This window comes from Bombina bombina, chromosome 2 (assembly GCF_027579735.1).
Source record: "Bombina bombina isolate aBomBom1 chromosome 2, aBomBom1.pri, whole genome shotgun sequence".
Classification (NCBI taxonomy): domain Eukaryota; kingdom Metazoa; phylum Chordata; class Amphibia; order Anura; family Bombinatoridae; genus Bombina; species Bombina bombina.
The window spans coordinates 41732525-41876703 of NC_069500.1; the positions used below are offsets into that span (position 1 = coordinate 41732525).

Sequence of the window (144179 nt, forward strand, 5' to 3'; positions counted from 1 at the left end):
GAACTAGGCCATCTTTGTAATAACTATAAGTTCTCAGTCCTTTTGGTGCAATTGCTGTTGTATTTGGAAAACTGTAGCGTTTTCATGTTTCAAAGTTTATGTCTCTCAGTTTGGTGCTTCTTTGATAGGATCTTCGTTTCTTTTGTGATCTTTATGGAAGTTTGTTCTCTGTAGGTAGATTAGATCTGGAGTTGTTTTGCAGAGTCAAACACCTTTGGACCTCAGGATGTCTGAATTTTAAGACAGGCAGGGTACATGAGAAACACTTTTTCCCCTCTCTCCGAGAGTTCCCTGCAGTATGGTGTAAATTCTCTGCGCTTCTTTGCCACTTCAGCAGAGTAATCCTGGAAGAGGTAGATCTGTTGTCCCTCATACATCAGCTCCGATGCTTGTCTGTAAGCCTTCAGGATGACCATCTTGTATTTAAAGTTGAGATACTTAATCATGACCTGCCTGGGCGGAGATGGCTGTTTGGATCGTGCTGTGAAAATGCCCACCCTGTGCGCTCTTTCCACTTCACATGGGATATTGCTTTGTGGTATCTTGAGCAGTGTAGGTAGCGTTCTCTCTGCAAATTCCATCAGCGCCGAATTCTGCACAGTCTCAGGCAACCCCACCACCCGCACATTATTTCTTCTGGATCTATTTTTCAGATTATCCATTTTCTCCTGCAGAAATTTGCTTTGCCTTTGTAATTGCACGATGTTGGTGGTGGACTCCCTGGTCCGTGTTTCATTCTCTGCCACTTTTTGCTCCACTGTAGCTAATCTTGTGGAAAATACTTTAAAGTCAGAGGTTAGAGTATCCAGGCCTGTTTGGAGTTGGTCTATTTTCGGTAGAAAAAGAGCAGATAACTGCGCAACAATAGGGTGGGTGTCCTGCTGCGCAAAGTCTGAGTCCTCTGCTGCACTATTTGTGGCTGAGTGTACCTCTGCTTGATGTTTTTGAATTCTTTCTTGCTGCCTCTACATTCCAGACATTTTGCCTGTTGTTTTCGTGTAGGGAGTGTAATATTTTTGCATACAGGATGAGGCTTGAATAAAAATATATGCTGAATAAAGTCTCTAATGGTTTCCATAGGTCGCTTCAGAGATTATAAAAGGACTGAGGTATATACGTGGGGGGGGGTGGGTTCATGGGGACCCCAGATTACTCACTAATGATGCATACTGTGTAGTAGCCCGCTAAGTATTTGTGAAGAAACATTTTCAGGCCTCTTGCTAGGTGTCTGCTGTTGCGCATCAGATTCAGTAACTGTGTGCCTTGGTTGGGGTCTAAGCATTTCATTGTCTATTTTCCCCCTTGCTTTTATTGTGTCTGCCCTACTGTATGGCCTCGCTTGTGGTATCCCTCTCTTTCTCCTGCTATGACAGCGAAAAGGGCCCTGCACAGGAGCGCAGTGAGGAAAGATGGCGTCTAGAGGGACAGACCAAGTGACTTTGCACTCATCTATTAATGGAGGTGGCAATCAGTAATTCTGGGGATGCCTTACTGGCTTACTTGCCCAAATGACCGGACTTACGCAGGAATTTTGGCTTTCAGCAGGGGTGGTGAGTGACCCGCTCCCAGGACACCTCCACTTGCGGTGCTTGTGCACTCCCCAGTTGCACCGCTGAATTCAGTCTTCACGGTAGGGGAACTGATGCTGCTGGCTCCTGTCTCTTCTGGCTCCAGATGGGGTTCACTGGCTTCCCACCAAGGAGATTGATGTGTTTTAAGGGCAAAAAAGAACGCTTTAATGCATTTATTAGTGGAGGTCAGCATGGAGCTTTTACACCTTGCTGCCTGCCTGTGCGCCCGCCCAACGGAAGTCTCTTTATTCAAATTTTTATTGACACTCTTAGGTTTCAATAAATTGGATCTTGGAATAAATTTCTTTATTTTTTCATCAATCAATGTTTCAGGATAGCCTTGAATCTTACTACCATTTCTTCTGATCTTATATCTACTAAACTCTCATTAGAGACCATATTTCTGACTCTTATCATCTGACTATAAAGGAAACTTTTAATCAACGAAGGGGGTTGGGCACTCACATATCTTAAAAGACTAATCCAGTCTGTACTCTTTTTAAATAAATCTGTCTAAAAGGAATTGCCCGTTTTAATGACCCTAACGTCCAAAATGTCAATATATTCCTCACTCCGGGCAAGCTTAAATTTTAAATAATTAGTAGCTACAGTCAACTCATTAACAAAATGTTCCAGGGTTCCAACGTCGCCCCACCAAAACCCAAAATTATTGTCAATATACCACCACTAAGTGGCACCATATCGAGTAAACATATTGTTTTAAACATATTTGTACACACATACCTCTCTTCGTATAAATTCAAAAAATAATATTGGCATAATTGGGGGTGACGTTGGAACCCATGGCAGTCCATTGGAGTTGGAGGAAGAAATCTTCCTGTTATGACCATCATTTGTTTATTGGATTACGCCTTTGCCTTAGCCCCTTCCTGTGCTGGGAATTATGAATCATGTGACCTTTTACTGACTTTTAGTTATTGTGACTTGGCTTGATCTACCGTCTACTCCCTGTTAATACTAGATCATCTGGTTCCTGACTCTGTCCTATCTCTTTTCTATTCTTCAGAGAGTTCCCTGAGTTTTGATTCATGGTTTTGGTACTGCTCTTCTGGTTCTGACTTCGGAATGGTCCTGATAATTTGCCTGCAGATCTTCTCCTGTTACATTGGTTCAAGCATACAAACAAGGTACCACTCTTATTACCTTATAGCTGAACACATGCTTATATTGTTTTTTTTTATTTTCTGCTTAATAAAAAAACTGATATGGTAGAACTGCATAGCATGTTGTAGTAAAAGAGACATACATATTAGTTTTTGTTATTAATATCACTTGTCATGACTTAAAGGTAAATTTAATTAAGAACCCTGACCCATCTACTTAAGGCACAGTCATTGCTTGATATATGTAGACGTTCATTTATTTCACTCTCTAGCTGGCCATAGGAAAGAAGAGTAGATAAACAACACTCACTGGCTTTTCAAGGGTTGTGTCCTTGAACTCCAAAACAATGCAACTTTTGCTAACCAAAATAATTGTAAATGTATTTAAAACATTTACTTTATATGCAGACATTTTGCAGCACTGTGATTAATTTCTAATACATATATAAAAAAAATACTTTAATGTCTTTAATTTACCCGTGCACACATTAAATGAGATCTTTACATATACATCAGAGCTTGACAAATTTGATCAAAATCTAGGAGCCAGCCCATAAATGTAAAAGTCTGCTGCTTTTGGCCATGTCTGATTGTGAGTTATTTGTGGGGAGACCTGCTACATATATGCTAATGTACTCCCGGCCGCTTGACCCAATCAGTTTGCCATGTTACTTACACCTCCAACTGGTACTGCACATGAAATAAAGTGATATGAACCCCCCCTTCCTAGTGTGCTGCCATTTATTGGTAAATAGGCCTTGGAGAAGATATTCGAGGGAGGGCTTGGCTAAAGTTGCATTTATATTTGACCACTTTGAGGCCTAAAAAGCTAAAATTTGGGTGTAGAAGTGGGGGGCACCAATGAGTGTCTTGGGGGCTCTAAACCAGGGTGCCAGGGTCTAATTTTAGTTACCAATAGCTCCCTGTGCCTGGTTTTGTGGAGCCCTGATCTTTATTACGTTAAATAAAGAAAAAATTATGTTTTAATTTAATTAAATTACAGCATGGACAGAAAAAGCACATGGAACAATTTATTCAAATACATTGAATCACGCCTCCTAGTTAGAGTTTATTAAAATAGATGAATCGTCTGGGGAAGAGTTACTAATTCTAACCCTTAGACATTTGACAAGGCCACATTTCTTAATGCCTGATGTTAAGCATTATATGATATAATCAACTGATGCTGTTTGTGGCTGTTGTTTCCCATGTGTGCTGTCTCTTGGTCAGCACTTTTACTACCTCACCGCCTAGCAGCAAGTGGCATATTCCTGTATACTGCAAATAGGTGCAGCATTAATATTGACTCACCCCTGAGACAGCTCCCACCAGTGCAGCACATTGAGGATGTTACAAAAGCTGACAGTGTCTGGATTTTTTACACACGTCACCAGACACCCTGGTTCAATCCTAGACACTTGACAACTCTAAAAAAGAGCTATTACTAAAGCTACTTGTACTACCCAATTCTGTATCTTCCTGATGCCGGGCCATATACACCCTTACATAAAGTAATATCTGATTTTAGTGTCATTTTAAGTGTACAGGGCATTTAGGAAAGTGATTGTAAGAAAAGTAACTGACATATGTTGCAGAGGTGGTACAATAATTATTAAAGGGACAGTCTACTCCAGAATTGTTATTGTTTAAATATAATATTAATATAATCCCTTTATTACCCATTCCCCAGTTTTGCATAACCAACACTGTTATATTAATGCACTTTTTACCTCTGTGATTACCTTGTATCTAAGCCTCTGCAGACTGCCCACTTATCTCAGTGCATTTGACACTTGCATTTTAGCCAATCAGTGCTGACTCATAAATAACTCCACGTGAGTGAGCACAATGTTACCTTATGACACGCCATCTAGCTGTGAAAACTGTCAAAATACACTGAGACAAGAGGCAGCCTTCAACGGCTTAGACATTAGCATATGAGCCTACCTAGGTGTATCTTTCAACAAAGAATACCAAGAGAACAAAGGAAATTTTATCATAAAAGTTCATTGGAAAGTTGTTTAAAATTGCATGCCCTATCTGAATAATGAAAGTTTAATGTTAACTAGATTTTCCCTTTAATGAGAATTATAAGGATACAAAGCCACTGCCAGATGGCACAGAACTGGCACAGTATTTATTAATAACCATAGTATTTCTTTTTCTGGTTTTGAATACAAATAGTTTGGTAGAGCATTGCTAATATATTGGTGTATTTGATAAGGAAGAGATGTGTTTAGTTATTGTGTTGTTAGATGGTATAAAATTAGTTCTGCAATGTCTCAACGTAGAATCTGTTCCATCAGGTTTGACTATTCTGTGAGGTTTTTTGTTGAGACGTAGGGGCCTATTTATCAAAGCGTCAACTAAAAATATGCTGGAATTCTATGCCGTAATTGTCATGAGATTGATTCGCCATAGTTATCAAAGTGTCAAGATCGGCAAATGTTGAAATTTGTGACGTAAAATACGATCCCGCAATCTCAATCCGACACACATCTATGCGAGTTGAAAACCTGTGGTATTCGAGCGGAATCGTGTTCATTCACTCTCCTAATCGACACTATTTAAAGCTCTCACAAAGTTATAAAAAATAATACAGTTACGCTTGCGTCTTTTCCGACTCGTGTATGCCATAGAACTCAATGGGAGTCTGAAAACACAGAAAGCTTATGTTCGATGCTGCAAGAGAATGATGCGAATTACATAATACAAGTAAATTAGAAACTATTAAATTTGTATACCCTTTCTAAATCAAACAATATTATAGCTACACATTTGGAGCACTAGTAGATATAGGGATAAAAATGAAAAATACATTACTACTTATGGATTATGTTACAACTTTGTCTCTCATTACAAAGCAAGGGGAAAATATTTCTACAAATGTGGTGCAAAGTTTTGCCCCAAACTTGTCGCACTAATAGATAAAGAGATAAAAATGAAATAAATACACAACATAATATAGCTAACTTCCGCCTAGATTTAGAGTTCTGCGTTAGCCGTCAAAACCAGCGTTAGGGGGTCCTAACGCTGGTTTTTGCCTACCGCTGGTATTTAGAGTCTTGTAGGTAAGGGTCTAACGCTCACTTTCCAGCCGCGAATTTTCCATACCGCAGATCCCCTTACGTCAATTGCGTATCCTATCTTTTCAATGGGATCTTTCTGACGCCGGTATTTAGAGTCTTGGCTGAAGTGAGCATTAGAAATCTAACGACAAGACTCCAGCCGCAGAAAAAAGCCAGGAGTTAAGAGCTTTCTGGGCTAACGCCGGTTCATAAAGCTCTTAACTACTGTGCTCTAAAGTACACTAACACCCATAAACTACCTATGTACCCCTAAACCGAGGCCCCCCCACATCGCCGCCACTCTATTAAAAATGTTTAACCCCTAATCTGCCGACCGCACACCGCCGCAACCTACATTATCCCTATGTAGCCCTGATCTGCTGCCCCTAACATCGCCGACCAGGGCCGCCATCAGGGGGTGACAGGGGTGACTCCTGTCAGGGGCCCAATGAGCCAGGGGGGCCCCATGAGGCAAGAACTAAAAAAAAAAAAAAAAAAATGTTTTTTTTATTTTTTTATTTTGGCAGCCACCAGTGGGTACTACAGCAGAGTGCTAATTGATCATGGGAAATGTTATTACAAGTAGTAAAGTATTAGCATTTGAGAGGATTTCTTAGTGTGCACTAAACCACTATGCACAGTGTGAGACAGACTTGGCACTTTGTACAGTGTGTGCCTGAGTCAGACGGCAGATCACTTTCATTTGAAGAGGAGGTAGGACTTACTTGGCAAATGTTTTTTATTTCTTTGTGCAATTTTGGATTGTAACTTCAGTGTGGTAGTAGTTGTATGGTGGGGCCAGGGGTCCATAAAAACATTTTTTTTTTTAGCAGCAGTGTATTTATGATTATTTGACAATGCTGTAAAAATTCAATATTTAAAACCATGCAGAAATGTTTCCTCCTCAATACACAAATGGTAGATGCCCTTTTGGCAGATATGCATTTTATATATATATATATATATATATATATATATATATATATATATATATATATATATATATATATATATATATATATTACATTCCAGTTTACTGCCCCTTTATGCAAGGACTTTCCAGATGCAAGGAGGCATTTTATCTAAGATTTTTACATCTGCATAAAATTTTATACTCTCAGACTAAGATTGCTCAATGTTTGAAATGAGACAGGTTAACTTAAAACTGTTCAGTTTACACTACAGCTGACTTAGTTTTGAAATACATACCAACAAGCCTAAATCCTGCATTTAACCAGATCTAATGGTATGAGTACCACAGCTTATGGTCCCACCAAGACCATATAGAGTACAGCATTTTCAAAATCCATAAGTACAGCTGACAGATGGGAAAATTTGTACACTATATTTGAAGTGGTGCTCTTGGTTGGGGAAAATGGGAAAAAAACAAAACAAACATATGTCAACCTTTTAAAGGTACTTTTCTTCATCTAGCCATCTACCCAGCTCATTAATGTACAATTTTGAATTCACAGAATTATTTTTGTTTGCACATTTACAAATATGATTCTTTAAAAAGTGATCTCTTAATTTCTGCATTTTTTTTTATCATGCATGTCACACACTGTTGATTAGGGGATGCAAGGTGCATAAATGTTTCCTCCTGTGAGTGTTTCTGTGGGTGTATGTGTTTATGTCTTTGTGCTTTGGTTTGTGTCTCTATGTGTATGTATTTTTTATCTGTGGGTCTCTCTGTGAGGGTGGGTGTGTATGTCTTTGTGCATTTTCTGTGGATGTTTGTGAGGGTGTGTGCATATGTCTTTGAGCTTTTTCTATGGGTGTTTCTGTGAGGGTGTTTGTGTGTATGTATGTATGTCTGTGTTTTCTGTGGATGTCTCAGTGAGGGTGTGTGTATGTATGTCTGTCTGTGTTTTTCATGTGGTTTTCTCTCTGTGTGTGTGTGTATGTCTTTGTGTGTTTTCTGTGGGTGTCTCTGTGTGTGTGTGTGTGTATATATGTCTTTGTGTGTTTTCTGAGGCTGTCTCTGTCGTTGTTTCCTTGGGTGTATGTGCAAGTTTGAGTTTGTGTGTGTGTGTCCATTGTCTGTTCCTATTTAGGACATTTTGACCTTACTACTAATTATTCACATCTTTCTACAGACTTTGAGACTAACAAGACCTTTCCGGAAGTAACCACTCCACCATTTAACCTTTAAATTATTGTTTAGGCAGTTCAGGGCCCTTCCTTTCAGCCACTGCATGCTGTTGTCATAATTTAGTTGTCATCTTCCTTTACAAAAAGATAATCAGAACTCCATATTTTGTTTTCTAAATCTCCTTTTTTTTACAAAACTGTAGTTTACCTCATTACTTGTCAGGTCAATGTAAACAAGTGCTGAGTGTCTGGGTTTCTGTGTCTGAGTGTGTTTCTTTGCGTGTCTGCTAGAGTGTCTATATGGGAATCCTTATGTATGAGTGTGTGTGTGTGTTTCAGTGTATGAGTGTGTCTGTGTGTGTGTATGTTACTACCTTTACAACATTTCCAAGTTTAAATAGACAATTAAGAATAAAGTGCATATACGTTTTAGTCACTTGGTCAAAAATTGCACATGTCAAAGGAGGGGGGGGGGCCCTGATCAATGGTTGAGTCAGGGGCCCCAAAATTTCTAGTGGCGGCCCTGTCGCCGACCCCTACATAATATTTATTACCCCCTAATCTGCCCCCCCCAATGTCGCCGCTACCTACCTACAATTATTAACCCCTAATCTTCCGACCGGACCTCACCGCTATTATAATAAATGTATTAACCCCTAATCCGCCACACTCCCGCCTCAAAAACCCTATAATAAATAGTATTAACCTCTAATCTGCCCTCCCTAACATCGCCGACACCTAACTTCAAGTATTAACCCCTAATCTGCCGACCGGACCTCGCCGCTACTCTAATAAATTTATTAACCCCTAAAGCTAAGTCTAACCCTAACACTAACCCTCCCCTAAGTTAAATATAATTTTATTCTAACAAAATAAAATAATTCTTATTAAATAAATTAATCCTATTTAAAGCTAAATACTTACCTGTAAAATAAACCCTAACATAGCTACAATATAAATAATAATTATATTGTAGCTATTTTAGGATTAATATTTATTTTACAGGCAACTTTGTATTTATTTTAACCAGGTACAATAGCTATTAAATAGTTAATAACTATTTAATAGTTACCTAGTTAAAATAATTACAAAATTACCTGTAAAATAAATCCTAACCTAAGTTACAATTAAACCTAACACTACACTATCAATAAATTAATTAAATAAACTACCTACAATTATCTACAATTAAATCAACTAAACTAAATTACAAAAACAAACAAACACTAAATTACAAAAAAACCCCACTAAATTACAAAAAATAAAAAAGATTACAAGAATTTTAAACTAATTACACCTACTCTAAGCCCCCTAAAAAATAACAAAGCCCCCCAAAATAAAAAATGCCCTACCCTATTCTAAAATATAAATTTTACAGCTCTTTTACCTTACTAGCCCTTAAAAGGGCCTTTTGCGGGGCATGCCCCAAAGAAAACAGCTCTTTTGCTTGTAAAAAAAATACAATACCCCCTCCAACATTACAACCCACCACCCACATACCCCTAATCTAACCCAAACCCCCCTTAAAAAACCTAACACTAAGCCCATGAAGATCTTCCTACCTTATCTTCACCACGCCGGGTATCACCGATCCGTCCAGAAGAGGGTCCGAAGTCTTCATCCTATCCGGCAAGAAGAGGCCCAGAAGAGGTTCCCAAGTCTTCATCCTATCCGGCAAAAAGAGGGCATCCGGACCGGTAGACATCTTCATCCAGGTGTCATCTTCTATCTTCTTCCATCTGGCGCGGAGCGGGACCATCTTGAAACAGCCGACGCGGATCCATCCTCTTCTAACGACGAAAGTCCAAATGAAGGTTCCTTTAAATTACGTCATCCAAGATGGCGTCCCTCGAATTCCGATTGGCTGATAGGATTCTATCAGCCAATCGGAATTAAGGTAGGAAAAATCTGATTGGCTGATTGAATCAGCCAATCAGATTCAAGTTCAATCCGATTGGCTGATCAAATCAGCCAATCAGATTGAGCTTGCATTCTATTGGCTGTTCCGATCAGCCAATAGAATGCAAGCTCAATCTGATTGGCTGATTGGATCAGCTAATCGGATTGAACTTGAATCTGATTGGCTGATTCAATCAGCCAATCAGATTTTTCCTACCTTAATTCCGATTGGCTGATAGAATCCTATCAGCCAATCAGAATTCGAGGGACGCCATCTTGGATGACGTCATTTAAAGGAACCTTCATTCGGACTTAGGACGTCGTTAGAAGAGGATGGATCCGCGTCGGCTGCTTCAAGATGGTCCCGCTCCGCGCCGGATGGAAGAAGATAGAAGATGCCGCCTGGATGAAGATGTCTACCGGTCCGGATGCCCTCTTCTTGCCTGATAGGATGAAGACTTCGGACCCTCTTCTGGACCTCTTCTTGCCAGATAGGATGAAGACTTCGGACCCTCTTCTGGACGGATCAGTGATACCTGGCTTGGTGAAGATAAGGTAGGAGGATCTTCAGGGGCTTAGTGTTAGGTTTTTTGAGGGGGGTTTGGGTTAGATTAGGAGTATGTGGGTGGTGGGTTGTAATGTTGGGGGGGGGTATTGTATGTTTTTTTACAGGCAAAAGAGCTGTTTTCTTTGGGGCATGCCCCACAAAAGGCCCTTTTAAGGGCTGGTAAGGTAAAAGAGCTGTAAAATTTATATTTTAGAATAGGGTAGGGCATTTTTTTTATTTTGGGGGGCTTTGTTATTTTTTTAGGGGGCTTAGAGTAGGTGTAATTAGTTTAAAATTCTTGTAATCTTTTTATATTTTTTGCAATTTAGTGTTTGTTTTTTTGTAATTTAGTGTTTGTTTTTTTTGTAATTTAGTTTAGTTGATTTAATTGTAGATAACTGTAGATAGTTTATTTAATTAATTTATTGATAGTGTAGTGTTAGGTTTAATTGTAACTTAGGTTAGGATTCATTTTACAGGTAATTTTGTAATTATTTTAACTAAGTAACTATTAAATAGTTATTAACTATTTAATAGCTATTGTACCTGGTTAAAATAAATACAAAGTTGCCTGTAAAATAAATATTAATCCTAAAATAATAATTATTATTTATATTGTAGCCATATTAGGGTTTATTTTACAGGTAAGTATTTAGCTTTAAATAGGATTAATTTATTTAATAAGAATTATTTTATTTTGTTAGAATAAAATTATATTTAACTTAGGGGAGTGTTAGTGTTAGGGTTAGACTTAGCTTTAGGGGTTAATACATTTATTAGAGTAGCGGCGAGGTCCGGTCGGCAGATTAGGGGTTAATACTTGAAGTTAGGTGTCGGCGATGTTAGGGAGGGCAGATTAGGGGTTAATACTATTTATTATAGGGTTTTTGAGGCGGGAGTGAGGCGGATTAGGGGTTAATACATTTATTATAGTAGCGGTGAGGTCCGGTCGGCAGATTAGGGGTTAATAATTGTAGGTAGGTGGCGGCAACGTTGGGGGCGGCATATTAGGGGTTAATAAATATAATATAGGGGTCGGCGGTGTTAGGGGCAGCAGATTAGGGGTACATAGGGATAACGTAGTTTGCGGCGGTGTACGAAGCGGCAGATTAGGGGTTAAAAATAATATGCAGGGGTGAGCGATAGCGGGTCGGAAGATTAGGGGTTAATAAGTGTAAGGTTAGGGGTGTTTAGACTCGGGGTACATGTTAGGGTGTTAGGTGCAGACTTAGAAACTGTTTCCCCATAGGAAACAATGGGGCTGCGTTAGGAGCTGAACGCTGCTTTTTTGCAGGTGTTAGGTTTTTTTCCAGCTCAAATTGCCCCATTGTTTCCTATGGGGGAATCGTGCACGAGCACGTTTTTGAAGCTGGCCGCGTCTGTAAGCAACGCTGGTATTGAGAGTTGCAGTGGCGGTAAATATGCCTGTACGCTCCCTTTTTGGAGCCTAACGCAGCCCTTCTGAGAACTCTAAATACCACCGTTGCATAAAAGGTGCGGGGGGAAAAAACCACGCGTAGCTAACGCACCCCTTCTAACGCAAAACTCTAAATCTAGGCGTATCTTTTTATTTTTTTGAAAAATCTATGTGCACCATGTTTAAGCCATGTAATACAAGTCCCACTCTCCATTTCGGGCCATATTTGACTCTACACTTTTCGCACCAATTATGACGCAAACTCCTAAACAATCCACACACTAGTGAATTTTTTCGCCAATTTTGATTGGAATATACGATTCAAATACACATTATAAACTAACATTAACAAATCAAATTGCTCAATACTTGAGTCGTTGATCACTCATCAGAACTTGTAAGTGCCATTTTGCATTGTGTATTATACTTTAAAATTATGTATATGTGAAATTAGTATTAAAGATAAATATTAATGCTGACATTAGGACACCCAGTGTAATATTTTAGACAAGGATTTTAAAATTTGAATTGATGTTTGATGCAATATAATCTTAAGCTGATAGATCAAAGGGATAGCCCACCTAACATTTAACTGTCATGATTTAGATACAGCAGAAATTAAAATCACCTCTTTACTGCCATGCTATTTTCAGTGTATTTCTTCCTTCTCTTGGATTTCTTTTTCAGTAAGAAATGTCATCTTATATGCCAGCCCATTTTATAACACCGGTGTAGGGGTGGTTTTTAAAACTAGATTGCAATTAGGAGGGGTTACACGGGTACAGAGAGAAAACTGGCCCAGCTCTTAAACTATCCATTGATTGCGAATAAATACCTATAATACCCTGATTACATGCTATATTCACAATTATTCCTGCTCAGAATAATAATACATTTACACTATCTACATATAGTGGTATAAATAAACACAGACATATGAAAGACAACATTGTTTAGAACACAAAAAGGAATTTAGGGACATGTAAATATGGTTGCAAAAGATTTTATATATAATTTTTAGATAAAAGCATATCATGACTTCTAGAAATAAATACACATTAATTTATGTGAAAGTATCATATAACAGATTTTTTTTGTATAACAAATAAATATAAAAATAACTTTCTATGAGATATTGTTTGTTGAGGTATAAATCTATCTATTTCTTGGACATTAACAGATGAAAAATAAAAGATTAGCTTTAGAGAAATATGCTTGTTCATGGACACTATTGAAATGGTATAAATAAAGTTGGGAAAAACCCGAATAACCGCAACATCGATGACTGTTAGTTAACACCAATCCGATAATCTTCGCACCATACTTGACGTGCATGTTTTTGACAGCTTTTTTTTATAAATAAGGAGATTGTATTCAGGTCCGTGGCAGCGATGTTTGGCGATGTCTGACGAGCGTATTGACGCTGGCGAATGCAACATAGTTTACACTTTGATAAATAGGCCCCAAGATGTCTATAGAGGATATTACTAATGTTTGATCAGCTGTTAGTGTTCTATCCTGAGTGACAATATTCCATCTAAACTATTGGTAGAAGTACCTCCAATAAGTGCTGCATTATAGTTAGACAGTGTTCTTAGTTCAGTGTTCCAGTTTGAATGGACATATGAGTTTGACAGTTAAGTCAAAGGGGCATATTTATCAAGCTCGCCGGAAACAAAAGATCGCTGCTCCATAACCTGTCCGCCTACTCTGAGGCCGCGGACAGAAATTGATAGAAATCAACCTGATCGAATACGATCGGGTTGATTGACACCCCCTGCTAGTGGCCGATTGGCCGCAAATCTGCAGGGGGCGACATTGCACCAGCAGTTCACCAGAACTGCTGGTGCAATGATAAATGCCAACAGCATAGGCTATATCGGATCATGTCCGCTTGCACCATCCTATATATGCCCCAAAGACCATACAGTCGTCTTGGCTACATAAAAGCAATGTAAATGAGAGACAGCAGCAGAAATCAACTTCACAGTGTGTTTAAAAGAGAGAAGGAGTCCAGCCCACCTAAAGTGTGTTTCCACACTATCCTTAAATACAATTCAAGTTACTAACTTTTAAAAGGACATAGAGGTCAAATTTATTTATTGATTTTTTTGGTTCAGACAGAGCATGCAATTTTAAGACACTTTTATTTTGCTTCTACTATCAGGTTTACTTTGTCCTCTTGGTATCCTTTGTAGAAGAGTATACCTAGATAGGCTCAGAAGCAGCAATGCTCGCGGGCCGATTTATCAAGATCCGTATGGAGCTTGATGCCCCTTATTTCCGGCGAGCCTTCTAAAGACCGCTGCTCCATAACTTGTCCGCCTGCTCTGAGGCCGCGGTAAGAAATCAACCCGATCAAATACGATCGGGTTGATTGAAACCCCCTGCTAGTGGCCGATTGGCCACGAATCTGCAGGGGGAGGCATTTCACCAGCAGTTCACAAGAATTGCTGGTGCAATGATAAATATGTAATTTATCGATGTGCAGCGGACATGATATGCTACATCGTATTATGTCCGCTCGCACTTTAATAAATATACCCAATAGGGTCAATCACAACATATCAATTTTTTTTTCCATTTCAAAAAATCTTTATTGCAATTCAACATCACTTAACAATAGAAATTCCCGTTATGGTGTTTTTAGAGAGACCACAAAAACATAAGTACAAGCGAAATTCATATAAACATTGTACACCAATTATACTGTACTATTACTAGAGTAATAGATAAAAAAAATGGTCAAAAAGCCACGTCATTTAACTAATCTGTACATTTTTATGTAAATGGGCACAAAACCACATTACATTATTATTATCAAAACTACCTGCAGTGGCTTGACAGGATAAGGACATTACTGTCCATAATGCAGTATAATACAGTGTATATGCAGGAGTATCTGTATTGCACCAAAAAACCAATCCACCGAAAATGTCCCTACCGAATCTCCTAAACTTAAATGTTATGCGATTATATATGGATAAACTTTCCTTGCGTCCGTGACAATGTGCTTATCTGAATGTGTTAAAATAATTTGTTGTTAATGAAAATTGTAACATCAGACAAGAGTCTTAACTAAATCATATAAATTTAGCAAACTAAAGGAAAGTGGAAAAGAAAAAAAGAAAAATATGATATAAATATAAAACTTTATATGAGCTTGTATACTGTTTATCGTAGCACAATCACTATCGGTATATCTTAGATGAAACTTAGGTCATAGTTAGATGAAAAATCAAGACTTATCGGGATTCAGCCGCCCGCTGATAGAAGGGAGAGGGGACGGTCTGCCAGTGAGATGGGAGCAATCCTAACTTGATTTGTTGTGTAAGCCAAATGGAATATCTTTCGAAAATCCCCAAAGCCTTTAATAGCGATATTCTGTAGAAAATTATAAAATAACCTAAAGGATTGTGACTGACCCCACAATCATATGCAGGCAACAGTGCAATTAGAAAATGCTCTGACACATTAAAGGGTCAGTAAATTCACAGTATCTAAAATCTTCGGCAATGTTCCTCTTTACCATTACATTTGAACCGCATTATTTATTTTCAAGAAATATTCTTATTTCGATTTTTTAATAATCTTACTTTTTGCAGTTTAACCGTTGATGGCCGTTTGTTCTCCAACCCCTCTATGACATCTCTAATATAGGCGGTATAGACCGAATCTGTTCCTCCCACATGCTAATTATGTAACGCCCAGATTTCCTCCCACTGAAGCTTGCTTACGCTTATGTCTCTACAGAGTGGCTTTGTATGAATTTACTATAGCGCATGCGTCAGTATCGTAGCTCTATTATATTTGAGCTTCTAAGCATCAATTGTGTCATGTGAACGTCCGATGTTGCGCATGCACATACCTGTGTAAAGAAGAGACCAGGAGTTAATGATGTCATCGTGAGCGCGTTCACTTATCTTCTACATAGCGCAACAGATATTATTACCATAGGTGGATGGCAAATTCTTGAGAATCTTAAAAAAATGCGGCGGATCAGTAGGCGGACAGTGACCATACAAGGGGGCTAAGTTTTGAGATCGAATAAATAGTTAAAAAAAAAGTTATTGAAAAAGTGATGAATGAAACTTAGGTTGAATACATCATGCTAATGTAAATTTGAAGTTTACATTTCAGAGTATACTGTCCCTTTAATGCTCTATTATGCATAGAACATGTTGGCGCTCGATATCCCTTTAATATGCCACTCACTGCAGTCCTCTCTGCCAGCAAATAGTTAAAACTGATTCAGTAGAGGGTCAAGTCCAGAGATCTTTTATTGAAATCCTTTATTTCTGATAAGCATTATTTGTACACGTTGAGTACGGTACTGGCTTTACCCCAGATTTGTTACTGTGAAGCTGGAGCAGATAACCCTGTGTGTGCCCCTAGCAAAAACGTTGTTTCATTGCCAAACAGCAGATATACAGATAATATTGATTCACAACTTTACTGTCAGATTCAGAGCAAGGTGCTATATGGCATCAAACAATGTTTTTATTTGTATGAGTCTCCAAGCTGTTCAGAATTCTGTATAATTGCAATAAGCAGTGGACCTTGGAGCTATGCGGTGGGAAGGGAACCTGTTTACAGCCTTATGATCACAATATTGATTCATTGCACTAATAGTTTCCACCCACTAACTTTTTAAGCTCTTCTTCAAATGACGCGTGTTAGTGTTTAACTAGCTGCATGAAAGTGTCAAAGTATACCTTCGTCTTCCTACAGCCGCTGCTGTCTCCTGAAATCCCACGTTCTCTGTACAATATGAAAAACAACGTTTTCAGCAAGATCCGAAACGCAATTTCCATCCGCAACCAATGGGTGAGAGAAGCATTAGCGGAATTTTTGTCCACATTTGTGATGATGGTAAGATTACTTTATTTTTATTTTTTTTCTGGTTGTTTGGTTTTTTTTTCATATGAAAAAGTTTAATATTACGTTATTCTCCATATTAAAAGGAGTCTCAAATATTGCACTCTTGTATTTAATTCTATAAAGTGTTGTCACCCAGCCGGTATTTTATCAGCATGACCAGTATTTTAGGGTTTAGGTCAGTGTAGATAAAAAAAAGAATAAATATGTACTTCAGTGGGGCATATAATAAAATTGGAACGATACAGAGAAGATTACATGTGTAAGGGTGACATGCATTTAATATACGTCCATTCAGTTTGAGCTTCTGAATTATACTGTTATTATTTTCTCTAATTTACAATAGAAGGGTATCAACCCTAGTTTCATCACTTTATAGATATTTGTGCTTCTTGCAATAAAACATTCATTGCATTGGAACAATTGCTGAAGTCTTCTGGAAAAAAAGGTACAAAAATTACAATTACATCCCTGCCAGCCAGTGCTTAATTTGTACATATGTACATCTGACTTCTTAGCATGCTGGAGAACTTACCGAAGAGGAAGACTCACTAGTTCTGGGGCTATACTTCCCAAACAGATTTTTGTTCAAATCAACTCTCAATTTCATACTAAATAACACCAGTGTGTTTTCTGCTTTTGTATAAATTGTATGGATCTTAGTTGTTAATGGAAAATCATAGTGATCCAGTGTAAAGTCAGAGCAAGATGTTGCATTATATGAGCATTCAAGATCTCAGATACACTGTATAGAAAAAACAAATATAGAAAGGGACATGCTATAGTGTGTTATTCCCACACAAGGTATAATTGTCAGTAAGGGAATTTGTATATCCCGGTACTTACTAGAAGCACACAGTGATGTGCCTAGTGTTTATAAATAGAATTGACAACTGTCCTGCACAAAAATATTGAACTAGAGGGTGAACAGGGGGAAAATGTAACTGGGGTTGTGATTAGAACCCACAGCAGATCCCAACAGATTCTGTCACCCATACGCCCTACAGCCCTTTTTTTATACATATTTTTTTTTCTGGACAGCCATTCAAATTACTTGACTGTGCTCTTAAATACTGAACACCTTGCAATCCTAGTTATAAAGATCCCATGCAATATTTAGAATTTTCTAATACGCAACAGAAAAAGCTGAAAGCACTACAAAATATAGACAAATGGACTCACCCTAGTGTCTTATCTATTAAACCAGAGTCTGCTATAATATAAAATATACTTACTATACTTTTTTTAAAGATAAAAATACTTACAAAAGCTCCAAGCTTTTGTTCTTTAATAATAACAATGCTTTAAAACATTTAAACACATTTATTTTAATTAAAGAGTTACCTGTTACACTTTGTTAAATCTTACAACGTAATAACCATAAAGATCTCAGATGTCTCTTTTTATGGTGCCAACACAATAATATTTCTTTTTCTTGTATAAACAGATCAAACCAGGGCTTTAGGTTTTGGAAGAATTTGGATTCAATTTGAATAATGTATCTTAAGGTGTTAAATAGTGCACATTAGGGATAATATGATACATAAAATCTGTACAATTTACATCACAGTCACTGTGAATCTCACATATTGATCTCTTACTAGTGTTTTGTAGTTAATGGGTTGCAATATGATAACCTAATATGCACTAAAAATGATTTGTTCGTGATTTTCTTCTTTATATATTGTAAAACAAAACTAAGAAACGTTAAATTCTCCCAAGTAGTTTTAACCAATGAAAATTAGTAACACAATAAACGTCATCAGCAATTAATAATGTAATAATATATATATACTAAAATATAGATATATCCTAATGTATACAGATATACTATATATATATATATATATATATATATATATATATATATATATATATATATACATATATACAGTATATATATATATATATATATATATATAAATACACAATATATACACATATACAGTATATACACATTCACAATATATAAACATATACAGTATATACACATTCACAATATATACACAATATACAGTATATACACATACACAATATATACACATATACAGTATATACACATTCACAATATATACACATATACTCATATACAGCATATACACATACACAATATATACACATATACAGTATATACACATACACAATATATACACATATACAATATATACACATATACAGTATATACACATACACAATATATACACAATATATACACATATACAGTATATACACATACACAATATATACACATATACATTATATACACATACACAATATATACACAATATATACACATATACAGTATATACACATACACAATATATACACAATATATACACATATACATTATATACACATACACAATATATACACAATATATACACATATACAGCATATACACATTCACAATATATACACAATATATACACATACACAATATATACACAATATATGCACATATGCAGTATATGCACATATACAGTATATACACATACACAATATATACACATATACAGCATATACACATTCACAATATATAAACAATGTAATTTCTTATTGACTATAATCTTTCTATAAATGTCTTGCTTATGAGACACTATCCTAGAATGTAATAAAGATTTATCAGTGACAACAACAATAATAATATTTGCAGTGTAGTCTCTGGTTTATCAATTACAAGGTCTCTCCTGGTGTATATGCTACATAATGTTATTAATGGTTAACTCCACACATTCCATGTTCCCTCAGACAGATAACTGTTTTCACAGCATTGTTGTAAAATATAAGTGTTCACACTAATAAGCTGCTAGTTTTGCATGCGGATGTGTTCGTCAGATAACAAGGATGGTATTTATCACTTAGTAAGGTGCAATAATATGGGGAAAACAACTCCATGTCATTTAGCAGGGTGAAGGTTGTGTCAGATGTGACATGTAAAGAGCAGTCAAGTTAAAGGTACAGTGTAAAACTATAAATGTTGTCATTTGTCATTTTAAAATAAACTATTTTACTCTGTTTTACTTTTTGAAAATAGTTAAACACATAGTTAAAGTTGAACACTTAGAACACCCCCATTCTGCCCCAGTAGTGGATAAGGTCAGTAATTGTACAATACACATGTATGCCTGCTTGTGATTGACTCGTCAGTTGTATCATCATTTGGATTGACATGGGAACATACCTTTTCCTGCGAATTTACCTCATTAGCAGGCTTTAGCACAATAATACATATATACTACAATGTTTCCTAATATTAATAGAATAATACATACAGTATATACTACAATGTCCCCTAATAATAATAATAAAATAATACATGAATCCTACACTGTCCCCTAATAATAATAATAAAATAATACATATATACCACACTGTCCCCTAATAATAATAAAATAATACATATATACTACACTGTCCCCTAATAATAATAAAATAATACAGATATACTACAATATCCCCTATAATAATAAAATAATACCTACATATATACTACAATGTCCCCTAATAATAATAAAATAATACATATATACTACACTGTCCCCTAATAATAATAAAATAATACATATATACTACACTGTCCCCTAATAATAATAAAATAATACATATATACTACACTGTCCCCTAATAATAATAAAATAATACATATATACTACACTGTCCCCTATAATAATAAAATAATACATATATACTACAATGTCCCCTAATAATAATAAAATAATACATATATACTACACTGTCCCTTTTAATAATAAAATAATGCATATATACTACACTGTCCCCTATAATAATACAATAATACATATATACTGCAATGTCCTCTAATAATAATAAAATAATACATATATACTACACTGTTCCCTATAATAATAAAATAATACATATATACTACACTGTCCCCTAATAATAATAAAATAATACATATATACTACACTGTCCCCTACAATAATAAAATAATACATATATACTACAATGTCCCCTAATAATAATAAAATAATACATATATACTACACTGTCCCCTAGAATGATAAAATAATACATATATAATACACTGTCCCCTAATAATAATAAAATAATACATATATACTAAACTGTCCCCTATAATAATAAAATAATACATATATACTACACTGTCCCCTATAATAAAAAAATAATACATATATACTACACTGTCCCCTATAATAATAAAATAATACATATATACTACAATGTCCTCTAATAATAATAAAATAATACATATATACTACACTGTCCCCTATAATAATAAAATAATACATATATACTACACTGTCCCCTATAATAATAATAAAATAATACATATTTACTACAATGTCCCCTAATAATAATAATAAAATAATACATGAATCCTACACTGTCCCCTAATAATAATAATAATAAAATAATACATATATTCCACACTGTCCCCTAATAATAATAATAAAATAATACATATATACTACACTGTCCCCTAATAATAATAAAATAATACAGATATACTACAATATCCCCTATAATAATAAAATAATACCTACATATATACTACAATGTCCCCTAATAATAATAAAATAATACATATATACTACACTGTCCCCTAATAATAATAAAATAATACATATATACTACACTGTCCCCTAATAATAATAAAATAATACATATATACTACACTGTCCCCTAATAATAATAAAATAATACATATATACTACACTGTCCCCTAATAATAATAAAATAATACATATATACTACACTGTCCCCTATAATAATAAAATAATACATATATACTACAATGTCCCCTAATAATAATAAAATAATACATATATACTACACTGTCCCTTTTAATAATAAAATAATGCATATATACTACACTGTCCCCTATAATAATACAATAATACATATATACTGCAATGTCCTCTAATGTCCTCTAATAATAATAAAATAATACATATATACTACACTGTTCCCTATAATAATAAAATAATACATATATACTACACTGTCCCCTATAATAATAAAATAATACATATATACTACACTGTCCCCTATAATAATAAAATAATACATATATACTACACTGTCCCCTATAATAATAAAATAATACATATATACTACACTGTCCCCTATAATAATAAAATAATACATATATACTACAATGTCCCCTATAATAATAAAATAATACATATATACTACACTGTCCCCTATAATAATAAAATAATACATATATACTACAATGTCCTCTAATAATAATAAAATAATACATAAATGCTACAATGTCCTAAAATAATAGTAAAATAATACATATATACTACAATGTCCTCTAATAATAATAAAATAATACATATATACTACACTGTTCCCTATAATAATAATAATAAAATAATACATACATACTACACTGTTCCCTATAATAATAATAAAATAATACATATATACTACATTGTCCCCTATAATTATAAAATAATACATATATACTACACTGTTCCCTATAATAATAATAATAATAAAATAATACATACATACTACAATGTCCCCTATAATAATAATAAAATAATAGATAAATACTATACTGTCCCCTATAATAATAATAATAAAATAATAGATATATACTATACTGTCCCCTATAATAATAAAATAATACATATATACTACAATTTCCCCTATAATAATAAAATGCTGCAATTATTTAGATCAGTGGTTCTCAACCAAAGTGACCTCAAGGCCCGGTAAATTTTAGCTAGACATGTCCGGGGCCCAGTAGTTTATTTATATATATATATATATATATATATATATATATATATATATATATATATATATATATATATATATATACAGTATATACAGGAACAGACGTTTGCACTCTCAGGTCTTTTTTCAAATTTTTAATGTGGAACGTTTTCGGGGTATTATAACCCCATCATCAGCATGCTGATGATGGGATTATAATACCCCGAAAACGTTCCACATTAAAAATTTGAAAAAAGACCTGAGAGTGCAAACGTCTGTTCCTGTATTTTGCCATATCTTTGCACCCAGGCTGTCAGCAATTGGTGGGTTAAGCTGGAAAATGTGTATTATATATATATATATATATATATATATATATAGTGAGCAGCAGGGGCGGGCTGATCAGCCAGGCAAATAGGACCTGGGCAGAGGGACCAGCAAGTAGGGGGGCCCACAAATGGTATCTCCACGGATCTTGGTGCATTCCTTAAACTGGAGTTTTCAGTTGCCCTATCAGTAACTAAGCAAATAAGTGTGGGTTTAGTGAGGGCCCTGGCAGGGGTCTGTCGCTGTGAGGGCCATGGAGTGTGGGGTCTGGCCCTGGAGGTTGGGTGCCCTTTCTCTGGCCCTTAATGTTGGGGGTCCTGGCTCTGTAGAATGAGGGGCATGTTGGGGGCAGGGCAGGAAGGCTACCATGTACATTTGCATACAATTTAATACATTTTGGTCAGTGTGAGACAGTGTTCCTGGGGCCTTGATTGGTCTCAGTCTGCACCTGGTTTGCAGTGGGGTAAGAGTGTGCAGTGGGGGCATAACAGGTCAGGGCCCACCAGCAGGGCTATCACGGCCCGGTACTGGGCCACGGCCCGGCTGTTGAGAAACCAGGCTTTAGATGATGCTATTAGTATATGAATTAAATTGGTACATAAAAGTGTAGCAATAAAATGCTGTAATGTTCCATTAATATATATACTGTTACTCACATATAGTTACTCTGAAAATGGGTTAAACCAGTGGCACTTCTAGAACTTAACATTTGGGGGCTAACAGTAGTAAAAAAGTTGAAAGACACAGAACACATAATATATGGAGCCTTTCTCATCTCACACTGGGTTAAACACATAGTTAAAGTCAGCTTCAGTGCAGCAATGCTCAACTGGAAACTAGCTAAACACTTCTGGTGAGCAAATGATAAGAGACATGAGTGTAGCCACCAAATCACCAGCTATCTCCCAGTAATGCATTGCTGCTACTGAGCCTACCTATATATGGTTTTCAACAAAGTATACTGAGAGCAACGAAAACAGTTATATTGATAGTATAAGTAAATTGAACATTACATGCTCAATCTAGATCATGAAAGAAATGTCATGTCTCTTTAACTCCTGCAAAGCTGTTAAACATATAACCATTACGTGTAAGTAGGATATGGTCAGTAAGTAGGGTTGCCATATTGCCGCTTTAGGGGAAACACATATGAAAAATAAATGTCAGGGTTTTTTTAATGGAACATTATTCAAACATTTCTTTAAACAGCCCTGACATATGTATTTTTCATAAGTGTCCTCCCTTAAAGCGGTAACCCTATCATTGAGCCAATCAGGAGTGGTATACACACTGCTAATTACCAGCAGAGGAATGCTCAGGACTGGACAAGCAGCATTTCTGGGGTCGCTAATCCCTTTAAGGTTACCCTGCAACATTAGTGTAAGAAGAAAATGCAGACAGATGATGATAGAAATTATTTGTAATAGGGTTAAATGAACATTAAACTCAAAATGTATTTCCCCTTAAAGGGACATTCCGGTCAAAATCTAAATGCACATAGATGAATTACATCATTGAATAGAAACATATTTGCAATATACATGTATTAGCAAAAATGCTTCTAGTAAAAGTTATCACTGTTTTGGTTTTAGCATTTTTCTCTGCAGGTGCATGTGAAGCATAGCTAGATATTCATAGTGCACCAGCATTTTAAATACTGCAGCTGCTCAGAGCACCAGTGGGAATTGTATCATGTCAGGAAATAACAAATTGAGTCATTACTAGGCAGCACATGCATCTTAGCAAGTGTTGTGTTTAAAATGAAACAGCTATAGCTTTTATTAGAAGCAGTTTTGCTAATACATGAATGATACAAAAATATTTCTATTCAAAACTGAAATTCATTCATGTGGATTCCATTTTTGGCTGGAATGTCCCTTTAAGTTGTTTAAATACACATAGTAAAAAGCAAACATTTAAATAGCATTTTTACAGTTAACTTTGCCTTGTTTTCCTATAAAGAGACATTAAAGTCATTTTAATACATCAGAAATGAGTCACTGCATTTTAGATAAGCTACATATATAATAATGTTTTAAAAATTGTAAAAATGATTGTTTTGTTAGCAGTTTGCAATCTTAGGACACACCATTTAAAAAAAGCCTTTTGAATGTCCTTTACTGTATCTCTCTTCCTGTTGCCACAGTCAGATATAAATGTGCTCATGCATGTATCAAGCAACCACTGTGCAGCATAGGGTTTCCAGGTGTCCTGTAATTAAAGGGACAGTAACCACCTTGTAATTACAAGACATTTCTGTTTTGTTGCTAATGGCTTACCTTAGCACCCCAGATGTTTTGAAACTACATTTACCATGATATCTAGGTATCTCTATACAAATATACTGGACACTTCAGTAAAGGCAGTGAACACCTTGAGATTTTTATAATACATTTTTTTAGTTATGCATAATGAAACAACTTTGCAATATATTTTTATTATTTATTATGTCCCCTTTTCATGTAATTTAGCTCTAAAAATTGAGGATTTTCTAATTCTCAGAACTGAAAATGGATCTGCTGACTTCTCAAGACTAACCCTGCTACATATCTTTCCCTACTTGGCTTTATAAGATAACAAACAATGCCCTTTATACTAACATTATGATAGATGTTAGCCTTGTTGTCTGTGTACTAAAGCCCATATTGGCTCCTATAAATAAGGCAAATGGTAGGTGGAGTTTGACTATTGAAAAATAACTGAAGTAATTAAGATTTTAATTTTTATTTGAACTGTTAAAGGGACACTGAACCCAATTTTTTTCTTTTGTAATTCAGATAGAGAATGTAATTCTAAGCAGCTTTCTAATTTACTCCTATTATAACATTTTCTTCATTCTCTTGTTATCTTTATTTGAAATGCAAGAATGTAAGTTTAGATGCCGGCCCATTTTTGGTGAACAACCTAGGTTGTTCTTGCTGATTGGTTGATTCATCCACCAATAAAAAAGTGCTGTCTAGAGTACTGAACAAAAAAAGCATAGATGCCTTCTTTTTCAAATAAAGATAGCACGAGAACAAAGAAAAATTGATATTAGGAGTCAATTAGAAAGTTGCTTACAATTGCATGCTCTATCTGAATCATGAAAGAAAAAAATTTGGGTTCAGTGTCCCTTTAAGACTTGGCGGAGACATTGGGGTAGATTTATTAAATGTCGGGCAGACATGATCCGCTGTCTTCCTTTAACATTGCACAAGCATTTCTGGTGAAATGCTTGTGCAATGCCGCCCCCTGCACATTTGTGGCCAATCGGCTGCTAGCAGGGGGTGTCAATCATCCTGATCGGGATGATTGCAGTCCGCCACCTCTGAGTTAAGGAGCAGCGGTCTTACCAGAATACTCGCGCGGAAACAGCAGAATACGCTGCTTCATAAATCTACCCTATGCACTCCTTGCCCAATGTGCTTAGAGGAATATGGCTGCACCTCACTGATGAGGCCCAATAAAGGTCAAAACTGTCTGGGGTTGCCATGTTCTTTGTTCAGAGGAGCTGTTGTTTGTTCCTAGTACAACACTTCTCTTTCTATAGGCTCATATTATTCTATAGCAACACAACAGAAATGTCTTGTAATTACAAGCTGTTTATGGTCCCTTTAAATGTCAACTTTTTTAAGTCCTCTAAGTGGCAGTTAAATGTTGTATGCCTCTGTGTATTAAGTGGGAAAAATAACTGTCTTATATGTTATGGGCAGTTATGGGTGCTACTCTTTCTGCGTATAGCTCCTTGAGTAAAATCTCTGCTATGTGTTTTTATTAGTAAACATGGATAGTGTAAAAACACTGCTCTGTGTATTACTGGCATCCAAGGGGATAAAATCTCTGCTCTGTGTATTACTGGCATCCAAGGGGATAAAATCTCTGCTCTGTGTATTACTGGCATCAAAGGGGATAAAATCTCTGCTCTGTGTATTACTGGCATCCAAGGGGATAAAATATCTGCCCTGTGTATTACTGGCATCCAAGGGGATAAAATCACTGCTCAGCTGGAAAAAATACATGTAGTGGGTTTAAAGGTGTAGCCTTAGATAGAAAAGAAAATGGCATCCCCCGCCTACCACTCTTGCACAGGTCACAGGTAAATAGGTTGTCTACTATACAATGCAGTATATAGGTTGGTCAGGAATCTGAATACTTGGAATGTGCTTCAGTCTTTCTCGGGTAGCAAAACAATTTAATATTAATATTTAAAGGGATATTCCAGCCAATATTGGAATCCACACGGATGCATTTCAGTTTTGAATATAATTTTCTTTGTAATAAACATGTATTAGCAATAAGGCCTTTAATAAAAGCTATAGATGTTTCAAATGTGTATTAAGTATGCACCGTGCACTTGATCAGAGAGCCTAAGGTGCTTGTTTCATCTGGTAATGACTCCAGAGGCCAATTTACTAAAGGTCTTGCGGACCTGATCCGACAGTGCGGATCAGGTCCGCAAGACCTCGCTGAATGCGGAGAGCAATACGCTCTCCGTATTCAGCATTGCTGCTGGTGCAACACCACCCCCCTCAGACTCTCGGCCAATGGGCCGCCAGCAGGGGGTATCAATCAACCCGATCGTACTCAATCGGGTTAAATTCCGGCGATTCCTGTCCGCCTGCTCAGAGCAGGCGGACAGGGTTATGGAGCAGCGGTCTTTGTGACCGCTGCTTCATAACTGTGGCTTCTGGCGAGTCTGAAGACTCGCCAGAAACACGGGCCCACAAGCTCCTTACAGAGCTTGATAAATGGGCCCCAATGTGTTAATTGCTGACATGATACAAGCCTTGCTGGTACTCTGAGCAGCTGCAGTATTTAAATTGCTGGAGCACTGAGAATATCTAGCTTTGTTAAAATGTTAACACTAAAACAGTGATCACTTTTGCTAGAAACATTTTTTCAAACACGTATATTGCAAAGATGTTTCTATTGAAAGATGCAATTCACCATATTTAGCAGAATGTCCCTTTAAATGACAGAAATAGTAGGAAAATAAATAATGTTCTCACTATACATGATTAAACATTTAATACAGAATATCATTTTGAGTTCCATGCCTGTTTTAAGCCTTCTGTTTTTAGAGTGGGCTGCACCAGTGGCGTCACTAGGGTTGGTGTCACCCGGTGCGGTAAGTTATGGTGTCACCCCCCCCCCCAGAAAGCAGACACACACAAAAACACAGGCAAACACACATACAAACACTCAGACACACTTAAAACATACTCAGATGCACACACAAACACTCGGAAACACACTCAGACACACATACAAAAACACACACACAAAAACACTGAGACACACACACACGCAAAAACTCAGACACACACACATACAAAATATATAAACTGCACTGCATTAATTATAAAGCGCATGCCTAGAGCTGCTCCCTGGCTCAGCAGAGCATCAAATGAAAGACAAACAGAGCACTCTAAAATAAATCACTAAAGAAAAGGTTTAGGTGCAAACTATGAAAATTCTGCTCTCTGACTCTGTTCCAAGTCTGTCAGTGCACAGCCCCGGGCCGCGTGCCTACCGCTTCTTATGGCCAATCACCTCTGCACTCTGCCCACCCCCAGCCCGCCCTCCTAACTGTTCAGTGTGCACTTAGTGTACTGTAACCGTAATGGTCTGGTGGGCATCATACGTGGCTCCTTCACTTTAAAGACAGTGTCAAACAGTCATGCGGTCAGGTGCCAGGTATCCCCTCATGATTTGCCAGTTCCCGTTTAGAGAGACAGCACAGCAGTGAGTGACTCCACTGCTCCACATGTCACTGAGCAGTGAGCACAGATAGGCAGGCAGGTTTAGGCTAGCTGCGCAACTTTGCAAGCCCCACGGCATGCCCACAGCATTCATAGCGAAATTGGGCAGGGGAGAAGCAAAGTACAAACAAGCAAAAGCAGCCGGGAAAACTATTTGTTGAAATTGCAGCACTGGCTCAAGGGGCAAAAAAATTGTGTGTCTACATCTTCCCCAGTCCCACCAATGTTCACAAATGCCAGCCCCTCTAATAAACAAAAAAAATTATGCATCTCAACATTGTATTTTTTTGAATAATAAAAATAAAATTTAAAAAAAAAAAAAAATTTTTTTTTTTGGTGTCACCCCCTGGTGGGTGTCACCCGGGTGCGGCCCGCCCCCCCCCCCCGCCCCCCCCTAGTGACGCCACTGGGCTGCACAATATTGTTGATAAATGTATGGAAGCCAAATGGTTAATTCCCCACTGCAAAAGCCTAAACTGCACCCCCAGGGAGTGGTATGTCCTTACACTATTAAAGAGCAGTACAGGCACAGAACATATTCAGCACACGTACAATAAAATAGTTATTTTTGCTACAAATGCCAGCCGCAGCGTAATACCCCACATAATGCGACAGTAGTGTCTGATGTTTCACTCATGGTTCTTGATTATTGTCCATTAACCTTTCGGAGTGTGTAACTTCCTGACATTTTTCTTCATTAATTGCTGATCACTTGGTCCCAGTGTTTATCTTTGTTATGGCTGGAGCCTCCCACGTGGAAGATGCTTATTATTTATTTACCGAGGAGCATGGTGTGTGTGTCTGTTTGATATCACCTAACAGCCTCTCTCTGTGTATCTGTATATTTGTCCTGCTGGCAAATCCATCCTTACACACAGCATAAAGCTAGATTTTATTCAATTACCTAACAGCTAGACATGTGCAATTTGTTTCGGCTGAATTTCGTTTTCGGCCGAATTTTGACCGATTCAGAGATTTTGATGAATCTGAATTTCCGAATCGGCACCATAGTGAAAATTCCGAAAACGAATAAATCAGTTTCGGAATTTTCGAATCTATTCTTTATTCATATTCAGAATTTTTTATTGTTCTAATCTAAACCGCAGTTCCCAAACATCGCCAACACTAACTAAAACACTAACGGCTAGATTTGGAGTTTTGTCGGTAACGACCCGAAAAACTAACGCCAGCTTTTTTCTGGCCGCACCATAAAAATAACTCTGGTATTGAGAGACCACATAAAGGCTGCGTTAGGCTCCAAAAAAGGAGCGTAGAGCATTTTTAACGCAGCTTCAACTCTCGATACCAGAGTTGCTTACGGACGCGGCCAGCCTCAAAAACGTGCTCGTGCACGATTCCCCCATAGGAAACAATGGGGCTGTTTGAGCTGAAAAAAAAACCAAACACCTGCAAAAAAGCCGCGTTCAGCTCCTAACGCAGCCCCATTGTTTGCTATGCGGTAACCCTTCCTACGTCTGCACTTAACACTCTAACATGTACCCCGAGTCTAAACACCCCTAACCTTACACTTATTAACCCCTAATCTGCCGCCCCCGCTATCGCTGACCCCTGCATATTATTATTAACCCCTAATCTGACGCTCCGTAAACCGCCGCTACTTACATTATCCTTATGTACCCCTAATCTGCTGCCCTAACATCGCCAACCCCTATATTATATTTATTAACCCCTAATCTGCCCCCCACAACGTCGCCTCCACCTGCCTACACTTATTAACCCCTAATCTGCCAACCGGACCTGAGCGCTACTATAATAAAGTTATTAACCCCTAATCCGCCTCACTAACCCTATCATAAATAGTATTAACCCCTAATCTGCCCTCACTAACATCGCCAACACCTAACTTCAAACATTAACCCCTAATCTGCTGACTGGAGCTCACCGCTATTCTAATAAATGTATTAACCCCTAAAGCTAAGTCTAACCCTAACACTAACACCCCCCTAAGTTAAATATAATTTAAATCTAACAAAATTAATTAACTCTTATTAAATAAATTATTCCTATTTAAAGCTAAACACTTACCTGTAAAATAAATCCTAATATAGCTACAATATAAATTATAATTATATTATAGCTATTTTAGGATTAATATTTATTTTACAGGTAACTTTGTATTTATTTTAACCAGGTACAATAGCTATTAAATAGTTAAGAACTATTTAATAGCTAAAATAGTTAAAATAATTACAAATTTACCTGTAAAAGAAATCCTAACCTAAGTTACAATTAAACCTAACACTAGACTATCAATAAATTAATTAAATAAATAAACTACCTACAATTATCTACAATTAACCTAACACTACACTATCAATAAATTAATTAAATACAATTCCTACAAATAAATACAATTAAATAAACTTGCTAAAGTACAAAAAATAAAAAAGAACTAAGTTACAAAAAATAAAAAAATATTTACAAACATAAGAAAAATATTACAACAATTTTAAACTAATTACACCTACTCTAAGCCCCCTAATAAAATAACAAAGGCCCCCAAAATAAAAAAATGCCCTACCCTATTCTAAATCACTAAAGTTCAAAGCTCTTTTACCTTACCAGCCCTGAACAGGGCCCTTTGCGGGGCATGCCCCAAGAAATACAGCTCTTTTGCCTGTAAAAAAAAAACATACAATACCCAAGCCCCCCAACATTACAACCCACCACCCACATACCCCTAATCTAACCCAAACCCCCCTTAAATAAACCTAACACTAAGCCCCTGAAGATCATCCTACCTTGTCTTCACCTCACCGGGTATCACACCGATCCGTCCAGAAGAGCTCCTCCGATGTCCTGATCCAAGCCCAAGCGGGGGGCTGAAGAGGTCCATGATCCGGCTGAAGTCTTCATCCAAGCGGGGCAGAAGAGGTCTTCCATCCGATTGAAGTCTTCATCCAAGCGGCATCCATCCGGAGCGAAGCGGCAGCATCCTGAAAACCTCCACCGCGGAACATCCATCCTGGCCGACGACTGAACGACGAATGACGGTTCCTTTAAATGACGTCATCCAAGATGGCGTCCCTCGAATTCCGATTGGCTGATAGGATTCTATCAGCCAATCGGAATTAAGGTAGGAATATTCTGATTGGCTGATGGAATCAGCGAATCAGAATCAAGTTCAATCCGATTGGCTGATCCAATCAGCCAATCAGATTGAGCTTGCATTCTATTGGCTGATCGGAACAGCCAATAGAATACGAGCTCAATCTGATTGGCTGATCGGATCAGCCAATCGGATTGAACTTGATTCTGATTGGCTGATTCCATCAGCCAATCAGAATATTCCTACCTTAATTAGGGTTAGTGTTAGGGTTAGACTTAGCTTTAGGGGTTAATACATTTATTAGAATAGCGGTGAGCTCCGGTCGGCAGATTAGGGGTTAATAATTGAAGTTAGGAGTCGGCGATGTTAGGGAGGGCAGATTAGGGGTTAATACTATTTATTATAGGGTTAGTGAGGCGGATTAGGGGTTAATAACTTTATTATAGTAGCGCTCAGGTCCGGTCGGCAGATTAGGGGTTAATAAGTGTAGGCAGGTGGAGGCGACGTTGAGGGGGGCAGATTAGGGGTTAATAAATATAATATAGGGGTCGACGGTGTTAGGGGCAGCAGATTAGGGGTACATAAGGATAACGTAGGTGGCGGCGCTTTGTGGTTGGCAGATTAGGGGTTAATAAGTGTAGGTAGGTGGAGGCGACGTTGTGGGGGGCAGGTTAGGGGTTAATAAATATAATACAGGGGTCGGCGGTGTTAGGGGCAGCAGATTAGGGGTACATAAGGATAACGTAGGTGGCGGTCGGCAGATTAGGGGTTAAAAAAATTATTCGAGTGTCGGCGATGTGGGGGGACCTCGGTTTAGGGGTACATAGGTAGTTTATGGGTGTTAGTGTACTTTAGAGCACAGTAGTTAAGAGCTTTATAAACCGGCGTTAGCCCAGAAAGCTCTTAACTACTGACTTTTTTCCTGCGGCTGGAGTTTTGTCGTTAGATGTCTAACGCTCACTTCAGAAACGACTCTAAATACCGGAGTTACAAAGATCCCATTGAAAAGATAGGATACGCAATTGACGTAAGGGGATCTGCGGTATGGAAAAGTCGCGGATGAAAAGTGAGCGTTAGACCCTATTTTGAGTGACTCCAAATACCGGCGGTAGCCTAAAACCAGCGTTAGGAGCCTCTAACGCTGGTTTTCACGGCTAACGCCAAACTCCAAATCTAGGTCTAAATAAAGCTACTAACCCCTAAACCTCCCCCCCCCACATCGCCAACACTAACTAAACCTTTTAACCTCTAAACCGCCGTTCCCCCACATCGCCCACACTAACTAAAACACTAAATAAACCTATTAACCCCTAAACCGCCGTTGCCAGACATCGCCAACACTTACTAAACCTATTAACCTCTAAACCACCGTTCCCCAACACTAACTAAACCTATTAACCTCTAAACCGCCATTCCCAAACATTGCCAACACTAACTAAACCTATTAACCCCTAAACCGCTGCCCCCCACATCACCAACACTAACTAAACCTATTAATCTAGGCCGATGAGGAAGCTCAGTTGGTAAATTCCATGACTACAAAAAACAAAAATAGAGGATAGAGAAAACAAGAGGGGTGCCTCATGTGCACATAAGTATGCTATATATTGAAAAAGAGAGATAATAAGCCAAATGGGTACACTTATGTACTGGTAGGTGCAGGCTGGAAACTAAGGTGTACCAGCTAACCCTTAGCAGTGTAGCAAAGTAATGCATTATTTTAACATTTCTTGTTATGGTTTTAACATTCAAATATTTGTTTTAATAAACTGAACTTGTTTTATGCAAGCTTTGGTTCATTACCTTCTACAGCAGTTTTATATACTGCTACTGACCATCCATCAGCTATCATTGTGACAGGAATCCCCTGCACTATCCACTCTGCACCTGGAAAGGTTTAGCTGGTACACCTGAAGATACCAGACAGCTTCTACTAGTACATAAGTGTACTATGGCCTATTGTGAGTACCCGTTTGGCTCTTTTTTATGTTTATATATATAGATATACTGATGCACACATGAGGCGCCCCTCTTGTTCCTTATTTTTCTAAAAAACAAAAAAGCCTGTTTAAAAGATCCAAGATCACAGGTTCAAATCCCGGCAGGGCCAACTCAGCCCTTCATCCTTCCGAGGTCGATAAAATGAGTACCATTAAATTGGGTAATAATAACAACAACTATTACTATTCAGCTGCCGATTAGGTTAATTCCGAGAGCGAGCGCTGAAAAAGCGCTTTGAGTCCCACTGGGAGAAAGGCACTATATAAATACAAGTTGTTATTATAAACTCTAAACCGCCGCCCCCCCCCCCACATCGCCAAATCTAAAAAACACTAAACCGCCGTCCCCCCACATCGCAAACACTAAATAAAATAATTAACCCCTAAACCTAACACCCCCTAACTTTAACATAATTAAAATACACCTAAAGTAAAGTTACAATTATTAACTAACCTATTTAAAAATAAATACAAACTTACCTGTGAAATAAAAATAAAACCTAAGCTTAAACTAAAAAAAAACTAACGATACTTGTTTAAAAAATCAAATAATACAAAATTAAAACTACTTTTACGGGGGGCGGAGTCTACTCTCAAAGCGGCAAGCTGTGTCTTAATGAAGCTCTCTGAGATCAAACTATTTTCTTGCAAACTGTTCATAGTAAACCTGCAAAATATCTACTTAAATTCATCAGACTGCACATTGATATGGTTGGAGTCCTGAATTATCTCAAGATTGGATATCCTGACTAAGTTTTTGCCTATGTTCTTTGAGATCAGCTGCGTGACAGATTTTCTCACAGGCCTGGAAGCCATATTGTAAGCAACTGCAATTACGCAGTAGGATCTGTACAAATATAAAGCTCTGTGGGATCTGTGGAACGCAGGTCTGGGACTGCCGCAATATCACCCCCCCCCATTACCGGGGTCACGGGATCCTATAAAAGGATATCAAATCGACTTTCCCTAGAGAAAATTGACAACAATAACGTTTGTAACGCAACCTACTGTGGAGATGGAGGCCCTAGCAAGATGGGAGGCCCGTATGCACCAAATTCTGCAGGACTATCATAGAGACCTGGAGAGGGATCTTTGCGCCATTCTCTTTGGAGGGAACCTTTACAATGGAGCGCCCAGGTTACTAGATAGTTGTGCACCGGCAGAAAAAGATGGCAGCCTGGTTCCAGATTTGGCTGAGAGCGCTTGCAGGCGTGGGGCCCTCTTGGTCACTTCGAGGAAATCGGTAGGTCCCGACTCACAAAGTACCCGACCTACTCCCATACCAATTTGGACACCTCTTGTGAAATTGGGCGACTCGCCCATAGATACAGCTTCTTCTGTCTTCAGTCCGGAATTGCCAGAAACAAAGTCAGCTGAGGCGGGCGGTGAGAAGGGACATACCTTTAAAGGGGACACAAACCGGGCAGTGGGACTTACATCAAAGCACACAGTTTGGAATGTATTCCCTAGTCCCGAGGTCTGCAGATCAGGGGCAAGGTCCCCTCACTTATACTGCCCTGACTTTAGCCATCTTCGACTCCATGCCTCTGCTGATGGCGCTTACACAACTCACAGGGCATACACGCCAACTTCTGCTTCTAATGGCCTCCCGAGACCTCAGCAGCTGAGAACGTACAGGCAGCCTCCCCATCTTAGGCATAATGCACAAACCAGCAGGCTACTAACTGACAGACACGGAGTGGGGTAAATATGGAGGTTGTTTAGGGAATATAGCCTTATAACCCAGGCATGCCGTATGCTTACTTGTAGCCTGATCTTGAGCCTTGACCCTTAGTAGCAACACCACTTTCCATAGATGATACAGATTGCTAAGTTTCTAAATGAGTCTCTTATCAGTTAGGGGGACATTTACTGCTTGTGGGAGATCTCAGTGCACGGGACTTATCTGCTGCTTGGAGACTTTTCACTTTATTACCGGAGTGCCTTTTCTCTTTTTAAAGTCTTGTGCCAAGGACTTCTCTAAAGTTCAGCATGGGTTTGGGGCTGTTTTTTTTTTTTATTTTTTATCATTAACACCTAGGTCATGTTTATGCGTTAAGTTTATTGTCTATCTGAATTTCCATGCAATGGTTGTTTCTGTTTTAATTTCTAGAGGATTCCCCCAAGAGGTATTCTTAATTAACAAACTTCCTAAAACATTTGGTGAAAGTTTCCAGACTTAACAGGCTGCTACTTAACAGTAATAACATATTCATGCCCCTACCCATCTAAAAGTATGCTTCTAGTGGGCTTGCCTCATAGATACATACCGCTAATTAAACTGTAAAAACCGCCATATTCTACTATTGTGCTGATGTGCCAATTGCTTTATTATGTACTTCAGTGTTTTTGATTTGACTGTGATTCTGACTTAGACCTTTACACTTCTGATTAGTTTCATGATCGCCAGAAGTAAATGGTGGGAGTTTCATAATTGTCAAGGATATCACAGTACTCCGGAACTGTATTGCACCCATCTCAGTGGGAAATTGTTATGCAAGTTGTTGTTGATTTATATATATATATATATATATATAGTTACTATAGCTACTACTTTTATGTTATATGTAGCCCAAAAGTGGCTATAAACTTATCAATTACCTCCATTAAGTACTCTCCTATTTCAAGGTCCAAGAGTGGCCTAACCTTTTCAGAGGAGGTTTTATAATCATAAAAATGAGATTACAGTAACAAATAAGGTATCACTGTTATGTTTGTATTTCTGTGCTAAACTAATAATTCTTGTAATGGTGAGGATGTCCTCAAGGTTAGTTTATTCTGCTGGTGAAATGTCACGTCATATTGTAACCTGTCTTTAGAGATTATTTGACATTGCATCCTCAATTCATATTGTATGTTTTAATTATCTCAATAAAAATGTTTAAAAAAAAAAAAAAATGTTCATGGATATAACCTGCATCAAATCCTTTTGAGAAATATTAATTGAATCATAAAGTTGGTCTGTTTCAAAATCTCCTCTTGCTTAATACTGCATTTGTTTTATCCACAGCCATCAAAACAGCTATGTTAAGTTAAATTTGTTGCAATCTTGTGTTTATCAATCAATCCATTAAGTGCTTGTTACCAAATTTCAACAAGATATGTTGATGTGAGGTCTAAAGGTGGACATTACCCATAGATGCCAAAATAACAGTATGTAACGTTCACTCTTTTGCAAAAACTTTTTTTTAAAGGGATATGAAACTGTGCTGCGTAAAAACAAATATTAAATCAAAGATAAAAGAAAAAAAAAAAAAAAAACTACTTTTACAAAAATAATAAACACTAAAATTACAAAAAATAAAAAACTACCATTGCAAATAATAACAAACAAAATTTTGTAAGGCATTGCCCTAAAGTTAACAGCCCCTAACATAACAAACTCACACCCCCAAACCCCCCAAATTAAATGAAACCTAAAAACAAAACATAATCTACCCATTGCCCTGTAAAGGGCATTTATATGGGCATTGCCCTTAAAATGGCATTCAGCTCTTTTACAGGCCATTAAAAAAAAAAAAAGCCATAATCTTAAAAAAAAACACCCCAAAAAAAACCTAACACTAACCCCAAAATCGGTACTCACAGTATCTGAAGTTCGGGGAAAGATCTTCATCCCAGAGGCGAAGCATCTTCATCCAAGCAGCTCCATCTGCATACATCATGGGACCGGCATCTTCTATCTTCATCCCAGCGGAGGCGGATCGGTCGGTGGATGCGCATAGGTGGAGGTCCAGGCAGAGGTCCATTGATCCGACGTTGAGGTCCTTTTTATTTGATCATCTGCCACATACTGAAGATTGAATGGAAGGTACCTCTTTTATATTTGGGTACTGTTGCATTCCTATTGGCTGAAAAATTCAAATCAGCTAATAGGATTTAAGTAGCTTAAAAGGGCCTTTTGTCTGGCATTGCCCTAAGTTAAACAGCTCTTTTACATTAAATAAATAATAAGTCGCCCCTAAAATTAAAAACCCCACATCCACCAAACCCCACAAAATAAAAAATCTAACACTAAAAAAACCTAAAGTACCCATTGCCCCTAAAGGGGCATTTGCATGGGCATTGTCCTTAAAAGGGCAATCAGCTCTTTTTCAGCCCATTAAATCCCTAATCTTAAAAATAAAATTAAAATAAAAAAAATAAAATATCCTAAAACAAAGCCACAAATAGGTACTCACTGTTCCTGAAGTCTGGCTGAGAAGGTCTTCTTCCAGGCGGCTCCATCATCTTCTATCTTCATCCGGATCAAAGACGACGCGGAGCGGAGGTGCGGAGCTGGCTTCCCCGATGTGTGGATCCTCAGCGGCGGTCCTCAATGGCAGCAGTTCTCGGTGGCGGCAGCAGTGTCAGGGCTCCTCTTCACGGGATCATCCGTCGTACACTGAAGATTGAATGCAAGGTACCCCATATTTATTGGGGTACCTTGCATTCCTATTGGCTAAAATTTTTAAATCAGCCAATAGGATGAGAGCTAATGAAGTCTTATTGGCTGATTTGAACAGCGAAAAGGATTTCAGTAGCTCTCATCCTATTGGCTGATTTCAAAATTTCAGCCAATAGGAATGCAAGGTTACCCAAATTGAATGCAGCACCTTGCATTCAATCTTCAGTGTACTAAGGACATCGGATGAAGAGGAGCTTCCATGCCGCCGAGGACCGCTGCCGTTGAGGACCGTCGCTGAGGATCCACGCAATCGGAGAAGCCAGCTCTGCACCTCCGCTCTGCGCCGCCTTTGCACAGGATGAAGATAGAAGATGACGAAGCCGACTGAAAGAAAACCTTCTCCGCCAGACTTCAAGAACAGTGAGTACCTATTTGGGGCTTAGATTTAGATTTTTTTTTTTATTTATTTTTTTTTTTGGGGGGGGGGGATATTTTTAAGATTAGGGGCTATATTTATTGAAAGGCCTGTCGGACATGAATCGACATTGCGGATCATGTCCAACAGACCTCGCTGAATGCGGAGAGTAATACGCTCTCCGCATTCAGCATTGCACCAGCAGCTCTTGTGAACTGCTGGTGCAATGCCGCCCCCTGCAGATTCATTCCTATTCCAATTGGCCGCTAGCAGGGGAGTGTCAATCAGCACGATCATATTTGATCGTGTTGAATTGCGGCGATGTCTGTCCGCCTCTTTAGAGCAGGCGGACAGGTTATGGAGCAGTGGTCTTTAGACCACTGCTTCATAACTGGTGTTTCTGGCGAGCCTGAAGGCTCGTCAGAAACACAGGGCTTCAAGCTCCATACGGAGCTTGATAGATATGCCCCTAGGGATTTAATGAGCTGGAAAAGAGCTGATTGCCCTTTTAAGGGCAGTAAAATAACTGAATGCCCTTTTAAGGGCAATGCCCATACAAATGCCCCTTTAGGGGCAATGGGTAGTTTAGTTTTTTTTAGTGTTAGGTTTTTTAATTTTGGGGGGGTTGGTTGGGTGGGGGGTTTTACTGTTAGCGGGTAATTGGTAATTTTTGTAAGTAAAAGAGCTGTTTAACTTAGGGCAATGTCAATAGTTTAGTATTAGATTAGGGGGTGTTTTTATTTTTGGGGGATTTTTTATTTTTATAGGGGTATTAGTTTAGGTTTACATTTTTTTATTTTGGATAACTTTGTTTATTTTTTCTGTAACTTTACTTTTTTTATTTTTTTGTAACATTAGCTTGGGGGTTTGTATTTTTTAAACAAAGACTTCCCTCTGGGCAGGCTTATTGCCTAGTCTATTTATAAATACATAGAACATATTCCTCTATGTGAAGAACATTGGAATTGGTATATATACATAGTATAACACTTTATTAAATATGAATATTGCATAAATATGATCTTTAATGTTTTTATCTACTTGACTGCAAAGGGCTTCAATATGTATTTATGTTTTTATATGTGTATTTATGCCTGTAAATACATATATACACATATAAATACATAAATACACACACATACACACACATAAAAGGGAGTGCTCCTAATCTCAGTTTGTTACCAGTATAAAAGATTCCAAACTCTCCACCATGACCAAGACCAAAGAGCTGTCCAAGGATGTCAGAGACAAGATTGTAGACCTACACAAGGCTGGAATGGGCTACAAGACCATCGCCAAGCAGTTTGGTGAGAAAGTGATAATAGTTGGTGTGATTATTCGCAAATGAAAGAAACTCAAAATAACTGTCAATCTCCCTTGATCTGGGGCTCCATGCAAGATCTCACCTTGTGGAGTTTCAATGATCATGAGAACGGTGAGGAATCAGCCCAGAACTACACGGGAGGATCTTGTCAATGATCTCAAGGCAGCTGGGACCATAGTCACCAAGAAAACAATTGGTAATATACTACGTTTTGGAAGACTGACATCTTGCAGCGCCTGAAGGTCCCCCTACTCAAGTAAGCACATGTATAGGCCCATCTAAAGTTTGTCAATGAACATCTAAATAATTCAGAGGAGCACTGGGTTAAAGTGATGTGGTCAGATGAGACCAAAATCAAGCTCTTAGTCATTAGCTCAACTCACCGTGTTTGGAGGAGGAGAAGGAATACTACCTATGACCCCAAGAACACCATCCGCACCATCAAACATGGAGGTGGAAACATTATGCTTTAGGGGTGTTTTTCTGCTAAGGGGACAGGACAACTTCACTGCATCAAAGGGACGATGAATGGGGCCATGTACTATCAAATCTTGGGTGAGAACATCCTTCCCTCAGCCAGGGCATTGAAAATGGGTCATGGATGGGTATTACAGCATGACAATGACCCAAAACACATTACCAAGGTAAAAAAAGGAGCAGCTCAAAAAGAAGTACATTAAGGTCCTGGAGTGGCCTAGCCACTCTCCAGACCTTAATGCCATAGAAAATCTGTGGAGGGAGCTAAAGGTTCAAGTTGCCAAATATCAGGCTTGAAACCTTAATGACTTGGAGAGGATCTGCAAACCTGGTGTCCAACTACAAGAAACGTCTGACCTCTGTGATTGCCAACAAGGGTTTTGCCACCAAGTACTAAATCATGTTTTGCAAAGGGGTCAAATACTTATTTCACTCATTAAAATGCAAATCAATTTATAACTTTTTAGAAATTTGTTTTTTTCTGGAATTTTTGTTGTTATTCTGTCTCTCACTATTCAAATAAACCTACCATTAAAATTATAGACTGATCATTTCATTGTCAGTTGGCAAACGTACAAAATCAGCAGGGGATCAAATCATTTTTCCCCTCACTGTATAAACAAACATATAGAGAGATGTGCACTCACAGAAACAAACAACTAGCTCAATACCATTGTTAGCCTGTTCTATGGCGATTTACCAACTGGGTGCAGCTTCTTTTTAGCCCAGTAATGCTTTTCACAGAGTAGAACTTTCCTGTAGTATATCAGTCTGATCCCACCTGTTACGGTTAGTCCAGCGCTGAAATACCAGGAAATTCCTCTCTGAACAAGGAACACAGCAACCCCAGACGTTTGTTTCGGCCTTCATTGGGCCTCGTCAGTGAGGTGTAGCCATGTTCCTCTAAGCACACTGAGCAAGGAGTCCACGTCTGTGTGCCCTTTTTTTCTCTTAGAAATGGTAAAAACAGATACAGCACTACTGATGGGTGCACGGTAGGACAGGAGGCACTGCTCAGTCTCCTATGTGATACAAACAAGGCTGCCCACAGCACTCCAATAAATTTTTCAGTACTTTATTATGACAATAAAAAACATGAAGCATGACTAAGGGGTTGTAACCCTGAAACGTTGCTGTTTTTTATTGTCATAATAAAGTGCTGAAAAATGTATTGGAGTGCTGTGGACATCCTTGGACCTTTTTCCCTTAGGGAGACTAAATACATACAGAGAGAAGCGCATTCACAGGAATGAACAACTGGCTCAATTCCATTGTTTGCCTGTTCTATGGCGATTTACCACCTGGGTGCAGCTTCTTTTTTAGATCATTAATGCTTTACACAGAGTATATCTTTCCTGTAGCACATTAGTCTGATCCTGCCTATTACGGTCAGTCCAGCGGCGAAATACCAGGCCATTCCTCTCTGAACAAGGAGCACAGCAACCCCAGATGATCATTTTGGCCTTCATTGGGCCTTGTCAGTGAGGTGTAGCTCTAAGCACACTGAGCATGGAGTCCACGTCTGGTTGCTCCTTTTCCCATTTAGGGATACTAAATACATACAGAGAGAAGCGCATATTTAGACATGTACATGTATGTATCTGAGACCTCATATCTTGGCACCCTTATAACTTTGCATTGACATTTTTTTAAATATTTTTTATTAGACAGTGTTATTTTGAGTATAACTGTACTTTTAAATGTATTTTGATGTGTTTTGTGACACTTTTTTGACTCGTGTAACAGTTAACCAGAGCTCTGAAGTCGCGTTAATCATTCTAGTGTAATTCGCGATTGCACTCACTTATTCAAATTTAATTTCGACTTGTAATAAGGCGGAATTTAACTTGAGCACAAATGTCCTTGAAAACCTTATATCCCCTTAGAGCCAGATTAATGATAGTGTGGAACCGTGATACATGATATCTTTAGCACGTGAATTGATATTACAAGTCCATGGTAAATCTTATTTACCAGTTAAGGGTTAGTGTAAAAATGCAATACACATTTTTAATAAAAATATTATTTTAACATTGATAAAATAAAAAAAGGTTAAAAGGGATATGGTATATGGCAAGGTGTTTGACTGGGAAGGGCTCCTATGTATATATATATATATATATATATATATATATATATATATATATATATATATGTGTGTGTGTGTATGTATATATGTGTATACATGTGTATTTATGTGTTTATATGTGTGTATATATGTATGTGCACATACATACATATATACAGATATAAATACATTAATACACATGCATACACATTTATAGACATATATAGACTCTTTCAAGCCCTTCCCAGTCAAATTCCTTGAAACATGCAATATAATTTTTATTAGTGCGGTGCAATAAGCAGTTCTGTTTGTTATCAAATGCAGAAGAAGACGGCCGCTGGTGTCATTTGGCTCTTTTTGGAGCTTGATTTCTTCTTCTGAAAGAGTAACACATTAAGACCTGTGCAAACCCAGACCTTAGTGTGTTGCTCTTTCACAAGAAGAAATCCGGCTCCAAAAACAGCTGAATGCCGCGAGCGGTCACCTTCTTCTGTAGTAGGCAGCTAACAACACTACTGCATGCAAAAGTCTAATTTGTAATCTGGCACTTAGTTTCTGTTACTTTAGTTTCTATGAATTAATGGGCGATGCCATGTTGGAACCTAGGTTATTCCCTTATTTATTCTGCTGAGGTCATTTAGGGACAGATATAGAAAGTAAATTAAAGACAAGTATGTAGAATGGTTGTTAAAGTAACTAACAAGGTTTCCACACAGCCTTGTTTGCTCACTCTCTTTTCCTGTCTGCTTTATCTGTCTTTAGTGGTGCTCAGCAGAATAGATAAAAAAGGGGAAATCCTAGGTTCCGATATGGTGGTGACTTCAACTTTATAGAAACACAGTAGGATTAGGAAATAAAAGTATATTGCTATATGTTTGGCTATATGTGGTTGCACATATATACCTCTTTTGGCTTACTGTTGTGTTCAGCTAGCTCCCAGTAGTGAATTGTTGCTACTTCATCAAGATACTAAGAGAATGAAGCAAATTGATAATGGCAGTAAATTAGTAAGTTGTTTAAAAAATGTATGCTCTATCTGAATCATAAAAGAAAAAATTGGAGTTTCATGTCCCTTTAAATGTTTTATATTACTATCTCAACCGGTAAAAGGTATCTTTAAACCATGTTTTGTATTATAATATAAATTAGAAATTTGTATGAAGTGGCTTTCTGTACTGTTTGCCGCTTGTATAAACACGGTTGAAAATATTTTCCAATTCTTTGTCATTTATATTTGGGTTTGTTTGTACTTTTCAGAGTTATGTTTGAAAAAAAAGTTAATCATTATAAAGTATAATTAAAATGAAATATAGCAACTGCTGAATGATACAGAATCCGGACATGCTATGAATAAATAGCAATAATACACCATGTAATACAGTTTACCGATTACTAACAAAAGATTAATGTTAGTTTAATAAAGGATAACATTTGATTGCCTGTTTTTTAATTGGCTGTATTACATTACAATACAGAGATATTGCAGATATAATTAATTTAAAGGTTAGCTTAGTAAATAATGACTTGTAGCACAATCTTGGATTCTAGAATGATAGTAATAATAATAAATATACATTGGGACAGATTATGAGTGGAGCGCAAACGTTTGTGCCTGATCGGTAAGGGGCTTATCACGGGGGTTTGCACTCATCGGGTTACAGCTGGTATTACAAGTTGAAAGTAAACGCGATCGTTCGAGTGCAAGATTTACGCTAGAATGAGTACCGTGACTTCAGAGCTCTGATTAACTGTGTCGTAAAACATAAAAGTTGCACAAAACACATAAAAAATACATTACAAAGTATAGTTACACGCATAATAACGCCATCTAATAATAATTATTCAAAAGTAATATTGCACACGAAAGTTACAAAGCTCAAAGGGCTTTGACATAAATATACATCTTTAAAAATGTATATGTATGTATGTATGTATGTATATATATATATATAGTATATATATATATATATATATATATATATATATATATATATATATGTGTGTGTGTGTGTGTGTATTTATGAATACATAAAAACCTATTCTTGTATGTAAAAAACATTGAATGGGAAATATTGATATTTTTATGTCGAATTAGCGCACATGAGAATATGTGATCAGGTTTGCGCAAGAGTAAGGTGTTAGGGATTTTTTCCACTTTTTTTCTCCATTGCCTTCTACAGGGGGAAAAGTGAACGCAATATTTTAAGTTCGTCTTTTTGCGCTCGGCGGTTAGCACACAAGCAAAAACAGTTTACTTTCAACCCGACTAGCGCAAAAAGCTTATTTCTAGCGCAATTAATGCTCAAGCAGGAGTGTTAATTAGCGTGCAACTTGTAATCTGGCCCATTGTGTAGTATAGTCAAGCTCTCATCTTGCATTTGGTTTGAAGAAAGGTTAAATGCTATTTGTTACATTCATCTGAAAATAGATAAACAAACTGTTCCTTCAATGAAAAAAACAACAAATGAATGCATCTAGCAAGAAAATGTTATTGACTAATTCACTCAGTTAAAACTGTACTCATTAATCAGGAAATGCTTTCAAAGTTCAGTTCTGAATATTAATTTACTAATGTATTTGTCAGTTGATTAATTCCAGTGTCAGCCAATAAGCTTCACTTTTATTCTTGGCCAAGCCTGATCCTATGATACATATATATATATTGAATAAAGAGAGCACTGCAACCCCCTATTAGGCCAAGTCAGAGCTGGTGAGTCCCTGCGGAAGATCTGGTGGTCCGGTGAGCTTCGTCTCTAGGGGGACCGCTGGTCTGTTTACATGATGCAGTGATTTATACTGTGAATTCCCTGTCACTAAGAAGAGAGACTTACTTACACTTATATGAACTGCAACATGTTGTGAATATATTGTTCACTATTCCAGGTGGAACAGATTGCTGATTACGTTGTGCCACATTACATGGCTACGATATATTTTAAGTTGCAACATTTATACCGGTAACATTTATTCAGGGATCCGTGATATAGGCTCAGTTGAATTTGTTTGTTTTTTTATTGCCCTAATAAATATACATTTGATTTATTTCAATATGAGTGTGATGTATACACTGATTTGTTCTTAAAGGGACAGTGTCTGTACTTTTGTATTTGATTGGCTTAAAGGGACAGTCTACCATAGAATTGTTATTGTTATAAAAAATAAATAATCCCTTTAATACCCATTCCCCAGTTTTGCATAACCAACACAGTTATATTAATATACATTTTACCTCTGTGATTACCTTGTATCTAGGAACCTTCTTCCAGCCCCCTGATCACATGACTGTGACTGTTTATTATCTATTGTCTTTAATTTAGCATTGTTTTGTGCTAAATCTTAAATAACCCCCTGTGCCTGAACAGTGTTATCTATATGGCCCATGTGTACTTTCTGTCTCTGTGTTGAAAAGAGATTTAAAAAGCCTGTGATAAGAGGCAGCCCTCAAAGGCTTAGAAATTAGCATATGAGCCTACCTATGTTTAGTTTAAACTAAGAATACCAAGAGAAAAAAGCAAATTTGATGATAAAAGTAAATTGGAAAGTTGATTAAAATTAAAATTCCTATCTGAATAATGAAAGTTTAATTTATACTAGACTGTCCCTTTAATAGGGGGTTGCAGAATTAGGTTTACTGTTAGTGCTCTCTTTGATCAATTTAATTATTTAAACTTCCTGCACCAGGATCACCACAATTAATTATACAAGTGGTGCCCTAGCCACCCATATCCTCACTAGTTGGTTTTATATATATATATATATATATATATATATATATATATATATATATATATATATATATATATCCTATTTGTGTTGTTGGTGGCAGCAGTAGTGCTAGCTATTACTTTAACTTCAGCGTTGGTTTGTGCACATATTTTAGCACCACCATTGCTTTTCTGTTCCATATCACAATGAAGAAATAGCTAATAAAAGTATTTACAAGAAACCAGTGTTAAGAATTGCAATGTTAAAGGGACATTAAAGTTTATCTTTGTTTGTTGCATTTAAATAAAGGAATGTTAAAATTTTCTCACTTTTAGTATGTTCCCATTGATTAATATTACCTTCTGGAGTATATTACATTGTTTACAAATCGATAAATTACCTTTATAATTTTTATATGAAATTGTTGCTGTTGCATGTAATCACCACCACGTATATTGAAATGTAAATACTATGGGAAAAGCTATGAACAACAGGAATCAGCAGAAATCAACCCCCAGTAAGGGTGGAAGGGAAAGCTGAGTCCATTTAAAAGGCAGTCCCTGTAGCAGCTTTAAATATAATTACCCTTTAACTTGTGTGCAAATGGTAGTCTTTATTATGCATGATACAAATCTTTAGAGTTTAAATAACAGCAAAAACATGAATGCTTATTGCTCCAACGTTTACTGGGTTTGAGGTAAAATCTCTAATGAAAGTTACTAACAACGCAAAAGAAATATTAAACAGGTATACAAGAATGGCCCATACACCCTACTCCACTCTCACACAGTGCTTGATTAATCAGTGCAGCAGCTACTTTTTATTTGCCCTAACTGGCAAGGCAAAGGAGATAACATATATATATGTATATATCTATAAATCAACTAATGTAATACGATCCTGTATATACAAAAGATTGCACACCCACTATTACGGTAGGATAATAATTCAACAAATATGAAGCAATAGATAGTACATATGATAAAAGTAAGAATTTATATCGATATAGCAAGATTTCACTTGCGAATCTGCAGGGGGCGGTGTTGCACCAGCAGCCCACAAGAGCTGCTCGTGCAATGCCGAATACGGAGAGCATATTGCTCTCCGCATTCAGCGATGTCTGTCGGACCTGATCCACACTGTCGGATCAGGTCCGACAGACCTTTGTTAAATACTATACTAATACTATTGATACTTTGTAAATATGTTATGCTAATGTTGGTCTCTAGGTCCACAATGGTTTATTGCTCTTGAGTACATTTATGGTTCATTTGTCTGTTTATGGGAAATTTTAAAGTACCCTGCCTGTTATGTGGATGTGCAATTTTGAAAACACTGACATTTTCAAGAAACACTTTTTTGATCTCTGGAAATTAAATTAATTAAAATAAAAATCTGTGCTGAAATCAGTGTTTTGTATGTAGTTAACTTATTTTAGTTTCTACGTTTTCTTCCTTTTTTCTTAATCTTCATAATTTTTATTTGCCCCAACTAGCAAGGCAAAGGAGATAATATATATATATGTACTGTATATATCTATACCTATATATAATCATCTATAAAAAAAACATCAGATATATGTAGAAATATTTATTTATGAATAAACAAAACATATTATTGTATGTGAAGAACATTGGAATGTGAAATATTCATATTTTCATGTTGGGTTAGAGAGAGTGTGGTGTTTTTTCCACTTTCTTTCTCCATTGACTTATATTTTCCCACTCAGCCAGTATTTTACCGACACGGTCGGTATTTTTGAGGCTCAGGTCAAAGTTGAAAATAAAGCACAAATATTGAAATAAAAATGATATCATGGGGAAACTTTTTCTAAGTTTGTTAGAATCTAACTGTAAACCAATGATTATTTAATATCAGCCTTAGCAGTTTTAGTTCCTAAATGATGCTGTATAATTACTTATGCTAATTTATGCTAATGAACACGGCCAGTATTTTTCTCCAGAAAAGGTGGTAACCCTGACCGTAGGTCTTCTGGTGTAGTGCAGAAACATCTGCAAAAAACATCTAAAGTCAAAACTACACAACATATTGGTAAAACGATAAACAAGCATACTGTATATTGTATACAAGTGAGACATGGGTGCTTACTAAGATTACTGTAAAGCAGTGTTTCCTATCTCAGGTCCTCAAATACCCCTTACAGGCCAGATTTTCATGATATCTTATATAGAGAACAGGTAAAATGATCAGCTGATGGTTACTAACCGGCTCTCAGCTATCAGATGATTATTTCAGATGAAGCCATAACACTAATCAGTCCGGATCTTCCCATGGCTGTATCTTACATAGAACTGAATACAGATTAACAAATCACAACTGATGCAAATTACCGTAGTCAGACAGAGGTCAAAGATTATGACGAGCTAATAAAAAGAGTGGGAGGGAGATGCAAAGGAACAATACAGGAAACCTGTGATCTGTTCTTGTAAAATATTTATTTTAAAGGGACATTAAAGGTGCATTGTAGTACACAACAACATGCTATAATTCATTAGAACATTTCATTTTAGCCCACTAATAACCCTGCAAGCCTATGTGTTTGACCCCTGCAAATGGGTTACACACATAGTTGAAGTACTCCTCAGGAGATCTTAGAAATAGAGACAACAGGCCACATATTATTAACAAGTACTGGGGGGGGGGGCATAGTAGCCAGTCTATACATAGGCCTGTGAAGGAATTGTACAATCCTACCCTCAAAAGTATTATACAGAGCATTATTATTATTACTTACTACAGTTACCTCTGGGAGGCTCAAAAAATATTTTGCACCAGGGTCCTCTGTTGACTAGGTCCACTACAAATGTTTGGATTTCAGAATATTTGTGTATTTGCATCTGTAAAATGAGATACCTTGCAGAGGGAAGGAGACCAAGTGTAAACAACAATATCTTATGACATACCATAATGTAGCTAATACATGATGCAACCTTAGGGTAGTTTTCAACAATTTTATTTAAAAAAAAAATATTAAAGGGATATTAAAAGTTTCCAATTTACTTCTATTATCAAATTTGATTTCCCATAATATTCTGTGTTGAAGAGATATCTAGGTATTCATCTGGAGCACTAAATGGAAGGAAATTGTGCTCTTGCAAATGGATAACATTCTTGCAAAACTGCTGCCATATAGTGCTTCAAAAATGGGCCGGCTCTTAAGCTTACAACTCCGTTTTTCAACAAAAGATACCAAGAGAACAAAGACACATTGATAATAGAAGTAAATAAGAAGTTGTTTAAAATCACATGCTCTATCTCAACCATGAAAGAAAAGGTTCTGATTAATGAAAAGGTGTGGATTTCAGAATAATTCCAGATTTTAGAATTCCAGATTTGTACCTGTATTTGCTTCTTGGGATCGCCTTATTACTCGGCGTAAAGAGATGTCTACACACAGCTCTCCTTTGACCCCTATCTAGCAATGCGGGATCTATTGGCACAAATAACTGATGATAATAATATTTCCCTTTTGTAGGTGGCCTGAACTCTAAAATAAAGTATAATATGGAGCTAAGCAAGTGAATTTATACCAATAACATACTTGGCTGAAATGGGCCAGTTAAAGAAAAGGCAAGATTTAGATCAAGTGTTGAGTGGATTTTTTTTCCTTCCTGGTTTATAACATCTCATTCAACCTTCCCCTAACAAATCTGACCTACTTAGACTCCCAGCTGCCTTTGAGCGATGGTGCCTAACAGAAGTTCCTATGCAGGGAACCTTGACATTAGCTAGACTTCTATTGAGTAGACTCCACAGGGAGACATTGCCCAGCTATACCTTTAGCTGGAATGAGGAATTGGGATTTTATATAGGTGATAAAGCTTGACATCAAATTTTTCATAAGACGCATAAATCCTCAATATTTCCTCATATGTTAGAACTTAATTTAAAAATATTATTACAATGGTACTTTAAGTGAAGGTCAATTTTGATGAATTAGTGCATGGTTTTTAATAATCCTATTAAAAACAAGGGCACTTTAATTCATCAAAATTGACATTTCAATCGTTTTCTTCAAAAACTTACCTTTTAATTCTGGCAGCCGCTCCAACTTCCTCCGCCCTTTGCAAGTCGTCTTCACGGCGTTGCATCAGGCCAAGATTCCCCCGGGGGGGGGGGGAAGCCATGATTGGAGAAAGTCGGATTTGTCATTTCTGACATCTGCAGAGGCTTCCAACGGCCGTGGGAATCGTTGGAGCAGCTGCCAAAATGAAAAGGTAAGTTTTTGAAGAAAAAGAGTGAAATGTCAATTTTTATAAATTAAAGTGCCCTTGTTTTTGATAAGATTATTAAAAAAACGGGCACTAATTCATCAAAATTGACCTTCACTTTAACAACTTCATGCCTTGCTCTTACAGCAAGTCAGCGAGAACTTTGTTAGAGGGAATATAGGGAAAAGGGACACATGACACATATTTGGTGGGGACATTGCCAATATATATGTTCCCTTTGGTTAGAGGGGGAGTCTCTAGGAAAAGCCATATTTGGCACACAATTCGCTTTACAACCTACACATGCATTATTGAACTACAAATCTAGGTGCTCTTGTAAGCTGTAGTTAACAAAATATGTGATTGCTAGATCCTGGGGATCAGTTCAGGTCCCTTCTAGACAGATGTGGATTTCTAGAACAGATGAATTATTTTTACTTGAGGGGTATGGGTACTATTTAAGACAAAAGTGAGATATTTTCCAAAATGTGAAACTTTTGTAGGGAGGAAGAGAAGTCCCTAGGATAATGACAAGGAGGTGGGGTTGATGATTCATGTAAGATTTTAAAGGGACATGATACCCAAATGTTTAAGTACATAAAAGTGATGCAGCATACGTGTTAAAAATTGACAGGAAAATATCACCTGAACATCTCTATGTAAAAAAGATATTTTACCTCAACATTTCTTCAGCTCACCAGAGTAAGTGTTCTAGAAATGGTTATGCTTTAGCTATTGTTAGCTGCATAAAAAACAAAAAAAAAACAGACAATCAATTTCATTGCTGATACAACACTTGAAAAAGCCAAAGGAACTATTGGTGAAACGTACCTTGGAAATACTTTTCACAGACTATCACGCTGATCAGAGGAGGGGACAATGCTGCTACACTACCTAATGTTAATTCCAAGATCACAAAAAGTAGTGTATAGCTGCTCCTAAGCCTACCGAGGTATGCAAGGTATACTTTTCAACAAAGGCCACCAAGAGAATGAAGTACATTGAAACGTTGTTTAAAATTGCATGTTCTGTCTAAATCATAAAACTTTACTGTCTCTTTAATCCAATTGTTCCCCAGCATTTCTTTGTACACAGTATCAACCCCTTATTAAACCTAAAAGAATAGAAGATTGTTTGGAGTGGAAAAGATTTGCACCAGGACCTGCATGTATGTAAGGAGGAGAAAGTAGAAATGGAAACCTGTAACATTATTGTTTTAGTTAACCACATTGATGAGCATGACAAACTATGTTTGCCATGCGCATCTCTACCTGTTGGCGCATGATGAGCCCTTTATGTCATGCAGGGGGAATGCTGATCAAACTATGTTTTTGATTATCCTCAGCAGTACAGGCCGGGGGTTCGTTGGTGGCCTAGTGGTTGGCACTCCCAGGTTTCATGGTATTGCCAGTGACATCAACATGTATGTACTTGGTGATGTCACAAAATGGGCAGAACCAGGAAGTTTAGGAAGGATAGAGTTAGAAATCTTAGGTTTAGGTAAGGGCTTGAGGAAAGGGTTAGGTTTCATAGGGTTAGAGATTGAGGATAGGGCTAAGGTTCTTAGGGTTAAGGTAAGGGATTGAAGATAGGGCTAGGGTTTTTATGGTTAGGGTAAAAGATTGAGATTAGGGATAGAGTTCTTAGGTTAGGATAAGAGATTTGGTTAACTTCCTTAGAGTTAGGGGTTACATTTAGGGTTAAAGTTCTTAGGGATAGGGTAAGAACTTGGAGTTAGGGCTAGGGGTTTTATGGTAAGGGATTAAGTATAGGGCTAGGGTTTTTAGGGTTAGGGTAAGGATCAGGGATTAAGGTTAAGGCTGTGGTTCTTAGGGTAAGAGATTGAGGATAGGGCTATGGTTCTTAGAGTTAGGGTAAGGGATTGAGGATAGGGCTAAAGTTCCTAGGGTCAGGGTTAGGGTAACGCTCAGGGATTAAGGTTAAGGCTAGGGTTCTTAGGGTTAAGGTATGGGATTGAGGATAGGGCTAGGGTTTTTAGGGTTAAGGTATGGGATTGAGGATAGGGCTAGGGTTCTTAGGACTAACATTGTGTATAGGGCACGGGTTTTTAGAGTTAGGGTTATGGATATGGGGGTATAGTTAGGCTTTTTATGGTTAGGGTAAGAGATTGAGATTAATGATAGAGTTCTTAGGGTTAGGATAAGAGATTTGGTTAACTTCCTTACATTTAGGGTTAAAGTTCTTATGGATAGGGTAAGAACTTGAAGTTAGGGCTAGGGGTTTTATGGTTAGGGTAAGAGATTGTGGTTACAGTAAGGGTAATTGAGTTCTTAGGGTTACTATAAGGGATTGGGTTAGGATTAGGTTTCTTATGAGATTGGGGCTACGACTAGGGATGTTAGTGTAAAAATTAAGTCTATGGTTTTTGGCGTTAGATTTATGGTTCTCAGGGTTTAGGATAAGGGATTGGGGTTACGGTTAGGTTTCTTATGGTTAGAGTAAGGGGTTGGGAATATAGTAAGTCATAGCGGGTTATTGCCAAGAATCTTAGGGTTAGGGTAATAGACTGGGGTTAGGGCCAGGGTTCTTAAGGTTAGGGTAAGGGATTAACTGTAGGATTAGGGTTTTTATGGATAGGGTAAGGGTTGGAGTTATTATTAGGGCTAGAGATGTTATGTCTAGGGTAAGAACTAAGTCTATTGGTTAGGTAAAGGGTTTGGGTTATGGGTAGGGATCTTATGTTTAGGGTAAAAGACTGAGGTTAGGGCTAGGGTTCTTAGAATTAGGACAAGATATTGAGTTTAGGGTTTTCAAAGTTAGTGAAAGAAACTGAGGTTAAGTCTATGGTTCTTAGGGCTAGAGTTAAGTTTAGGAACTGGAGTTAGGGCTAAGGATCATAAGGTTAAACATTCTGATGATGGCCCTTAGGGTTATAGTGCAGTTTGTTTGCCTAAACTTTTGGGATACATTACATTTTGCTTAAAGGAACAGTAAAGTGAAAATTAAACGTACATGATTTAGGTAGGGCAGGCAATTTTAAACTTTTCAATTTACTTTTATTATCACATTTGCTTTGCTCTCTTGGTATTCTTTGTCGAAAGCTAAACCAAAGTATACTCATAGGCTAATTTTTAAGCCCTTGAAGGACGCCTCTTATCTCAGTGCATTTTACAGTTTTTCACATCTTTTTGTTAGACAGTGCTAGTTCATGTGTGCCAGGAGTCAGCTCTGATTGGCTAAAATGCAAGTTTTTAAATAACACTGAGATAAGGGGGAAGTCTGCAGAGGCTTAGATACACACTATCACAGAATCACAGAGGTAAAAAGTGTATTAATATAAAAGTGTTGGCAATTCAAAACTGGAGGATGGGTAATAAAGGGATTATCTATCTTGTTGAAAAATACACATTTTTAAAAAGACCGTCCCTTTTACAGTAAGATTAACCCCTTTGATGCCTTAATGTTTTGACTGTTCAAATATCTACTTTAGAGCTACAGTATTACTTTGCTACTAGTATTTAAACATTATTATCTCTTCTCTTTATAGCTTTTTGGTTTAGGAGCTGTTGCCCAGGTAGTTCTTGGGAAAAATGCCTATGGACAATATCTTAGCATTAATCTCTCCTTTGGAATTGGTGTGACAATGGGAATTCATGTTGCTGGTGGAGTTTCAGGTGAGTGATCAAAATGACTCTATCAATATTCTCACCAAACCACTCATGACCAGGGGTATCAGCTCTGCCATATTACACACAAATGATCAGGAAATATTACCTACAGCAAGCCCTCATTGTGATTATGAGTCTGTCTCACCATTCCTAGACAGTCATTTATAGAACTTAAAGATGCCACCATCAGCACTATTATACGATCAATAACTTGACTATGAAATGCTTCCCTCGGCTCTCCCATCAAATCTCTTACATGACAAGGAAATATTACCCACAAAACCCTTCCATCCAATCATATCACCAGGTAATAGCACAAAAACGCTCCCACCCAATCACATTCAGTCATATGACCAAATAATTCCATGCTCAGCACTCCCACCCAATCACTCACATAAAGGATATGTCATCCACCGCAATGCAACCAAGCCACTTGCAAAATGAGTTTCAAGAGCTGTTGTGGGAAAAATGTCTTTGGAATTCATGTCACAATGGAAATTAATTCTGCTGATATAGTTTCTAGTGTCTGATATACGATCCACAAACCAAAGAAAAAGCAGCACTTTAAAGGAAAAGCTATTCCTTTGCCTACCTGTACAGACACAGACCCCTTGTGGGGCAGTGACCGGAAGTAATGGACCCTTCACAAATGAAGTAAAAATAATAAAAACTAAAATAATTTGAAGATAATTAATTATACAAATTGCAATGATTTCTATTAGGTATAACCCCCTGTTTAGTGATTTTTATTACAAAAATGTAACAGATTGTTTTATATCCCTTTAAATACTGAAATGTTACATACTATAGTAGATTTTACCCTTTTTTCACCCTGAGGAGGGGCCTGCTCTGCTATATACACAGCAGTCAATCATGTACTGACTTTGGCACACTATTATTAGCCCAGTTGGAGCCTTTCACAGGGGCAGCTAGATAGTACAGTTTAGTCTGAGAATAGTGTGTAGATGGATTTTTTTTAAAAATATATGAGTTGTTTAAGCCCTTAACTACAGGGTACGTCTGCTGTCATTTTCCTTTGAAGGGGTTAAATAGGACGGCTCTCACCAAGAGAGGCAAAACCGCGCTCTAGCTCAATGCGTCCAAGAGAGGTATTTTATAATAGCACTTTGGACAAAACCCGCACAAGGCAAAAAAAAACTCCTTGAGGACACGTGACATATAGGGTACGTGTGTGTCATTAATGGATTAAATATTGAAGTAATAATTGTAAAGGTTTAGTTTCTATAAAGAACTTTAATTGCTATAAAGTAATGGGCACCTCCATATTGAAACCTAAGTTTCTCTTATCTAATCTCTTCTGCTGAGAACAATTATTGACAAATATAAAACTAGCAATAAAGTGTCTAGTCACTGAACTGTGCAAACAATCACTGTGTGGAATATGACAAGGATAAAGTAACTATCTAATAGTGTTTACTCTCAGTCATTGTTTACTCAGTTCAGCTTCTGGGCACTTTATTGCCTGTTTTATTTCTATTTTTCCACAGCAGAACAAATAGATAAGGAGAAACCTAGGTTTCAAAATGGAGGTACACTTTACTTTATAGAAACTGAAAATGGTGGGCTTTCTAACTCCCTGAATTTAAAGGGACAGTCTACACCAGAATTTTTATTGTTTTAAAAGATAAATAATCCCTTTATTACACATTCCCCAGTTTTGCATAACCAACACAGTTATATTAATATACTTTTAACCTCTGTGATTATCTTGTATCTAAGTCTCTGCAAATTGCCCCTTTATTTCAGTTCTTTTGACAGACTTGCAGTCTAGCCAATCAGTGCCTGCTCCCAGATAACTTCACGTGCACAAGCACAGTGTTATCTATATGAAATACGTGAACTAACACCCTCTAGTGGTGAAAAAATGTTAAAATACATTCTGAAAAGAGGTGGCCTTCAAGGTCTAAGAAATTAGCATATGAACCTCCTAGGTTAAGCTTTCAACTAAGAATACCAAGAGAACAAAGCAAAATTGGTGATAAAAGTAAATTGGAAAATTGTTTAAAATGACATGCTCTATCTGAATCATGAAAGTTTATTTTGGCCTAGACTGTCCCTTTAAGGTGACAAACAGCTAATGCAAACTTTTTTTTCAATTATTTTATATTATCATTGCAAACCACGTTAACAACTATACTTATACAATACCTTGTAATTGGATTCTATGTTGCTGTAACGAGTCTTAACATACTGGTTAAATACAAAAAATGCTGTATAAAATGTAAAACAAATATACAAATACAAATAAGTCCTTATCCTGTGCCTTGCTGGTGTAGTATTTTTACAGCTTGCTGTGTAACATTTTGGGATATGTGATGCTAAGCAGAAAATAGGAGTCTAGTTAGTATGAAGAAGTTATTCATTAATTGTAAACTATTTGCTCATTTCAGTATCTTGCAAAGCTTTAGCCAGAGGGCAGTTCTCTTTTACTATAAAAGCAGCAAGTAAAGTGCAGTAAATGTAAAAATGGCAGAAGGATTACAGTACAAATCTTTTTTTACTCCGTTAATTAAAGGCACAGTCTACAATAGAATTTTTTTATTGTTTAAAAATAAATAATCCCTTTATTCCCCATTTTTGCATAACCAGCACAGTTATATTAATTTACTTTTTACCTCTGTGATTACCTTGTATCTAAGTCTCTTCTGACAGCCCCTGATCACATGACTTTTAATTTATTATCTATTGACTTGCATTTAATACTGTACTCTTAAATAACTCCTTGGGCATGAACACAGTGTTATCTATATTGCCCATGTGAACTAGCAGTCTCTTGTTGTGAAAAGCAATTAAAAAAGAATATGATAAGAGGCAGCCTTCAAGGGCTTAGAAATTAGCAAATGAGCCTACCTAGGTTTAGTTTAAACTAAAAATTACAAGAAAATAAAGCAAATTGGATTATAAAACTAAATTGGAATGTTGATTAAAAAAGTCCTATCTGAATAATGAAAGTTTAATTTTGACTACACTGTCCCTTTAAGGGCATTTTGTTTAATTTACTTTTTAGATCAAATCAAAGGTCATGTCAGCTGGTCACTATATATAATGTTTATGGTTTTTTTCTTATTTATTAAAAAGGTTTCAAACAAAGAAATAAAAATGAGGTAACATTACCCATTGCTTACTGTCCCTTTAAGTCTGGAGTCTACACTTACACTTTATAAATGAATTAGAAAGCTCACAAGTTTCAGAATTAAAGTGATGGTAAACCCAAGCAAATAACAAATGCTAGGATTTAACATCACAAAAAAGAAACAATAATTTCATTGTTTCCTAAAAAACGATGTTATACTCACCCTATCTGTAAGGAAAGAAGTTCGCTAACTCACCGCCTACGGCCGCCACTAGCTGTGCATGTCAACTGAGATCCTAGCATGGTCTAGAGGTGAAAACGTCATTGGAGAAAGCGATGTGCCGCGGGCGGCCGGAGGCGCGGTGTTAGCGATCTTCTTTCCTTACAGATAGAGTGAGTTTAACATTGTTTTTTACAAAACGATGAGAGAAACTAACGTTTATTTTTTGTGATGGTAAATCCTAACGTTTGTTATATGCTTGAATTTACTATCACTTTAAATTACAGAAAAGTAACAGGTTAACCATGAAAGGATGTTGCTAAATTTTACAAATTGTTCTCTTTATTAATTACATATAATTAAAAATGTTTAATTAAACCCCACATTTTTCTTTCATGATTCAGATAGAGCAGCAATTTTAAACAACTTTTCTAATTTAGTTCTATTATCACATTTTCTTTGTACTCTTTGGTATCCTTTGTTGAAAAGCATGGAAGTAAGCTCAGGAGCGAGCACGTGTCTGTAGCACTATATGGCAGCAGTTTTCCAAGAAAGTTATACATTAGTAAGTGCACTAGAAAATGCCGGCGGCCATGTAGTGTTCCAGACAACTGACTAGATATCTCTTCCACAAAGAATACCAGGAGAACCAAGCACATTTTATAGTAAAAGTCAATTGGAAAGTTGTTTAAAACTGTACGTTCTATCTAAATCATTAAATTATTTTTTGGGGGTGTTATGTCCCTTTAAGTGGCGATGCACTAATAACTGCTTTGTTTCCTGTTTCTGTAGGAGCCCACATGAACTGTGCTGTGTCACTAACTAACTGCATCTTGGGAAAACTGCCTTGGGCAAAATTACCGATTTACATGATATCCCAAGTTATCGGTGCATTCATGGCTGCTGCAGTGGTGTACTGTCTATACTATGGTAAGGCTGCAGGGGTGTACTGTCTATACTATGGTAAGACTGCAGGGGTGTACTGTCTATACTATGGTAAGGCTGCAGTGGGGTACTGTCTATACTATGGTAAGGCTGCAGTGGTGTACTGTCTATACTATGGTAAGGCTGCAGTGGTGTACTGTCTATACCATGGTAAGGCTGCAGTGGGGTACTGTCTATACTATGGTAAGGCTGCAGTGGTGTACTGTCTATACTATGGTAAGGCTGCAGTGGTGTACTGTCTATACTATGGTAAGGCTGCAGTGGTGTACTGTCTATACTATGGTAAGGTTGCAGTGGTGTACTGTCTATACTATGGTAAGGCTGCAGTGGTGTACTGTCTATACTATGGTAAGGCTGCAGTGGTGTACTGTCTATACTATGGTAAGGCTGCAGTGGTGTACTGTCTATACTATGGTAAGGCTGCAGGGGTGTACTGTCTATACTATGGTAAGGTTGCAGTGGTGTACTGTCTATACTATGGTAAGGCTGCAGTGGTGTACTGTCTATACTATGGTAAGGCTGCAGTGGTGTACTGTCTATACTATGGTAAGGCTGCAGTGGTGTACTGTCTATACTATGGTAAGGCTGCAGTGGTGTACTGTCTATACTATGGTAAGGCTGCAGTGGTGTACTGTCTATACTATGGTAAGGCTGCAGTGGTGTACTGTCTATACTATGGTAAGGCTGCAGGGGTGTACTGTCTATACTATGGTAAGGTTGCAGTGGTGTACTGTCTATACTATGGTAAGGCTGCAGTGGTGTACTGTCTATACTATGGTAAGGCTGCAGTGGTGTACTGTCTATACCATGGTAAGGCTGCAGTGGTGTACTGTCTATACTATGGTAAGGCTGCAGTGGTGTACTGTCTATACTATGGTAAGGCTGCAGTGGTGTACTGTCTATACTATGGTAAGGCTGCAGTGGTGTACTGTCTATACTATGGTAAGGCTGCAGTGGTGTATTGTCTATACTATGGTAAGGATGCAGTGGTGTACTGTCTATACTATGGTAAGGCTGCAGGGGTGTACTGTCTATACTATGGTAAGGCTGCAGTGGTGTACTGTCTATACTATGGTAAGGCAACTTGATAACATCTAAACAAACCTGACACTGTAGGCGCTGAAATTAATAAATATTCTTTGCAGCATTATCATTAACAATTTCCCAAGAAATATTGAATGGCACTTACCTGTTGATTTATTTGATCAGTTGTTAAAAAAATTGACAAATATAAAAAATACTAATTTTGTTGTTTTTTTTGTTTCTTTTTAACAAATGAATAAAAAATTGTCATTAAATATTTAAATGGACATTAAACACTTTGATATGGTAATATAAAATGATAAATAGTATATATATATATATAAAAAAAACTCTGCAAAAGACTTTCATTATTTATTTTGTCCCCTTTTCCTATAATTCCAAACTGAAATTGCAAACTTTACAGTTGCTGCTAGAAATGGAAGTGCAGAACACTGTTATATTCTACTCAGCCATTGGCTGCACACTCTAGTGACCTATTTATAACTATCCCTAATTGGCCACAGCAGAGAAGGTAACCTAAGTTACAACATGGCTGCTCCCATTTACCTAGATTTTTTAGATAGAAGTTTTTAGATAGAAGATTTTAGATAGAAGTTTTGCGCTAAACAGGGTGTGAAAATGACACAAAAAAAATAATAATTGCACTTTCCATAGCACTGTCATTACGAGTTACTGAAAGTTTCCTTGCGCTATGTGGTATGGTGCGTTAAGCTCCATACCGCACAAAAGTCAAGGGCTGAATTTAGGTGCTCGTGCACGCTTTCCCCCATAGACATCAACAGGGAGAGAGTTTTAGAAAAAAAACTAACACCTGCGATCGCGAAATGGTGAACGCCGTAACGCAACCCGATTGATGTCTATGGGGAAAAGAAAATTACGTTTAAACCTAACACACTAACATAAACCCCTAGTCTAAATACCCCTAATCTGCCTTCCCTGACATCGCCGACAGTAAATAAAATTATTTACCCCTAATCAGCCGCTCCCCGACATCACTGATGCTAAATAAAGTTATTTACCCCTAATCCGCCGCCCCCGACATTGCCAAAACTATTTAAATATATTAACCCCTAAACTGCTGGCCCCCACATCATAACTAATTAACTAAACCTATTAACCCATAAACCGCCAGCCCCCCACATCGCAAAACACTAGATTAAACTAGGTTTTAGTTAATAAGTTACGATGTGGGGGGCCGGCGGTTTAGGGGTTAATATATTTAAATAGTGTTTTGGTGATGTCAGGGGGCGGCGGATTAGGGGTTATTAACTTTATTTAGCATTGTCGATGTCGGGGAGTGGCGGTTTAGTTTATTAGTTACGATGTGGGGTCAGCGGATTAGGGGTTAATAGGTTTTCTTAATAGTCGCGATGTGGGTGGGCGGCAGATTAGGGGTTAATAGGTTCAATATAGTGTTTTTGATGCGGGAGGGTGGCAGTTTAGGAGTAAATAGGTAGTTTATAGGTGTTAGTGTACTTTGTAACATTTTAGTTATGAGTTTTGTGAAACATTTTTGTTACAAAAAATTCATAGCTACTGCTCTCAAATGGCAGAATGGATCGTGTCGGTATAGGCTGTAATTCAAGCATTTTAGCCTGACCGCCAGGCCCGCCACTAGAAATTTTGGGGCCCCTGACTAAATTTTTGACAGGGCCCGCCACCCCCCCTAGAGACTTGTTTTACCAGCTGAAGAGTATTAAATCAATGTGAAACTTCTCCTTTAAGTTTATTTTTGACTATGAGCTAACTGGTTTTGCTCTTGGGAACCAAAGAACTTGCAGGTGTATCCATTCTCCTTACATTATCACTTTTATATACACACACAAAGCCTCCTTATGTTATCTGTGTCTGTATACTTAGAGAGAACAACTGAAAATGAATAGTTGAGCTTTTCCATACAAAATACTTAAGTGAAGAAACAACAGGTAAAAGTAGCTATTTCAAATGACAAAATAAATCTAAATAAGTAATTTACTATATACTCCAGCAGGTAAAATAGATAATTGGGAACATATTGAAGAGGAGACATTTCTACAGTACACTGTCTCTTTAAAACAAATGCTGACAGGTGGATAAGCTGATCTCTCACTGTATTACTGGTGGGCAATAGCATTACAAAAACTATCCACAAGTGAGTGAGTGTTTTTTGGTTTTTTTAATTATGTATTTTTTTAATATATATTTTTATATATATACAATAATCCAAAAAGAAAGGCACTCTCCGGTTAGCAAATATAATACTTTTACTGTATTAACATTTTCGGGGTACAGTAAAAGTATTATATTTGCTAAAACCGGAGAGTGCCTTTCTTTTTGGACTATTGTGCATTTGTTTAAAGTGCACCCCGGATAATGTTTTGATGAGTGAGTGCTGAGTCTTTATTTAACTTTATATATATATAGGTATAGATATATTTTAACAAAAAATCATCAGATTATATATAGTAATATGCATTTAAGAATAAATAGAACAATGAAGAACATTGTAATGTAAAGCATTAATAATTAATGTTGGGTTTAGCGCACTTGAATAAATGCCGTTGGGTAGCGTGCAAGTATGGGTATTAGTTTTTTTTTTTTGCAGTTTGAGAGCTCCTTTGAAGTCTATGGGAGAATACGTAAATGCAGTTGTGATATTCGAAGTTCAACTCTTTGCACACGTTTGGTTTTCGCTTGCACACTAACTTTTTACTTTCAACTTGTAACACACGCATAAAGCCTCCATCTAGCGAAGTTAACACGTGAGCGGGAGCGATAAATACCACTTCACTTGTGATCTAGTTTTAAATAGGTAATGGTAACTTCAAATGACATAATTTTAAAGCCAAACTAAATGAAAACTAAACTATGTTCTTATTTCAAGAAAGGCAGTTTAGGACGAAAGTTGTGACACATCTAGGGGGGGTGTTTGGGGTATACTGACAATCATTTTGTACCACTCCTATCCTCTAATGTGCTATACATTTGTATTATTTTGCTCAGAATATTCAAAAGAAAAGAAAAAAGTGCATTTAAACAAAATTAGGGACATGAAAGTCAAAATGTGCATGGTCCATATAGAAAATTAAATTTTAAGAGACGTTATTATCAAATTTAATTTGTTCTGTTGGTATCCTTTGTTGAAAGGCTTATTTAGGTAGGCTCGTGAACAGTGATGCATTACTAGGATGCTGATTGGTAGATACACATACATCCATCATGTTGCTGGCTCACCAGATGTGTTCAGCTAGCTACCAGTAGTGCATTGATGCTCTGGAGAAGGCATTTACTATGTGTTTAACCCACTATTGTAAGGTCTAGTTTACCTCTGAAAGCAGCTCTGTGCTAACTGGACATTTTAATTAAAAATGAGATGTGTATCGTTTATCCATTATAGATCCTAGATAACTATGGGTTTAACTCCAACTACGTAAAGTCCCACTTTTATAGCAGCTCCCAAGTAGAAAATGTTCTTCTCTAGAGCAGAACTTTACATATGTGTTTAACACTTTTCTGGGTGATCTTATTTAGGGTCAGTGATGGAAATGTTACGTACGCTAACAAATTCATTTAATGAGTGTGAATTTTATTTTGAATATCTTTGATGAGTTCACTAATTGGGCAAATGCAGGTGCTAGTTTCCACATAAAACCGTGTAAAACTGAGCAACGCTTTGTGTTTTCTCACAGTCTCAGCAAGATTCAGAAATAAATGCAGATTAGAAAGAGGTCCAGGATAAGGAGACTACATGGAACAATATGGCCCCATATCTGACTTCTGGGTTACAGCCTTGTTACGCATGTTCTGTAAATGCTGCCTGTTGTAGGCTCAGGGCAGGACACATGATCATTATACACACACATGACTGTGGCCAGATAAAACACACAATTGCTTGGGCCAACTTGCAATTTCTAATCTTACCAAGCAGCAATATCTCACCCAACTGTAATGTCAGTAGTCCTAGATTCCTAGTCTTAATCACAAAGCCAAAGCTAACGCTGTACGGCCGGTTAATCTAATCTGTGATACCTCTAATGACAACAACCATCACACACTGAACACAGACCGGCACTAAACCACAACGCCCATAAAAGGAGTTTGGTGAATCAGCACCCAGGCAATTTACTAATAGCTTTAGTTTTAACTCTTATTCTGCAGTCATGTACATAGGTTCTACCTCGGCAGGTACCTCATTCTGATTGGTTAATAGGTACTTCCTGCTGATGCTCACTGGCTAATAGGTACTTCCTGCTGATGCTCACTGGTTAATAGGTACTTCCTGCTGATGCTCACTGGCTAATAGGTACTTCCTGCTGATGCTCACTGGTTAATAGGTACTTCCTGCTGATGCTCACTGGTTAATAGGTACTTCCTGCTGATGCTCACTGGTTAATAGGTACTTCCTGATGATGCTCACTGGCTAATAGGTACTTCCTGCTGATGCTCACTGGTTAATAGGTACTTCCTGCTGATGCTCACTGGTTAATAGGTACTTCCTGCTGATGCTCACTGGCTAATAGGTACTTCCTGCTGATGCTCACTGGCTAATAGGTACTTCCTGCTGATGCTCACTGGTTAATAGGTACTTCCTGCTGATGCTCACTGGTTAATAGGTACTTCCTGCTGATGCTTACTGGCTAATAGGTACTTCCTGCTGATGCTCACTGGCTAATAGGTACTTCCTGCTGATGCTCACTGGTTAATAGGTACTTCCTGCTGATGCTCACTGGCTAATAGGTACTTCCTGCTGATGCTCACTGGTTAATAGGTACTTCCTGCTGATGCTCACTGGTTAATAGGTACTTCCTGCTGATGCTCACTCGCTAATAGGTACTTCCTGCTGATGCTCACTGGTTAATAGGTACTTCCTGCTGATGCTCACTGGTTAATAGGTACTTCCTGCTGATGCTCACTGGCTAATAGGTACTTCCTGCTGATGCTCACTGGTTAATAGGTACTTCCTGCTGATGCTCACTGGTTAATAGGTACTTCCTGCTGATGTTCACTGGCTAATAGGTACTTCCTGCTGATGCTCATTGGCTAATAGGCACTTCCTGCTGATGCTCACTGGCTAATAGGTACTTTACGCTAATTCTGCAGTTTAAAACCATCTTAGCAATGATAGAAAGAGTTTGATTACAGTGTCTGTCCCTTTAATAATATTTTTATTCTCACCAACTGCTAACTTAAGTATTAACATTTAGATAGCACATTCTTTTAAATTAAAGGGAAATGAAGCACATTTTTTCTTTCTTTCCCAATTCAGATAAAGCATACAGTTTTAAACAACGTTTTAGTTTACTTCTATTATCACATTTGCTTCATTCTCATGGCATCCTTTGTTGAAAAGCAGGGGGTACACGTGTCTGCAGCACTAATGGCAGCAGTTATACATTTGCAAGAGCACTAGATGGTAGCACATTTTTCCTAACTACCTATGTATCCCTTCAACAAAGGCTACCATGAGAATGCCACAATTTCATTTCTGGCTCACTTTTCATAGTAAGAGAATGTTTATTTGAAGGGTGATCTGGAGAAGACACTCAAAATATTGTGTCACATTATCAAACAGCTCTGATATAAGCTCCAGGTCTGTGGTTGTACGTACCACCACTGTGCTGCCAGATCACATGCTAAAAGACAGCTTATTTGAATATTTGCCAACTGTCCCAATTTTTCTGGGTCAGTGACAGTTTATGGCCCCTGCCCCATGGTATAAATGCCCTGGGAGTCTGTCCCATGTTGTAAAAAATGGTCCTGAGGTGCGGTCTTTACATGGATGTCTATGACTGCAGGAATCAGATATGAGGGGGCCAATTTATCAAGGGCAGAATTGTCCCTGATGCCCCTGATTCCGTGAGAGCCTTCAGGCTAGCCGGAAACAGGAGTTAAGAAGTAGCAGTCTCAAAACCGCTGCTCCTTAACTCGTCCACTGCATCTGATGCTGCGGATATCAATCCGCCTGATCCTATACGATCGGACATGATATATATGTGTGTGTGTTTGTGTGTATTTGTATATGTGTATGTATATATGTGTATGTATGTGTGCACATAAATACGTACACACATACACAAAAATACATGTGCACATATATATACACACACACACACCTTTGAACCCTTCCTTGTCAAATACCATATGCCTTTAAATCACTGTTAAAACATTTATTTAAAAAAAACCATATTTCTATTACTTTTAATATGTATAAATATGAGTGAAATGCTTTATTTTAATGTTTTACATGTATTTTGATATAGGATTTATTTTTACTTAGCCCTGACACTTTACGTCAGGTCTCCAGTCACACTAAGTTTTTCAGCGCTATTATGTGTTGCACGAGTGATGAGCAGTGTTAGCGTGGATGCATTATGCATTGAAAGTATAGAGAGTGCTAAAAATACGCTGGCCGCGCTAACATTCTCTTTTAAAACTATTTTACTATACACAAGTAAAACCAGATTATGCACTATTGTTAGCACAGGCCCATGATATGGAAAGCGCACCCTGCACTATAATTTAGCTCTCCATTTGTAATCCAGACCTTACTGTATTAGTGTGTAAATGTGACATTAGGTAAACCTATGCATGTTTGTTTGACAGAGGCATTATACAACTACTGCGGAGGAAACTTCACGGTGACAGGGCCGCATGAAACCGCAAGCATTTTTGCCACGTACCCCCAGCCCTACCTATCTACTGGGGGTGGGTTTCTAGACCAGGTGAGTTTATCTTATTTTGCTTCATTTCAGTTTCCCAATGTTTTCAATTTAATATTTATAAAGTATGTAATATGCTTTAGCTAAAAAAAGGACATTACGGTAAAATTCAAACGCACATAGATGAATTACATATTTGAATCTAAACCTATTTGCAATATACATGCATTGGTAAAAATGCTTCTAGTAAAAGTTATCACTGTTTTAGTGTTAGCATTTTTCTATGCACGCACATGTGACGCATAGCTAGGGCAGTGACGGCTAACCTTTGCACCCCTAATGTTTCGGAACTACATTTCCCATGATGCTCAGATACTCTGCAGTGTAGTTGAGTATCATGGGAAATGTAGTTTCAAAACATCTGGGGGTGCCAACGTTAGCCGTCACTGGTCTAGGGTGTGTCAACATCTGCATGTCAAGACATCTATGGGTGTGTACAGTAAAACTCATGTCGGATATCGCTCAAGCTCTAAGCCGAGGGTACGCTGAGCCAATGGTGTGAAAGTAGTGACATGTTTCATGCAGTTCTGTGCTATTGTATTAAAGGGACACTAAAATCAAATTTCAACATGACAGGTGGGAAAATGGAATTAACTTTTAAATTTGCTAGAAAAAACTCTACTACTCATTTGAAAGTCATAGGGGCCGATTTAACAAGGGCCGAATGGCCCCTGTTCCCATTTTTTCCGCGTGAGCCTTCAGGCTGGCTGGAAACAGGAGTTAAGAAGCAGCGGTCTTAAGACCGCTGCTCCTTAACTCGTCCGCCTGCTCTGAGCGGCGGACAGCAATCAACCCGATCAGATACTGTACGATCAGGTTGATTGATACCCCCTGCTAGTGGCCGATTGGCCGCAAATATGCAGGGAGCGGCATATTGCACAAGCAGTTCACCAGATCTGCTTGTGCAATGCTAAATGCAGACAGCGTATGCTGTCAACATTCAGCGATGTCTGGACTTGACCTGCTGAGCGCATCATGTCATACAGACATTTGTTAAATCTGCCCCATAGTGTAAAAACAATTACAGAGTTCAAATGGGTAGAGGGTCCTGCCGAGAGTTGCACTGTTGTAGTCGGCTCTTCTGAAGGTGAACTACAAACAACTGGGCTCATAGGCTTATATGCTATGGGGTTTTAGGGGATAGCAGTGGAGATAGGAAGGTTAGTGTAAGTTGTAAGCGTCCCTGAATAGTAGAGTCTTCAGGGAGCACTTGAAGCTTTTAAAACTAGGGGAGAGTTTTGTGGAGCGAGGCAGAGAGTTCCATAAGATGGGGGCCAGTCTGGAGAAATCTTATAAACGGGATTGTGAGGAGGTAACAAGAGAGGAGGAGAGGAGGAGATCATGAGCAGAGGGAAGGGGTCAGGAGAGAGAGTATCTGGAGACAAGGTCTGAGATGTAGCGGGGAGCAATGCAATTGAGGGGCTTTGTGTGTCAAAGTGAGAATTTTGTGTTTTAATCCTGGAGGCAAGAGGAAGCCAGTGAAGGGATTGGCAGAGGGGTGCGGCAGAGATGAAGAGCGATGTGTAAGGAAGATGAGCCTGGCAGAGGCATTCATTATTTCCAATTTACTTCTATTATCTAATTTGTTTCATTCTTTTGGTATGCTTTGTTGAAAAAAATAGGAACTGCTGATTGGGATCTGCACATATATGCCTCATTTTATTGGCTCACTCATCTGCATTGTTGTTTCTTCAACAAAGAATACCATAGGAATGAAGCAAATTAGATAATAGAAATAAATTGGAAAGTTGTTTAAAATTGTATTTTCTGTCTGAATCATGAAAGAAAAATGTTGGATTTCATGTTCCTTTAATTATTTTAAAACATGTATTTTGCATGCACTCTTTTTTTAATTTAGTGCTTAAGCACTAATGCATTTGTAAAAAATAACTTACATTTTTACCTGTTTAATGAATTTTTTCACTATGGCAAGCAACATGTTTAAATCCCATATCTTAACCTATTGACACCAGTATCTGTTTGAAAATATTGTGTAGTAATCTGTACATTGCAAGCTCTTTGGGGGCGGCTCTCCACCTTTTGTATTTATTCTTTTTGTTCAGTCTGCTTTGAATCTGTTCCCTTTTTATCATGGATCAGTGTCATTTTGTAGCAGTACTCATGTACCTAGTCTATAGAATTCTGGTGGTGTTTTACAAATGAATAATAATATTAATAAATCTCTATAGGTTGTGGGCACTGGAGCTCTCTTACTGTGCATCCTGGCAAATCTCTGACAAAAAGAAAACAGTCCAGCACTGGATGGCACACATTCAGTGGTAATCGGACTCTTGGTTACTGTGGTTGGTATGTCTATGGGCATGAATTCTGGCTATGCTATAAACCCAGCCAGGGACTTTGGACCACGCGTCTTCACAGCAATCGCTGGATGGGGAACAGAAGTATTTAGGTATTTTTTTTGTAACATTTTTCTAACTTCTTCACTCTTTATTGTTGATTATATCCACTTATGAAGCTGCAAGCAGATCTGTGTATCTGAGATACACTATACTTTTTAAAACCTACTTGGCACATTCAGGCTTAAATTGCTGGATAATCTGCGAATGAATACAAATAATTACAGATACTACACACTTAACACGATGTACTGTGATAGCCAGCTGCCAGTTAGTGTCAGATAAGTTCACTGTGTTTGTAGTTACACCTCTGCAATCACAAGTCTCTGATAGCGCGGTCGCCCATTTATTAGAAGAGAGTGCCAGCAATGCATTAAATAGAAACTCGTTGTTAACCACTCAGCCAACAAAAGGGTTGACATAGATTTACTTTAGCAACGCCGAGCAAACATGTTACGTCTAATTCATTTGTTTGCGTATACAATGCCAGATAAAACATTTTTGATATGAAAGGCGTACTGGATACTGTGTGATACACTTTTAAATAAAGGGGCTGGTATTGTATAAATGATTAAAATTTGAACAGATTACAAAGAAAGACCAAAGAAGCAAAATCTGCTTATATATTTTATGAAGAGAAGAAAAGGTTATTACTCAATAATAGAAAATAAAAAGTTTTGTGTATTCTGGTGAGAACTAAAAATAGGCTCTTAATCTGTTGTCTAAAGAGAATTAAATGTATTAGAGAAATTATAACATACAATAAATTGTTTAGCAATGGTTAATAAATGTTTATTGGTTTCAAAAAGCTCTGCAAATAAAACTTTTGTCATTTTGGGCAAATATGCATAAGAAAAGGAGATATGAAACACTGAATTCAAAAACAAATTTGTCAATGAATAAAATAATTTTTGTTCATTTGGTTTCATAGGGAAAACAGTGGTTGCTGTAACTGCTAATACAGTTCTTAAGTTTGTGATAGTAAGATATCCAGTGCAGCATTGGTACAGCAAGTGTGGCACCAGGGCCCAAGTGCTGGAGGCCACAGCAGCCAACCTATACATAGGTGTGTGCCCCTGTGTGTTTGTTATCTGTATACAGACACTTAATATCATTATACTGCTCAACATACTAATCAGTGTATAGATACTTAATATCATTATACTGCTCAACATACTCATCAGTGTATAGATACTTAATATCATTATACTGCTCAACATACTCATCAGTGTATAGATAACTTAATATCATTATACTGCTCACATACTCATCACTGTATAGATACTTAATATCATTATACTGCTCAACATACTCATCAGTGTATAGATACTTAATATCATTATACTGCTCAACATACTCATCAGTGTATAGATACTTAATATCATTATACTGCTCAACATACTCATCAGTGTATAGATACTTAATATCATTATACTGCTCAACATACTCATCAGTTTATAGATACTTATTATCATTATACTGCTCAACATACTCATAAGTGTATAGATACTTTATATCATTATACTGCTCAACATACTCATCAGTTTATAGATACTTAATATCATTATACTGCTCAACATACTCATCAGTGTATAGATACATCATTATACTGCTCAACATACTCATCAGTGTATAGATACATCATTATACTGCTCAACATACTCATCAGTGTATAGATACATCATTATACTGCTCAACCTACTCATCACTGTATAGATACTTAATATCATTATACTGCTCAACATACTCATCAGTATATAGATACTTAAAATCATTATACTGCTCAACATATTCATTACTGTATAGATACTTAATATCATTATACTGCTTAACATACTCATCAGTATATAGATACTTAATATCATTATACTGCTCAACATACTCATCAGTATATAGATACTTAATATCATTATACTGCTTAACATACTCATCAGTATATAGATACTTAATATAATTATACTGCTTAACATACTCATCAGTATATAGATACTTAATATCATTATACTGCTCAACATACTCATCAGTATATAGATACTTAATATCATTATACTGCTCAACATACTCATTACTGTATAGATACTTAATATCATTATACTGCTTAACATACTCATCAGTATATAGATACTTAATATCATTATACTGCTCAACATACTCATCAGTATATAGATACTTAATATCATTATACTGCTTAACATACTCATCAGTATATAGATACTTAATATAATTATACTGCTTAACATACTCATCAGTATATAGATACTTAATATCATTATACTGCTCAACATACTCATCAGTGTATAGATACTTAATATCATTATACTGCTCACATACTCTTCACTGTATAGATACTTAATATCATTATACTGCTCAACATACTCAATCAGTGTATAGATACTTAATATCATTATACTGCTCAACCATACTCCATTAGTGTATAGATACTTAATATCCTTATACTGCTTAACATACTAATCAGTGTATAGATACCTAATATAATTATACTGCTCAACATACTCATCAGTGTATAGAAACTTAATATCATTATACTGCTCAACATACTCATCACTGTATAGATACTTAATATCATTATACTGCATAACATACTAATCAGTGTATATATACCTAATATCATTATACTACTCAACATACTCATCACTGTATAGATACTTAATATCATTATACTGCTCAGCATACTAATCAGTGTATAGATACTTAATATCATTATACTGCTCAACATACTCATCAGTGTATAGATACTTAATATCATTATACTGCTCAACATACTCATCACTGTATAGATTCTTAATATCATTATACTGCTCAACATACTCATCACTGTATAGATACTTAATATCATTATACTGCTCAACATACTAATCAGTGTATAGATACTTAATATCATTATACTGCTCAACATACTCATCAGTGTATAGATACTTAATATCATTATACTGCTCAACATACTAATCAGTGTATAGATACTTAATATCAATATACTGCTCAACATACTCATCAGTGTATAGATACTTAATATCATTATACTGCTCAACATACTCATCACTGTATAGATACTTAATATCATTATACTGCTCAACATACTCATCAGTGTATAGATACTTAATATCATTATACTGCTCAACATACTCATCAGTGTATAGATACTTAATATCATTATACTGCTCAACATACTCATCAGTGTATAGATACTTATATCATTATACTGCTCAACATACTCATCAGTGTATGGATACTTAATATCATTATACTGTTCAACATACTCATCTGTGTATGGATACTTAATATCATTATACTGCTCAACATACTCATCAGTGTATAGATACTTAATATCATTATACTGCTCAACATACTCATAAGTGTATAGATACTTAATATCATTATACTGCTCAACAAACTCATCAGTGTATAGATACTTAATATCATTATACTGCTCAACATACTCATCAGTGTATAGATACTTAATATCATTATACAGTGCAGCTTGTGTATAGATATTCTTTCATTATACAGCACAGCATACGTATCAGTGTATACATACTCATCATATTTATACAGAGCAGTGTACTTATAAGGGTATAGTGTATAGTAACTCACAGCATTATACAGTGCAGCTTGTCACTAATAGTGTATAGCTATTCTGTCATTATACAGCACGGCATATATATCAGTGTATACATACTTATCATATTTATACAGAGCAGTGTACTCATCAGGGTATAGTGAATAGTAACTCACAGCATTATACAGTGCAGCTTGTCACTATTAGTGTATAGATATTCTGTCATTATACAGCACGGCATATGTATCAGTATATAAAAACTGATCATATTTATACAGAGCAGTGTATTTATCAGTGTGTAGTGTATATATACTCACAGCATTATACAGTGCAGCTTGTCACTATTAGTGTATAGATATTCTGTCATTATACAGCACGGCATATGTATCAGTGTATACATACTTATCATATTTATACAGAGCAGTGTACTCATCAGGGTATAGTAACTCACAGCATTATACAGTGCAGCTTGTCACTAATAGTGTATGGATATTCTGTCATTATACAGCACGGCATATGTATCAGTGTATACAAACTCATCATATTTATACAGAGCAGTGTACTCATCAGGGTATAGTGTATAGTAACTCACAGCATTATACAGTGCAGCTTGTCACTAATAGTGTATAGATATTCTGTCATTATACAGCACGGCATATATATCAGTGTATACATACTTATTTTTATACAGAGCAGTGTACTCATCAGGGTATAGTGTATATACAGTGCAGCTTGTCACTATTAGTGTATAGATATTCTGTCATTATAAGTGCAGCTTGTCACTATTAGTGTATAGATATTCTGTCATTATACAGCACGGCATATATATCAGTGTATACATACTTATTTTTATACAGAGCAGTGTACTCATCAGGGTATAGTGTATATACAGTGCAGCTTGTCACTATTAGTGTATAGATATTCTGTCATTATTAAGTGCAGCTTGTCACTATTAGTGTATAGATATTCTGTCATTATACAGCACGGCATATGTATCAGTATATACAAACTCATCATATTATACAGAGCAGTGTACTTATCAGGGTATAGTGAATAGTAACTCACAGCATTATACAGTGCAGCTTGTCACTATTAGTGTATAGATATTCTGTCATTATACAGCACGGCATATATATCAGTGTATACATACTTATCATATTTATACAAAGCAGTGTACTCATCAGGGTATAGTGTATAATATACTCACAGCATTTTACAGTGAGCTTGTCACTATTAGTGTATAGATATTCTGTCATTATACAGCACGGCATATATATCAGTGTATACATACTTATATTTATACAGAGCAGTGTACTCATCAGGGTATAGTGTATATATACTCACAGCATTATACAGAGCAGTTTGTCACTAATAGTGTATAGATATTCTGTCATTATACAGCATGGCATATGTGTCAGTGTATACATACTCATCAGGGTATAGTGTTTAGTAACTCACAGCATTATACAGTGCAGCTTGTCACTATTAGTGTATAGATATTCTGTCATTATACAGCACGGTATATGTATCAGTGTATACATACACATCATATTTATACAGAGCAGTGTACTCATCAGGGTATAGTGTATATATACTCACAGCATTATACAGTGCAGCTTGTCACTATTAGTGTATAGATATTCTGTCATTATACAGCACGGTATATGTATCAGTGTATACATACTTATCATATTTATACAAAGCAGTGTACTCATCAGGGTATAGTGTATATATACTCACAGCATTATACAGTGCAGCTTGTCACTATTAGTGTATAGATATTCTGTCATTATACAGCACGGCATATATATCAGTGTATACATACTTATCATATTTATACAAAGCAGTGTACTCATCAGGGTATAGTGTATATATACTCACAGCATTATACAGTGCAGCTTGTCACTATTAGTGTATAGATAATCTGTCATTATATAGCACGGCATATATATCAGTGTATACATACTTATCATATTTATACAGAGCAGTGTACTCATCCGGGTATAGTGTATATATACTCACAGCATTATACAGTGCAGCTTGTCACTATTAGTGTATAGATATTCTGTCATTATACAGCACGGTATATGTATCAGTGTATACATACGCATCATATTTATACAGAGCAGTGTACTCATCAGGGTATAGTGTATAGTAACTCACAGCATTATACAGTGCAGTTTGTCACTATTAGTGTATAGATATTCTGTCATTATACAGCACAGCATATGTATCAGTGTATACATACTCATCATATTTATACAGAGCAGTGTACTCATCAGGGTATAGTGTATATATACTCACAGCATTATACAGTGCAGCTTGTCACTATTAGTGTATAGATATTCTGTCATTATACAGCACAGCATATGTATCAGTGTATACATACTCATCATATTTATACAGAGCAGTGTACTTATCAGGGTATAGTGTATAGTAACTCACAGCATTATACAGTGCAGTTTGTCACTATTAGTGTATAGATATGCTGTCATTATAAGTGCAGCTTGTCACTAATAGTGTATAGATATTCTGTCATTATACAGCACGGCATATGTATAAAATGTACATGTGTTTAAATGTAATATACTGTGGGTTTTGAAAATAATCACCCCCCCCCTTGAAAATAATCACATGTTGTTGCTTTGTAGCCTGAAATAAAGACAGACACAGTTTTTGTTTATCCAGTGGTAATTGCTATAACATCCAAGTGAAAGATATAACACCAATATGTCAGGCAGAAATAAAAGACAATTCAAAAAAACGAATCACTGAGTTGTAAAAAGGATCACCCCCCTGCTAAAATGACTTGTAAACTCAATCGGTGTAGCTAATCACCTTCTCAACGGCACACATAAAGCCATTGACCTTCAACTGTGATCAGCTGTGGGGAAATGGATTAGCTCAGCATGAAAATAGCTGAGCTTTGATAATAGAAGTAAATTGGAAAGTTGTTTAAAATCTTATTTTCTATCTGAATCACGAAATAACTATCTTGAGTTGCATGTCCCTTTAATAGTCAAAATGGTTTAGAACTTTGTATCTACAAGCTACATATTCTCTTGAAAAGACAGTTCATAGCGTAATACAAGTCCAAAGTTTAGATGCTGATTTATTATCACTCTTTTTTTTTTAGGGCTGGAAATTACTGGTTTTGGATTCCTGTAGTTGCTCCCATGGTCGGTGCCCTAACTGGAGCGTTCTTGTATAAGTTACTTGTGGGACTCCACTTTTACCATCAGCAATGTCAGAAGACTAAAGAAGAGGACACAGAGAAGACGACACCTGAAGCACTGAGTGAATATATGTGACAAAAGGTTCATTAGCAGAAAAGCTACTGAAGGACACTCCTACTATTTGCCTCTAAGGATCAGACTGGTCCTGCAATGCACAGACTGTATTTGCTGCTATGGAGCAATAGGTTCCATTTGACATTACCCTATAATATACTTATGTACAGGTATCATATTTAACTAAGTATGAATTTAAAGTAATTCTATATGTACATTACTGTATAATGTATTTGCACATTTGCTGGACTCCCTGGATAAATGCACTTTGTTCGATGTGTACATTTAAAAGTATAATATGTACAAGATAATATATACTACTTGGTTTAAAGGGACCTTTAACTAAAAAAAAGAATATAAAAGAGGAATAATTCAATGTTTTTTTTTTTTATATGCATGAAAAATTAAGCGAAAAACTGATTAAATTAACTGCAAATGCATCACGATTGATCATCCCTGCTCCCTGGAATGAAATGGGCAAGTGCCACAGTTTGTTGTTGCGGGCAGGCAGTGACAAAAGCATAGAAACAAAAACGTATATTCTTTTGCAGCACAGGGACATGTGTTTAAATGTAATATACTGTGGGTATTGAAAAGAATCACCCCCCTTGAAAAATAAGTCACATGTTGTTGCTTTTGTAGCCTGAAATAAAGACAGACACAGTTTTTTGTTTATCCAGTGGTAATTACTATAACATCCAAGTGAAAGAGATAACACCAATATGTCAGGCAAAAATAAAGACAATTCAAAAAACAGAATCACTGAGTTGCAAAAAGGATCACCCCCCTGCTAAAATTACTTGTAATCTCAATCAGGTGTAGCTAATCACCTTCTCAACGGCACACACAAAGCCATCTGACCTTCAACTGTGATCAGCTGTGGGCAAATGGATTAGCTCAGCATGAAAATAGCTTTCCTGGAGCACCTCAGTCCCTGGTAGTGCAACTGAAGCAAACAATCAACTATGAGTGGCAAGGCACTGTTAAAAGATCAATGGGATAATGTTGTGGACAGGCACAAGTCAGGAGATGGATAAAAGAAAATATCAAAGGATTTATCAATGCCTAGAAGCACAGTGAAGTCTATTATTAAGAAGTGGAAGGTATTTGGTACAACACAGACCCTCTCTGGATCAGGACGTCGCTCCAAACTGGATGAAAGAGCCAGGAGGAAACTGGTCAGAGAGGCTACCAAGAGGCCCACAGCAACTCTGAAGCAGTTGCAGGAATTTATGACAAAGAGTGGTCATGTGACAACATCACAGATTCTCCACAAATGTGGCTTGCATGGGAGGGTTGCAAGAAAAAGCCACTCCTCAAGAAAGGTGACGACTGAGCTTTGCCATAACAAACCTAGGAGATTCTGAGGCCACATGGAAAAAGGTGTTATGGTCAGATGGGACTAAAAATTATTTGGCCTCAACACCAAACCATATGTCTGGAGGAAATCCAATATAGCTCACCATCCAAGTAACACCATACCTACAGTAAAGCATGGAGGTGGTAATATACTGTTATGGGGGTGTTTATCTGCAGCAAGCACTGGAGCACTTGTCAGGATAGAAGCAATAATTGATGGGGCAAAATACCGTCAAATTCTTGAGGAAAATCAGCTGCCCTCTGCCAGGAAGTTGTCAATGGGAAGGTTTACCTTCCAACATGATAATGACTCAAAGCACACAGCAAAAATGACCACACAGTGGTTGAAGGGGAAAAATGTGTATGTCTTTGCATGGCCTAGTCAGAGCCCAGACTTAAAACCCCATTGAATATTTGTGGCATTACTTGAAGGCTGCAGGTCCACAAACAGTCACCATCAAATGTAACGGAACTGGAGCAGTTGCTGCATAGAAGAGTGGGCAAATAGGTGCACAGTCTAGATGTGCAAAGTTAGTAGAGACATATCCCAACAGACTAAAGGCTGTATTTATTAAAGCAAAAAGGTGGTTGAACAAAAATAGCCACAAGGGGGTGATCATTTTCCAACTCAGTGAGTCTGAATTGTCTTTATTTTTGCCTGACATGTTGGTGTTATAGCTTTTACAGTGGTTGTTATAAGTTGCACTGAGTAATTACGACTGGATAAACAAAAACTGTGTCTGTCTTTATTTCAGGCTGCAAGGGGGGTGATTCTTTTCAATACCCACTGTATTTTAAATTATACCTCTCTAAGATGCAACAACATTTTTTTTTATTGTCCCTTCAAATCTATATTTGTATAAAATAATGTATCCTATAGCTGTCCTTGCCTAAAATAGCAGTTTGTTTAAAGAAGTGTTCAATACAGTGTTACAATTGAAAGACTGCTTGTACTGAATTCCTGGGTCAGGAAAACAACTGGGGTCCCCATGAAAATGTAAGAAGTTACCAATTTTTTTTAGGACCCAGAGGCAATGATATTGTCTGCACAGCCATCTCCAACTTTCACTCTCTCTCTCAGTATCGGGCTTCAACAGGTGATGTCAAGACACCGTTTCATCAAAAGAAACATTTAAGTCCATTCTAAGGCAAAATTTGTATTGTTATGTATTCCAGGAACATACCCCTTGAAATCGCCTTCTTGTTTCTTTTGTTCTGACTATTTAGGGACAGATATTAATGAGGTCCTGTGCGTATCAAATAATCACTGTGCAGCATGAAGGGGTCATGAGTTCTGAAGTCCACAGAATGCACTCCAGCCTTTCTGGGCCAGTGGAAATTTTGCAGTTTTCAAATTTAAATAAAACAGGACAAATCAGGAAAATAAATAATGAAAGTGCTTTGTAAAGTTTTGAATAATTTAACGTTTTATGCAAAAAAATTTATTTCGTGTTTAAAGTTAATTTAATTCAAATGTTTATGTTATATTTATGCAAATGTATTTAATATATGCTATAAAGACAAAAGATCTAATTTAAATGTAATGTTCCCCCGAATTCTTTATTATGTTTTACTATGAATTTAATGCCATAAATACAGTGAGTTAAAGGGACAGTATACTGTAGACATTTTCGCTTGTGTAATGTATTCCCGATTATCCATTTTACCTGCCGTGAGAGTATTAAATTGTTTACGAGATATGCTCCTTTAGCTTTATTTTATATTTGAATATGTTAATTTTACGCTGTTAACATGACTTGCCTACATTGAAAATTGTCAATATCTGTAGTATCTGACAATAAGAAAAGCTATGTATGAAAAGATATTATGGCATATTTATCAAGCTCCATATGGAGCGTGGATGCCGCCTTGGTTTCCAGCGTATTGTGTTGGCATTTATCGATGTGCAGGCTGGGACATGATATGCTACTTCCTATTATGTCGCGCTCGCAGCATTGTTAAATATGCCCCGGGCCTGGGGTAGGAGGGAGAGACCTTATTATTACAAAGTGTGTTCCTGCACCAGTTGTGAATACAATAATGTCTCATCAGCTGCTTGCCGGAGTACACTGGGGACCTATCACCCCTTTAAGTTCAACACAATTTATAGTTGTTTATATGTTATCACAATAAGAGGCTGAATGACTAATATAATTTTGCTGTTTTTGGAACACTAAAGTCAAAACTAAACTTTTATGTTTTCAGACAGAACATACAATAAAAAAGAAAAACTTTTTAATTTACTTCCATTATTAAATTGTTCAGAATCTTTTTCTATGCACACTTTCTGAGGCATAAGCTTCTACTGAGCACGTGCAAGATTCACAGAATTTACATATATGCATTTTGATTGGCTGATGGTTGTCACATGATACAGGGGAAGAAAAATGTAATTAGCTTTAAAATTTGCCAGAAAAAAAACTCTACTACACATTAAAATGAAAAGTAATGTGCTATTGCATTGTCTGTTTATTATGTATTTGTTGATTATGCAATTCTACTGTATGTAATGGTCCTTAAAGTACAGTTCATCATGTTGATATATTGTACATCATTTAGGCTGATGTAGTTACAGTTAGTTTAGGGAGGTCTTCCTACACAGAAACAGTTTTTTGTTTTAGTGAACTCACTGTCTGTGCTGTGTAGGATCACTTAAAGGGACAGTCTACAATATCATTTTTATTGTTTAAAAAGATAAATAATCCCTTTATTACCCATTCCCCAGTTTTGCATAACTAACACTGTTATATTAATATACTTTTTATCTCTGTGATAACCTTGTATCTAAGCATCTTCTGTCAGCCCCCTGATCACATAACTGCGACTATTTTTAATTTATTGAGTTGCATTTAGTATTGTGTTGTGCTAACTCTTAAAGGGACAGTAAACCTTAAAAATAATGTTATATAATTCTGCACATAGTGCAGAATTATATAACATTATTTAAGTGCTATAGTTCTAATAGCCTTTTTTCTCTTTAAATATGTAAAAATTACGGCGCTTTTACAGACCCGCTCTCTGCTCTCTGCTGAGCGGGTCTGTAATATTTAGTCAGCGGCATCGGGCCAGCTGTTAGTCACAGCCCGGCCCGACCGCGCCATAAGACTAAGTGCAGCTCGCTCCTGTGACAGAGCGAGCTGCACTTAGTGCTATGGCGCGGTCGGGGCCGGACTGTGACCTATACAGCTGGCCCGATGCGCTGACTAAATTATTACAGACCCGCTCAGCAGATGACAGAGAGCGGTCTGTAAAAGCGCCGTAATTTTACATATTTAAAGAGAAAAAAGGCTTATTAGAACTATAGCCACTTAAATAATGTTATATAATTCTGCACTATGTGGCAGGAATTATATAACATTATTTTTAAGGTTTACTGTCGCCTTTAAATAACTTCACGGGCGTAAACACAATGTTATCTATATGGCCCATAAGGTTTAAATGTTATAAGGTATATTAATCTAACAATGTTGGTTGTGCAAAGCTGGGGAATGGGTAGCAAAGGCTTTATCTATCTTTTTAAACAATAACATGTCGGCAAAAGTCGTGATCCCTATTATATCCTAAGGGAGACACATCGCAACCCATCGGCACTTTGAGAGTTAGCCCCTTTTTTAGTATATATCAACAGACCAACGGATTGTGAGGCCAGAGATGCCTGAAAGCCGGTTTCTTGTCGGTCTGTCGATGCTTTGAATATTGGGGCCTAAGGGACAAGTCTCCTGGATAAAACATCAGGATCTGCTTTATTGTTTCGGATTCTAGGAATGTGAATGGAAGAGATCGCCCTCAAGTTGACGTTTGCCCAACTACTGAGGTTTGAAATCTCCTTCCCTGCATTTCTTTTTAAAGTTCCTTTCTGACTTTTTATATATGCAATGTGAGTGAGAGTTCAAATCCAGACAAGATGCAGAAAAAGAATCCAGCTTCAGATTTTCAAAGCCAAGAGAATGGATTTACTTTCCATTTTTGACAGACAATGGAGCTGAGAGTTAACCAGACCACAAATAAACAAATAAATCTGTTGATAAAGTAGCGGCGGTGGCACAAAGGAAAAGTTAAAGGGCCATAATACCCAAATGTTTAAACACTTGAAAGTGATGCAGCATAGCTGTAAAAAGCTGACTAGAAAATATCTCCTGAACATCTCTATGTAAAAAAGAAAGATATTTTACCTCAAAAGTTTCTCAGTAGCCACATCCCATTGTAAAGGACTTCTAAGCAGCAAATCAGTATGTCTGTCCTGGGACCTCGGAAGGAGCGAGCTTTCATGCACACTCATCTTATTTCCCTATTCAGTGTAAGGAAGTTCATAGTGAAATCTCATGAGATCACAGTAAAAGAGTTCATGACCTCAGCACTGCTGATGCTGATTGGCTGCTGTTCATTTCTTCATTTTTTATTTTTTAAAATAAATAATAATAATAAGCACTTTTACAATAATACAAATTAGTAAAACCAATAACACAGCAAACCACTGTTCTCATACTGTTTAAATCCCTTAAAAAGACGTACACAAATATCTCAATGATAAATGAGGCCATACCAGGAATACACTAAAGATGGAAATGTTCACAAATCCAAATACATTCTCCAATTATTTACTGCAGCTTAGTGGAAGCCTCACAATTCAGTTAACTACTATCTTCGAAATGAGAGCCTACAACACTCTAAGTACAACCATCACATCATTTACATTGGGGCATATTTGGCTCTTCCCTCGGATATCTGAAACAACCACTATTCCAATCGTGCTACAAGTATTACATTCCCCCAGAGCTTTAAATGTCAGGAATAGAGAAACATTAAGCATGAACATTGGTCCCAATCGTAATGAGCTGCTGAAAGAACAAAATACAGCTATAGGTTGTACCTATTGCAGAAATCCATTAAAATTGTGATTTGTGCACATGATTTGTGGTTTTCTATTTGCTTTGTAATATCTAGCATGACCTAAAAGGGTTAACACCATGTTTCCATTAGAGAGGTTTAAAAGGTATTGATGCACAGTATAGCTGATTTTAAATGCACCCTATATTGAAATGTATTAAAGTAGGATTCACCTATGGGGGCTTCCTTGGCACTAACAGGTGAAATTACATATTTTAGCCAAAAAAGTAAGGGAAAACAACCTTTTTCATGCAAGTTTAGGGATAGTGCTTGGGTAAATGTCAGCAAAATATCTTGGAACAACTGAATTTCCTATATCCAATCAATTATTAACATCAACAATTTGTCCACTTAAAATGCAGATGATGCAGCCAAATTGCTCTAATAGTGTTCCTATCTCATCTGTGTGATATTGAGGGACAAGGGACCCATTTTTAAAAGAGGAAGAACCCCTTTTTTTAAATGAAGAGATAATCTGCCCCACTGGCCACCTGCTTTTTTCTGTTGGTGATTACACAGCTAACTCCCACTTTGATTTATTAGAGGGGATGAGACCTCCTAAATTGGAATAGGTGATTCCCCTCTTATGAATGAGGGGATACATGGGAATTTAATTTACAAATGATCAGCATGAGGTGTTTGCTGAGAGGGAACTCCCTTAGAGTCCTTATCAATCTCCATAAGTCATATCAAGATGCTTGAGATAAGCATACACCACAGTATGCCCCTCATCTGAAAGAGTGCATTATCCTCTTTATATGAAGGGTACCATGGCCCTTTAAGTAGCAGGTAATTGTTATAGGAATTGCTGTAAAATTTGGCAAGTGTCATGTATTTTGAAAGAGGAGGGGTCACATACTTAAGTGGCTATTAGGTGTGGTAGCCCCTATCTTGACCCCAAATTTCAGAGAAACATGCAATCCCTTATTCAAAAGTGGCAATTGTCCTTTTTCAAATAAGTGGCCTAATGCGTATATTCAACTGTAAGGTGATTGTTATAATAATAACAAATGTCTCACAGCATTGGTCTAATTTTTGTGTTTTTAGCAACTCTAAAGAAGCCCTATCACCCCCTAACCATAGAACAATATCATAAGACCCCTCATGTATAACTGTAGTTTCAACCAATCAAAAAAGAGGTTTCATGTCCTTATAATTTGTCAAAAAATCACCATAGCAATAATAATCACCTGACGGCTACCTCTAGCGTCACAGTTGTTGATAACAGGACTAAAACATTATCGTTTCTCTGACCTAACTAGAAATTGTAGATATCCAAATAAACTGGAGAACTGGGTGAGAGCAAAAACACATGATATTTTGTAGAATGTTATAAAAGATGTTTTTGGAGTAAGTATTTCATGTTTTTTGTTTTTTTAATGATTATATTCCTTCTAGGCACACACACGTGTGGCCTTAACAGACGTGACAGTGTTTTTTTCATAAGCAGTGTCTCATAGTGTTATTTACACACGTGAACACTGATATCATGTTACTATTGCTTAAGATACTATTGCTAGGTGGACCTGTTTATTAAAGATGGTTATGGATTTGGGATATTAATGCTGAATTAATTGATGCAAGATTCATATCATACAGATTCTAGTCATGTTAGTTTGTCACTAAGGAGTCAGTACTTGCAGGTCGTAAGTGAAATCAGGTCTTTTTTAACCTAGTTGTTTTAGACTTAAAGGGACAGTCTACACTAAAATTATTATTGTTTTAAAAGATAGATAATGCCTTTACTACCCCCATTCCCCAGATTTGCACAACCAACATTGATATATTAATATACTTTATAACATTTAAACCTCTAAATGTCTGCCGGTTTCTAAGCTACTATAGACAGCCTCTTAATCACATGGTTTTGTATTTGCAACAGGAGACTTGTAAAAGTTTGTGTGGGCCATACAGATAACATTGTGTCAACGCCCGTGGAGTTATTTAAGATTTAGCACAACACAATACTAAATGCAAGTCAATAGAAAAATAACAAATACAAAAGTAAGGGGGCAGAAGATGCTTAGATACAAGGTAATCACAGAGATAAAAAGTATATTAATATAACTGTGTTGGTTATGCAAAACTGGGGAATGGGTAATCTATCTTTTAAAACTATAAAAAGGATATTGTAGACTGTCCCTTTCAGGGAATTACTGCTGATCAAATTGTATTTAAAGACTTATAATACTAGCATCCAATCAACGTTAACCTCTTTATGCAAACTACCTTACTTTACATCATATATATTTTTTTATTCCAGCATTTTGTTAGTTAATATTTTTACACTGCCAGTGGAGGTTTCCCCCCCCCCCCATTTTTTTTAAAGGGGCAGTAAAGGCAAAAATTGTGTGATTCAGAAAGAGCAGGCAGTTTTGAACAAGCTTCTAGTTTACTTTTATTGTCTAATTTGCTTCTTATTCTTGGTATCCTATGTTAAAAAGAATACCTGGGTAGGCTCAGTAGCAGCAGTGAGCTACCAGCAGATTCTGAATAGATTTTATTTTTGTTATGATTTTACAAAATATCATTGAAAATAGCCAGGTGATCACTGCTGCTAATATGATCACCTCGCATTGCCATTCACACAAAATGGTCCTAGCCAAGAAATGGCGTCTCTCAAATGGTCCTAGATGGTCTTAGGTCAATGACTTTATGGACTATATAGAATCAATGGAAAGCAAAATATTCACTAACAATAACAAAACTGCACTTCACTACACAACATGGACTTTGTGGAAACAAAACAAAGATTGGAGGGTTAGGCAGTCTAATTTAACTAACTGATAAGACTGGTGATTACTTATAATTCCTAATTGCTCAGTGGCAGCAGAGGTGATGGGGGGGGGGCAGTTGGGGAGGATGAAATACCTTGCATATTCTCATTTAAAAAACAAAACAAAAAACTTATTATTCATTTAATTACTTCTGGTCCTTAATGAAGATGGTTTTCTGTCATGTAGCAGCGATGCTTTACATTTTAGGTCTTACCGGTATACATTTGTTATGCTGTTGTGAAATTTCTGACCCCGTGGAACTTTATGTCTATCAGAAAATGTATGTAACTTTATACTATTACTTTGTAATGAGACATTACATTTGTTTTTTTCTGTATTCATTTTGAATTTTGAAAAGCAGTTCCTTATTTGTACTGTTTGAAATATAAAATAAAAAAAATATTTCAAAATCCAGGGCGGAGAAATAGGTCTTACAACTAGCCTAATTCTTATTAGCAGCTGGACAAAAGTCTGAACAGATAAAGCAGAAATTTGACCTATTTGGGAGCTAGCAGACAAACCCCTTCTTGTAAAAACTGAAGAATACTAGGAATCCTAGAGGAATAACAAGATAAATCTCTGGAAGAGCACCATTCAAAGTATGCCCTCCAAATGTTATGATACATTTTTTGGTTAAGAAGTTTTCTGTCTTGAATCAGAGTGTCAATAACTGAATCAGAGAAACCTCTATGTTTTAAACCTAGGCGTTCAACCTCCATGCCGTTAAACTTTGAGATTTGAGATCATGATGGAAAAGAGGCCCTTGATACAATAGATTTTGTCCTAGAGGAAGAAGCCATGGAGAAGATGAGGACATCTACACTAGATCCGCATAATATGGTCTGCTAGGCCAGGCTGGAGCAATCAAGATTACCAAAGATGAATCCTGCTTGTTTTGAGTAATTACTCTTGGAAGTAGAACAGAGAAAACATGTACTACAGATGAAAATTCCATGGACACACCAAGGCGTCTTTCATGTGAGCCTTTCTCTCTCTTGATCTTACACAATACATTGGAATTTTGTGATTTAAATGAGAGCCTATCAGATCTATGTCCGGTAGACCCCATTTGATCACTAATTGATCAAAGATATCCTGATGGAGAGACCACTCTGACTGAATGATGGCTGAGGTAATCTGCTTCCCATTTGTTCACACCTGGTATGTGAAATGCTGATAGGAAACATTGATTCATCTCTGCCCAAGACAGAATCTGAGAAACTTCCAGCATAGCCAGTGGACTATGGGCACCCCCTTGATGATTTATGTAGGCCACCGCTGTGATATTGTTCGACTGGAACTGTATAAACTTTTCCTCTTTTAAAAGGGGCCAGGACTGAAGAGCCGAAGAATCACTCATAGTTCCAGAATGTGGATTGGTAACTTCTCCAGAGGGGACCAAACTCCTTGCACTCTTTGAGAATTTTAGACTGCGCCACAGCGCCTAAAAGACTGTTATCTGTCATCACAATAGCCCATGATGGGTGTAGGAAGGACGCCCCAAGGTTCAAAGAAGGATATTGGGGCCGATTTAAGAAGCAGCATATGCTGCTGTTTACGTGCAAGCCTTTAGTCTTAAAACCACTGCTCCTTAACTCATCTGCACCCTCTGAGGTGGCGGACAGCAATCATACCGATCGGATACGAGATTGCTGTCGCTACGAGATGTGCACAAGCGCTGTTGAAATGTAATACTGTCAAAAAACTTAAAAGTGTATATATATATATATATATACATACATACATACATACAGGACACAGTTCAATGACTTGTCATGGTGATGAAAAATACGACAATGAAAGCACATCGTCGCATTTTTCATTACCGTGAGAAGTGATTGAACTTTGCCTTGTGTATATATATATATATATATATATATATATATATATATATATATATATATATAAAACACAGGAATGGACCGCACTCACAGACTAGACTGGGTACACATCCTAAGCCACAGCAAACTCCACAGCCCTGAACACTGACAGAGCAGCCTGGGTGACAGGTCCGCAGGGAAGCATTACAAACATTATCAACACAACACACAGAAAACCCGGCACTCGCCAGCAGATTCACAGCAATGTTTAAAAGAAAAACTGTGGGAAGTCAGTTACTGTGTTTGCTGTGGCTTAGGATGTGTACCCAGTCCAGTCTGTGAGTGCGGTCCATTCCTGTGTTTTGTATTTACATAGGGGAGGTTACAAAAGCCTGTGTCACCCTGGGAGGTTCCCAATTGGTTTGTTCGGAAGTATGCATTGTGTGGGTGCTGGTTTAGGGTCCCAGGAAGGGGAGACCTTGTTGTGGTCCTGGGCTTGATCCTTTGGCGCCAAATGTAACTGACTTCCCCCAGTTTTGCTTTTAAACATTACTGTGAATCTGCTGGCGAGTGCCGGGTTTTCTGTGTGTTGTGTTGATAATGTTTGTAATGCTTCCCTGCGGACCTGTCGCCCAGGCTGCTCTGGGGTTAACTGCCTTGGTTGCTGGGAACTTTGCAGCTGTCTGTCAGTCCAGACTCGCCAGCAGATACTTTTTTACTTTATCTTCTTTTGTTTACATTTTGCTTTTCGCATTATGTTGTGCAGGTTTTATGTATTTTGTATTTTTTTTTCTTGTACGTTTATATCTCTCTTTTAGGTTTATTTTGTTCTTTATTTTTGCTAATTTATTTTTCGATCTTTTTAACTTTTTATTTTTTTGCTTTCCGGTTTTTTGGTTTGTCTGTTGTTTTTTTTATTTATGTCTTGTTGAAGTACTACATGTGTTTTGAGATAATATTGTATACTGAAAGGCTCTATCTCCGTGAATGACATTTGAATAATTGTCTATGCCCGTTATGAGATGTACGCAGCCAATATTAACAGAGTCCGTTCCTATAGCTACTTACTGCATTTAGCCTGTTTTGCGTTTGTGCCTTTCTGATATTGTTCAGCAGTTTTGCTTATATTAGCGCAGCATTTGTCTTAATCACTAGAGAATATTGCTAGACCAGTTGCTTATATATAGTTACAGCATTGTTTTTATCTTTATTGTTATTTATACACCGGGTATAACTTAGATTAGTGAATAGGCTGTTTGTATACAGTTGGTTGCTAGGATACGGATCCCGCCTGATGACGTGCGTTCCGTGCCGTGGGCCCTCTGCAATTCACTTGGTGTTTGTAGCGCTTTGAGGTGAGTGGGTATTTAAGGTTTTGTTTAATGTTTGGTTATTATTGTCAGTTTGAAAAAGGGGGTAACACTCCGAAACGTCATTTTAAGGGATTAAAAAGTATTCCCTTGGTTAAACCCGGTGAGTGCCTTCCTCATTTGATTTCTATTGGAATATTTTGCAGGGTGCACCCCGCTACACAACGGTGACTGGTGAGGTGCTATTGCCATATCAGGAAATATATATATATTATATTATATATGCGACTTTTAATTTGTTTGACAGTATTACATTTTAGAACAGCACATGCGCGCATCTCTGTAGTGCGGGAGCAAGGATCCGACACAGACTTCCTTGTCACAATCTGCTCGCATTTAAGTGGCGGCAGCTAAATGTTTACATAATTCGCATTCCACACATTCCTAATTTAACATATGATGGAGTGCAAATTACGTCATAGGGCAGAGTATGCACACTCAGAGGGATGGCAGATTCTGACAAAGGAGCAGAATCTGACTTAGACACCGGGCTACTAATGGGAATGGCCATCGACACATCCATAATCCCCCAGCAAAAGACCACACATTCCAGTGGTGGTCAAATCCGTAGGGAGACAGACGCGCTAACCAGGCCATTCTCACACAGGCTGCTGTACAGACATCACCTCTATACCAAGCTTAACATAACTTGAGCAAATCAACCAATGGCAAAATGTCATAGAAATAATAATAATAAAAAATAATAAATAAAAATTCCCAAACCTACCAATAGCAAATCATAACCGTGGTGATTAAGCATATAAGCCAAAAGAATTCACAAACCAGTACATCCTAAAAACCATAGTGTAGTGTTAAGCAAACAACCTTATCTATAATCACTAATAAATGTGTCCTAAACCGGGAAAATAACATAATTGACAAACACAACATATCTCAGATGTGCTGAAGACCCACCAACTGGAACACGCTGCTACTGGATGTTTGCCCTCAAACAAGACACACCCCTCAATGCTGGTCTGACAAGTAATATTCCACAAGCCATCACTACAACGACACATGATGGGAAGTCATGACAAATTGAAGAGTGTAACATATATGTGATCACATCTCAGGACACCCAAAAGGCATAAATAACTATATTGCAAAGAGCTCAACAAATCTCATAAGTACAACCAAATAAGTAAAACGTGATGTTAATCAGACCATAAAGAAATATTTATGCAACTCAACCAACGGAAGGTGACAAACTACATTTGAGACGTGTGGTCAGGCATATAACAATATGCCTTACGTCTAACTTCAAAAAATAATAATCAGTCCGTTCACTACAGCATGGCACTATATATATCCCCATGTAGCAATATAGTAGACCAGATATATAATGCTCATAATGACATAAAACTACATGGACCACGATGGGCGGAGCGTGCGGGCGTACTGAATGGCCGCACCACACTAGAGCTCCGGAATCGGCAGCGGCTAAGCCCTCTCCCAGGGTTGATTAGCGCAGCTTGGGCAACTGATCTTGGAAGGGGAAGCGCTCCGGACAGCCGCCGGACCTTTTATTCACTGTGCCTATGAATGTTAAGGCACTCTCTGACCCCAATGTGACCGGAGGAGTGGGCCGCAAACCAGGCACTCCTAAAGTTATAACCTCGCACTGCGGGGAACGTCAGCTTCTTCCCATGGAGCTGTAGAGCTCACAGGATCCCTTAGGAGCACACTCCAGCAATCTCTGGCAAACCGGGTAACAGCCTGGAACTCACTGGATATGAGGGAACTGTGACGCACCTCTACCTTGGGACGCCATTACAGGGGTGAGCAGAAGATAAAAACTTTATTTTTCCCCGTATGCAGCCCCAAGCAACTTCTGTTATTTAACACAATATGTTATGCTTCCAGAATAGCAAATAACAATACAGTTTTGTACTGAATAGAGCTTTGGGTGTAAACTCTTTTTCCTTGAATGCTGCTGAGCCTACTCTTTCACAGGCAGATATGCCCCAAGTCTTGCAGTGGCCCCTAACATTGAACTTTCTATGAGATTGCAGCATATGAAGCCAGCAGTCTAACTACATGTCACTTATACTCTAATCCATCCCAGGCAGCTATACCTATTCCCCCATAATAAAAACTGCAAACGAAAGGGGAAAGAGATAATAAAAGAGGTTGATCATCCCTATCCTGTGGGTTATACACTACTATAGTAAACCACCATACTGTCAGACGTCCCAGTTAGAGCCCACTGCTCTCCAGGCCTCACAATGGCGCTTCGGAGGAATACTAAACTAGACAAAGGCCTGAAGCCTGGCACTACTACTCCCACTGTCAACACCTTTTTTAAAAGCGCAGAACGCCTGAAGAAACCTGAAGTCTCACATGAGGGTAGTGATGATGACTCCCTATCAGATAATTTAGATATCTCTCAACCGTCCGCTACCCTACCTACTACACAGGGACAAAAAGCAGAAGAGCCTGTAACCTTGAAGGCAATTGAAGCCCTTATAAATCAAGTAAAGTCCTGCATTAAATCCGAATGCGCGGACTTGAAGAAAGAGATAAACGATCTGGGTCACCGAGTGGAGGCCCTGGAGGAGAATAAGGAGGAGTTGACCAAAGAAATGTCTGATATGTCCCGTTCCATAGACACACAGCATGCCTCAATCACAGAACTTGAGAATAAGTTAGATGACATAGAAAATAGAACGCGGCGCAACAATCTCCGATTCCGGGGTATACCTGAATCCGTGGAAAGAGAGGATATACACGACCACCTCCAAAACCTATTTCAAGCTTTGGCTATTGCTAATCAAAGGGTCATTGAGGAGATCCCCCTTGAAAGAGCCCACCGTGCCCTGCGCCCTAAGCCCAAAGATAATCAACCTCCTAGAGACATTATTGTGTGCTTTCAAAGCTACAGAGACAGAGAAAAGATATTCCAACTAGCCAGAGCTCAACCGTCCTTTTCTTTCTTAGGTGCTCAAACTCAAATATATCAAGACCTTTCAACAAGAACATTGCTACTTAGGAGAGACTTTGCTTTCTTCACTAACCACCTACGCTCACTGAAGATACCTTACAGATGGGGCTTTCCGGTGTCTCTACAGGTCATAAAAGATGGCAGGCGCCATGAATGTCATACCCCAGCTGATATACCCGATTTCTGCAAGCAACTTGGTATTCAGCTCCCCGAGGCGCCGGAGCCCCCACCGTCAATAGCTTCATTGCAGCCGGCTAAACCACAGAGAAGGCTCTGGTCTGAGATAGCCAGCAAACCAGCCAGGAAGAGACAAAGTCCCGACCCCAACTGCCTCCAAGATACTTCCTGACAGGTTGAACTTTCCGGATTCTGTGAGTATGGCAAATAGGGGATCTTCACCCCACAAGTTATACAGCTTGCATTGAAAATTGACTCTCATACAAAGAGACTGCTGCTTAAGCTGGCTTAATGACTTTGGGACACAAACATTTTGGTCAGTATGACCAATCTGAAACTGATAAGCACTTAAAGTTTTTCTATATGTTAACAAGTTCTAACCCTTTTTTCCTTTTTCAGGTTATCTGCCCTTAATAGAGGTTATTATAACATGCTCTGATAAATGATACCCTGTATTATATTATTTAGACCCTTTACCTTTATTTATTGCTTTTTTTAGTTGACCCTGGCCAGTAATACTGGTAAAATATGAGAGCCAAACGCTACTACCCGTGGTCTATTATATATCAATATATACCTATCTACCCTGATCAATATGACCACCCTGTGAACTGCAGGTAATACTCCCCTGGTTACTACTGTTGAAAAGTATGTTGGGTTATGTTAAACCACAGTGTGTTATTTTTCACATTTATACCGTTAGATAATTGTAGTTAGTACTGTTGTATTTCTCCCTCCCCCCGAACAGGGGGCCCTGGTCTGCTATATCCTCATGAGTAATGAATCAAGATGGGTTATGTTACTTTTTCCCCAATAATGCATATGTGTCTACTACAGTTACAATGCCCTTTGTTAAACCTATACACACGTTAATTGGGGAGGGCTCCGCCGAGCCGTACTTCCTCCCCTCTGTTTTCTATTCCTTTTATTCCTAAACTATTCTCATCTCCCCCTGCCGGATTAATACCCCGTCAGGCCCTCACTTCCCTTTCCCCCTTTTCCCCAAGCTTTCTTTTCTACCTCTCCTCCCATTCCTTTTTAAAGTTTAGTGTTCGTTTGAATTTTTCAACTTTAGATTAGTTAGCTCCTTATACGAGAGTACACCTATCAGGCAGAGGTGACACTTCCTTTCTCACCCACTCACAAAAACACCTAGTGAATACTCTCTCATCCAAGAAGTACATGGCACAACATCCAGCAGTAAGCCACTTCAAAATCGCCTCACAAAATGTTAAGGGTTTGCTATTCCCCACAGAAACGCTCCATAGCATTTCATGATTTTTATAAGAAAAACATAGACATAATAATGGTTCAGGAGACACATTTTAAAAAAAATAACGAGCCAAATCTTTCACAACCTATATTACGATCAACATTTCCTAAGCTCAGGTCCGTCTAAACATAATGGAGTTAGTATCTCTTTTAAGAGGGGCTCCTCTTTCGCTCTCTTTACAAAAATTACCAAGACCAAGAAGGTAGGATATTAATACTTGTAGGACTCTACTATGGCAGGCCCCTAACCTTGGCTAATTTATATGCCCCAAATCGCCATTCCCCCTCCTTTTTTCGCTCAGTTATCAATAAACTAGTAGATATCTCCAAAGGCCCAATAATTAAGGGAGGTGACTTCAACTTTCCAATAAACCCAGCCCTTGATACATCTACAGGTAAAACCTACATGCGATATAGCCAGATTAGGGCTAATTGGTCAGCTCTCAGAGCGATTCCCTTTTTCGACACCTGGCGAATTATGCATCCCTCCACGAAGGACTTTACATTTTTCTCCCACCCGCAGCGTTCTTACTCCCGCTTAGATTATATCCTTTGCGACCAAAACACTTTAACTGCTCTAGTGGACTCTAGGCTTCATCACACCTCTTGGTCTGATCATAGTATGACATGCTCCAACCTTCACGTGGTCCTCTAGACCTTACTACCAACAACATTGAGACTGAACGACACATACTCTCAGACCCTCTTATAACCACTGACATAATAGAAAAAACATCTGAATATTTCAACTTCAACGACCCTTCTTCTACTTCCGCAACTAACAATTGGGAGGCCTATAAGTGCTATATTAGAGGAATAATCCTTAACCACACACACAAAATTTGCAAACAAAGAGCAGCACAATATTTGTCCTTAGTAAATAACTTTCACAACAGCGAAAAAGCACTAAAAACAAAATCCCCTCTCCCCTCAACTTCTTTTGCAGTCACAACAGGATAGGGAGGCTCTCAATCAGCATTTAATTAAAAATGCTCACCTACGAGCACTTACATCTAAATCTAAATTCTATATTGAAAGCAATAAAACTGGGAGACTATTGGCCAGATCCCTAAAAAAGAAGAGGTATAAAACCTTTATCTCAAAACTCACAACCTCTTCCGGAACCTCACTCTCAAAAAACACTGAAATTGTCAATCAATTCGCAGACTACTACTCCTCATTATATAACCTCCCAACCTCACAAACTGACTCCAAACTAATCACGATTACCAACTATCTTTCACAAATCCAACTTCCAACCCTAACTGTAGAAGACAAAGAGGCCCTAGATTCACACTTTACTCTACAGGAAATCCTCTTAGCCATCAAAACCCTTCCTCAGGGTAAAGCCCCTGGCCCAGATGGGTTCACTCCCAAATTCTACCATATGTTTAAGTCCTCACCTCTTGACCATGTACAACTCACTAGACCAGGACTATCATCTATCCCAATCTTTACTGGAAGCTACAATAACCGTTATCCCAAAGCCAGGCAAAGATACGGAACAGGTCCCTAACTACCGTCCCATTTCTTTAATTAATATTGACGTTAAGCTGTATGCCAAATTGTTAGCCACTAGAATAAATAACATCCTCCCCTCGCTCATTCACACTGATCAAGTGGGTTTTATCCCTGGGCGTGAGGCAAAAGATAACACTATCCGAGTTCTCCAAACTATACACACAGCCAACGCCACCAAAACACCAGTTATCTTACTCTCTACGGATGCGGAGAAAGCTTTCGACAGGGTGGACTGGGATTTTCTCTGGGCCGCCCTGTCGAAATTTCGGATTCTCAAAAACACTGATTTCGCGAGTTCAGGCTCTCTATCGGGGTCCAACCGCCAGCAATAAGTGCTAATAACACATTATCCCGAAGAATCTCAATTAATAATGGTACGAGACAGGGATGTCCCCTCTCTCCGCTATTGTTTGCCTTGGCGGTGGAGGTGTTTGGCTACTAAGATTAGGGAAAATGACCACATTGAAGGTATGACTTTTTGGGAAGTCGCAACAAAAGTGTCTCCTCTATGCGGACGACATAATATTTTCAATTTGCTCCCACGCCCACTTCCTTACCTGCCTTACTTCTTGAACTGGATAATTATAGAGAGGTCTCAAACTTTTCGATTAATATGGAAAAGTCCAAACTAATGCCCCTTAATCTATTAGAAGAAGACATTAGGTTCATTGCATCACACACCCCCTTTCAGATCACAAATAAGATACGTTATTTGGGTATAGATATTACTCCATCTCAGTCAGACTTGTTTGACCTGAATTATATCCCTCTCCAAAAGGAATCCCAGGGCCTCCCTTGAGATGTGGCATAAGCAGGGCCATCTCTCTTGGATGGGCCGAGTTAATGCACTCAAAATGAATCTTCTCCCCAAGTTTGTATACCTATTCCAGGTCCTCCCACTAGACGTTCCCCCCTCATACCTAACACAAATGCAAAAAACTGTTTTGATTCTTTTATATGGGCTCATAAACGAAGCAGAGTGACTAAGAATACGTTGTATCTTGATAGAGAGCACGGAGGTCTTGGCGCTCCAAACCTCGCTGCATATTATAGAGCAGCTCATTTGGCCCGAATTGTGGCGTGGAAGCATTCACACCCCCAGAAGCCATGGGTACAATTAGAATCCTCAATTAATTGGTGGCAATAGTCTCGGCGACCTGTGTTGGACCCTTCCCAGGTATAGACCCTCCCGAAGCCCTCACAAATTACTATGTTTCTGCTACCTCTGAAAGTATGGGACAACACAAAAATATGGGACAAAACCCCGTCTCGTCCATACCCTCACCCTTAACTCCACTCCTCAACAATCCTCTTTTTTTACAACCACATTCCTTGCGGACCCCAGTCATTGCTAACTCACCCTCAAATGTCCCTGCACATCTGGTGCTTAGCAAGGGCCAGATTCGCCTGCAACACGAACTCTCCCAACTACTAGGCCCTCCCTTCCATCTCTGGTACCCCTACCTACAGCTAAGGCATGCCATTACAAACAGCCCCTACACTACTGACTTAACCAGGCCCCTAAAACCTTTTGAGACACTTTGCACGACTCCAGAATTGGCAAGATCCCACATCTCCATCATATACAAACTGCTTAGAGGTTCATACCCTGCTAAACAGCCCTCTTATATAGCTAAATGGGAGAGAGAGCTTAATACCACATTAGCTGAAACCCAATGGACCCACATTTTTCTAGAAACCAAAAAATCCTCCCCCTCATTAGTGTTCGCAGAAATGAACTACAAACTATTATCTAGATGGTATTTAACCCCCCATCGCCTTCATAGCATCTATCCAAACTCCTCCTCTTTACGTTGGAGGCATTGCAGTGGAACAGGAACCCTCTCCCATATCTGGTGGGACTGTCCCCTTCTACACACGTATTGGAAAGATATCACCAGAAATATTAACAATATATTAGGTCTTAATATCACACTCTCTCCCAGTGCTGTCCTCTTACATAACACCCCTCCTATATCTTGTATCTATCGAAGACAACTATTTAAGTGTATGCTTAACTGTGCCAAACGCCTTATACCCAGGTTCTGGAAATCCACGAAAATCCCCACTCTCGCCATGTGGCAGAGAGAAGTAGACACTATCTTATCACTAGAAAAAATACATTACACATTTTTAGGCAAGCAAGATTTTTTTGCTGATATTTTATTCATATGGGAGCAAAGGAAGCAGTAAAGTAAAGGAAGCAGTTACTTAGGAATTGTATTGTATTATTGTCCCAAAAGGAAAGACCAAAGGTTGCTCCGCTGCATGTGAGGAGATAACTTACTGCCTTGTATAGTCGTAATCTTCTGCATGATGAATACCACGCATCTTTCTTGGTTATGACAAATAATCTGCAAATATAGCTACCTGTCATGATTTTGTGCCACCTCAATAGCCTTATACTGTTTTTCTGCTCAGATGTAAAGTATATGTACTACTGTATTATGTTTCTTTCTTTTGTACCTTTGTTTCAAAAACCTAATAAAAACAGTTTAAATTTAAAAAAAAAACTACATGGACCACACGCAGCAATACAAAATCAAATTCTTGTGTGATCAAAAAAGGACCAAATGCATAAAAAGAAATATCAACCTGAAAGAGTTACAAAAATGTTTAATGGAGCTCATGCCAAGCATACCCACCTCAGGACCAAACATGTGCAATTAAAAAGAAACAAAAAAAGAGGAAACAAGAAAAAGACAAAAACAAGGTTTAAAAACACACATTACGATAGGGCACATAAAGGAAAGGCAGATAAATAAGTAAAAAATACATGTAAATGGTGCAGAAATCGAAACTACCTAAACTGTTTGAGAATTTACCCAATCGGCATGTGACACAGGCATAAACTACACCCTGTCACAAATTGAGACAGGAATAAGTTAGTAACTCAACTATCATCAAACAGTGAAACCAAGTAAGATCAGTAGGACAATATGGAACATTTGCTGATATTATAATTTAAATATATTACATATAGAAAACAGGACAGCAGTCTTTAAATACATAGCAGAACCAAAATGGATCAGGGCTCTCACCACGATGAATGTTTCCTGGATTCTAATTTCTGGATCATCCATAGTATTAAAGTCCCAGATCCATAACATCATTGTTTTACAGGTAGCACTGCACCCTGTTTGTACATTCAATCCTTTGGGAGTCAAAGTCCCTAGTGTAATGCTCGTGGAATATTCCTCTATCAGACCAAACTGATACAACAACAGTGACCAAAATTTGAAATGACGTTCCACACCCAAAAGTATAGTGAAGTTAGAAATAATGGCTGCATACCCATTGGATCTTGGCTAAATGGATTTGGACCACACACACACACACACACACATCTGTGAGTTAGGCTGAAAACAATGTTTGTACAAATGATATGAATTTGGCTCACAAATGCACCAGAACTACAGTACATATAAAGGAAAAGGGCATCACTTTACTAGGACTGGAGTTTAAACAACAAGTGTGTCATGGATCTTCTTGTGATAGGACACAATTGTCAGTATATGGCTGGGTTATAATACCATATATTTAATAATTATTCTTTAAAATAAACCACCAATAAAAAAAACATAATTTATGTAAGAACTTACCTGATAAATTCATTTCTTTCATATTGGCAAGAGTCCATGAGCTAGTGACGTATGGGATATCGTATTCCTTATCCCGGCGTCAAGTGGAATGATAGGAAATATCCCAGAGCAGGGAGAGTTTTGTAAAATGAGGTAAGCAGTACTCACAGTAGGCAGGGTAGTCCTTAGCAGTAACAGGAAGGCAATCCAGCAGCAGTATAGCAGTTCAGGGGTAAACCAATAGAAGGACCAGGGACAGGGACAGGCAGGAGTCAGCAACAAAAGGAAATCCAGAAGCACAACAGTTCAGGGGTAAACCACTAGGATGGTCAGACAGGCAAAGTATAGAAATCCAACAGTTCAGGTGTTAAGCAGGCACAGTGGTCAGACAAGCAGAGTTCAGCAACAGTATAGCAATCCAATAGTTCAAGGGTTAAGAAGGCAGAGTGGTCAGACAGGCAGAGTTCAGCAACAGTATAGCAATCCAGTAGTTCACGGGTTAAGCAGGCAGAGTGGTCAGACAAGTAGAGTTTAGCAACAGTATAACAGTCCAGTATAAAGTATAACAACACCCACGAGCACACTAAGTAACACTTATACTTGGGCAGTGATAGGTAGAAAGTGAGCAACTTACATAGGCGCAAGATTCACGCCACAGGAGATCCTGGCCGGCTTCAGAGGGGAAGAGACGTGCGGCGATGACGTCACTGCCCCACGCACACAGGAGCCGACTCTTCCCTGGCAACGGCCAGAGCAGCAAGCGTCACGTCCCTGACAAAAGCCAGAGCGGTGTGACGCCTAGCTCGTAAATCCATCAAGCTTCTTGTTGGAGAAGAATCTTTAGCTCTGTTCCCTTCTCTTCTGAGAGGTGGAACATGATCAATGATACGGAATCTCAAGTCCTTGAGTATTTGGCTTCCAGGTAGTGGTGTGCCACCGGTATGATCAGATTTACCTGACTGAAGTGATGTTCATATTGCTGATCGGTGATTGGGCCATTCTGGTCCTGGCATTATCAATGGTTTTTCCGATGTAAAGTTTTCCACATGGGCAATTCAGAAGATAGATGATATACAGTGTGGTACAAGTGAGAAATGTGCCAATCTGATATTTCTTTCTTTTCTCACAAACTGAGAACACAGCAATTCAAGTAGCGCATACCAGATGATCCCTGTTATGCGCTACTTGAATTACTGTGTTCTCTGTTTGTTGCTTTTACAGTTTATCACGTGACACTGTGTCCTGTTTCCCATGTTACGGCCGGACCTGTGCAGTAGTGTGGCAGCAACGCTGTGGGACTTCCGGTTTGCGCCTAAGGTGTTTGGGTTATAAAGGTTCAGGTATGAGTTATGTTTTGTTTTTAAGGGTCTGAAGACATGGATAACATCTCCAAAAACTTCACTGTTTTGTTTGTGTTTAAATAAACCTTTGTAAAGAGACCTGTGAGTGCTTTCATTTTGGAGGAGATATATATATATATATATTTCCATATGGACTCGCTGGACTTGTGCAAAAAATATTTAACAGTTACATTTACAACATATTGTGATGTTTCGGGGCACATTAACCCTTCCTCTTTTGTCTGATGAAACACAATTCATCCATTGACTGATAACAAAATTTACACTAACCTGATAAATGTCTTTCTTTCTAGACATGGTGAGTCCACGAATCATCAATTACTGTTGGAAATATCACTCCTGGCCAGGCAGGAGGAGGCAAAGAGCACCACAGCAAAGCTATTAAGTATCACTTCAATTCCCCCAATCCCCAGTCATTCGACCGAAGGAAAAGGAGAGATAGGAAATAACACAAGGTATAGAGGTACCTGAGGTTTAGACAAAAGACTGTGTCTAGAAAGAAAGAAATTTTCAGGTAAGCATAAAACAGAATTTATGTTTACCTGATAAATTACTTTCTCCAACGGTGTGTCCGGTCCCACGGCGTCATCCTTACTTGTGGGATATTCTCTTCCCCAACAGGAAATGGCAAAGAGCCCAGCAAAGCTGGTCACATGATCCCTCTAGGCTCCGCCTACCCCAGTCATTCGACCGACGTTAAGGAGGAATATTTGCATAGGAGAAACCATATGATACCGTGGTGACTGTAGTTAAAGAAAATAAATTATCAGACCTGATTAAAAAAAACCAGGGCGGGCCGTGGACCCGGCACACCCTTGGAGAAAGTAAATTATAAGGTAAACATAAAATCTGTTTTCTCCAACATAGGTGTGTCCGGTCCACGCGTCAACCATACTTGTGGGAACCAAAACCAAAGCTTTAGGACACGGATGATGGGAGGGAGGCAAATCAGGTCACCTAGATGGAAGGCACCACGGCTTGCAAAAACCTTTCTCCCAAAAATAGCCTCAGAAGAAGCAAAAGTATCAAACTTGTAAAATTTGGTAAAAGTGTGCAGTGAAGACCAAAGTCGCTGCCCTACATATCTGATCAACAGAAGCCTCGTTCTTGAAGGCCCATGTGGAAGCCACAGCCCTAGTGGAATGAGCTGTGATTCTTTCGGGAGGCTGCCGTCCGGCAGTCTCGTAAGCCAATCTGATGATGCTTTTAATCCAAAAAGAGAGAGAGGTAGAAGTTGCTTTTTGACCTCTCCTTTTACCGGAATAAACAACAAACAAGGAAGATGTTTGTCTAAAATCCTTTGTAGCATCTAAATAGAATTTTAGAGCGCGAACAACATCCAAATTGTGCAACAAACGTTCCTTCTTCGAAACTGGTTTCGGACACAGAGAAGGTACGATAATCTCCTGGTTAATGTTTTTGTTAGAAACAACTTTTGGAAGAAAACCAGGTTTAGTACGTAAAACCACCTTATCTGCATGGAACACCAGATAAGGAGGAGAACACTGCAGAGCAGATAATTCTGAAACTCTTCTAGCAGAAGAAATTGCAACCAAAAACAAAACTTTCCAAGATAATAACTTAATATCAACGGAATGTAAGGGTTCAAACGGAACCCCCTGAAGAACTGAAAGAACTAAGTTGAGACTCCAAGGAGGAGTCAAAGGTTTGTAAACAGGCTTGATTCTAACCAGAGCCTGAACAAAGGCTTGAACATCTGGCACAGCTGCCAGCTTTTTGTGAAGTAACACAGACAAGGCAGAAATCTGTCCCTTCAGGGAACTTGCAGATAATCCTTTTTCCAATCCTTCTAGAAGGAAGGATAGAATCTTAGGAATCTTAACCTTGTCCCAAGGGAATCCTTTAGATTCACACCAACAGATATATTTTTTCCAAATTTTGTTGTAAATCTTTCTAGTTACAGGCTTTCTGGCCTGAACAAGAGTATCGATAACAGAATCTGAGAACCCTCGCTTCAATAAGATCAAGCGTTCAATCTCCAGGCAGTCAGCTGGAGTGAGACCAGGTTCGGATGTTCGAACGGACCTTGAACAAGAAGTCTCGTCTCAAAGGTAGCTTCCATGGTGGAAGCCGATGACATATTCACCAGATCTGCATACCAAGTCCTGCGTGGCCACGCAGGAGCTATCAAGATCACCGACGCCCTTTCCTGATTGATCCTGGCTACCAGCCTGGGGATGAGAGGAAACGGCGGGAATACATAAGCTAGTTTGAAGGTCCAAGGTGCTACTAGTGCATCCACTAGAGCCGCCTTGGGATCCCTGGATCTGGACCCGTAGCAAGGAACTTTGAAGTTCTGACGAGAGGCCATCAGATCCATGTCTGGAATGCCCCACAGTTGAGTGACTTGGGCAAAGATTTCCGGATGGAGTTCCCACTCCCCCGGATGCAATGTCTGACGACTCAGAAAATCCGCTTCCCAATTTTCCACTCCTGGGATGTGGATAGCAGACAGGTGGCAGGAGTGAGACTCCGCCCATAGAATGATTTTGGTCACCTCTTCCATCGCCAGGGAACTCCTTGTTCCCCCCTGATGGTTGATGTACGCAACAGTTGTCATGTTGTCTGATTGAAACCGTATGAACTTGGCCCTCGCTAGCTGAGGCCAAGCCTTGAGAGCATTGAATATCGCTCTCAGTTCCAGAATATTTATCGGTAGAAGAGATTCTTCCCGAGACCAAAGACCCTGAGCTTTCAGGGATCCCCAGACCGCGCCCCAGCCCATCAGACTGGCGTCGGTCGTGACAATGACCCACTCTGGTCTGCGGAAGGTCATCCCTTGTGACAGGTTGTCCAGGGACAGCCACCAACGGAGTGAGTCTCTGGTCCTCTGATTTACTTGTATCCTCGGAGACAAGTTCGTATAGTCCCCATTCCACTGACTGAGCATGCACAGTTGTAATGGTCTTAGATGAATGCGCGCAAAAGGAACTATGTCCATTGCCGCTACCATCAAGCCTATCACTTCCATGCACTGCGCTATGGAAGGAAGAGGAACGGAATGAAGTATCCGACAAGAGTCTAGAAGTTTTGTTTTTCTGGCCTCTGTCAGAAAAATCCTCATTTCTAAAGAGTCTATTATTGTTCCCAAGAAGGGAACCCTTGTTGACGGAGATAGAGAACTCTTTTCCACGTTCACTTTCCATCCGTGAGATCTGAGAAAGGCCAGGACGATGTCCGTGTGAGCCTTTGCTTGAGGAAGGGACGACGCTTGAATCAGAGTGTCGTCCAAGTAAGGTACTACAGCAATGCCCCTTGGTCTTAGCACAGCTAGAAGGGACCCTAGTACCTTTGTGAAAATCCCTGGAGCAGTGGCTAATCCGAAAGGAAGCGCCACAAACTGGTAATGCTTGTCCAGGAATGCGAACCTTAGGAACCGATGATGTTCCTTGTGGATAGGAATATGTAGATACGCATCCTTTAAATCCACCGTGGTCATGAATTGACCTTCCTGGATGGAAGGAAGAATTGTTCGAATGGTTTCCATTTTGAACGATGGAACCTTGAGAAACTTGTTTAAGATCTTGAGATCTAAGATTGGTCTGAACGTTCCCTCTTTTTTGGGAACTATGAACAGATTGGAGTAGAACCCCATCCCTTGTTCTCCTTGGAACAGGATGAATCACTCCCCTTTTTAACAGGTCTTCTACACAACGTAAGAATGCCTGTCTTTTTATGTGGTCTGAAGACAACTGAGACCTGTGGAACCTCCCCCTTGGGGGAAGCCCCTTGAATTCCAGAAGATAACCTTGGGAGACTATTTCTAGCGCCCAAGGATCCAGAACATCTCTTGCCCAAGCCTGAGCGAAGAGAGAGAGTCTGCCCCCCACCAGATCCGGTCCCGGATCGGGGGCCAACATTTCATGCTGTCTTGGTAGCAGTGGCAGGTTTTTTTGGCCTGCTTTCCCCTTGTTCCAGCCTTGCATTGGTCTCCAAGCTGGCTTGGCTTGAGAAGTATTACCCTCTTGCTTAGAGGACGTAGCACTTTGGGCTGGTCCGTTTCTACGAAAGGGACGAAAATTAGGTTTATTTTTGGCCTTGAAAGGCCGATCCTGAGGAAGGGCGTGGCCCTTACCCCCAGTGATATCAGAGATAATCTCTTTCAAGTCAGGGCCAAACAGCGTTTTCCCCTGAAAGGAATGTTAAGTAGCTTGTTCTTGGAAGACGCATCAGCTGACCAAGATTTCAACCAAAGCGCTCTGCGCGCCACAATAGCAAACCCAGAATTCTTAGCCGCTAACCTAGCCAATTGCAAAGTGGCGTCTAGGGTGAAAGAATTAGCCAATTTGAGAGCATTGATTCTGTCCATAATCTCCTCATAAGGAGGAGAATCACTATCGACCGCCTTTACCAGCTCATCGAACCAGAAACACGCGGCTGTAGCGACAGGGACAATGCATGAAATTGGTTTGTAGAAGGTAACCCTGCTGAACAAACATCTTTTTAAGTAAACCTTCTAATTTTTTATCCATAGGATCTTTGAAAGCACAACTATCTTCTATGGGTATAGTGGTGCGTTTGTTTAAAGTGGAAACCGCTCCCTCGACCTTGGGGACTGTCTGCCATAAGTCCTTTCTGGGGTCGACCATGGGAAACAATTTTTTAAATATGGGGGGAGGGACGAAAGGAATACCGGGCCTTTCCCATTCTTTATTTACAATGTCCGCCACCCGCTTGGGTATAGGAAAAACTTCTGGGAGCCCCGGGACCTCTAGGAACTTGTCCAATACGATACCAAATGACGCCTTCAGAAAGTCTTTTCTATGTATCAGAGCTCCTCACACATGCGACTGCATGTCATGCCTCTCAAAAACAAGTGCGCAACACCGGCGCGAAAATGAGGCTCTGCCTATGATTTGGGAAAGCCCCTAAAGAATAAGGTGTCTAAAACAGTGCCTGCCGATATAATCTTATCAAAATACCCATATTAAATGATTCCTCAAGGCTAAATATGTGTTAATAATGAATCGATTTAGCCCAGAAAAAGTCTACAGTCTTAATAAGCCCTTGTGAAGCCCTTATTTACTATCTTAATAAACATGGCTTACCGGATCCAATAGGGAAAATGACAGCTTCCAGCATTACATCGTCTTGTTAGAATGTGTCATACCTCAAGCAGCAAGAGACTGCTCACTGTTCCCCCAACTGAAGTTAATTCCTCTCAACAGTCCTGTGTGGAACAGCCATGGATTTTAGTAACGGTTGCTAAAATCATTTTCCTCATACAAACAGAAATCTTCATCTCTTTTCTGTTTCTGAGTAAATAGTACATACCAGCACTATTTTAAAATAACAAACTCTTGATTGAATAATAAAAACTACAGTTAAACACTAAAAAACTCTAAGCCATCTCCGTGGAGATGTTGCCTGTACAACGGCAAAGAGAATGACTGGGGTAGGCGGAGCCTAGGAGGGATCATGTGACCAGCTTTGCTGGGCTCTTTGCCATTTCCTGTTGGGGAAGAGAATATCCCACAAGTAAGGATGACGCCGTGGACCGGACACACCTATGTTGGAGAAATTTTGTTTTCTTTCTTAAGACACGGTGAGTCCACAGAATCATCAATTACTGTTAAAAATCAATACCCAAGCTAGAGGACACAGATGATTAGGGAGGGACAAAACAGGGAACCTAAAAAGAAGGCACCACCGCTTGAAGCACCTTTCTCCCAAAAGAAGCCTCAGCCGAGGCAAAAGTATAAAATTTATAACATTTCAAAAAAGTGTGCAAAGAAGACCGAGTCACAGCCTTGCAAATCTGTTCTACAGAAGCCTCATTCTTGAAGGCCCAAGAAGAAGTAACAGCCCTAGTGGAATGAGCTGTGATTCTCTCAGGGGGCTGCTGTCCAGCAGTCTCATATGCCAAACGAATAATACTTCTCAACCAAAGAGAAAGAGAAGTGGCAGTAGCTTTCTGACCTTTGCGTGTCCCAGAAAAACACACACCAATGCTGAAGACTGGCGAAAATCCTTAGTCGCCTGCAAATAAAACTTAAGAGCCCGCACAACATCAAGGTTGTGTAACAAAAGTTCCTTATGAGAAGAAGGATTAGGACAAAGAGAAGGAACAACAATTTCCTGATTAATATTTCTGATCGAAACAACCTTAGGAAGAAAACCAAACTTGGTACGAAGAACTGCCTTATCTGCATGAAAAATTAGATAAGGAGAATAACACTGCAAAGCTGAGAGTTCAGAAACCCTCCGAGCAGAAGAAATAGCAGTCATAAACAAAACCTTCCACGATAATAACTTAATATCTATGGAATGCATCGGCTCAAACTGAGCCTGTTGCAAAACTTTAAGAACAGGGTTAAGGCTCCAAAGCAGAGCAACAAATTTTAACACAGGCCTGATTCTGACCAAGCCTGACAAAAGGATTACACATCTGGTATGTCCGCTAGATGCTTGTGCAACAAAATAGATAATGCAGAGATCTGACCTTTCAGGGTACTGACAGACAAACCCTTCTCCCGGCCCTTCCTGGAGAAAAGACAAAATTCTTGGGATCCTGACCTTACTCCAAGAATATCCCTTATACTCACACCAATAAAGATATTTACGCCATATCTTATGGAAAATCTTTCTACTGACAGGCTTACGAGCCTGAATCATGGTCTCAATGACCAACTCGGAATAACCACACTTAGCTAAAATCAAGTGTTCGATCTCCAAGCAGTCAGCTTCAGAGAAACGAGATTTGGATGAAGAAAGGGCCCCTGAAGTAGAAGGTCCTTCCTCAGAGGAAGTCTCCACGGAGGAAGAGACAACATTTCTACTAGATCTGCATACCAGATCCTGCGAAGCCACGCAGGAGCTATTAGAATCACCAACGTTCTCTCCTGCTTGATCCGAGCAATGACTCGTGGAAGAAGAGCAAACGGAGGGAACAGATATACCAACCTGAAGTTCCAAGGAACTGCCAGAGCATCTATCAGAAAGGCCTGAGGATCTCTTGAGCTTGAACCGTACTTTGGGAGCTTGGCGTTCTGAGGAGACGCCATCAGATCCAATGCCGGCAACCCCCATTTGGCTGTTAACCTGGAGAACACTTCTGGATGGAGTTCCCACTCCCCAGGATGGAAAGTCTGTCTGCTCAGGAAATCTGCTTCCAAATTGTCCACTCCTGGGATGTGGATGGCAGAAAGACAGCAATTGTGAGCCTCTGTCCACTGATCGATGCGCCCTACCCCCTTCATGGCTAAGGAACTCCGAGTTCCCCCTTGATGGTTGATGTAAGCCACTGAGGTTATGTTGTCCGACAGGAACCTGATAAACCGGGCTAAAGTCATTTGAGGCAAAGCCATCAAGGAATTGAAGATCACCCTCAAACTCTGTTTATCGGGAGAGCAGATTCCTCCTGAGACCAAAGTCCCTGCACCTCCAACGAGTCCCAGACTGCTCCCCAAGTCAGGCTGGCATCTGTGGTTACAATTACCCATGAGGGTCTCCAAAAGCATGTCCCCTGGGCCAGATGTTTTAGAGACAGTCACCACGTCAGAGAGTCTATGGTTGATTGATCCAGAACTATTCTCTGAGACAGGTCTGCATAATCCCCATTCCATTGACCGAGCATGCATAGCTGTAGGGCTCTCAAATAGAATCAAGCAAAGGGAACTATGTTCATGGAAGCCATCATCAAACCAATTACCTCCATACATTGGGCCACTGATGACCATACTGCCGACAGAAGAAATAGGCAAGAGGAAAGAATCTTGGCTCTTCCGACCTTCGTCAGAAATATTTTAATTGAAAGGGAATCTATAATGGTTCCTAAGAATACCACTTTTGTAGCCGGAACAAGAGAACTTTTTTCTAAATTCACCTTCCATTCGTGGGAACGAAGAAAAGACAACAAGATCTCTGTATGAGATTTTGCTAGTTGAAAAGATGGCGCCTGAACCAGAATAACGTCCATTTAAGGTACCACAGCAATTCCCCGGGACCAAATAACTGCCAACAGAGCTCCCAGGATCTTTGAGAAAATCCTGGGAGCTGTGGCTAGGCCAAATGGAAGCGCTACAAATTGAAAGTGTTTGTCCAGATAGGCAAATCTCAGAAACTTGTGATAATTCCTGTGAATAGGAACATACCTACACATCCTTCAGGTCTATAGTCGTCATGAATTGACCTTCTTAAACCAGAGGAAGAATTGAATGGATAGTCTACATCTTGAAGGACGGCACTCTGAGAAATTTGTTGAGAAACTTTAGATCTAGAATAGGCCTGAAAGTTCCCTCTTTTTTGGGAACCACAAAGAGGTTGGAGTAGAACCCTAAACCCTGTTCCTGTATTGGAACTGTAACTATCATTACCATGAGGGAAAGATCCTGTACACATTTCAAGAACGCCTCTCTTTTTATCTGGTCTACTGATAATCTTGAGAGGTGGAACCTGCCCCTGGGAGGAAAGGTCTTGAACTCTAACTTGTAACCCTGGGATACTATGTCCACGGCCCACGGGTCTGGAACATCTCATTCCCAAGCTTGAGAGAATTAAGAGAGTCTGCCCCCCACTTGATCTGATCCCAGATCGGGGGCAGATCCTTCATGCTGACTTCAGCTGAAGGTTTCTCATATTGCTTCTCCTTGTTCCAAGACTGACTGGGCTTCCATGAAGGCTTGGTACTGACTTGGTAGAGGAGGGGGACGACACCTCTAAAGCTACGAAAGGAACGAAAATTACTCTGACGTCCTTACGATTTGTTCTTCTTGTCTTGAGGCAAAAAGGATCCTTTACCACCTGTGATATCGGAAATCATTTCTGCCAACCCTGGCCCAAACAAGGTTTTTCCCTTGTAAGGAATCGCCAAAAGCTTAGATTTGGAAGAAACATCAGCTGACCAAGATTTCAGCCATAGCGCCCTACGCGTTAAAATTGCAAAGCCAGATATCTTGGCTCCCAACTTAAAGACCTGCAAGGAGGCGTCAGAGATAAAGGAATTGGCTAACCTGAGAGCCTTTATCCTATCCTGTATCTCCTCCAAAGGAGTCTCAGCTTGGAAGTACTCGGACAAAGCATCAAACCAATAGGCTGCCGCACTTGTTACTGTAGCAATACACACCGCCGGTTGCCATTGTAAACCCTGATGAATATACATCTTCTTTAAGAAAGCCTCCAGCTTCTTATCCATACGGTCCTTGAAAGAGCAACTATCCTCAATAGGAAATAGTAGTTCTCTTGGCCAGTGTAGAAATCGCCCCTTCCACCTTAGAAACGGTCTGCCACAACTCCTTGATGGAATCAGCCATCGGGAACATCTTCATAAAGACTGGAGAGGGAGAAAAGGGAATTCCTGGTCTCTCCCATTCCCAGGCAATAATCTCCATAGCAGGGTCTGGCACTGGAGACACCTCCCCTGGGGAGGGAACATCAAAGCATCTATTTAATTTGCTCGATTTCTTAGGGTTGACAATGACAGGAGTATCAGAGACGTCCAAAGTAGCCAAAACCTCCTTTAATAAAACACGAAGGTGTTCAAGCTTAAATCGAAAGGAAACCACTTCAGCTACTGAAGTATCCTCCTCTTCCGACTTATGGGAAAAAAAAACTTGATTAGCCTGCACAGGATCTGATACTTAAATATCTGATTCTATCATTTTCCTCTTACAACTCCCCTGCAGCATTGGGTTGGCAGCTAGCGCCTCAGATACCACCAAGGATACCTGGGCAGCGATTTTGGCCTTCAAATACACTTCATCAGGAGCATTAGAGGAACCGCAGGGCACTGCATGTGATGTTAATAAGGGTTGGGACGCTTGAGGAAGAGACTGTGGCATTGCCTGAACAGTATCAACCTGAGAGAATGGTGGCTCAGAAACAAGCCTGTCTGTCTTTGTACATTAAAGTTCTTTCAATACAAGAACTACAAAAAGGCAAAGGGGGTTCAACTTGGGAATTTAAGCAAAGTTTGCACTCTATAGCAGGCATAGACTCTAGGTCCATCTTGCAAATATCACAACTTCAGAAAAAAATACAATATTTTTTTTTACTGTCCCTTTACTTTAACTGATATTTCTCAAAACATTAACTGTATAATTCAGTATAACAGATATGCTAGTCCAGAGATAACCTTATGTGGCAAATTTTACAGACCCCCACAAAACAAAATTTTAAAACACCTCTCTGGTACCCTCTACACCTCAGTGCTAAGCTGAGGTCCTACCTGTTCTTTTCTGACACAGAACACAGTGGAAGAAAAACAGATCAGCTCCTCAGTGAGGGAGAGAGCTACCAAAGCTGTTAAGTCTCTCAATAAGGAAAAGGCGCCAAGTCCCATATAAGGTGCAGCCTATCAACTGCTGTAGTGCCAGGGTTTTCTTAAGAAATAAAATAGCACTTACCTGCACCCTTGAATGTCCGACAGGACAGCTCACCTACCTGGCATGAGAGGAAGCCACTCATCACAGAGACTTGTGGATTAAAGAAGGAACAGAGTAAGCCTACTCTGGCATTCTGTTTGAGGGCAGCAATCTTGTCAGGAAAACGCAGTGAGGCCCACCCCACAAGTTCTTAACTGCTTGAAAGCTACCACAGCCCTACTGAAGGGTCTAATGTGCAGTACAGCTAGACCCAGCCTGTCAGGGAAGATCAGAGCAAACCTGCTCAGGCTTCCAAAATAATAAAATCTTGTTAAAAGAATTCTTAAACAGACACCTAAATTTCACCTCCTCCTTGCACTGAAGGCATAGAGAATGACTGGGATTGTGGGAAGGGAAGTGATACTTAACAGCTTTGCTGTGGTGCTCTTTGCCTCCTCCTGCTGGCCAGGAGTGATATTCCCAACAGTAATTGATGATTCTGTGGACTCACTGTGTCTTAATAATGTTTTATTTATGTAAATTATATGATTCTCTCAATTTCTCTTCTTTCATAGAGGAACATAAATAAATAAAAAAGTCTCCTGTGTAGTCCACACAATCTCAGATATTGTCTTGAAAAGTTTGTTTTTTTACATGTGTGCTCTTAGCAATTGTTTGGCCTTCTTTGATGTAGAGAAGTCTCATTCAGGTACATTTTTATTGTTGTTCTTTGCTAGAGAATTTGGTCAATTTAGCTGCCATAATTTTCTGGCAATTAACTTTGTAATATTTTCACTCTGCAAAGCCACTGATAATCTGTAGATTTATGGGATCTAAAAGCTTTAAACAGGCTGCAGGTAAGTAGTTTAGTAACTGCAAACTTTTCCCTCCAGCAAAAGGCTCATATATACAATGTGTATCCTGCTTACTGAGTTCCATCACAGACTATCATTCTGACAAGACACCATTGCATGTTGTATGCTGTAGAATTAATATTGTATTTGGCCAATGCATTTAATAAGCTCATACATACATATAAATAAACCTATATACATGCATAAATATATATATACACAGTACATTAAAATAAAATAAAGGGTAGAAATGTGTATTAAGTAACAATAAATTATAGTCTCTATCAAACATTGTTACACGGATCATGTTCATTTGCGTACAACACTTCCAGGATGTGGCGTCGTCTTGGCAGAGGTTGGATTTCCTTTTTGGGAGCCAGTAGGAGGAGCAGGAAGCTTTTTCTTAGTAACTGGTGTTTTGTTCTTGCTCTTAAAAAGCTTGTTTGGGTCCAACTTGTTTACAAATGAGTCTGCTTCTTCTGACATAGATATGTTGTTAAACGTGATAGGTTTATACATGTTAAACCATTGCTGTTAAAAGAGAGAAAAACATTACAAAGATAGCATATGTTAATATGTTAATGCTATTTGCTAGTTAATACATCTATAGAACCCAATATTCTTAATTAAAAACTAGAAATAGCAAACTGTATCCCAGAAGCCTTTGCTACATTTAAATGGGGCTGACACTTAGCGCCTTTACTATATTGAAAATAATATTATCATCATCATTATTTGTATAATGCCGCAAAATTCTGTAGCGCTGGGTAAAGATATAGGGGTATAGCAAACATTTGTGATAAGATACAAAAACATAAGAGACTAAACATATCTAGTACAGGGGAAGGAAGGCCCTGCTCCAAAGAGCTTAGTCACAGGTTGAGGTGCAGAGACATAATGTTTGGGGTAGCTGGGAGTTCCAGCAGTGAGTCAAGGTGGGTTTTCCAAGAGCCTCTGAAGCTGTACAAGTTAGAGGGAAGAAGTTGTAAAGGAATAGGGTCAAAAGGACAAGTTGTGAGATGAACGGAAGACAGGAGTATGAAGATTCTACAGGAGGAAAGTAACAGATAGTTTTGTTAATAGAAGGAGTGGGTAGGAGGGCTGGCTTTAGGGGTGTGATGGAGAGATGTCTATTCTAATTGTGTCAATTTTATTTTTGACGTACTTAGCAATAATCTGAGCAGTGAGTTTGGTAGTAGGCAGAGGTAAGAGGGCGTTAAAGGTTGAAAACAGCCTTCTGGGGTTGGATACATGAGTTAACATGAGGGAGGAGAGGGCCAGGCTGAAGACAGTGTTGTATGACCTGAGGATGAATTTATAATGCAGGAAATCACCACGGGTGAGTGTTTTTTTCCACTGACATTTAGCAGTCTGTGAACATCGCTGAAGATAGTGGGTCTGTTTGCTGTGCCATGGTTGTTGACAATTACACGATTCACTATGCACAGTGTAGAGTGCACCGCTGTCAAGTGTTGATTTTAGTGCAGAATTATACTGTAGGTCACAAAGTCTGAGAAAGAGAGGGATGAAATGTTGGAGAGTAGAGGTTTCAGTTGAGGATTAAAGTATTTTAAATTCCTATAAGGTAGCAGCTTTTTGGGAGCTTATGAGGCTGCTGCAGATAGAGTAAAAGATAACGTTAGTAGATGGTGGTCAGAGAGAGGAAAGGGGATGTTAGAGAACTTGGAAATAACACAGAGATTGGTGAAGACAAGGTCAACTGACTTGCCTTTACAATTGGTTGGAGATGTTATCCACTGGGACAGGCCAAAAGAGGTGGTAAGATATAGAGGTTTAGAGGCAGAAGTTTATGCCATTATCACTGTTTGCTGCCTGTAGGTTTATGAAGCAGAGAGCATACAGACCCACTGGCATCTGACGGACAACATTCTGCAATAATGGCAGAATGTCCACAGCACCTATATAATAAACTTCTCTTTATTCAAACATCTACAAAATAAGCGACGTTTCGGGGTATATCACCTTAGTCATGCTAAGCACGACTAAGGGGATATACCCCAAAACGTCGCTTATTTTATAGATGTCTGAATAAAGAAAAGTTTATTATATAGGTGCTGTGGACATTCTGTCATTATCGATATCTGGAGGGGTTAGGCAGTTTACCCCAGTCTACACGAGCACCCTATATAGCAGTGCTGGCCCAAGTTTGTGTGATTGTTTGGACAACATTTTGCAGGCTGAGTAACTATTGAATTAAATGCCTGGAATTATTTTTGTGATAACTAATTAAAGATAGGTAGTCAGCCGACGCTGTAGGTACAATTCTCCGTGAAGTATATTTTTTTTTAACACATATAGCGCACCAGACACTTATTATTATTATTATTATCATCAGGTATTTGTAGAGCGCCAACAGATTCCGCAGCGCTCACTTGCATACTATTCTTGAGGAGGACACAGCAGGTGATAGGTAGCTACCTGCTACTAAATGGCTCATTAGTTCTGTTTTTCTCAGTAGTGAAAATGCATTACACAACTTTGGTCATTAAAAAAAAATAGTGAAAAAAGTGATTTTGTTTAAGAATAAACAGCTCTAAAAAATCTGAACATTTTAATGGAATAGCATTTGACAACTGAAATAAAAACAGAATTTATGCTTACCTGATAAATTACTTTCTCTTACGGTGTATCCAGTCCACGGATTCATCCTTACTTGTGGGATATTCTCAATCCCTACAGGAAGTGGCAAAGAGAGCACACAGCAGAGCTGTCCATATAGCTCCCCTCAGGCTCCGCCCCCCCCAGTCATTCGACCGACGGTTAGGAGAAAAAGGAGAAACCATAGGTTGCAGTGGTGACTGTAGTTTTACAAAAATAAATTTGAACCTGACTTAATTGCCAGGGCGGGCCGTGGACTGGATACACCGTAAGAGAAAGTAATTTATCAGGTAAGCATAAATTCTGTTTTCTCTTACATGGTGTATCCAGTCCACAGATTCATCCTTACTTGTGGGATACCAATACCAAAGCTTTAGGACACGGATGAAGGGAGGGAACAAGTCAGGTAACCTAAACGGAAGGCACCACTGCTTGCAAAACCTTTCTCCCAAAAATAGCCTCCGAAGAAGCAAAAGTATCGAATTTGTAAAATTTGGCAAATGTATGCAGTGAAGACCAAGTCGCTGCCTTACAAATCTGTTCAACAGAAGCCTCATTCTTGAAAGCCCATGTGGAAGCCACAGCTCTGGTGGAATGAGCTGTAATTCGTTCAGGAGGCTGCTGTCCAGCAGTCTCATAAGCCAATCGGATGATGCTTTTCAGCCAGAAGGAAAGAGAGGTAGCAGTCGCTTTCTGACCTCTCCTCTTACCAGAATAGACAACAAACAAGGATGAAGTTTGTCTGAAGTCTTTAGTTGCATTTAAATAGAATTTTAAAGCACGAACCACATCAAGATTGTGTAACAGTCGTTCCTTCTTCGAAACTGGATTAGGGCACAGAGAAGGAACAATGATTTCCTGGTTAATATTCTTATTAGAAACCACTTTTGGAAGGAAACCAGGTCTGGTACGCAAAACAACCTTATCTGCATGGAACACCAGATAGGGAGAATTACACTGCAAAGCAGACAATTCAGAAACTCTTTGAGCAGAAGAAATAGCTACCAAAAACAAAACTTTCCAAGATAACTTAATATCTATGGAATGTAAAGGTTCAAACGGAACCCCTTGAAGAACTGAAAGAACTAAATTTAGACTCCATGGAGGAGCCATTGGTTTGTAGACAGGCTTGATTCTAACTAGGGCCTGTGCAAACGCCTGAACGTCTGGTACAGCTGCCAGACGCTTGTGTAACAGGATAGACAGAGCAGATATCTGTCCCTTTAAAAAACTAGCTGACAAACCTTTCTCCAATCCTTCTTGGAGAAAAGACAATATCCTTGGAATCCTAATCTTACTCCACGAGTAACCCTTGGATTCACACCAACAAAGATATTTCCGCCATATCTTATGGTAAATTTTTCTGGTGACAGGCTTTCTGGCCTGGATCAGAGTATCTATAACTGATTCAGAGAACCCATGCTTAGCTAGAATTAAGCGTTCAATCTCCAAGCAGTCAGTTGCAGAGAAACTAGATTTGGATGCTTGAATGGACCTTGTATTAGAAGATCCTGTCTCGATGGCAGTTTCCATGGTGGAACCGATGACATGTCCACTAGGTCTGCATACCAAGTCCTGCGTGGCCACGCAGGCGCTATCAGAATTACCGAAGCCTTCTCCTGTTTAATTCTGGCTACTAGCCGAGGGAGAAGAGGAAACGGTGGAAAGACATAAGCTAGACTGAATGACCAAGGTGCTACTAAAGCATCTATCAATGCCGCCTTGGGATCCCTGGACCTGGATCCGTAAAGGGGAAGTTTGGTGTTCTGACGGGACGCCATCAGATCCAATTCTGGAATGCCCCATAGCTGGGTCAGCTGAGCAAAAACCTCCGGGTAGAGTTCCCACTCCCCCGGATGGAAAGTCTGACGACTCAGAAAATCCGCCTCCCAGTTGTCTACTCCTGGGATGTGAATTGCAGATAGATGGCAGGAGTGATCCTCCGCCCATTTGATGATCTTGGTTACTTCCTTCATCGCTAGGGAACTCTTTGTTCCTCCCTGATGATTGATGTACGCTACAGTCTTGATGTTGTCCGACTGAAATCTGATGAATTTGGCCTCCGCTAGTTGAGGCCATGCCTGGAGCGTATTGAATATCGCTCTCTGTTCCAAAATGTTTATCGGGAGAAGGGATTCTTCCCGAGACCATAGACCCTGAGCTTTCAGGGAGTCCCAGACCGCACCCCAGCCTAACAGACTGGCATCAGTCGTGACAATGATCCACTCCGGTCTGCGGAAGCTCATTCCCTGAGACAGGTGATCCTGAGACAACCACCAGAGAAGAGAGTCTCTGGTTTTCTGGTCCATTTGTATTTGAGGAGACAAATCTGCATAATCCCCATTCCACTGATTGAGCATGCACAGTTGCAGTGGTTGTAGATGAATTCGGGCAAAAGGAACAACGTCCATTGCCACAACCATTAATCAGATTACCTCCATACACTGAACCACAGAAGGCCGAGGAATGGAATGAAGAACTCGGCAAGTAGTTAAAAGCTTTGACTTCCTGACCTCTGTCAGAAATATTTTCATTTCTACCGAGTCTATTAGTGTTCCCAGGAAGGGAACCCTTGTGAGCGGGGACAGAGAACTCTTTTCTACGTTCACCTTCCACCCGTGAGACCTTAAAAAGGCCAGAACAATGTCTGTATGAGCCTTGGCTCTGTGAAAAGATGACGCTTGTATTAAGATGTCGTCTAGGTAAGGTGCTACTGCAATGCCCCGCGGTCTTAGAACCGCAAGAAGGGACCCTAGCACCTTTGTGAAAATTCTGGGAGCGGTGGCCAATCCGAAAGGAAGGGCCACGAACTGGTAATGCGTGTCCAGAAAGGCGAACCTTAGGAACTGATGATGATCTTTGTGGATAGGAATATGTAGGTACGCATCCTTTAGATCCACGGTAGTCATATATTGACCTTCCTGGATCATCGGCAAGATTGTCCGAATGGTTTCCATTTTGAAAGATGGAACTCTGAGGAATTTGTTTAGAATTTTTAGATCCAGGATTGGCCTGAAAGTTCCTTCCTTTTTGGGAACAAACAGGTTTGAGTAAAAACCCAGTCCCTGTTTTGCAATTGGAACTGGGTATATCACTCCCATCTTTAGAAGATCTTCTACGCAGCGTAAGAACGCCTGTTTCTTTGTCTGGTCTGAAGACAAACGAGAAATGTGGAACCTTCCCCTTGGGGGAGAGTCCTTGAATTCTAGAAGATACCCCTGAGCAACAATTTCTAATGCCCAGGGATCTGGAACATCTCTTGCCCAAGCCTGAGCAAAGAGAGAAAGTCTGCCCCCTACTAGATCCGGTCCCGGATCGGGGGCTACCCCTTCATGCTGTCTTGTTAGCAGGCGCAGGCTTCTTGGCCTGTTTACCCTTATTCCAGCCCTGCAAGGGTTTCCAGGTTGCTTTGGGCTGTGAAGCGTTATCTTGCTTTGCGGCAGCAGAGGTTGCAGCAGGTCCGCTCCTGAAGTTGCGAAAGGAGCGAAAATTAGCCTTGTTTTTGGCCTTAAACGGTCTATCCTGCGGGAGGGCATGGCCCTTCCCCCCAGTGATATCCGCTATAATTTCTTTCAAATCGGGACCAAAAAGGGTCTTTCCCTTGAAAGGAATGTTTAGTAACATTGTTTTGGACGACACGTCAGCCGACCATGATTTTAGCCAAAGCACTCTTCGCGCCATAATGGCAAAACCCGAATTTTTCGCCGCTAACTTAGCTAATTGGAAAGCGGCATCAGTGATAAAAGAATTAGCCAGCTTTAGAGCATGAATTCTATCCATGACTTCATCATATGAAGTCTCCCTCTGGAGCGACTCCTCCAGCGCCTCAAACCAAAAAGCCGCTGCAGCAGTTACAGGAATAATGCAGGCAATTAACTGAAGAAGGAAACCTTGCTGAACAAATATTTTCTTCAGCAAACCTTCCAATTTTTTATCCATAGGGTCTTTAAAAGCACAACTGTCTTCTATTGGTATAGTTGTACGCTTAGCAAGTGTTGAAACTGCTCCCTCTACCTTAGGGACCGTCTGCCATGCGTCCCGCCTGGGGTCATTTATGGGGAACATTTTCTTAAAGATAGAGGGGGGAACAAAAGGTACACCTGGTCTCTCCCACTCCCTAGTCACAATATCTACCACCCTCTTCGGGATCGGAAACGCATCAGTGTATACAGGGACCTCTAAAAACCTGTCCATTTTACACAATTTTTCTGGGACCACCATGGGTTCACAATCATCCAGCGTAGCTAAAACCTCCTTAAGCAGGACGCGGAGGTGTTCCAGCTTAAATTTAAACGCTAAGGAATCTGACTCTGCCCGCTGAGAAACTTTTCCTGTGTCAGAAATTTCTCCCTCGGACAGACCATCCCTCACTGTCACTTCAGAGTGTTGTGAGGGTACAACAGATAAATCATCCAAAGCTTCTGATTGCTCATCCTCTGTTCTTAAAACTGAGCTATCACGTTTCTTTGGAAAAACTGGCAGTTTGGATAGAAAGGCCGCAAGGGAATTATCCATGACAGCTGATAATTGTTGTAATGTAATAAGGGCCAATGCGCTAGAGGTACTAGGCAACGCTTGCGCGGGCGTAACTGGTGTCGACACATGGGGAGAGGAAGGAGGACTATCCTCATTACCTTCCGTCAAAGAATCATCTTGGGCTACATTTTTAAGTGTCACTGCATGGTCATTAAAATGTTTAGATACCTTAGCACACTTTAAACACAAATGCAATGGGGGTACCGCCATGGCTTTTAAACACATAGAACAGGGTCTATCTGTAGGCTCAGACATGTTAGACAGACTTAGACAGCACTCAAATACAGTAAAAAACACTTTTTGAAAAAACGGTACTGTGCCTTTAAATAATAAAAAGTGCACACTTTTTTACCAAATCTCAAAAAAACATCCAATCTTTATGAAATTTTTACCATATGATCCTAATGCTTTGAAATGATTGCACACTAAGTTTCAATACAATTAACCCCTTATTGCCCAAACCGGAGCAAATTGAAGTTGGCCACCGGTTTAACACACTACAGCACCATGCCACAGTCTCTGCTGTGGCCCTACCTTCCTTGGGGATTAGTTTTGGACGAAAATAAGCCTCCCTGGAGTCCTCCTGCAATCTCTGGACTCTACACGTGAAGCTGAATGAAGCTGTCTTGCAAAAGAACTGCGCAACTGAGGCGCGAAAAACATAATTTATGCATACCTGATAAATTCCTTTCTCCTGTAGTGTAGTCAGTCCACGGGTCATCCATTACTTATGGGATTATATCTCCTCCCTAACAGGAAGTGCAAGAGGATCACCCAAGCAGAGCTGCTATATAGCTCCTCCCCTCTACGTCATACCCAGTCATTCGACCGAAACCAAACGAGAAAGGAGAAACTATAGGGTGCAGTGGTGACTGGAGTTTAATTTAAAATTTAGACCTGCCGTAAAAACAGGGCGGGCCGTGGACTGACTACACTACAGGAGAAAGGAATTTATCAGGTAAGCATAAATTATGTTTTCTCCTGTTAAGTGTAGTCAGTCCACGGGTCATCCATTACTTATGGGATACCAATACCAAAGCTAAAAGTACACGGATGACGGGAGGGACAGGCAGGCTCTTTACACGGAAGGAACCACTGCCTGTAGAACCTTTCTCCCAAAAACAGCCTCCGAAGAAGCGAAAGTGTCAAATTTGTAAAATTTTGAAAAAGTGTGAAGCGAAGACCAAGTTGCAGCCTCATTTTTAAAGGCCCAAGTGGAAGCCACAGCTCTAGTAGAATGAGCTGTAATTATTTCAGGAGGCTGCTGTCCAGCAGTCTCATAGGCTAAACGTATTATGCTACGAAGCCAGAAAGAGAGAGAGGTAGCCGAAGCTTTTTGACCTCTCCTCTGACCAGAATAAACGACAAACAGGGAAGAAGTTTGGCGAAAATCTTTAGTTGCCTGTAAATAAAATTTCAGGGCACGGACGACGTCCAGATTGTGCAGAAGTCGTTCCTTCTTTGAAGAAGGGTTAGGGCACAATGATGGAACAACAATCTCTTGATTGATATTCCTGTTAGTGACTACCTTAGGTAAGAACCCAGGTTTAGTACGCAGAACTACCTTGTCTGAATGAAAAATCAGATAAGGAGAATCACAATGTAAGGCCGATAGCTCAGAGACTCTTCGAGCCGAGGAAATAGCCATTAAAAACAGAACTTTCCAAGATAACAGCTTGATATCAATGGAATGAAGGGGTTCAAACGGAACACCCTGCAGAACGTTAAGAACTAAGTTTAAGCTCCACGGCGGAGCAACAGTCTTAAACACAGGCTTAATCCTGGCCAAAGCCTGACAAAAAGCCTGAACGTCTGGAACTTCTGACAGACGTTTGTGTAAAAGGATAGACAGAGCTGAGCTCTGTCCCTTTAACGAACTAGCAGATAAACCCTCTTCTAAACCTTCTTGTAGAAAAGACAATATCCTAGGAATCCTAACCTTACTCCATGAGTAACTCTTGGATTCACACCAATGTAAGTATTTACGCCATATTTTATGGTAAATTTTCCTGGTAACAGGTTTCCTAGCCTGTATTAAGGTATCAATCACTGACTCCGAGAATCCCCGCTTTGATAGAATCAAGCGTTCAATCTCCATGCAGTCAGCCTCAGAGAAATTAGATTTGGATGTTTGAAAGGACCCTGAATCAGAAGGTCCTGTCTCAGAGGTAGAGACCAAGGTGGACAGGACGACATGTCCACTAGATCTGCATACCAGAACCTGCGTGGCCACGCAGGCGCTATTAGAATTATCGATGCTCTCTCCTGTTTGATCCTGGCAATCAATCGAGGAAGCATCGGGAAGGGTGGAAACACATAAGCCATGTTGAAAACCCAAGGTGCTGTCAGAGCATCTATCAGTACCGCTCCCGGGTCCCTGGACCTGGATCCGTAACAAGGGAGCTTGGCGTTCTAGCGAGACGCCATGAGATCCAGATCTGGTTTGCCCCAATGCTGAAGCAGTTGGGCAAATACCTCCGGATGAAGTTCCCACTCCCCCGGATGAAAAGTCTGGCGACTTAGGAAATCCGCCTCCCAGTTCTCCACGCCTGGGATGTGGATCGCTGACAGGTGGCAAGAGTGAGACTCTGCCCAGCGAATTATCTTTGAGACTTCCATCATCGCTAGGGAACTCCTTGTCCCTCCCTGATGGTTGATGTAAGCCACAGTCGTGATGTTGTCCGACTGAAACCTGATGAACCTCAGAGTTGCTAACTGAGGCCAAGCCAGAAGGGCATTGAAAACTGCTCTTAATTCCAGAATGTTTATTGGAAGGAGTCTCTCCTCCTGAGTCCATGATCCCTGAGTCTTCAGGGAATTCCAGACAGCGCCCCAACCTAGCAGGCTGGCGTCTGTTGTTACAATCGTCCAATCTGGCCTGCTGAAGGGCATCCCCCTGGACAGATGTGGCCGAGAAAGCCACCATAGAAGAGAATCTCTGGTCTCTTGATCCAGATTTAGCATAGGGGACAAATCTGAGTAATCCCCATTCCACTGACTTAGCATGCACAATTGCAGCGGTCTGAGATGCAGGCGTGCAAAAGGTACTATGTCCATTGCCGCTACCATTAAGCCGATTACCTCCATGCATTGAGCCACTGACGGGTGTTGAATGGAATGAAGGACACGGCAAGCATTTAGAAGTTTTGTTAACCTGTCCTCTGTCAGGTAAATTTTCATTTCTACAGAATCTATAAGAGTCCCCAAGAAGGGAACTCTTGTGAGTGGCAATAGAGAACTCTTTTCTACGTTCACCTTCCACCCATGCGACCTTAGAAATGCCAGAACTAACTCTGTATGAGACTTGGCAGTCTGGAAACTTGACGCTTGTATCAGAATGTCGTCTAGGTACGGAGCTACCGATAGTACCGCCAGAAGAGAGCCCAGAACCTTTGTAAAGATTCTTGGAGCTGTAGCTAACCCGAAGGGAAGAGCTACAAACTGGTAATGCCTGTTTAGGAAGGCAAACCTTAGATACCGATAATGATCCTTGTGAATCGGTATGTGAAGGTAGGCATCCTTTAAATCCACTGTGGTCATGTACTGACCCTTTTGGATCATAGGTAAGATTGTCCGAATAGTTTCCATTTTGAACGATGGAACTCTTAGGAATTTGTTTAGGATCTTTAAGTCCAAGATTGGTCTGAAGGTTCCCTCTTTTTTGGGAACCACAAACAGATTTGAGTAAAACCCTTGTCCGTGTTCCGACCGCGGAACTGGGTGGATCACTCCCATTAGTAAAAGGTCTTGTACACAGCGTAGAAACGCCTCTTTCTTTATCTGGTTTGCTGACAACCTTGAAAGATGAAATCTCCCTTTTGGAGGAGAAGCTTTGAAGTCCAGATGATATCCCTGAGATATGATCTCTAAAGCCCAGGGATCCTGGACATCTCTTGCCCAAGCCTGGGCGAAGAGAGAAAGTCTGCCCCCCACTAGATCCGTTTCCGGATCGGGGGCCCTCACTTCATGCTGTCTTAGGGGCAGCAGCAGGCTTTCTGGCCTGCTTGCCCTTGTTCCAGGATTGGTTAGGTTTCCAGCCCTGTCTGTAGCGAGCAACAGTTCCTTCCTGTTTTGGAGCGGAGGAAGTTGATGCTGCTCCTGCCTTGAAGTTACGAAAGGCACGAAAATTAGACTGTTTAGCCCTTGGTTTGGCTCTGTCTTGAGGCAGGGCATGGCCCTTACCTCCCGTAATGTCAGCGATAATTTCTTTCAAACCGGGCCCGAATAATGTCTGCCCTTTGAAAGGTATGTTAAGCAATTTAGATTTAGAAGTCACATCGGCTGACCAGGATTTAAGCCACAGCGCTCTGCGCGCTTGAATGGCGAATCCGGAGTTCTTAGCCGTAAGCTTAGTTAAGTGTACTACGGCATCAGAAATAAATGAATTAGCTAGCTTAAGGACTTTAAGCTTGTCTATAATCTCATCCAATGGAGCTGAGCTAATGGTCTCTTCCAGAGACTCAAACCAGAATGCCGCCGCAGCCGTGACAGGCGCAATGCAAGGGGTTGTAATATAAAACCTTGTTGAACAAACATTTTCTTAAGGTAACCCTCTAACTTTTTATCCATTGGATCTGAAAAAGCACAGCTATCCTCCACCGGGATAGTGGTGCGCTTAGCCAGAGTAGAAACTGCTCCCTCCACCTTAGGGACCGTCTGCCATAAGTCCCGTGTGGTGGCGTCTATTGGAAACATTTTTCTAAATATAGGAGGGGGGAGAAAAAGGCACACCGGGTTTATCCCACTCCTTGTTAACAATTTCTGTAAGCCTTTTAGGTATAGGAAAAACGTCAGTACACGTCGGTACCGCAAAATATTTATCCAGCCTACATATTTTCTCTGGAATTGCAACCGTGTTACAATCATTCAGAGCCGCTAATACCTCCCCTAGTAATACACGGAGGTTCTCAAGCTTAAATTTAAAATTTGAAATGTCTGAGTCCAGTTTACTTGGATCAGATCCGTCACCCACAGAATGAAGCTCTCCGTCCTCATGTTCTGCAAATTGTGACGCAGTATCAGACATGGCTCTATTATTATCAGCGCACTCTGTACTTACCCCAGAGTGATCACGTTTACCCCTAAATTCTGGCAATTTAGATAGTACTTCAGTCATAACATTAGCCATGTCTTGCAAAGTGATTTGTATGGGCCGCCCTGATGTACTTGGCGCCACAATATCACGCACCTCCTGAGCGGGAGACGAAGGTACTGACACGTGAGGAGAGTTAGTCGGCATAACTTCCCCCTCGTTGTCTGGTGAAATTTTCTTTACATGTACAGATTGGCTTTTATTTAAAGTAGCATCAATGCAATTAGTACACAAATTTCTATTGGGCTCCACATTGGCCTTTAAACATATTGCACAAAGAGATTCATCTGTGTCAGACATGTTTAAACAAACTAGCAATGAGACTAGCAAGCTTGGAAAATACTTTTCAAATAAATTTACAAGCAATATAAAAAACGTTACTGTGCCTTTAAGAAGCACAAAAAAACTGTCACAGTTGAAATAACAATGAACCAAATTAGTTATAGCAACCAAATTTTCACAGTAAATGCATTAAGTTAGCAAAGGATTGCACCCACTAGCAAATGGATGATTAACCCCTTAGTACCCAAAAACGGATAACAATTTAATATAAACGTTTTTATCACAGTCAAAACACAGTCTCACAGGTCTGCTGTGAGTGATTACCTCCCTCAAAACTAGTTTTGGAGACCCCTGGGCTCTGTAGAGACGTCCTGGATCATGGAGGAAGAAAACAGAATTTATGTTTACCTGATAAATTACTTTCTCCAACGGTGTGTCCGGTCCACGGCGTCATCCTTACTTGTGGGATATTCTCTTCCCCAACAGGAAATGGCAAAGAGCCCAGCAAAGATGGTCACATGATCCCTCCTAGGCTCCGCCTACCCCAGTCATTCGACCGACGTAAAGGAGGAATATTTGCATAGGAGAAACCATATGATACCGTGGTGACTGTAGTTAAAGAAAATAAATTATCAGACCTGATTAAAAAACCAGGGCGGGCCGTGGACCGGACACACCGTTGGAGAAAGTAATTTATCAGGTAAACATAAATTCTGTTTTCTCCAACATAGGTGTGTCCGGTCCACGGCGTCATCCTTACTTGTGGGAACCAATACCAAAGCTTTAGGACACGGATGAAGGGAGGGAGCAAATCAGGTCACCTAAATGGAAGGCACCACGGTTTGCAAAACCTTTCTCCCAAAAATAGCCTCAGAAGAAGCAAAAGTATCAAACTTGTAAAATTTGGTAAAAGTGTGCAGTGAAGACCAAGTCGCTGCCCTACATATCTGATCAACAGAAGCCTCGTTCTTGAAGGCCCATGTGGAAGCCACAGCCCTAGTGGAATGAGCTGTGATTCTTTCAGGAGGCTGCCGTCCGGCAGTCTCATAAGCCAATCTGATGATGCTTTTAATCCAAAAAGAGAGAGAGGTAGAAGTTGCTTTTTGACCTCTCCTTTTACCAGAATAAACAACAAACAAGGAAGATGTTTGTCTAAAATCCTTTGTAGCATCTAAATAGAATTTTAGAGCGCGAACAACATCCAAATTGTGCAACAAACGTTCCTTCTTTGAAACTGGATTCGGACACAAAGAAGGCACGACTATCTCCTGGTTAATGTTTTTGTTAGAAACAACTTTCGGAAGAAAACCAGGTTTAGTACGTAAAACCACCTTATCTGCATGGAAAACCAGATAAGGAGGAGAACACTGCAGAGCAGATAATTCTGAAACTCTTCTAGCAGAAGAAATTGCAACCAAAAACAAAACTTTCCAAGATAATAACTTAATATCAACGGAATGCAAGGGTTCAAACGGAACCCCCTGAAGAACTGAAAGAACTAAGTTGAGACTCCAAGGAGGAGTCAAAGGTTTGTAAACAGGCTTGATTCTAACCAGAGCCTGAACAAAGGCTTGAACATCTGGCACAGCTGCTAGCTTTTTGTGAAGTAACACAGACAAGGCAGAAATCTGTCCCTTCAAGGAACTTGCCGATAATCCTTTCTCCAATCCTTCTTGAAGAAAGGATAGAATCTTAGGAATCTTTACCTTGTTCCAAGGGAATCCTTTAGATTCACACCAACAGATATATTTTTTCCATATTTTGTGGTAAATTTTTCTAGTTACAGGCTTTCTGGCCTGAACAAGAGTATCAATAACAGAATCTGAGAACCCTCGTTTTGATAAGATCAAGCGTTCAATCTCCAAGCAGTCAGCTGGAGTGAGACCAGATTCGGATGTTCGAACGGACCTTGAACAAGAAGGTCTCGTCTCAAAGGTAGCTTCCATGGTGGAGCCGATGACATATTCACCAGATCTGCATACCAAGTCCTGCGTGGCCACGCAGGAGCTATCAAGATCACCGACGCCCTCTCCTGATTGATCCTGGCTACCAGCCTGGGGATGAGAGGAAACGGCGGGAATACATAAGCTAGTTTGAAGGTCCAAGGTGCTACTAGTGCATCTACTAGAGTCGCCTTGGGATCCCTGGATCTGGACCCGTAGCAAGGAACCTTGAAGTTCTGACGAGAGGCCATCAGATCCATGTCTGGAATGCCCCACAATTGAGTAATTTGGGCAAAGATTTCCGGATGGAGTTCCCACTCCCCCGGATGTAATGTCTGACGACTCAGAAAATCCGCTTCCCAATTTTCCACTCCTGGAATGTGGATTGCAGACAGGTGGCAGGAGTGAGTCTCCGCCCATTGAATGATTTTGGTCACTTCTTCCATCGCCAGGGAACTCCTTGTTCCCCCCTGATGGTTGATGTACGCAACAGTCGTCATGTTGTCTGATTGAAACCGTATGAACTTGGCCTTTGCTAGCTGAGGCCAAGCCTTGAGAGCATTGAATATCGCTCTCAGTTCCAGAATATTTATCGGTAGAAGAGATTCTTCCCGAGACCAAAGACCCTGAGCTTTCAGGGGTCCCCAGACCGCGCCCCAGCCCATCAGACTGGCGTCGGTCGTGACAATGACCCACTCTGGTCTGCGGAAGGTCATCCCTTGTGACAGGTTGTCCAGGGACAGCCACCAACGGAGTGAGTCTCTGGTCCTCTGATTTACTTGAATCGTCGGAGACAAGTCTGTATAGTCCCCATTCCACTGACTGAGCATGCACAGTTGTAATGGTCTTAGATGAATGCGCGCAAAAGGAACTATGTCCATTGCCGCTACCATCAAACCTATTACTTCCATGCACTGCGCTATGGAAGGAAGAGGAACGGAATGAAGTGTTTGACAAGAGTTTAGAAGTTTTGTTTTTCTGGCCTCTGTCAGAAAAATCCTCATTTCTAAGGAGTCTATTATTGTTCCCAAGAAGGGAACCCTTGTTGACGGAGATAGAGAACTCTTTTCTACGTTCACTTTCCATCCGTGAGATCTGAGAAAGGCCAGGACTATGTCCGTGTGAGCCTTTGCTTGAGGAAGGGACGACGCTTGAATCAGAATGTCGTCCAAGTAAGGTACTACTGCAATGCCCCTTGGTCTTAGTACCGCTAGAAGGGACCCTAGTACCTTTGTGAAAATCCTTGGAGCAGTGGCTAATCCGAAAGGAAGTGCCACGAACTGGTAATGCTTGTCCAGGAATGCGAACCTTAGGAACCGATGATGTTCCTTGTGGATAGGAATATGTAGATACGCATCCTTTAAATCCACCGTGGTCATGAATTGACCTTCCTGGATGGAAGGAAGAATTGTTCGAATAGTTTCCATTTTGAACGATGGAACCTTGAGAAACTTGTTTAGGATCTTGAGATCCAAGATTGGTCTGAACGTTCCCTCTTTTTTGGGAACTACGAACAGATTGGAGTAGAACCCCATCCCTTGTTCTCCTAATGGAACAGGATGAATCACTCCCATTTTTAACAGGTCTTCTACACAATGTAAGAATGCCTGTCTCTTTATGTGGTCTGAAGACAATTGAGACCTGTGGAACCTCCCCCTTGGGGGAAGCCCCTTGAATTCCAGAAGATAACCTTGGGAGACTATTTCTAGTGCCCAAGGATCCAGAACATCTCTTGCCCAAGCCTGAGCGAAGAGAGAGAGTCTGCCCCCCACCAGATCCGGTCCCGGATCGGGGGCCAACATTTCATGCTGTCTTGGTAGCAGTGGCAGGCTTCTTGGCCTGCTTTCCCTTGTTCCAGCCTTGCATTGGTCTCCAGGCTGGCTTGGCTTGAGAAGTATTACCCTCTTGCTTAGAGGACGTAGCACTTGGGGCTGGTCCGTTTCTACGAAAGGGACGAAAATTAGGTTTATTTTTGGCCTTGAAAGACCTATCCTGAGGAAGGGCGTGGCCCTTACCCCCAGTGATATCAGAGATAATCTCTTTCAAGTCAGGGCCAAACAGCGTTTTCCCCTTGAAAGGAATGTTAAGCAATTTGTTCTTGGAAGACGCATCCGCTGACCAAGATTTCAACCAAAGCGCTCTGCGCGCCACAATAGCAAACCCAGAATTTTTCGCCGCTAACCTAGCCAATTGCAAAGTGGCGTCTAGGGTGAAAGAATTAGCCAATTTGAGAGCACGGATTCTGTCCATAATCTCCTCATAAGGAGGAGAATCACTATCGATCGCCTTTTCTAGCTCATCGAACCAGAAACACGCGGCTGTAGTGACAGGGACAATGCATGAAATTGGTTGTAGAAGGTAACCTTGCTGAACAAACATCTTTTTAAGCAAACCTTCTAATTTTTTATCCATAGGATCTTTGAAAGCACAACTATCTTCTATGGGTATAGTGGTGCGTTTGTTTAAAGTAGAAACCGCCCCCTCGACCTTGGGGACTGTCTGCCATAAGTCCTTTCTGGGGTCGACCATGGGAAACAATTTTTTAAATATGGGGGGAGGGACGAAAGGTATACCGGGCCTTTCCCATTCTTTATTTACAATGTCCGCCACCCGCTTGGGTATAGGAAAAGCTTCTGGGGGCCCCGGGACCTCTAGGAACTTGTCCATTTTACATAGTTTCTCTGGGATGATCAAATTCTCACAATCATCCAGAGTGGATAACACCTCCTTAAGCAGAGCGCGGAGATGTTCCAACTTAAATTTAAATGTAATCACATCGGGTTCAGCTTGTTGAGAAATTTTCCCTGAATCTGAAATTTCTCCCTCAGACAAAACCTCCCTGGCCCCCTCAGACTGGTGTAGGGGCATATCAGAACCATTATCATCAGCGTCCTCATGCTCTTCAGTATCTAAAACAGAGCAGTCGCGCTTACGCTGATAAGTGGGCATTTTGGCTAAAATGTTTTTGATAGAATTATCCATTACAGCCGTTAATTGTTGCATAGTAAGGAGTATTGGCGCGCTAGATGTACTAGGGGCCTCCTGAGTGGGCAAGACTGGTGTAGACGAAGGAGGGAATGATGCAGTACCATGCTTACTCCCCTCACTTGAGGAATCATCTTGGGCATCATTTTCAGTGTCACATAAATCACATCTATTTAAATGAGAAGGAACCTTGGCTTCCCCACATTCAGAACACAGTCTATCTGGTAGTTCAGACATGTTAAACAGGCATAAACTTGATAACAAAGTACAAAAAACGTTTTAAAATAAAACCGTTACTGTCACTTTAAATTTTAAACTGAACACACTTTATTACTGCAATTGCGAAAAAGTATGAAGGAATTGTTCAAAATTCACCAAAATTTCACCACAGTGTCTTAAAGCCTTAAAAGTATTGCACACCAAATTTGGAAGCTTTAACCCTTAAAATAACAGAACCGGAGCCGTTTTTATCTTTAACCCCTTTACAGTCCCTGGTATCTGCTTTGCTGAGACCCAACCAAGCCCAAAGGGGAATACGATACCAAATGACGCCTTCAGAAAGTCTTTTTTATGTATCAGAGCTCCTCACACATGCGACTGCATGTCATGCTTCTCAAAAACAAGTGCGCAATACCGGCGCGAAAATGAGGCTCTGCCTATGATTAGGGAAAGCCCCTAGAGAATAAGGTGTCTAAAACAGTGCCTGCCGATATTATTTTACAAAAATACCCAGATTAAATGATTCCTCAAGGCTAAATATGTTTATATATGAATCGATTTAGCCCAGAAAATGTCTACAGTCTTAACAAGCCCTTGTGAAGCCCTTATTTACTCTGTAATAAAAATGGCTTACCGGATCCCATAGGGAAAATGACAGCTTCCAGCATTACATCGTCTTGTTAGAATGTGTCATACCTCAAGCAGCAAAAGTCTGCTCACTGTTCCCCCAACTGAAGTTAATTCCTCTCAACAGTCCTGTGTGGAACAGCCATCGATTTTAGTAACGGTTGCTAAAATCATTTTCCTCTTACAAACAGAAATCTTCATCTCTTTTCTGTTTCAGAGTAAATAGTACATACCAGCACTATTTTAAAATAACAAACTCTTGATTGAATAATAAAAACTACAGTTAAACACTAAAAAACTCTAAGCCATCTCCGTGGAGATGTTGCCTGTACAACGGCAAAGAGAATGACTGGGGTAGGCGGAGCCTAGGAGGGATCATGTGACCAGCTTTGCTGGGCTCTTTGCCATTTCCTGTTGGGGAAGAGAATATCCCACAAGTAAGGATGACGCCGTGGACCGGACACACCTATGTTGGAGAAATAGGAAGACTGTGACTGAATTTTTACTGCGCAATAAAGCGCTAAAATAGGCCCCTCCCACTCATATTACAACAGTGGGGAAGCTCAGTAAACTGATTTTATTCATAAACAAACGACAGCCATGTGGTAAAAATCATGCCCATAAAGTTTTATCACCAAGTACCTCAGGAAAAAACGATTAACATGCCAGTAAACGTTTAAAAATAAAATTATGAAATGTTATTAATAAGCCTGCTGCTAGTCGCTTTCACTGCAGTGGAGGCTCAAATATAACTTAAATGTATACAGTATTTTCTTAGTGAAGTTCCATTCCCCAGAAATACCTCAGTGTAAACATACATACATATCAGCCTGATACCAGTCGCTACTACTGCATTTAAGGCTGCACTTACATTACATCGGTATTAGCAGTATTTTCTCAGTCAATTCCATTCCTTAGAAAATAATATACTGCAACATACCTCCTTGCAGGTGAACCCTGCCTGCTGTCCCCTGTTCTGAAGTTACCTCACTCCTCAGAATGGCCGAGAACAGCAAATGGATCTTAGTTACGACCGCTAAGATCATACACAAACTCAGGTAGATTCTTCTTCTAATGCTGCCTGAGAAAAAACAACACACTCCGGTGCTGTTTAAAATAACAAACTTTTGATTGAAGAAATAAAAACTAAGTTTAACAACCACAGTCCTCTCACACGTCCTATCTATTAGTTAGGTGCAAGAGAATGACTGGGTATGACGTAGAGGGGAGGAGCTATATAGCAGCTCTGCTTGGGTGATCCTCTTGCACTTCCTGTTAGGGAGGAGATATAATCCCATAAGTAATGGATGACCCGTGGACTGACTACACTTAACAGGAGAAATTAGGCCCCCTCCCTCTTCACTCCGGAGTTGTAGGGCCTTCCTAAGCCAAATTAGGTGTCTAAAAATATGCCAGGCGTATAAAAAAAAACAAAAAGTGTTTCAAACATAATCAACACTTGTGCAAATATCAGATTATAGTAATAAAATAATCGATTTTTCCCATAACAGTGTCCACCAGTGATTTAAGCCCTTTAACTAAGCCATCCTTCTATACCTTCCCACATGGGGATTTCTGTCAGTCTTCTAGCATTACCAAGTCTTGTTAGAAAAAAAGTGACTGAGCATACCTTAAGCAGTTAAGCCTGCAAACTGTTCCCCCCAACTGAAGTTCTCCGGTACTCAACAGTCCTATGTGGGAACAGCAATGGATTTTAGTTACAACATGCTAAAATCGTTTTCCTCTCAGCAGAAATCTTCATCACTTTCTGCCTTAGAGTAAATAGTACAAACCGGCACTATTTTAAAATAACAAACTCTTGATTGAAGAAATAAAAACTACAAATCTAACACCACATTCACTTTACCCTCCCGTGGAGATACTACTTGTTAGAGCGGCAAAGAGAATGACTGGGGGGCGGAGCCTGAGGGGAGCTATATGGACAGCTCTGCTGTGTGCTCTCTTTGCCACTTCCTGTAGGGATTGAGAATATCCCACAAGTAAGGATGAATCCGTGGACTGGATACACCATGTAAGAGAAATGTCCATTTTAATGTAACTGTGCACATTTTTTAAAAGGGGACAATGTTCACTGAGCTGGGTAAATCAGAACAAAAACAAAAGCCATCAGTACTGAACGAATACATCAGGAATATTGTAATCTACACATCCCAAAAACAGCTGGTGTAACACTCAAGTGTATGGCTTGTTACAGGTATATTAATATTTATTTTAACTGATTGTGCCTGACGAAGGCTCTCCCACCAGTACCTAGTTACTAGTGTTTCCTGATGGGGTACAGAGTCCATATGATATTTCTCTGTGCTTGCCTGGCCTCGTATTCTCTGTGTTATTGGCAGGTTGCCTCAAGGTCATATTGCAGCTCCACATCTTGCTTTTCTGTATCAATTATTACCATTCTGCTTTTCACATTCACTTCCGGTGATGGAAAGACTGATAAAATGGCTATTGATTTGGGTTGCATCACATTTTCTGACTAATTGCTGTATAAAATATTAACCGCATGAACTAAATGTCAAAGTTCACATAAAGGTTTTGGAAATGGATTGTGAAATCTCAAAAATGAAATAAACGTGTTTACAAAAGCTTTTGTGCTCTGTAGACTTCATATAAGTGTGTTTAAAGCTCAGGTTATAAGACACAAGTACACCTACAGTGCTTTGCACCTCATCTATTAAAAGGGACGCTTAAGTCATAATTAAACTTTCATGAAATAAAAAAAAATTGTTTACTTCCATCATCAAATTGAGCTCAGTAATTTTATATGCACTCTTTCTGAACATCCAATCAGTAAGTGTGTCATATGACACTCGTGCAGTCCATCCTTTAGGAAGCCTATGTAGAGAGTGGGTGGGACGGTTCTCTATGTCCCAGTCCAGCCAAAGAGGAAATGAAGGGGGGCAAAGGAACATAAGATACCAAGTAGGATTAGAAATAATTTATTGTAATATGTATATAACCTTTTTTGTTTTAATAATTATGCGGTTTTGCTTGTACACTAATATATTTTTCATTGCAACATTAAACCCCAAAAATGTATTTTATGATTCAGAAAGAGAATACAATTTTAAACAACATTCCAATTTACTTCTATTATCTAATTTGCTTCATTCTTTAGATATCCTTGTTGAAGAAATAGCAATGCACATTGGTGAGCCAATCACACAAGGCATCTATGTGCAGCAACCAATCAGCAGCTACTGAGCCTATTTAAATATGCATTTCAGCAAAGGATATCAAGAGAATGAAGCAAATTAGATAATAAAAGTAAATTAGAAAGTTGTTTAAATTGCATGCTCTTTCTAAATCATGAAAGAAAAAATATGGGTTTCATGTCCCTTTAAAGTATGAAATTTACCATCACTTTAACCCCAGCATGCTAACTAGGATTAAACCACACTCCCAACCATAAATAACACACCGCAGCATGTAACACACATGGGCCTTTCTCCCAGCACAAACTGGTGAAGCTTTGAGCTGGTGTTAAATAAAATAACTTGAGGACTGTAGCTGAGAAACTGCTGCTATATAATGGTCCAGGAATACGCACGTTACTGGGGCTAACTACCTTCGCTACCGGGAATTTCAGAGAAATAATTGTCCAAAGTAATTTTGGATCATTCTCAGCATTTTTGCTCTCACTCTGTTTAGACAGAAATAGAGCCTTTGTTTTTTTGATTTGCCTTCTCTGGGGTCCCTTTTGTTCAGAAATAGCAGACATGCATGATTTAGCAATTAAAAGGCTGTTAATTACAGCTTCGCACCACACTTCTGAAGTTCCAGGCAGTGAAGGGTTTAATCAGTTAGAGCATAAGGGTAGCATCTGCTGTAGTGTAAAGAGTACCCTCTCACCCTCTGATCCCTCCGAAACAGCTCTGTTCCCCCTCCTACACAGGTCCCCACCATCTAAGATACTGGCAAACACTCTGCCATTATGCATTTTAGGAATGTATTTGTTTTTTAAATTTCTGTAGTATAGGGTTCTCTCCTCACACTTCCACCTCCCCGATCCCCCCCCAAATAGCCTTTAACCTCCCCCCTCCACTGCTCTCTGCCATGTTTGTTTTTTACTTCTTTTTTATTTTATATCTTTTTTCTGTAGTGTAGGGACCCCTTCTCATCCTCCCCTTTCCAATATCACTTTTTCAGTAGTGCAGGCTCCCACCTCTTCCCTCCAACCAATATATTTCTGTAGTGTAAGGACCCATCCCTCCCTCATCTTGTGCTCGTTTGCCCACCCGCCTCCCTCCTTCTCTCCCACCGCTACCACTCTGCTCCAATGGAAGATCATTACAGAGAGTGACATATGAAGGAGATATCTTCTGCTCCCTGGTTGCGGCTCCTGCTGTTTAAGCTAACTGTGGGGACCACAACATGTGCCTCTGTGCTGGAAGTAAGTACTACGTCAAGACAGTATGCTGGGTAAAGTATTGTGTGACATTGTGCCTACGTCCATATGGAGCAAGGAGTTAAAGGGACACAAGCCGAAATTAAACTTTCCTGATACAGATAGAGCAGCGATTCTAAACAACTTTCTAATTTACTTCCATTAACAAAATGTGCAGTTACACTTTTTGAGACACCAGCTCCTACTGTGCAATAATTCACAGAATATACATATATGTATTTGTGATTGGCTGGTGGCTGTCACATGATACTGGAGGAGTGGAAATAGACATAACTTTTCAAATTAATCAGAAAAAAAAAATCTACTTATCAAGTTCAGACTAATTGCTATTGCATTGTCTTTTATCATGCATTTGTTGATTATGCAAATCTACAGTATCTACTGGTCCTTTAATCACTATACAGCAGCTGTGTTTGCAACAATTATGGAAAAAATGCTATTCACTGTTCAGGACATCCCATGCTAGACTGCAGGACTTCTCTCGTGCGGCACCAATCCACTGGAACGCATTTCCCAGACTTTCCCCTAATCTGTCCTCCTTTAAACGCTCCCTAAAGACATTTCTGTTCAGGGTTACCCATCACCCAACTCAGTAACTAAAGAATTCCACTTGCCTAATAGTTGCCCTCATCTAACTCTGTACAAACATCACTCTCACACTTTCAGTCTTCACGGTTTCTCAATCTCCTACCCTTGTAGATGGTAAATTCCCACAGGAATACGGCCATCAATTCCTCCTGTATTTGTTTGATACATTTTGTCCTGTGTCTTAAAAATATTGTATCATCGTTGTACTTCTCTTTGTACCCATGGACAGCACTGCAGAATTTGTTGCCGCTTTATAAATAAAGTATAATAATAATGAGTACACTTTTGAGCCAACCTCAGAATGCTCTTATGGAAAGGACATAAGTTTTAACATACAATACCAAGAGCAGGCAAATTTAATAATAGAAGAATAGAAAATGTTTTTTTAAACTGTATACCAAGCCTGAATAATGAAAGTTTAATGTTGGCATCCATATCACTTTAACACAGGGTCCTACGATCACCACTGCACACAACACTACATCAGCAAGTGGTAAAACTAATGCTGCAACATGACTTTGTCAGGAGTGCAGCAGCGTCTGTTGCTAGGATACAAGATTAGCCATTAAACATAGTGATGTAGGACCATAACTAAATACTATATTATTCATTATGTGTTTTAATGCACTTGACCTATTGATCAAAGTTACACACACTACTCTCAAGCTTATCTACTAGAATGTAATGTCATACTGTACTTCTGATTACACACGCATTAGTAATGGATACTTTATAGTTTTATAACCCTGATATTGTCTATACTTGTATAGTGTATATGTTAACCATAATGACACAAGTATTTTTCTTAAAATGTAATTTAGAATTAAAAATTCCCCAACGTTACTAATTGCATTTTGATACATTAAAATCAAAGTGAAACAAAGATTTCATTAGAATACAAAGGGCCCACACTGCCATGCACTTTAGGGTATTATTTAATGCTAAGTAAGGATTTATGTTTTCATCTGCCTAGGCATAATCCGGGTCATAACGCTTTAACAGTGTTTTCTCTTGGAACAATTGTACATAAATAGCACAATACCAATTAAACCAGTGATGGCTACTTCCTTACACATTGTACCACAGCTCAATATTTTAGCAGTTTTAGTAACTAAACAGACAAATAATAACATATTTCCAAAAAACAACAACAGTGACACAGGATCAGATTTAACAAAGTTTTCAAGGTACCCTCTTTCTTTGGTTCTTCCTTCAACCTTTCTGTCCACATACCTGAAGTCCCCAAAGAACTCATTTTTAGTTCTGCTTTTTCCGGGGCCACAAAATCTATGACACTCATTCTTAGTACTATGTTTTTCCAAGGGGCTACAAAAACTAGTGCAGATGGCCACTTGTAGCCCATGGGCTGCTAAATGGGCATTGCTGATTGAGGCATTCAGAGACCAAAACACAATTTAATTATGCATATATACACATATAGCATATTGTTGCATTACTAACTATATAGCGCACACAAAATATAATTATACATTACCCAAAACATACACAGACATTTCCTCAGTTTACAAAACAGTTCTGAGTCCTATTTTAATGCAATTGAACATGTGTATATCTTTATTGTGATAAATTTCACTGTGTACTAAACACACAGTGCACCAACTCATGTAACCCATGCCGTGCAGCTAAAATTAAAAGGGACAGTCTACACCAGAATTTTTATTGTTTAAAAAGATAAATAATCCCTTTAATACCCATTCCCCAGTTTTGCTTAACCAGCACAGTTATATTAACCCCTTAATGACAATTGACGTACCAGGTACGTCATGCAAAAACAAGCAGTTAATGACAATAGACGTACCTGGTGCGTCAGTTGTCTAACAGAGTGCTGGAAGCGATTGCTTCCAGCAGCTCTGAGGGTATTGCAGTGATGCCTCGATATGGAGGCATCCTGCAATACCCCATTACAAGCCTCCGATGCAGAGAGAGCCACTCTGTGGCCCTCTCTGCACCGGAGCGTCGTTGGTGGCAGCAAAGCAGGGAGGCGGGTGGGCGGCCTGAAATGGGCCTGTGATGTGGAGGGGGGCGGGATCGGAGGCGGGAGTGTCAGGGGGCGCGCACGGACGCGTGTGTGCACAGGGGGCGGCGGGTGGGCGCGTGCACTGGGCACGAACGGGTGGGAACCAATGCAATACAGAAAAATGGAATAAAAAATTGGGAGAAAAGGGGGGATTTTCATTTTTAAAATAATCGAAGGGTTCTGGGAGGGGGGGGGGGAAGCTACACTACAGAAAAGGGCAAACAAATAATTAAAGCATAATTTTTTTACTAAACTGGGTACTGGCAGACAGCTGCCAGTACCCAAGATGGCGCCCATTAAGCTAGAGGGGGAGGGTTAGAGAACTGTTTGATGGGGGATCCATGAGGTTGGGGGCTAAGGGGGGATTCTACACAGCAGCATATGTAAATATGCTAAAAAAAACCCCCCAAAAAACTCAAATATACCTTTTATTTTAGTACTGGCAGACTTTCTGCCAGTACTTAAGATGGCGGGGACAATAGTGGGGTTGGGGAGGGAAAAGAGCTGTTTGGGAGTAGCTCCCTACAAGCTACCCAATTAACCCCTTCACTGCTAGCCATAATACACGTGTGATGCGCAGCGGCATTTAGCGGCCTTCTAATTATCAAATAGTAACGTCAAAGCCATATAAGTCTGCTATTTCTGAACAAAGGGAATCCCAGAGAAGCATTTACAACCATTTGTGCCATAATTGCACAAGCTGTTTGTAAATAATTTCAGTGAGAAACCTAAAGTTTGTGAAAAAGGAAACAATTTTTTTATTTGAACGCATTTGGCGGTGACATGGTGGCATGAAATATACCAAAATGGGTTATCTACTACACTACACTAAAGCTAAAATTAACCCTACAAGTTCCCTACAAGCTCCGTAGTTAATCCCTGCACTGCTGGGCATAATATATGTGTAGTGCGCAGCGGCATTTAGCAGCCTTCTAATTGCCAAAAAGCAACGCCAAAGCCATATATGTCTGCTATTTCTGAACAAAGGGGATCCCAGAGAAGCATTTACAACCATTTATGCCATAATTTCACAAGCTGTTTGTAAATAATTTCAGTGAGAAACCTAAAGTTTGTGAAAACATTTGTGAAAAAGTGAACGATTTTTTTATTTGATCGCATTTGGCGGTGAACTGGTGGCATGAAATATACCAAAATGGGCCTAGATCAATACTTTGGGATGTCTTCTAAAAAAAATAAATATATAAATATATATATATATATATATATATATATATATATATATATATATATATATATACACATACACACATGTCAAGGGATATTCAGGGATTCCTGAAAGATATCAGTGTCCCAATGTAACTAGCGCTAATTTTGAAAAAAAGTGGTTTGGAAATAGCAAAGTGCTACTTGTATTTATGGCCCTATAACTTGGAAAAAAAACAAAGAACATGTAAACATTGGGTATTTCTAAACTCAGGACAAAATGTAGAAACTATTTAGCATGGGTGTTTTTGGTGGTTGCAGATTTGTAACAGATTTTGGGGCTCAAAGTTAGAAAAAGTGTTTTTTTTTCCCCATTTTTTCCTCATATTTTATAATTTTTTTTATAGTAAATTATAAGATATGATAAAAATAATGGTATCTTTATAAAGTCCAATTAATGGCGAGACAAACGTTATATAATATGTGTGGGTACAGTAAATGAGTAAGAGGAAAATTACAGCTAAACACAAACACCGCAAAAATGTAAATATAGCTGTTGTCTCAAACGGACAGAAAATGGAAAAGTACTGTTGTCATTAAGGGGTTAATATACTTTTTACCTCTGTGATTAACTTGTATCTAAGCCTCTGCAGACTGCCCCCTTACCTCAGTGCTTTTGACAGACATGCAGTTTAGCCAATCAGTGCAGACTCCTAAATAACTCTACGGGAGTGATCACAATGTTATCTATATGACACACATGAACTAGTACTGTCTAACTGCAAAAAACTTTCAAAATGCTCTGAGCTAAGAGGCGGTTTTCAAAGGTTTAGAAATCAGTTTGAGCATAGCTAGGTTTAGCTTTTCAAAAATACCACCAAGAGAACAAAGCAAATTTAATGATACAAGTCAATTAGAAAGTTGTTTAAAATTGCATGTCCTATCTAAATTATGAAAGTTTAATTTTGACTAGACTGTCCCTTTAAGTTATAGAAAAGCTCGTTTATTTTCTCTACAACTGCCACATCCTTGCAAATCCCTAAAAGATGATAGGTTCCTGGGTCTTTTTATGTATCACTGCTCAGGTACCTATTTTGTTTCAATTAAGCGACACTTTACAATTTAAAGGTTCTTCTAATAAAAAAATAATATATACAGTTGTGCTTATAAGTTTACATACCCTGGCACAATTTATGATTTCTTGGCCATTTTTCAGAGAATATGAATGATAACACAAAAACTTTTCTTTCACTCATGATTAGTGTTTGGCTGAAGCCATTTATTAGCAATCAACTGTGTTTACTCTTTTTAAATCATAATGACAACAGAAACTACCCAAATGACCCTGATCAAAAGTTTACATAGCCTGGTGATTTTGGCCTGATAACATGCACACTAGTTGACACAAAGGGGTTTGAATGGCTATTAAAGGTAACCATCCTCACCTGTGATCTGTTTGCCTGTAATTAGTGTGTGTGTATAAAAGGTCATTGAGTTTCTGGACTCCTGACAGACCCTTGCATCTTTCATCCAGTGCTGCACTGACGATTCTGGATTCTGAGTCATGGGGAAAGCAAAAGAATTGTCAAAGGAACTGCGGGAAAAGGTAGTTGAACTGTATAAAACCGGAAAGGGATATAAAAAGATATCCAAGCAATTGAGAATGCAAATCAGCAGTGTTCAAACTCTAATCAAGAAGTGGAAAATGAGGGGTTCTATTGAAACCAAAACATGGTCAGGTAGACCAACTAAAATTTCAGCCACAACTGCCAGGAAAATTGTTTGGGATGCAAAGACAAACCCACAAATAACTTCAGGTTAAATACAGGACTCTCTGAAAACATGTGGTGTGGCTGTTTCAAGATGCACAATAAGAAGGCACTTGAAGAAAGATGGGCTGCATGGTTGAGTCGCCAGAAGAAAGCCATTACTACTCAAATGTCACAAAGTATCCCGCTTACAATAAAGCCAAACAGCACAGAGACAAGCCTCAAACCTTCTGGCACAAAGTAATTTGGAGTGATGAGACCAAAATTGAGCTTTTGATCACAACCATAAACGCTACATTTGGAGAGGAGTCAACAAGGCCTATGATGAAAGGTACACCATTACAACAGTGAAACACGAAGATGGATCACTGATGTTTTGGGGATGTGTGAGCTACAAAGGCACAGGAAATTTGGTCAGAATTGATGGCAAGATGAATGCAGTATGTTATCAAACAGAACCCCTCATTTTCCACTTCTTGATTAGAGTTTGAACACTGCTGATTTGCATTCTCAATTCCTTGGATATCTTTTTATATCCCTTTCCTGTTTTATACAGTTCAACTACCTTTTCCCGCAGATCCTTTGACAATTCTTTTGCTTTCCCCATAACTCAGAATCCAGAAACGTCAGTGCAGCACTGGATGAAAGATGCAAGGGTCTGACAGGAGTCCAGAAACTCATTGACCTTTTATACACACACTAATTGCAAGCAAACAGATCACAGGTGAGGATGGTTACCTTTAATAGCCATTCAAACCCCTTTGTGTCAACTTGTGTGCATGTTATCAGGTCAAAATCACCAGGCTATGTAAACTTTTGATCAGGGTTATTTAGGTAGTTTCTGTTGTCATTATGATTTAAAAAGAGTAAACACAGTTGATTGATAATAAATGGCTTCAGCCAAACACTAACCATGAGTGAAAGAAAAGTTTTGTGTTATTATTCATATTCTCTGAAAAATGGCCAAGAAATAATAAATTCTGCCAGGGTATGTAAACTTATGAGCACAACTGTATATAAATCATTTGAAAAGACTGGACTGTATAACCCTATTGCAGACGCTTGTCAGTCTCAGATATTTAGCCTTTCCTCTGCCGATCTGCTGGATTATTTTATGTACTTATGTCGCAAACAGTTCTAGTATAAACACAGGGAAATGTTTTCAAATACCCACCTTTGCCTGAGGACTGAGGCCAAAGCGGGTGAAGAAGTATTGCCACTGCGGCAGTCCCAGGTGACAGATCATGAGTCGGTAATAGGAAGTAAAAGTGTTGGTCAGAAAATGCCAGTACAGAGCACGGTCCAAAAACCAAATGCTTGGGTCCACCATCGTTATTCCTGAAATAACACAAACAATAAATCAGAGACTCCAGACGTGGCCAAAAATATAGGTGGGGAAAAATTTTGCACAAGTGATCTGTGAGTTTATAGGACAACAGTGTCTTCTTTCATGTTATAAACCAATATTTTCATTAGATTGATCATAGCAACAGGCAATTGATATCAGTGTATACTTCCATGACATCTGCTACATAGAACTGGGGAAATTAAATCTGACATTTAAATAAACAAAACATTTTTTTTTTTAATTAACTTATCAAATTTCTCTTGGTCTCCTTAAATTAAACTTAGCTTTATTCTGTGAGAGAATATTGATACAGGCCCAGGAGGCTCAGGAGCATACACATATCTAAAGAACTATATGGCAGAAGCGTTTGCGACAGTGTTTGTAAAAACATATAGATGCATTTTAAAATTGCACAAAAACCTGATTTTCCTGATTGCAACAATGCATGCATGTTCCTACCACTGTCCAAAGTGGCAAAAACTGACCCACAAAAATAACAAAAACAATACAATAACCAAATAAAAATAAAAAAAACCTCTAGACATAAAACAGTCACACTCTATGTTGAATTTTACAAAACACCATCTACTTTTATTCTCACCCAGTTCTCCCATTTATTTTGATTTCACAATTATTTAGAAGTTCGAAGAAACATGGATCTATGGGCCCTAGTATCAACATCACAACAAAATGAGGCTAGCCATTGCTGTCATGTGATCAGTATTACGATGACAACATCACAACAAAATGAGGCTAGCCATTGCTGTCATGTGATCAGTATTACTATGACAACATCACAACAAAATGAGGCTAGCCATTGCTGTCATGTGATCAGTATTACTATGACAACATCACAACAACATGAGGCTAGCCATTGCTGTCATGTGATCAGTATTACTATGACAACATCACAACAAAATGAGGCTAGCCATTGCTGTCAGGTGATCAGTATTACTATGACAACATCACAACAAAATGAGGCTAGCCATTGCTGTCAGGTGATCAGTATTACTATGACAACATCACAACAAAATGAGGGAAGCCATTGCTGTCAGGTGATCAGTATTACTATGACAACATCACAACAAAATGAGGGAAGCCATTGCTGTCATGTGATCAGTATTGCTATGACAACATCACAACAAAATGAGGCTAGCCATTGCTGTCAGGTGATCAGTATTACTATGACAACATCACAACAAAATGAGGCTAGCCATTGCTGTCATGTATCAGTATTACTATGACAACATCACAACAAAATGAGGCTAGCCATTGCTGTCATGTGATCAGTATTACTATGACAACATCACAACAAAATGAGGCTAGCCATTGCTGTCAGGTGATCAGTATTACTATGACAACATCACAACAAAATGAGGGAAGCCATTGCTGTCAGGTGATCAGTATTACTATGACAACATCACAACAAAATGAGGGAAGCCATTGCTGTCATGTGATCAGTATTACTATGACAACATCACAACAAAATGAGGCTAGCCATTGCTGTCAGGTGATCAGTATTACTATGACAACATCACAACAAAATGAGGGAAGCCATTGCTGTCATGTGATCAGTATTACTATGACAACATCACAACAAAATGAGGGAAGCCATTGCTGTCAGGTGATCAGTATTACTATGACAACATCACAACAAAATGAGGCTAGCCATTGCTGTCATGTGATCAGTATTACTATGACATCACAACAAAATGAGGCTAGCCATTGCTGTCATGTGATCAGTATTACTATGACAACATCACAACAAAATGAGGCTAGCCATTGCTGTCATGTATCAGTATTACTATGACAACATCACAACAAAATGAGGCTAGCCAATGCTGTCAGGTGATCAGTATTACTATGACAACATCACAACAAAATGAGGCTAGCCAATGCTGTCAGGTGATCAGTATTACTATGACGACATCACAACAAAATGAGGCTAGCCATTGCGGTCATGTGATCAGTATTACTATGACGACATCACAACAAAATGAGGTTAGCCATTGCTGTCATGTGATTAGTATTACTATGACGACATCACAACAAAATGAGGTTAGCCATTGTGGTCAGGTGATCAGTATTACTATGACAACATCACAACAAGTTGAGGCTAGCCATTGCTGTCAGGTGATCAGTATTACTTTGATGATCACTAGATAGCTATAAGAACATGAAACCCGTTATTGGGATGGTGGGACCATAATACAATAAATATCTCCAAAACCCTCAATGAATTGCCCTGATATCCAAGATGTGTGAAGCAGGGAGGCAGCCTGAGAGAATGTGCTGTAAGCAAACTGAGTATTAGCCAGGAAGAGACAATATACATGATGCCAGATGTCTCATTTAGCTGGATGTGCATACGAGCCCTTATAAAGGCAAATACTTGCGTCCCTACCTTCATGTAGCTGCACAAATCATATCCCATAATGTTATAACATCTATGTGCATAAAAATAATTTTAGTTAAAGGGATAGAAAGACCAAAACTGAAATGTGCATGGGTGCATTTCAGTTTTAAATAGAAGCATTTTTACTTTCATCAGCAAAAATGCTTCAAGTAAAAAGTTATTACTGTTTTTTGGCGGCATACGCACATATGCTTCTAGGGCCTGTGCACTCTTATTCAAATACCAAACCATTTCAGAAAGTCAGCAGTGGCTTGTATGACACAAATTACGGTTTCACAGATGCAATACACCCCCACCGCCAGCTCTCTGAGTTTGAATACTGGTGCACGGGACCTCATAGCATATGTGCATATGCCACTGAAAAACAGTCATAACTTTTACTAGAAGCATGTTGGCTAATGGATGTGTATTGTAAAAATGCTTCTATTTAAAATTGTAATGCACCCGTTCAGATTAGGTTTTAATGACCGACGACGTGCAGGGTACGTCCTCCAAAAAAATACAGTTAACGACCGAGGACGTACCCTGTACGTCGTTGGTCTTTGAAAGCGTTGGAAGCAGTCCTCATCGCTTCCAGCCGCTTTCCAGTTAATGCAGTGATGCCTCAATATCGAGGCATTCTGCAATAACAGTTTTTAGCAGTCCAATGCAGAGAGCCATTCTGTGATCCTCTCTGCATCGGCTATCGATGGCTATGTTCGTTGGTAGGTGGGAGCTGATACAGGAAGGCGGCCATCGGTGTAGGAGGGGGCGGGATCGCGTGTGGGTGTGTGCGCAGGTGCACGTGCAGGCGGGTGGGAACCCTACACTATGGAACAAGTTTAAGGAGAGACAAGGTGGGGATCGGTGGGAATAAAAAATATTAAGCGATCTGGGAGAGGGTGGGGGGGTTGGGCAGCTACACTACAGAAAATAGTTTTTTTAAAATAAAAAAAAACATATTTGATTTCAAACTGGGTACTGTCAGACAGCTGCCAGCACACAATACGGCACATAATAAGGCAGATGGGGGAGGGTGTTAGAGAGCTGTTTGTGGGGGGATCAGGGAGGTTGGGGGCTAAGGGGGGATCCTACACAGCAGAATTTTTTTTAAAAAAAAACTCCCCAAAACAACTTTTATTTTAGTACTGTCAGACTTTCTGCCAGTACATAAGATGGTGGGGACAATTGTGGGGTGGGGGAGGGAAGAGAGCTGTTTGGGAGGGATCAGGGGGTGGGTTGTGTCAGGAGGAAGGCTGATCTCTACACTAAAGCTAAAATTAACCCTGCAAGCTCCCTACAAGCTACCTAATTAGCCCCTTCACTGCTAGACATAAAACACGTATGATGCGCAGTGGCATTTAGCGGCCTTCTAATTACCAAAAAGCAACGCCAAAGCCATATATGTCTGCTATTTCTGAACAAAGGGGATCCCAGAGAAGCATTTACAACCATTTGTGCCATAATTGCACAAGCTGTTTGTAAATAATTTCAGTGAGAAACCAAAAATTTTTAAAAATATAACGTTTATTTTTAAATTTGATCGCATTTGGCAGTGAAATGGTGGCATGAAATATACCAAAATGGGCCTAGATCAATACTTGGGGTTGTCTACTACAGTACACTAAAGCTAAATTTAACCCTACAAGCTGCCTTCATGCTCCCTAATTAACCCCTTTACTGCTAGGCATAATACACGTGTGGTGCACAGTGGCATTTAGCGGCTTTCTAATTACCAAAGAGCAATGCCAAAAACAATATATGTCTGCTATTTCTGAACAAAGGGGATCCCAGAGAAGCATTTACAACCATTTGTGCCATAATTGCACAAGTTGTTTGTAAATAATTTCCGTGAGAAACCTAAAGTTTGTGAAAAAACTTGTGAAAAAGTGAACGATTTTTTTTATTTGATCGCATTTGCCGGTGAAATGGTGGCATGAAATATACCAAAATGGGCCTCGATCAATACTTTGGGATGTCTTCTGAAAAAAAATATATACATGTCAAGGAATATTCAGGGATTCCTGAAAGATATCAGTGTTCCAATGTAACTAGCGCTAATTTTGAAAAAAAGTGGTTTGGAAATAGCAAAGTTCTACTTGTATTTATTGCCCTATAACTTGCAAAAAAGCAAAGAACATGTAAGCATTGGGTATTTCTAAACTCAGGTCAAAATTTAGAAACTATTTAGCATGGGTGTATTTGGTGGTTGTAGATGTGTAACAGATTTTGGGGGTCAAAGTTAGAAAAAGTGTGGTTTTTTTCAAATTTTTTTTCTCATATTTTATAATTTTTTTATAGTAAATTATAAGATATGATGGAAATAATGGTATCTTTAGAAAGTCCATTTAATGGCGAGAAACATGGTATAATATGTGTGGGTACAGTAAATGAGTAAGAGAAAAATTACAGCTAAACTCAAACACCGCAAAAACAAAATTTATGCTTACCTGATAAAATTATTTCTCTTGTGGTGTATCCAGTCCACAGGTTCATCCATTACTTGTGGGATATTCTCCTTCCCAACAGGAAGCTGCAAGAGGACACCCACAGCAGAGCTGTCTATATAGCTCCTCCCCTAACTGCCACCCCCAGTCATTCGACCGAAGACAAGCAAGAAAAAAGGAGAAACTATAGGGTGCAGTGGTGACTGTAGTTAAAAAACAACAACATAATTTATGTAAGAACTTACCTGATAAATTCATTTCTTTCATATTAGCAAGAGTCCATGAGCTAGTGACGTATGGGATATACATTCCTACCAGGAGGGGCAAAGTTTCCCAAACCTCAAAATGCCTATAAATACACCCCTCACCACACCCACAAATCAGTTTAACGAATAGCCAAGAAGTGGGGTGATAAGAAAAAAGTGCAAAAGCATAAAAAATAAGGAATTGGAATAATTGTGCTTTATACAAAAAAATCATAACCACCACAAAAAGGGTGGGCCTCATGGACTCTTGCTAATATGAAAGAAATGAATTTAT

General features: G+C 39.1%; 2 protein-coding genes and 1 pseudogene across 3 annotated transcripts in view; 2 read left to right on the forward strand and 1 right to left on the reverse strand.

The window, feature by feature from the left end:
* The first annotated feature begins 16490 nt into the window (after window positions 1-16490).
* LOC128646854 (aquaporin-7-like) lies at window positions 16491-74937 on the forward strand. The gene is given in 6 exon segments (XM_053699656.1): window positions 16491-16592; window positions 53571-53697; window positions 57798-57935; window positions 65577-65695; window positions 67882-68102; window positions 74763-74937. Coding segments are annotated over 6 exon segments (882 nt in total).
* Window positions 16807-16901, forward strand: LOC128650666 (uncharacterized; annotated as a pseudogene).
* A 34341-nt stretch (window positions 74938-109278) lies between the features above and the next one.
* The window catches only part of TPGS2 (tubulin polyglutamylase complex subunit 2), a 167224-nt gene continuing 132323 nt past the window's right edge, over window positions 109279-144179 (reverse strand). For both annotated transcript variants that reach the window (XM_053701050.1, XM_053701049.1), the window contains exons 7-8: window positions 138624-138787; window positions 109279-109689 (exon numbers count right to left, since the gene is read on the reverse strand). In XM_053701050.1, the coding sequence (XP_053557025.1) occupies window positions 109468-109689; window positions 138624-138787 (386 nt within the window). In that variant the 3' untranslated portion in view covers window positions 109279-109467. The remainder of the gene's footprint in view (window positions 109690-138623; window positions 138788-144179) is intronic.